This window comes from Sarcophilus harrisii, chromosome 2, assembly GCF_902635505.1.
Source record: "Sarcophilus harrisii chromosome 2, mSarHar1.11, whole genome shotgun sequence".
NCBI classification, from domain to species: domain Eukaryota; kingdom Metazoa; phylum Chordata; class Mammalia; order Dasyuromorphia; family Dasyuridae; genus Sarcophilus; species Sarcophilus harrisii.
Window position 1 is genome coordinate 638,756,659 of NC_045427.1, and position 144,179 is coordinate 638,900,837.

Genomic DNA, 144,179 nt, shown 5'->3' on the forward strand with positions numbered 1-144,179 from the left:
TTGCCTGATATTGGAGTCGTTCTTGTTGTTGGTCATTCCTCACTTGGGAACCAAAGTCTCAGACAAATAGACAGATATTATTAGGCAGAATTGTTTTTTAATAGCCTATGAAAATACAAAACTAGAAGAACTATTATTTATATAGGAAGGTACAAGCAAGAGTGTTAAATTTAGAGTTAGTGCCCGAGTCCCAATTTTCAACTTTCCAACATGCTTCCTTGGTTGCTTTGACCAAATTCTTTCCTTTCTCTGTGTCTTAATATCTCTCATCTGTAGAATTAGGTGCTTAGATTAAATTTCCTCTAAGATTTCTTCTTAGCTCTAAACCTATGAGTTTATGATCCTATAGCTCTTAACTAAATGTAAAGGGAGATAAAAGGAAAAGTCTTTACAAGTAGAAATATCCAAATGTGGAAATGACTACTTAAAAAAGAAGGATGTTCACTCTCCTTGGAATTAAGAAAAAATGGAGGACCACTTATCAAGTGTGTTGTGGGAAAAATTTCTCTGTAGATGGAGGTTGAAAAAGATAACTTCTGCCTCCCCTATTCTGTAACTCAAAGAATTAAGAAAAGTTGAAATCAAAGAATCATAGATAGAGAATTAGAAGGAACTCTAAAGACTATCTAGTCAAACCCCACAATTGTAAAAACTAAAAAAACTCATTCTCAGAGAGGAAAAGGATTTACCAAAGGTCACTGAGTCCACTCATGATGTAATTAGATTTGGAAGCAACCTTTTTTTCACCACCAGAAATTTGCAGTGACATATGCCTGTGTATTTGCTACTTCTTCCAGCTATTAGGGGAAAAATGCCTTATGAAGACAATGAAGACATTTCTCTTCAGCTATACCATTCAAAGAAGCAACTACAGAGCATGATAGGACGACCACTACATAAACACACACATTTATTAAATGCAGAAATAGAGTTAATGCTTCCTTAATGGTATTCTTGTATCCTCAGTTTACATACATATACATAATGATGCCTTAAAATCAGAATGGAAAAGTACAGCATCTGTGCAAGCTTCGATTTGCAATTCTAAAATTGCAACCTAAATATTGAATTCCCAAAGGTTTTTGCATTTAATTTCTCAAGTAGGTTTAATAGCCAAGAAAGAATTTGATGAAGTAATACATGGATGTTTCTAAAGCTCAATTCTTATTGACTATCCCCTACAAGAATGACAGGTTCCTTGGCAGTGCATTATTTGAGCAAGATTCTTTCAAAATCCTTGGTTAACAATCAGCATCTTTACTTAGCAACCGGTTTCAAAATTGTTATTTTGTTTTAGGATGGGCTTCCAATGTATTGTGAGATCATAGGAATTAGTACTCAAGTGGACCTCAGAGATTATCTATTTTAACCCATTGCTTTTGTGAAGGAAGCAACAAAGATCCTGGGTCACAGATTCTTTAATTTTTTGAATCTTGAGAAATTAAATGACTTATTTGAAGTAACAGAAGATTGCAGAAGCAAAGATTTCAACCAGAATGTACAACTCCAAATTCAATGTTATTTTCTTGACAGTAAGCTACTGCCCTCCAACTATTGCCATATCCCTTTCCTCCTCACAAAAACTTTTTTTTTATTATAGCTTTTTATTGACAATATGTATGGGTAATTTTTCAACATTGACTCTTGCAAAAACTTCTGTTCCAACTTTTCCCCTCCTTTATTCCACCCTGTCCCGTAGATGGCAGGAGTCACATACATGTTAAATGTGTTACAGTATATGTTAAATAAAATATATGTATACATATTTATATAGCTATCTTGTTGCACAAGAAAGATTGGATTTAGAAAGAAGGTAAAAATAACCTGAGAAGAAAAATCAACAATGCAAGCAAACAATTACAGAAAGAGGGGAAATTTTATGTTGTGGTCCATACTTATTTCCCAATGTTCTTCCTCTGGGTGTAGCTAGTTCTATTCATTAAAGAAAGGTTTTCCCAGTTTGATACTTCCCTTCTAATCTTGTTTGCATTAGTTTTGTTGTACAAAACTTTTTAACTTGATAGAATTGAAATTTTCTATTTTATGATCAATAATGATCTCTAGTACTTCTTTGGTCACAAATTTCTTCCTCCTCCACAGGTCTGAGAGATAAACTATCCTATGTTCTTCTAATTTATTCATAATCTCATTCCTTATGAGATCATGAACCCATTTTGATCTTATCTTCGTGTATGGTGTTAAGTGTGTGTCAACGCCTAGTTCTGCCATAATATTTCCAATTTTCCCACCAGTTTTTGCCAAATAGTGAATTCTTATCCCAAAGTTGGGGTCTTTGGATTTGTCAAACTCTAGATTGCCATAGTTATTGACTATTTTGTCCTGTGAACCCAACTTATTTCATTGATCAACTAGTCTATTTCTCAGCAAATACCAAATGGCTTTGGTGGCAGCTGCTTTATAATATAGTTTTAGATCAGGTACAGCTAGGCCACCTTCATTTGATTTTTTTTTTCATTAGTTCCTTTGAAATTCTTGACCTTTTGTTCTTCCAGAAGAATTTTGTTGTTATTTATGCTAGGTCATTAAAATAGTTTCTTGGGAGTCTGATTGGTATAGCATTAAATAAATAAATTAGTTAAGGTAGTATTATCATCTTTATTATATTCATTCAACCTATTCAAGAGAACTTAATATTTTTCCAATTGTTTTGTAGTTTGGCTCATATAGTTCCTAACTTTCCTTTGGTAGATTCCCAAATATTTTATACTATCAAGAGTTATTTTAAATGGAATTTCTCTTTGTATCTCTTGATGGTGGATTTTGTTAGTGATGTATAAAAATGCTGATGATTTATGTAAATTTATTTTGTATCCTACAACTTTGCTAAAGTTGTGGATTATTTCTACTAGCTTTTTAGTAGAATCTCTGGGGTTTTCTAAGTATACCATCATATCAACTGGAAAGAGTGATAATTTGGCTTTCTCATTACCTACTCTAATTCCTTTAATCTCTTATTCATTTCATTGCCAAAGCTAGCATTTCTAATACAATATTAAATAGTAATGGAGATAGTGGGCAACTTTGTTTCACTTCTGATTGATTCCAGTTTATCAACATTACATATGATGCTTGCTGATGGTTTTTAATAGATGTTATTGACTGTTTTAAGGAAAAGTCCACTTATTTCTGTACTCTCTAGTGTTTTTTTGGATTTTATCAAATGCTTTTTTCTGCATCTATTGAGATGATCATATGGTTTTTATTAATTTGGTTATTGATATAGTCAATCATATTAACAGTTTTCCTATCATTGAACCAGCCCTGCATTCCTGGTATAAATCCTACTTGGTCATGGTGTATTATCCTGGGGATGATTTTCTGTAATCTTTTTGCTAATATTTTATTTAAGATTTTTGCATTAATGTTCATTAGGGAGATTGGTCTATAATTTCCTTTTTCTGTTTTCATCCTACCTGGTTTAGGTATCAGTACCATATCTGTGTCATAAAAGGAATTTGGTAGGGCTCCTTCATTCCCTATTCTTTTCAAATAGTTTCTTATAGCATTGCAGTTAATTGTTCTTTAAATATTTGATAGAATCCACATGTAAATCCATCTAGTCCTGGGTATTTTTTCTAAGGATTTTCTTAATACTTTGTTCTATTTCTTTTTATAAAATGGGACTATTTATCCAATTTTCTTCTTCCTCTGTTAATCTGGGCAAGCTATATTTTTGAAGATATTTATCTAATTCATTTAAGTTATCAAATTTAATGGCATAAAGTTGGGCAAAGTAACTCCTAATTAATGCTCTATTTTCTTCTTCATTAGTGGAAAGTTCTCCCTTTTCATTTTTAAGACTAACAATTTGATTTTTCTCTTTCCTTTTTCTAATCAAATTCACTAAGGGTTTATCTATTTTGTTGATTTTTTCATAGGATCAACTCATAGTTTTATTTATTAATTCAATAGTTTTTTAGTTTCAATTTTATTAATCTTTCCTTTTATTTTTAGATTGGGGAGTTTTAATTTGCTCTTTTTCTAGCTTTTTTAGTTGCAAGCCTAATTCATTGACCTTCTCTTTCATTATTTTATGCAAGTAAACCTCTAGAGATATAAAATTTCCCCTTATTGGCACTTTGGCTGCATCCCACACATTTTGATATGTCATCTCATGAATGTCATTTTCTTGGATGAAATTATTAATTGTGTCTATGATTTGCTGTTTCACCCATTCATTCTTTAGGATAAGATTATTTAGTTTCCAAATATTTTTTGATCTATTTTCCCCTGGCTTTTTATTTAATGTAATTTTTATTGCATCATGATCTAAAAAGGATACATTTGCTATTTCTGCATTTCTGCACTTGAATTTTAGGTGTTTATGTCCTAATAGAAAGTCAATTTTTGTATAGGTTCCATGAACTTCTGAGAAGAAAGTGTACTCCTGTCTCCATTTAATTTTCTCCAAAGATCTATCATACCTAACTTTTCTAATGTTCTATTTACCTCTTTAACTTCTTTCTTATTTATTTTTTGTTTTAATTTATCTAGTTCTGAGAGTGAAAGGTTGAGATCTCCCACTATTATAGTTTTGCTATCTATTTCTTTTTTCAGTTCTCTTAACTTCTCCTTTAGGAATTTAGATGTTATATCACTTGGTGTATATATGTTTACTATTCATATTGCTTCATTATCTATGCTGCCCTTTAGCAAGATATAGTACCTTTTTTTTTTTTTTGATTAGATCAATTTTTGCTTTTGCTTGATCTGAGATCAGGATGGCTATCCTTGCTTTATTGACTTCACCTGAAGTATAGTAGATTCTTCTCAAGCCTTTAATCTTTACTCTGTATGTATCATCCTGCTTCAAGTATGTTTCCTGTAAACAACATATTGTAGGATTCTAGCTTTTAATACAATCTGCTATCTGCCTTTGCTTAATGTGATATTTTACCCCATTCATATTTATGATTAAAATTACTAATTCTGTATTTCCTGCCATCTTGTTAATCCCAAATTATGCTTTCTCTTTCCTTTTCCCCTTACTCCCTCCTCAGTATTAAACTTATGAGCACCACTTGCTTCATGCAGCCCTTCCTCCCCTTAGAGTCATTCCCCCCTTTTTTAAAATCTTTCCCTTTCAATTTCTGTATTCTCTTCTATTTATCCTACCCCTTACCTTTTTGCTTTTCCCCTCCCATCTTTCAATGAGGTGGGAGAAGTTTCTTTGTAAAACAAATATATCTAATATTTTCTCTTTGAGCCAAGTCCAATGAGAGTAAGATTCACATTATGTTCACATCTTTCCCTTCTTTCCCTCAGATATAATAGGTTTCCTTGGCCTCTTTGTGAGATGTAGTTCCACCATTTTTCCCTTTTTATGGTACAATTGCCTTTCCACCTCTAGATTCTTTTTTATATTATAACAATAAACCAAATTATACATGTACTCTTTATGTATGCCCATAACAGAAATACAGTTTTCAAGAGTTCTTTTTATCTTTTTATGCTTCTCTTGAGTCCTATATTTGGAGGTCAAACTTTTTGTTTAGCTCTGGTTTTTTCATCAGAAATAAATGGAATTCACCTATTACATTGAATTTCCATCCTCAGTTTGGAAATGTTCAGTTTGGCTGGGTAAGTTATTCTTGGCTGCATACAAAGTTCCTTTGCCTTTCTCAATATCAGATTCTAGGCCCTTTTATCCTATAATGTGGATGCTGCTAAAGTCTGGGCAATCCTTACTGTTGTCTTCAGTATTTGAATTTTTTTCTGGCTACTTGTAGTATTTTTCCTTGGTCCTATAGTTCTGTAATTTAGCCACAATATTTCTTGGAGTTTTAATTTTGGGATCTCTTTCTGTAGGTGATCAATGAATTCTTTCAATGTCTATTTTACCTTCTAATTCTATGCATCTTGGCAGTTATCTTTTATGGGATTTCCTGAAAAATAGTTTCTAGGCTCCTTTGTTTCATCATGATTTTCAGGAAGTCCAATAATTCTTAGATTATCTCTCTTAGATCTGTTTTCCAGGTCTGTTATTTTCCCAAGTAGGTATTTAACTTTTTTCTTTTTTTTCATTTTTTTGGTTTTGCTTGACTAATTCTTGGTGTCTCCTTGAGTCATTCATTTTCATTTGTTCAATTCTGATTTTTAATGAATTATTTTCTACATTTACTTTTTTATTTCTTTTTGTAATTGTCCAATTGAGTTTTTTAATGAGTTGTTTTGTTCTATGGATTTTTTTTCCATTTTGCCAATTTTATTTTTTAAAGAGTTATTTTCTTTTTCCAGTTCACAAATTCTGTTTTTCAGGGAGTTGATTTCTTTTTCCACTCTATCTTTTAATGGGTTACATGCCTTATCCAGACCCTCTTGCACAGTTTCCCTTTCCTTTCCCCATTTTTCTTTTAGCTCTCTTTTAAGAGTCTTTTAAATTTCTTCTATGAGAGCCTTATGTGGTGGGGACAAAATCATGACTACTTTTGGATTTTCATCTAGAGATAAACTGTTTATTCTCTTCAGAGTTTGAAATCTGCTCTCTTCCAATATAGAAGCTATCTATAGTTAGAGCTTGCTTTGCCTTTTTATATTTTAAAAACAAACAAAAAAATGTTGTAGTCTGTTTATAGGGCAATGGGATATTTCCAAGCTGCCTCTACAGACAACAGGATATGACAGTTACACAGCAGTGAAACAGCAATAGCTGTGCTGGGATTAGTGGTTGTGAACTGAGATCATGCTGAGTCCCTCCCAGTGCTGGGTGGGTGTGGCCAGGTCCGGTGAGACTCTAGTGTTTTAGGGTTATAGTCTTTACCCTCTGTATTTATAGCTTCTCTGCTGATCTACTAGCTTGCTGCCAGGGCAGTGTAGCTGACACTGTGGTAGAGTTCTTCCCACAGATTTCCCTCGGACGAAGACCCCCCCCCCCCACCGCCTCTAGTGTGCTTAGCTTGAGCTGTTCTCCATGCTCTCACTGCCTATCTGCCTGAGACTGTGCCTGGCCTAGTCCCATTCCATCCCTGCCCATGAGCAAAAACAGACCCTTTCTGGCAAATTTTGTGATTATCTTCTGTTAGTAATATGTTGTACTCCTAATATTTGTGGGTTCTGACAGTCAGGCACTAATTCAGAGGCTGAATTTCATAAATAGTGTGAGAAAAGCAGGAAAGCTCAGAAAAATGCATATGTCCTCTTTGCCATCTTGGCTCCTCCCCTCCTCACAAAACTTCTTTGCAAAGTTTGTAAGCTAATTCATTTATATAATATTAGCAACAATTGAAGGTCCCCTCTTGCACCTCCACAAAGAAACTTTGAAATCATACGGAGATATTTCTAAACATTCCCTGGCACTTTAGCTTCAGAGTATAAAGAGATTTCCAAAATTAGATGGTCCAAACAGATTTTATAATTAAGGAAATGAGAGCTCAAAAAGGTTGTGATCTTGCAAGGTCACATAGGCAATAAATTAGACAGCCAGTATTAGAATTAAGAAGAATAAAAGAAAATGGACTGGGAAAGATCATAGGCTGCATCTCTAGTCAAACCAAAAAAAAATCTTTTTCTTAATGAGAAGAGCTTTGCATAACATGACAGGATCCCCTGAAAACAAGAGAGTACCTCATAGATTAAATCCTAGCATCAACATGTATTATACTGCATTTTGAGAATTACAGACTAATTTTGAATCATCTCCTATGAAGATGTGCTGGGGTTCATTGATAGATCCTGACCATTTGTGCTAGCCAAATATGAATTCTTTAATGGTCCAGGGTTCACTTTTCAATATGCACTTTAGTAAAAGCAACTATTGTTTTGTGCCTATTAACTCAATATGGGAACTGGATTTCTTTAAGCAGAAAGTACTGAAGGCCAGCCTTGTGGATTTAAGAGCATTTGTGTTTAAAGGGTAAGGCCTGAAGCATTTAAAGATAGGCAGAAACAGAAAAGAGGAGGGGGTCATCAAAGGACATTGCAAAAATCATCATTCTGGACTTTTTCTCTCTTTCATCTCCCTAAGGAACTTCTTTTAACTTAAAAATCTGATTTTTTCTCTTCATTTTGGCAGAGGTTGGAATTGGTCTAAGGATGCTTTGTGCTATACAAGTCTGCCCGGAGTCAGGTTTCTGTACTATAGATGGGTCACAGCAAAACTGGATAAGAATTAAAAGGAAAGAAATGTGTGTTAAATCCTAATAATGAGATTTGTTTTTCTATACTGAATAAGAACAATCTCAAGGTGTCAAATCTTTTCAATCATTGACGATTTTAATAAGGCCCCACACCCCCTCTATTTGACAAATAGTCCATCATCTGGTTAAAGCATTTTGGCAGGGCTCCTCAAATCGTAACAAAACACCAACAACTTAGTGACCTGATGTTCTCTTTCACTGACTCTTTCCCTCTGGCTCATTCTTCATTGTAAGTGTGTAAAATGGTTTCTAAGCCAATACTTGTTGGTCCTGGAATCAAGGGACTTGTTTTGAAACCCAGGATTTACCACATACTAATTGTGAGACTATTTGTCCCTCACCTCTCTAAGAACTAAACTCCTTATCTTGATACCTCATAAGCATCTAAAACTCAACATATCCAAATAAGAACTCATTTGTTTCTCAAAAGCCCCTCCTCACTTCCCCAAAGCTCTTTTTCTATTGTCACTAATATCATCCTTCAAAGCTATGCTACCTTTGGGCTTCATCACCCAGTTACTATGTCACGTGTACCTTCTCATTCACAGATACTGTCTGAGAAGATAACTTTGGTGGGATAGTGGAGAAAGTGTGTACTCATTTTGGGATCAAGTAAATTCAAGTTCTCATCTTGATTTCATCACTTACTAGTTGTGTGACCCCAAGCTAGTCACATATCTTCATAGTTTACACTTAATGGCCTCTACAATCCCTTCCAGCTCTAAATTTCTTATAATCTTATGCAAAGGTCTTTGTAAATCTAAAGGCACAATATAAAAGAGTTGTGGTTATTACTACTTAGAAGTGTCCACACCCAATGACATATCTTCCCTTAATTCTGCTTTGCCAGATATTCAGACAAATCAAAAATAGTACGAACAATTCCATCTCTCCTCATCTATTGTATTTTAGGTTTGTTTTCTTCATTTTAGCAAGAGACAAAGGAAAAATAGAAAACTGATATTAAAACAGGCCAGGAAGGGGAGAATAAAGGCTACAGAACTTCCGAGTAAGAATCTGCAGTAGCACAACTAGGAAAAAAAGATGTGAATCAGTTGAACAAAATAGTTGCAAGTGGAAATTGCCTGAAATAATCTCCCATTTGATTTTGCCATGTTCTCCATTTGTTCGAGCTGTTCAGAAATAATTTTCATTCTAGAGTCTCCTAAATACCCATGTATCTGAATGGAAATATATTCCCTATAATGAGAATAGGCACATATCCAATTGATGAAACTACACCATTTTGTAGCCCAGTTTAAACCACTATACTCCTGTTCTCAGCATCATCACATCAAATCTAGCATCATCACACCAAATCTAACATCATCACACCATGCTATGACTAACCATATTCCTTCAACTCCTTAGCCCTCAGCTTTCAATCTATATCCCTAAGACACTGGTCAAATCAAATCAACCCTAAAATTCCTAGAAAGAATGTCAATATTTCTCTATGACTCCTTTCACTATCACTGTAAAATTATTAACAAAAACATCCTGCCCTATCCACCACTTCTGTATATGGGTTGTCCTCAACAATTGCAATGTATATATTCCTTGAGGACAAAAATGTTCTTGCCTTTTCTATTTGCATCTCTGCTATTTAGCACCTAGTAAACACTTGAAATGTTTTTTTTTTTTTTTTTAGTCATTCATTTCATTCATGAAAATGACCTGTGATTTGTACAAAATCTTGACTACTTTCTTCTAATACAGAATTCTACCTTGCTCAGCAAACACATCTAAATGTCCAATTTTTCTTTCTATTTTTCCAAAAGGCTAGCTAATAATCAACAAGTCCTTCAATTGGAGGAGAGAGGAATTTAGGAGACACTGATCAGCCTGGCACAAATAAGCCAAACTTTTCAAGTAAAAAACTGCTCAATTTCCCTGTCCATTTCATCTTTGAATTTCAATTCAAAAGTGTTGATGAGCACGCTTATAATGAATTAAAAAAAAAACTCAAAATTCAGTTTTATTTTACCAATTTAGCTGAATGTTATGCAAAGAAAATAAACCAGAAAAATATCATTGTGAAGGATTTTTCATATCATCTTTTCCTTTTCAGTGCAGTTCAAGTTAAACAGGTCCACTCATGCAATTCAAAATACACAAAAAGTTTTCCAGGCAGAAAAAAATAAAGTCTAAATCCTGTAGCTGTATAAAATCTGATATTCTACAGGAATTTGTTTATTCATTTATTTATTCATATTGCATATAAAGTCACTAAGCTAGAGTGATTTTTGGAAAAAGCAGTTTCAAAGACATGAAAACATTTACAGTATGGAAAATTAGACATCAAGGCTAATCTAGAAACAAAATATAACCTTGCTGCTTATTTATTTACCATTTAACTAAACATATACTCCACATGAATCTGGTTGCCAGTAGCCACACATATTGACCTAAGCTTATTAGGTGTTACACTAATGAAATTATACGATTAAAAGGAACTCTTCTTACTTTGATGTCCATCTGAGACTGAATAAGCCAGGATTTAGTTGAAACTCAAGAAATTCATGGGTTTCCAATGAGAGGATTTTTCATCCCTATTTATCTTTAAGACTGTTCATTTACATTTTTAGAGAAGATGATGGAACAAAGTGAATCTGTGTTTCTGTGCTTTTACCCATACTTCTATGTATACATATACATAAATTTGTGTTTTTGATGATAAATATCTATTTTCCTCATTCAAGTCAGCAGCATTCATAGTATTAGAGATTCCTAACAAAGGTAGAAAGTTTTCTTCCAACTCAAAAAAATGTTCTCCTAATGCCTTCCCAACCCTTCAGAAGAGAGTGACAAAAAATGAAGAGCCACGATATGCTTTAGGCATTTTGGAATCTCTAGCATTTGAGATCTTCTTAGCCTTGATGAATGTGGTAATGACATTGGGTTGATTTTTTTCTTTGTTTTGTTTCCTCTTCTAAAGTTAAAAAACACACTCATTTCAACACCCACTAATCAATAACATGAACTTTTTTGCCTTGTGTTTCCTTCTTCTGAGTCTTATTTATTACACACAATTTGTTAAATTTTACTGATAAATGGCTTTTGAGCTTTAGAGGGGAGCCCACTGGAAAAAGGTCTGTAATAAATTATTTAAAGGTGCAGGTATGAGGCTCTGCCCTCAACTGATTCATCACCAAAACTTGCTGAGTCATTGAAATTCCTCATTAAGGAAAGCAGAGAACACAAAGGAAATAGAGATGGCCATAAAATCACAAAAAGTATACTTTCAAGAAATACTGAGAAAACCTGCATGGTAGTTTTGGTTCTTTCTCTTACTGAATTGTAAAACACTTTTAAGTCCACTTCTAGCTACAAATCTGTAATCTTTTTGGACTGGGATTAAAAGCAAAGGTAGCAATACAAGGAGAGAATGTTTCTAAAATTTTGAAACAGAATCCACATTGTCCATAACTTTTTACTTTCTTTATGAACATTCAAACAGACAGTATTCCTGGGGGCATGTCATTTGAAGGTAAAAATGCTTAAGGAAACATGATATCCATTTTTGGATATTTTTTCAAGAATCTGAAATACTATTACCTAGAAAAGGCTTGTCCTTGTTCTTCTTGGATCCAGGGAACAGAAGTTATAGTGATGGAGATAAAGTTCAGAAAGACAAATTTAAGTTTGATAGAAGAAACTACATAACAGTACAGCTATTCAAAAGGGAAATATACTGCATTAGGAAGAGATTGATTCCCCCTTATTTGTGATCTTTAAAAAAACATTGACTAACCACTTTTTTATGTATGTGGCAAAAGGAAATCTGTCATCAGTGGTACAAGATGGTCTCTTCGATCTCTTACAATTAAAAGATTTAGTGATGGAAATTTATGCTAGACTCAAAAAAGAATTAATTAGGTTGTTAGTTACCATAGTGGAGAACATGGAACCCTTTTCACTGTGTATATTTAAGTGTGTCTGTAGAGATGAATCTGTCTGAAGGCATTCAAAATATTTTGTCCAGAATCAGAATGATTGAATAATAGATGTGGACAGAATTATATTTTCATTCAAGAGTTGGTGCTTTTTCCCATGAAGAGGATGTATTTGGGTCCTAACTCCTATCCTTATAAGCATTTCTATCAAGTTTTACCCTGGTTTCTGATGAAACTATGATTGGATCTAAGACAATCTCTTCAAATAGATGAAAGTGTGACTACAAATAGGAATAGTGATTTTGATACCATGAATAACTCCCAGTGAAGGCACTTTTTCTTCAATTTAAAATAGAATTTGTCTATGACTAAGCAGAAAAGTTTTCAAAATATGGCTCTGAGATCCTTTGGTGTCCATAGGACCTTCTCAGGGGATCCACAAGCTCCAAATTGTTTTTCATAACAACACTAAACTATTTCAGCTTCTGCTATGGTAAATATCAAGAGATGTAATTAATACAAACAAATGCTCTTGGTGGGTCCCAAATATTCTTTAAGAATATTAAGATGTCCTAAGACCAAGAAGTCTGAAAACTATTGGTATACTTCAGAAATATTGGGAGTTCAGCTCCAGATCTCCTCAATAAAATGAATATTGCAATAAAATGAGTCACATAATCTTTTTTTATTTCATAGTGCATATAAAAATGATGTTGAAATTATACTGTAGTCTTTATTCAATTTAATTAATTGATATTTAATGTAATATATCTGTGTGTATTATGTATTTCACATAATATATGTAAGATATTTTATTAAAAATACTTTATAACTTTAAAAATGCTAACCATCATCTGAGCCTTCAGTGTGTGGTAATCTTTTTGCTGGCAAAGGGTTTTGTTGATTTGTTCAGCAATGTTGATTATTGCTGAATGATCCAAGTGTTGGTTGCTGAAGGTTGAAGTGGCTGTGGCAATTTCTTAAAATAAAGCAATAATGAAACTTGCCACATAGATAACGACTCTTTCTTTCACTTGGATATTTAAGTGCTATTGTGGCATTATTAATTGAACTAATTTCAATATGATTGTGTCCCAAGGAATAAGGAGGCCTAAGGAGGAAGGGAGAAAAGGAGGGAGGGAGAAAGGGAGAGAGGGAGGGAGGGAGAGAGAGATGAGAGATGAGAGAAAGACCAGTTGGTGAAACAGTCAAAATACACACATCATTTCTCAATTAAGTTCACCATCTTCTATAAACAGGTTTGTGATGTTCCATAGCAATTACAGCAATAACCTCAAAGAGCACTATGATAAGTGATCATTATGAATAATAATAATAATCATAATGAAAAAGTTAGAAATTTTGTGAAAATTCTGAAAATATGACATAGAGACATGATATGAACATACACTATTGGAAAAAATCATGCTGATAAATTTGTTCAGTGATGGGTTGTCTCAAACCTTCCACTTATAAAACAAACACACACAATCTGCAAAGTACAATAAAGTGAAGCACAATAACACAAAATTTGTTCATGCTGGATCCATAGATAACTATATGGAGTGTCATAAGGCACAGAATGGTTAAGATCACTGACTAGGATCATATTTCTAGCAAGTGTCAGAGGTAATATTTGAACACAGGTATTCCTAACACAAAGTCCAACACTCTGTCCACTACACCTGGCTACCAATCAGACACACAAGGTATTAATCAGATGACTCAGTGAATTTATGAAATGTTATGTAGAAGATGCCAGTGATACATTATTGATCATTTTCTTCCTTAGCTTGCCGAGATTAAACAGAGGTGCTCTTGGCAATAACCTTTCCATTAAAGTCGGTTTCACCTCTCCCACTCTCATTTTTCAATCGAGATTCTTTAATGTGTGTGTTTGCGGAGGATTCTAAAATGATTGCATTCTGTTGAACCAAAGGCATTCTCTGTGTATGTTTACTGGAGTAAATACCAATTTAGCTGGGTAGCCATATTTGCTACACATGAGTCATCTGAAGGCAGACAATTTTCTTTGCAAAACCCAGATTGCAACCCACATTAAATTATCACAAGAAACCAAACAAACAGAGGCAATATGTGCCATGAAACAAAAGTTTGGAGACTGTTTGGGAGTGATTTTGATTACATTTGGCACTGGAAAAAAGTCAAAGAACAAAATTGTCCAAGACAAATTTTGGAAAAGTGAACTTGAAAAAGAAAGGTAGTTAGACAAGCAGAATGTTATGAGATGACAGATGAATTATGTTCATTTGATATATAGTCTGAAGGGAAAAACTCTCTAGTCATGTCCTTGAATCATAAGAAGGTGGATGTCCATGTCTTTTTAAGATCAAAATCTAGGGGACAGGAACCTTCACCCTCAGCTTACTATAAATGGCATGGACAGGGCTGTTCAAATATCACAGAATAAGTTCAAATATCATAGAGAAAAACAGAAAGAACAAAAAAAGGTAAGTGGGATATAAGGAAAAAACAGGCAAAGGCCATAAGGTCACTGTAGAAGAAGAAAGTTACTGAATTCAAAACATAATGTGTTAGAAAGAGCGCTAGGTCTGGAATCAGAAGTGGGTTCAAATCGACCTCTAACCCTTGCTGCTTTTGTGATCTTGAATAAGTCAATCTCCCTGGGCCTTGGTTTCCATATCTCTAACATAGAGTAAGAATGCTGATTACATGATCTCTTAGGTTCCTTTTATAACCTATTATGATTCCATTATATATACTTATCAGTGATGGGGGCATTAATACAGGAAGGAAAGAAGGTTGATCAGAAAGTAGGAAATGTTAAAGGAGTTTGAAACAGCAAATAATTTATTTATTAATGAAACATTAGTCTATTCCTTATCCCACCATAAAATCCATGGATAGGATGATGTTGACTATTGCACCTAAGGTTCCTATTGTCTTATACTGATCCCTTCATAATCAATTCCTCGTGTATCAGGCAAACACCAGACAAAAGAAAAGCTGACTTAATTCCTGCACATGCAAAGCCCGTCTCCCAGAGGACTTCAACTCAAAATCTTTGTTTCCAAGCCTCGTTAAAATAGCTCACATTTATGACGTATTTTATGGTTTGCAAAACCTTTGATACCAATTTTAATGTTATTTTTTCTGTACAATTCTGTGAAGTTGGTGCTATTTCCCCCCTTTTTACAGAGAGGAAAAGTAAGGTCTAAAGAAAGGAGGATGCCTGAATAAGGTCACACAACTAGTAAGCTGAAGGATCAGGATTTGAATCATAATTCAAGTCAAAAACTCATTTCTCTACATTGTGTTGCCTTTTGTCCACTGTTTCCTTTGTGACTTATGGTTTCTGGGGGAATATTGCCTAAAATGAAGGCAAGTAAATTAATGGGCAGTATGCTGTGGTAAAAAAAAAAAAAAAGTACCAGGCTTTGTCTCAGGAATTCAAATCTTGCCTCTGACACTTGCTAGAGTTATCACAGGCAAGTCTGTGACCAAGGCATTGATCTCCTATGTGTAGCTAACCTCCACCTGTAGAGGATTCAATCCATCTTTGCCCCTACTTAATCTCTATTTGCCTCAGCTTCCTCAACTATAAAATGGGGATAATCATAGCACCTGCCTTCCAGGATTCTTGTGAATATCAGATGAAAAAATATTATAAAGTACATAGAAGAGTTCCTGGTACATAGCAGGTGCTTGATAAGTGCTTGTTTCCTTTTTTCCTTCTTCATTTCCATGCTCTAAATAACTGAACTCATCAACCCAAACACACATTCATTTAGACTTTAGTACAAAAGGAACCCTATTCCCTAGGTCTTTTTTATCCACATAAATCTTAGTGACCTTGCCCAATAGCAGAGAACAGTTCAACCCAATCCAAGGATCCTTCAGAAATGAATATTAGCCATGATCTTGTAATTCCTTCTCCTGCAAAACTGCTTCCAGCTAACCTAATCTATTTGCTGTCCTTAAACATCTCTCACAGTGCCAATGTTAGTTCCAAATCTCACCATGTTGGATTTGGAATCAGATGCCCTGGCTTCAAATCTATCACTGATTTAATCCTTATGCTACCTTGCACATGTCATTTGAATTCTCTAGGAATCAACGTCTTCATCTGTTAAATAAAAGCATTGGATTAAATGGCTTTTAAGATTCCTTCTAGGCCTAAATCATCTCCAGCAGTTTTACTTACCTGAACACCTGTGCAGGAATTCCCCAGGACAGGGATTGCTTTTGCTGCCATTTGTGTATATCACTAGCACCTAGCATGGTACTTGGAACATTGTATATGCTTAATAGTGGCACACTGACTCAAACTGAGCTGAACTGAATCATATTGAATTGAACTGAAATATCTTCTTGAATAAAAGATTCTGTGGCCCCCCTCAAGGCTTTCAAACTATAGCCATGGCTACCCAGCTCACTACACTCCATCTACCTGCACACCTCTCTGGGATATAAATCATCTCTCTTTGTCATTTCCCAACAGGAGGATCTAGTAGTGTGTCATAGACCCCAAAGTACTCAACAATAATAACCAATGAGCAGTAAAAGGAGCACTCTGCCTACATTTATGATCAACTAGTCCTTTGAAAACATCTCCCCAATTTCCCTACATCCTGGGTACATCCATTCTGCTTCAACATTCAGCCCAGTTTCCTGACTGCTTTTTAGTAAGGGCTCAGTGGCCTGCAAAGCATTTTAAAGATTTATTTCGTCCTCCAATTGGTGCTCTGGCAAACTGGCATGTCAAAGCAAACACGCATTCAAAAGCTAGCTCATTTATCCAGTCAACAAAGGGAATCATTAGCCTCAGGGCCTCCTCTTTTCTATCTTCCTGATAAAGACATTTGATATACTCACTACATCAGAAAAAAAAAAAAAAAGCTATGTATTACAACCTGTGTCTAAGCCTCTGAGCATTAAGATAAGTAGAATAACCTCTCACCTTTTTGCATTAGGGAATCAAAGAATCTTAGTTGGAAGGGACATCCTCAGACATCTACGCCAATTGCACCTGACCAAGAATCCCTTCGGCAACCTGTGGCAATCTAACCATTGCATCAAAATTTCCAATGAAGTAAAAATCCACTCCAAGACTATCTAATACACTTTTGGAAAGCATTGACTTATAATACATTATCCCTTCCATCAATCCTAGACTTTACCCTCTGAAAGCACTACCCTTTGTTCTCTATCACAGTTTTCTGGAGCAATGCAGGGCAATTCTAATCCTATTTTCAATTTAGGGTCCTTTGAAAACTTGCAGATATCTTGTCCCTATTAATTCTTCTCTTTTCTAAGCTTAGCGAAACAGTTTCTTCAATTGATCTGTATATAATATGAATTCAAGACCTTTATCATTCTTGTTGTTCTCTTCTGGATTTATTTCCACTTTATCAGTGTCTTTTCTAAACTGGAGGGCTCAGAACTATATACAATATCCCCTGGCAGACTATGGAACTGAGCCCTTTCCTCTCTCTGGACACTAAAACTCTCTTAATGTAGCCTAAGATCACATAAACATTTTAAGGGGAGAAAAAAGCATAATATCAAATTGTTTGGCCTCTTGATCTGACCCCTCACACAAGAAAAACCAAGTGGACAAAGAATGTATAGTGTCTGGATTTTGACAAACTTTTATTTATAATCTATCAAGTGGGCAGGGGAGGAGAAAAAGTTATATATGTATATACACACACACAGAGAAAGAGATGTGTGTGTGTGTATATATATATATATATATATATATATATATACACAAAGATATGTATATATGTAATGTATGTGTATATATATATGTGTGTGTACATGTATAGATTCATGTTTGTATGTGTGTGTGTATGTATATGTTGGGACATACAAGATAGTTGAACAATGAATTAGGCTCAAACTTAAGCATGAGGAGAACAGACAATTCCAAAACTCTTTTAATTACCTCCAAAACTCTCCCAGAACTGGAAGCTCATCTCTTTAATACTTGTTCCATTGGTGTTGGATAGCTGAAACATGAAAAACAACACTCTCCAAAGAACTGAGAGCAATGGAAACCAGCACTATAGGTGTGCATATACTGCAACATATAACAAGAATGGAAATTTAAAGAAAACCAGAAATAAAGAAATCAGTAGAGAAATGTGTTCTAAAAAAAAATAAACTGGCTAAATGGTGAGGGTAAAGAACAGCAACTTCAGGCTTCCACAGCACTAAATCAAGAAGGGATCCCTGCAGGTCACAAATTTATGTATGGGATGGGGCAAAAGGGGAAGAAGAACAGAGTTATACAGATGGATAGACATGGATAGACTGTGATTTGTATCGTAATTAGTGAAATCAGTCTTATTAATAACTCATGTTGAGTGAGCCTTTCACTAAAACCACTATTTTTTCTTCTTGTATTGTGAAATTGATTTTTAACCCAAGTACAAGATATTGTATTTAGCACCATTCAATTTTATCTTAATAGATTTGATTCAAACTAATGTGAATAACCTCCTTTTGATCCTGACCACCTTCCTTTCAGTTTGTCATTTGCAAGTTAAATAAGCCCAGTTATACCTTTATACAAGTCACTGATAAAAATGCCATTCAGCGGTGGGCTTTGAATCGCAGAGCTCTGGAGAATTTTCTCAGAAACCTTCCTCCAAATGAACATTGAGTAATTACTAGTTACTTTGTGTTAAGTCATTTAACCAGTTTGGAACTTTACTAAAGGTCTAGTCCCTATCTCCCCATCTTTTTCAAGCTTGAAATACAGAAACAGGAACTAGGACTAGACCTCTCCTCCAACAACCATACCAGATATTTAGGATAGATATTAAGGGGCAATTTTATGTAGATTTAGAAGTTGCTACTTTCTCCTTTCCTGGAATTAATCCAGTTTTATTTCCCATCTCCATGAAGCTTTCTCTGATTCCCATCATAGCCTCACTGTTAATGCTTTACATTTATTTTACATACCTTTTCTATCTACTTCAATGTTTTCATGTTGTCTTCTCCTATAGGTTTGCTACTGGAGGGTAGGAAGGGTTTCATTTTTGTTTTTCCATAGTCCGGTGCCTGACAGATACATACTGAATAAATACTCATTTATTGACTTATTGACCAGCTGCCAGACCTGCTTATCCATATAACTAAACAGAGGGAATTCTGGGGAATTCTCCTTTAGGAAGAAGAAATAGGCAAAATACAAGTCGATAGCTTCATTTCAACCTCTGACTACAGATGAGTCACAGGTTCTCTTTTCCTCAGTTGGCCAACCTATCAAAAATGAACACTATATATAAAAATGTATACCACAATCATCAGATCAGAAATCCTTAGAGAATCTCCCAGGCCCCTCCTCACAGCTTGCGATAATCTAGTCATACTACATTGCTCATGGTTGTCCTTTGTTCTTGAAGAAGACCAAAATAACATCACTATGTTAGAGTCAAGATGCAATGTGTCCAACTATAGCTGATCAGACTAGTAAAAGCTGGGAATGCTCTGCTACAGGATGGACACAAATAATCCACGTGGACATTGCTCATAGAGCACAATACCTTCTCTGGTGAGGGCACACAATGCTGGGTGATCCTGTGCCAATGTCTCCCATGTCATACAATCAATTTTAAAATTTTGCACACTGATACACTATCTTCTATCTCTGCGAAATGTTAATCTCCTATTCTGAGAGTGCATGCATTGGCCTCATATCTTTGCTTTTTAAAACCCTTTGTTTCTTCCAGGGCTTGGTTCAAGCTCAATGTTCTACATGAAGACTTTTCTGATTTTTATCCACCACTTTCTAAATTGTTAGTGTTGGCCCTTTCTTATATAACCACCTTGTGTTCATTTTGTAAATATTATATCTATAGTTATAAATGTACTACTACATTACTAGAAGTAAACTCCTTGGAGACAGAGACTGTTTTTACTTTTTCTTCATTTCCTCAGCACCTAGGATAGTACCTGAAATACAGAAGTCACCTTTATTGATAAACATGATTGATAAAATACAAACTCTTCCATTTAACATTTAGAGATTTCCACAATCTGAGTCCTACCTACCTTTGTGGTATATTCACCTGCATAAATTCTATATTCTAGCCTAAGTAGACTGCTAGCAAGACTTGAAACCTGATATTCCCTCTCACATCTAAATTCCCAATGGCAAATATATTCCCATCAGTCTCTACCTGTCAGAGTCTTTATCTTCCTTAGAGACTTGGCAAAACACCAACTTCCACAAGAAGCTTTTCTCTGATGCTCCATTTATGTGCTCTCTCCACTTCTTAATGTTTCTTATATGATTATTGTTGTTCATTCGTTTTCAATCATGTCCAACTGTTTCTGACTTTATTTGGGATTTTCTTGGCAGAGATATTGGAAGGGTTTTCCACTCCCTTCTCCAGTTCATTTTACAGATGAGGAAATTGAGGCAAACATGGTTAAAGGACTTGCACAAGGTCACACAGCTAGTGAATGAGCCCAGATTTGAACTCGAAGAGTTTCTGATTTCAAGCCTCGTACTCTATTCACTCTGCCACCTACCTGCCCTTTCTTACATGATATTTATTGCTGTACTATATGAGTAGTAGAGAAATGTAGACTTTTTAAGGTCAAAGTTTTTTTATCTATGTAGCTCTAGTATTTTGTACAGTGCCTAGCAGTGAATGTGCATTTAATAAAAAAATATTAAATTTTTTTTGAATTATTAAATTCAATAATTCTTGAATTAACCATAACAGAGGCATAAAAACAGGATCTATGATTTTATGGGTTAAGGGAGTCCAGTGACATTATTTTCTCTTCATGTTGCCCCCCTCTCTGCAATTTATCATCTTGTAGAGTTTCCAAAATCACTGAGAATGTATTTGTCCAAAGTTACATTGCCAATATATGTAATAAGCAAGACTTGAACTTTTGGAGTCTTCCTGACTTTCACCCAACTCCCTATCCATAATGTCCATAATGCTATGTTGCATTTGGACATATGTCTAAGTTTTATGAAGGCTTGCCCAGATGACACCTCAAGACAAGAAGGTCACAATAGATTATAGAAGATTATTGGAAGCTATTGGAAGCAAATGAAATGCAATGGAACCAAATGGAACTCAATTATTCCTTAACAGCTCCTTCCAAGATGAAAATGCTACAAATACAATCTCAGATATGTTCTCTAAGAACCAAAGTGAATGCAGAGGTTTGTAGTAGGGATTCCTTATAGCACATGGGAAGCATGAGATTATTTCTGAGGTCTTCCTGAATTCTAAAATTCAGTGTTTCTAAGAAATCCATCACCAGAATCTTGAGTTATTTAATGAATTGTTTTATGGAGGCAACATAGCAACATTGCTGGCAGTAAATGAGGCAAGAACTACTGGGAACTGTCAAGGGGTAGAAGGAGATTCCAGGTGTTCTATCTCCCATCATGTGCTACTGCTGCATTTAGTGTTTATTCTTACTTCATCTTAAGTGAGAACATATCCTGAAAGGAAAGTCTTCAGGAAACTGTGGGACCAGGGATATTCAGAAAAATAATTGGAGACCAAGCTGGCAACTGGAATAGGAGCGATGGTACCTGATTTCAGTGAGGAAACAGTGAAGATACACAGTCTTCTTGAACCAGTCCAACAGTGAATTGACCCTTCAGCTGAGATATCAAGCCCTAGGAAGACCCAGCCCAGATTAGCAAAGGGAAAATACAACAACAATACTATATAATAATGCATGAGAAAATTCTGCCAAGGAGGAATGAAAGGCTACATAGGTCAAAGAGATACAAGGTACCACCCAACCGAAGGTACTCCCTATATGCATGACTTTAGCATTTTTATGCTTGAAGTTTAGACTCACTCCTTAGAAGGACCATGTGAGTACAAGGGGAAAAGGGAACCTCTATTTTTGAACCTAGAAGTTTTATAATTTTGGTTCTTTCTATACCATTTCATTATATATTTCTTTCTTGCAACTAATAAAGTTCAATGGATGGAATGATATGGAGCATCCCAGATGGTGGCTTGTGAGCAATAGTTAGAAACCCAAAAACCTCAAGCTTACCCCCAATAAGTCATTGTTCTCCAGGAACCCAGAAATAAGCCCAGAAAATTACTATAATTATACCACTATATCCTGATTAGTGTGAATAGTAAATCCAATGAAGTGGTCACATTTATTAAAATTCATACCATATAAAGTTATAATTATGTAAAATATGTTCATTGGTTCCAACCCAATGGAAATAACACAGCATGAATGCAAATAAATGAGACCACTGCAAGGAATTCATTGTTTGTACTAAAAAAGACCGAACTACATACATGTTTCTTCCCCTGACAGAATATAAAGTCCTTGGGCGTTAATGATTTTTTTTCATTCGCCATATTTTTATCCTCTACACTTAGTGCAGTACCTAATATATATTAGGCATTTATAATACATATTAAGCAAAAGCATTTATTGAATGATTTATCAGCATTAGTAGAGGGGAAATACTCATGAGAATTCCCTATATTAATATAGTCACAATTCTGTAATGAAACCACCATACAAAATGAATTAAAAAGAGATCTACTAAGAATTAAATATTCCACTAAATTAAACAAGCATTTATTAAAGCCATATTATGTTCCAGGTACTACAATAAGCTTATAGAATACTAGTTGGAACCAGTGGCAAAAGGAAAAAGAGCCCATCCTCTCAAGGATTTTACTTTCTACTGGTAAGGAAGATGGAGTGCAACATAAGCATAAAATACATATGAAAGTCAATGCAGAGAATCAGTGAGTTAACTTCCTGCAAAGGGTTAGAAATAAGGGAAATCTTCCCATTTGCTGTACAGGCTTACAGGGAATTCTATTTTTCAGAACTTGGGCACTCCTGCAAATTGCTATACATTAGAAATTCTACTTAGATTGGATAGTTAGGCTGAATTTCTTGTCTCCAATCAAAGAAGGAAAGTCATCCTCCCTCTACAGACGTTCCTTGTTGTAAAGCATATGAAGAAAAGCTCCACTTTGGGATCACCAACAAGCCAAAATGATGCTTGGGGAGTCTCTGGGGTTTCTTATTCAAAAGGCAAAAATCTTGTCAAGCAACATAGAGTCAGCCAATGAGCCTGTGCATCCCACAAATCAACAAGCATCATTCAAGTTAGCTACTAGCCTGCTCCCTTTGTCATAAGAAAGGAAGTGCAAATTGGAGAGATTATAAGTGAGGGATATGTATAAAGTGAGTTAAGATGCAAATGTTTTTTGCATTAACATACTCAGAACAAATACCAATTTCAGGATTCTTCTAAAGGGCATAATTAAATGGATTTTATATCATCCCTAAGTGAAATAAGTCAGGCTGCATCATATAGATACAAACAGCATTAGCATTTCTGTTGGCAAATGACAGCACAGTTGTCTGGAAACTTAGATTATCAGCAAAACAAGAAGCATGACTAACTTGCTCAGATATGAATAGGCTACTCAGAGCTCTGAATTATTAATTTCATTGTAGATATGGAGGTAATATTCTCTAAAAGGCTAAATTGAAGGAAACATCCAAAAAGTATTTTTTTGTTTTGTTTTTAGTAAAAGCTAAGGCAGCAAACTTACTAATCATACATAGCCTTCAATAAATGTTAGCAGAGGGGAAAATAAGACATCCTCATCAAAGTGATATTGCCACTCAGTTGGAACGATGCAGAATGACAAATGAAGCTTTTCTATTTCCTTTTTTTTTTTTTAATGCATGTTGAGAAGACATTTTCAAGTGAGAAAAACCCACAAAAGGGTTGAAAAGCAGACAGTTGATGAATCCTACCAGCTTTCAAGGAGAAGTTTTCTGGAAAAGATAATGCCTCTGCCTTCTGTGAACCTTAGATTTAAAATAAAATGATATCATTCATCTTGGGCCAACCTGGAAGCATGAAAAGAGCACTGGTCTTGGAACCAGAAGAATCAAAGTCAGGTCCTCTCTCTGATTCTTGTGAACTGCCTAAGCTTGACCGAAAAGCCACTTCACCTTTCTGAGCCCCAGTTTTCCCATTTGTAAAATGGAGATGATATGCTTGTACTCGGTGTTTGGGTTCACGCAAGATAGAGTTGGAACTGAAATCAAAAAATCCCATTCAAATCCTAGCTTAGATATTTATTAGTAATTTTACTTTGAGCAAGTCACTTTTTTCTGTTTCTGCTTCATCTGTAAAATGGAAAGAAAGAACTCAAAGAGGAATTGTAAAGATCAAAGTTCACAAAATCATAAGATCATTAGTGTGGAGCTGAAAAGAATATAAGAGGTCATTGAGTCCAAATGCTTTATTTTATAGGGAGAGAATGAGACTCTTCCAGACTTCTGGAGTTTGATTTAATCATTAGCTCTTCACAGCATTAAAATAATTCACAAGACAATTGATGTTACCCAATGGTGTATTAGAAGATTGAAAATAAAACATAGTCAGCGGACCTGGTATTGAATCCTGGCTGATAATATCTGTGTAACCTTGAACAAATTATTTTATATCTTTACTTTCCTTATCTGGAAAAAGAGGGTGATGGGACTACATGTCCCCTGATTTTTGTTCTTTAGATCTAAGTTCTTATGACTAGATATTCTGTAAAGTTCTTTATAACTCTAAATTTATGATTCTGTATCAAAGAGTTAAAGCCCTTCCTGGAATAATGCAGTCAGAAATAAGAAGGATCTAGGCCCAGGATCTCAGTAGTAGGGAGAACTACTAGTGAAGAACCTCATTTACCAGTGTAAATCAATAACTCTTGTGACTAACTATATTCTTACAGTTGTCTGATGCATTGAAAGGTGAAGGGACTTGCCCAGGATCACATCGTCAATATCTGATGGAAACAGGACTTGAATCTAGCTCTTCTTCACTATTAGACAATTTATCTACTTATTATTTCATATCATTTCTAATAACGTATTGTTATTCAGTCATTTCAGTCATATCTCACTCTTCATACCCATTTGGGATTTTCTTGGCAAAGATACTAACATTTGATTTGCCATGGTCTTTTCCAATCCATTTTACAGATGAGAAAACTGAAGCAAATAGGATTAAGTGATTTGTCCAAAGTCACACAGCTAGTGAGTATCTGAGGCCAGATTTGAACTCAGGGAGATGAGTCTTCTTGACTCTAGGTCCAATACTCTATCTACTGCACCATTTAACGCCCCCATCTTTAATAATAATAATAATAAACATTTTAGGTAGAACAGAGTATAGAATATTGGGCTTAGAGTCCAAAAGTTCAGAATTTTACTCTAGTATATGACCATGGGATAATCACTTAATTTGTTTGAGCCTTAAGTTCTTTATCGGTAAAATGACAGATTCAAAGTCCTTTAAGGCCCTTTCCAGGGCAGCAGCTATGTGGTACAGTGGATAATGACAACACTTGGTGAGAAGTCAAGAAGATTCATCTTCATGGTTCAAAACTGGTCTCATCAGCTGACTCCCCTGACCCCAGACAAATCACTTAATCATGTTTGCCTCAATTCCTCATATATAAAATGAGCTGGAAAAAGACATGGTCAAATTACTCCAGTATTTTTGCCAAGAAAAACCCAGATGGAGTCGTGAAGAGTTGGAAATGACTAGAATGACTGAACAATGACAAAGGTCCCTTCCAGCTCTAACTCTCTGCTGATAGCTACTACAGGACTTTTTTTTCCATTATTTTTCAGATGAAGAAACTTAGATTTCAGAAAAGTCATAGTGATTTAGTCAATGACATATCCAACTGCCTCTGATAGGAAAAATGTCCCAATAATCAAAGCCATCTAAGAGAATAATTGGCTACCTGTGTAGGTTGTCTCAGCACAAGACTGATGGCCACTTGTAAAAACTACTGGGGAAGGGTTGTCATTTCAGATTACACATGATGGTGCAAAGATACCACTGAGCTCTCAGAGGCTAATTGAGTGGGTTAGAATTTGAGTCTGAGTTCCCTGATTTCAGTATAACACTTCTATTACTGCACTGTACTGGGGTCTGCATACAGGGTGTTCTAATTCGTAGTTGAGCTTCAGCAAAGTTTGAATTAAAAGAAATGGAACGCAGTTAAAATGTATGTCCTATAATGTGCATTGTAAATGCCAGAAGAAGAGCACTTAAATTTACCATGATTCTTTTTTACTTCCCAAAATGATTGGGCCTAAACAAGGCCATTACTTCTCCATGATTAAAGGCTGGAAAACAAAAGTGTTTGTCTTGACTACAAAAACCAGAAGAAAGAAAAAAAAGAAGCCCTGCTTTTGCGATAAAGAAAATTTGAAGGAAAAAAAGTACCATGCCCTTTAAATACCAACTCTTAATTGCATTGAAGTGAATATGTAAATCCAATTATGTGCATTTAAGGATTAGGCATTTAATTAGATCTGCCTTGATGTAAATTGCACAATCATTTCTTTTATTAAGACTGATCTTCACTTCGCATCCTGGCATTTCATAATTAAGGCCAAAATAACAGAGAACCTCCAGTGTGTCCAGCTTTTACCCTGATGATTCTGCAGAAGAGCTTGGTTAGAAGGAGGTCAAGTGGTGACCTGGGAAAGACATTCTCATGGGTTTAAATTCCACATCTTTGACTTGATGCTATGACTTTAGGGAAGTCACTTAAACTATGAATTTCAGTTAATTTGCTCCATTAAATTGAATTCAACTCAATAGGCATTTAACTTGAATAAATATACATTTGGTAAACATCTACTATGTTTCAGGCATTGTAGAAGATGGCTTAGGATGGGAGAACTAGAAATAAGAAGAAAGGCCATTAAAAAAGTATCTCTTCTCTCAAAGAGCTCATAACTTAATGGAGGAGACAATATATAATCAATTATATATTTAAAAAGATCAAAATCTATAAGTACTTACTATTGACACTGACATTAATGGCTAGCGATACAAATCAATTAAATCTTTATTAAGCTATTACTGTGGGCCAGGGATATTTCTCGGTGCTAGAGATGCAAAGACAAATCAATCAATTGAGAAATGTGTTAAGCCCTTGTTTTATACCAATCACTTTTCTCTGTGGTGGGAATATGAAGACAAATCAATCTATTAACAACACATATTAAGTCCCTACTCTGTTCTAGGCACTAATCTAAATGCTAGGGATGGAAAGAAAAAGTCAGTCTTTGTCTTCAAAGAGTTTACATTCTGTTTAAGTTATTCACAGATATATCAAAGAGAGGTTCCAAGTCTCAAGAATCTGCATTCTCCTAACGAGTTTCAAGTCTCGTACTAATAAATATATTCAAGATACTTTAAGGAGAGAGAGAATACCAACAGCTAGAAGGACCTCAAAAGTTATGTGATAGATGAGGTAAAATATTCCAGAAAATTTCTATTATCCCTTTTCACTCTTCTTTTCATTACATCATTTCATAACAAACTCCAGAGAAAAAAGCATATTGGATTAATATTCTAAGGTCTGAATGTGGACAACCAATATTCTTGTCAAAAACACCAGTGCAATAAATATTTGTTAAGCAATTACTATGTCCTCAGCACTATGCTAAGGCACTAGGGATATAATTAATAAAAAAAATAGTCCCTGATCCCAAAGAGTTTACAATTTAATTGAGGAGGACAACACCCAAAAGCACACATACAAAATAAATGTAAAGTGGAACTTATAAGCTTAGATCAGGATTTATCAGGAAAAACTTCATGAAGAAGGTAGTACATAAACTAAGTCTTGACATAAACCAGATATTCGAAGAGATAGAAGTGAGTGTAATGCTTGAGAAACTGAAGCAAGATAGAAATTAGAGAGTTTTTTAATATTTTATTTGGGTTTTTGAGAGGGGGAGATAGTCTAGAGGCAGGAGAGAATCTATTCTGTCTCCAGGACTAAATTGGACTTTTATCTCAAAGAATCCAGCATCAAATGTGAGACTCCAGTGATTTATATATGGCTCCAAGTGATCAGGGGAGACACAAAGACAAGGGATGGAGTCCAAACACTGTTGAGCACTGGAATTTCCGGGAAGGGACCATCAATTTGGTTCTGACAGGTTGGGGGTAGGACCATAAATTCTGATAAACTGGGAGAGAAGAGCGTAGTCAAACTAGAGACAGAAATTCTGGAGAGACAAAGGTAGAGGATGCCAATTAGATATCTGAGATAGGACATCTGGAGTTCTGTGACTCTTTTGGAATACCAGAGTGGCCAGATCTCCACAGTTCTAATTATCTTAGTCCTATTGGTCAGGAAGTGGGGGGGATTTACAACCAGGGGGAGTGAGGCAGAGCAATTCAAGGAATTGAGGCAGAACAATTCAGGGAAACTGAGGCAGGACAATTTAGGGAAACTGAGGCAGGAAATTAAAAGGAAACTGTGGCACAACTTGAGGAGGAAGTGCTTTGAAGACAAGTGGGGGCAGGATATTCAAGAGAAGTTGTGGAGATAGAAATTTGACAACTCATTATAAGTTATGAGGAGGAACTAAGAGTGAGGAGTCAAGGTTGCTAAGTGGCAAACCTTGATTACTGACAAGATAACAGAGCCCTGAAGAATATTTAAAAAGTTGGAGAAATGCATGCTTTGGAGAGAAAAATAATGAGTTCTGCTGGAATATATTGAATTTGAGATTCTGTTTTAAATATTCCACAGTTATTGATATGAGACTGAAGTTCTAATGAAAAAATAGGACTGGGTATATTGATCTGGAAGTCAGCTGCCTAGAGATGATGGTTGAATCCATAGAAACTAATGGTATTTCTGAGAGTAGAGAATAGGGGCCAAAGAAAGAGTCTGGGGGATATTTACAATTTGGGGTAGAGGGGAGGTAACATGATGATGAATCAGTAAAGGAGACTCAGAAATGGTCTGATAGCTATTAAGAGACAGGAAAGAACATTGTCTCAAAACCCAGAGAGAAAAGAGTAAGCAGAAGGAAAGCTGGATAATATAACTATTGTAACAGAGAATTCAATGAAAATGAGGGTTTAAAAAAGAACATTAGAAGTAGAGATTAAGTGATCTTTGATCATTATATGGAAATGAGATTTTCAATTAAGTGATAAAGACAAACTCAAATTTCAGGGTTCAAAAAGCAAGGGCAGCTGAATGGTACAGAAGATAGAACCAAGCCTGAAGTCAGGAATAGTTTAGATTGGACTCAGACATTTCCTGGGTGTGTGACCCTGGGCAAATCACTTAACCCATTTGCCTCAGTTTCCTCATCTATAAAGTGAGCTGGAGAAGGAAATCCCAAATATTTGCCAAGAAAATCTCAAAATGGGTGATGAAAAGTTAGGCACAACTGAAATAAGTTAACTAGAACAATAATAATAAAACAGGAGGCGAGGAAGTTGAGGCACTGATTTTTTTTCAAAGAATTTAGCTAGAAGAAGGCTATAAGATTATAATCATAACAAATGATAAGATCCAGAGATTGCCTTTTGAGAATGGGGAAGAATTAACCAAATTAATCAAAATTTCCAAATTTCCAAATTCCAGATAACTAATATTTATATGTAAAAAAGGGAAAGACCCAGAAGATATAAACAAGCTGAAGATTAAGGATGGAGGAGAATAGAAATGAGACAATATTCTGAAAAAGACAGTTGGGGATTGGATTAAGACCACATACAGAGGAATGGGGTTTTGGTGGGGAGAAGGATGACCCTTTCATCAGATGTTGATTTAAATAAAAAAAAATGATGAATAGTATGGTGTCAGTATATAGCAAGAAGAAGAGAGAAGAAAAAAAGGAGTCCTCAGTAAACAGTTAGGATGTTTCAAGTAAAATAAGGGTGAGATTTTCACCTGAAAATCTGGAGAAGAGGGATGTGGTTGGAGGCTTAAGGAGAGAAAAATCAAAAGAACCATGGAAGGTGGAATTGAAAATCAATTTGGGAGGCATAAAAAATGCCTTGTTGTGGTAAAGACACTGTATTAAGTCAGTATTATTATAGGACTTCCTCCAGCTCTATTTAATAGCACATAAATAGGCAGATAATAGGAGTAATACAGAAATGGGGGTTGAAAAGGCACACATGGTCATTAGGCAAGGGAGAAGACATTAAGGAAAAAAGACAAGAAAGGTGAGTAAAGCATTGAACTGGTTCACAAGGGGGTCAGAAGGAAAAGGTTCACTAGGGGTTAGTAAAGGAAGAAAGTAGAACCAGACAACCTGACAAACTTCTAATAGATGGAGAAATTAATGTGCATGGAAAAATTAATGTGCATGGTGAATGAAAAAAGGAATAAGTTTGGATGGCCTAAGAAATGATAAAAAAAAAAGTAGGAGACTATCTTCAGATAAATCCATTCGCTCATTCAACAAAAATATCCGGAGAAATTCTGAAAAAAAAAAAACCTCACTAGTTTCCATTTCAAGAGGATTACCTCACCATATTGCTACATAGATGGATAAAAACTACATGTGGAAGAAATCTTATAGTTTTTCTGGTTTAATCTCACATCCAGTGCAAGAATTCCATCATTCATATCTCTCATCTCTAGTTGAACAGTGATAAACTAATTCTAAGAAACAAAAAACATTTACACATATATGAAATGTGATTACCAAATATATGATCTAGAAGATTATCTAGTAATAAGATGATGAGGGTAGAAATACAGAAAAGGCATCCTTGTGCAATTATGATTTTCCTTGATTTTTTCTGTGAAGGAGAATGGTTTTTGTACTGGAAAGAACAAAAAATGGCTAATAGGGAGCTGACACCCAAAGCAAGTAGGGAGATAATAATGAGTTTAAGATAATCAGAACTAGGTAAACTCCAATCTAGAAAAGTTTTAAAAATGGAATGAGATGATTACTGAGTCACTGTCAACTCCTTTGAGACCCCAAGGAAAGAATACAGAACTCCTTGTGGGGGATTTTGTGAGATGTGTAACAAGGGATAAATTACATTGTCTTTCATGTCCCTTCTACTCCTGAGATTCCATGATTTTATGAATCCATATTATTTATTTATACTTTAGTTAATAATAAATGGATATCCCTTAAAACTTTGTATACCTCCCCCACCTTCACCTCCCTTTTTATCATTCTTTGGTATATTATCTGACCCCCATTATAAAGTCCTCAAGAGGAAGAACAATCTTTTTCACATGTTTTCAGTGTGTAGCACATTGCAGGACACAAAGTAGGCATTTAATAAATGTTTATCAACTAAGCTATAGCTCTCAATTATAATATAAAGATAACATTTTCTGTTAATGAAATTTCAAGTATCAATGAACACTGAAAAGAATTATTGGGATGGGGTAAGGGAGCAAAAGGATCTCCTTGGGAATCATGAGATCAATAAAAATTCAATAAATCGAATTTATTTATTAAAGGAAATAATATTACTACCGAAAACTTATTCTTGATTGGTGAAAGCCTCATATGTCTACTATATACAAATAACTTGTGCTCATGCTCACATTATGCCATGGCCATCTTCTCACGGATCACAACGTCCCTCCTCCTTAATCTTCTAATCCCTTCTTTCAAGTTCTAGAACCATAATCAAATCAATTGCAACTATATTGAAATGCAGTCACAGAAGAGCTACAATTAAAAAGGATGTCACTCTATTTCCCTATTAACATCCCTGGATGCAAACTTTGCAAACCAAAAGACCTGTCCTGGACTATCACTTTCTTATGTGAATTGTAATTCCTTATTAGAAAGATTATAATGTAAGCTTCTTCAAGGCAGGGGTTATCTCTGCTTTTATGTACTAATTCAAAGCACTTAGCTAGTGTGGGGTACAAGTGTCTGGAACATAATAAGTATTTAATAACAGCCTTTTCAATCATTTGCTTATTCATAAAGTCATTCCACATAGACCCAAGTCTGGTTAAACACTTTATTTATGCTCAATAATCTCAAAGCTTTTCCCTAGCTGGCTATAGTCTATGCTCTTCCATCCCCATCATGTTAACAAATATCAAATTTCAATCTCAAACAATTTGGGTGATATTCACTTCACAACCCTTACATGCTACTGAATTTAGACCCCATGATTCACAGATCACCATGCTAACAATAATACTCCACCTCTTCATTTTCCAGCTGGCTTTATTCCTTCACACATCTTCAACTGAACCCTCATCATCTTCAAGACCACATCAGCCTTGGTAGTCACACCTTATCAGTACCTTCCACTTCTGGGGCCCCTCTGAATGGAGAACGAAAAAAGAGTTCCTCCCCAAACCTCCACTTAAGGAGGTTGCACAGGTCTGCTATCTCTTCATTCCCCACTCACTTGTACCATTACTTTCGATTTCATCATGCTCCCCTACTGGATGAATTTGCTTCCCCCTTTGAGCCAATCCCTGTTTTTTATTTCCTTTTAGAGCCAGAAGCTATCCCAAAGGTAATGTTGTCCAACCTCTTTATTTGAGGAAAATGAGAACAACAACAACAACAACAACAAAAATTCACATGATTTGCCACAGGTCATAAAGAAAATAAATAACTGATCTAGAATTCAGAAAGTCTTCTGATTCCCAGTCTAATGTTTTTCCCATTGTATCATGCTATCAAAAATTATAAAGTGCTTTAAGCTCCACACAGAATGACATTCTATAACTTTACATGAAAGTTTTTCTCAGAAACCCAATCATAGCTTGGCAAGGACCCCAGTTTCTCTGAGATTTTACCAGCAGAATGCAACATCTGGGAAGTTCCCTATTAAAAAATAATTTGAGAACAGGCCCAGTGGATATCCAGGAGCATCTGAATACCACCATGACTGCTAAGGTAGGGGAAGAATATAGTCACAGGATGATGAATCTTTCTGTCACAGAAACCTGCAAAGGCTATTTCATAGAAGAGTCATTCACAGCAGGAGCTCTCAACCCATGACATTACAGACCCCTGAAGTGTTTGACTATTATATTTAAGTAATTATGCTTATATGTATATAGGTATATGTAAACACATCATATACTTTGGCACTTCAAAGATTCATGATTTCATAATTTGAGAGCTCCTCCCTCAGCCCAGACTATAACCTTTCTGCACATTATGAGATGATGCATATAGATAGAGCCATGGACATGGACACAGACATACAAATAGATACAGTGATAGAGCCAACTACAGATATATAGAAACAGATGAACTAGAGATTGAGATTTAGTTATACTAATGTAAGACTAACTCATGTATGACATAGATATATAATCCTGAATGATAAAAAGGTAGCAGTAAGGATAATAAAAAAGATAGTGGTAAAACACACATAGAGATGCATATACAACACACACACACACACACACACACACACACACACATATATATATATATATATATATATATATATATATATATATATATACACATGTGGTATGTGCCTATGATCTACTTTTGATTCCCATGATATAAGGAATTCCTATTAAGGAAAATCCCTCTATCAACACAGATCTGAAAGGGTTCTACAATTAAAAATCAGAAGGTTGCCTGGGACATTTAGAGCTGAGGGACCTGATCCAGGATATATACACAGCCAGTATGTGTGAGTCTTTATAACTCTCTATAAGACCAATTCTCCATCTCCTCCATGATACCTCACAAATGTGTGCACATGCACGTGCATGCACACACACACATACACACACACACACACACACACACACACAGAACTGAATGCAGTAAATAAGTATGTCCTTCCAACTCCTCCTAATAAAATCTCTTAAGCTCTCTGATGCTTGATCAGTTCCCTAAGACTTATCTACTAAATTACAGATCACTTATGATCTACATTGGTGGAGGGAATTCCAAGGCTAGGAGTTTCTCTACACTATTAAAATCCTTCCCATATTCACATGGATAAAGGATAAGAATGATCTGGATCTATGATTTCATAATAGGTGATACAGAAACTCCATCTTCCAAGACATATCAGTACCTTTTTGCAGATTATAGTCTTTAAAAAGGTGGCTTAGGACAAAGCTTCATCTGATAACTGAATGTGGAGGTTGCAAAATTATGATTTATTATCAATAAATGTTTGATTTGTACACCTATTTTATATTCCTATATAACCTGGATAGTGTGAAAATTTCTTGGACAAAAAGGGGTCACTAGTGGTAAATGATGTGACTTATTCTCTTCCCATGTCAAGAAGAAGCCATTATCAAATAATTCTATTATCAGATAATTCCCAAACTATCTAGAAAGAAACTCATTATGAATGCCCATCATCCATCCCTCAATCTGAGCATCTTCAAATAACCTTTTTAGATATTAATTAGCTTATCTCTGGCCAGGTCTGGGAACTGATCTATCAGGTGTATTCAATCTGACTTGATTCCCCCACCTTTGAGCTCCCTGGCACTTCCTCTCCTCATAACCCCCTTCCCTCTCGAGTTTAAGCCTTTATATTTGGGAAATCTCCAAGGCTATTTTTTCCATTATAAAAGATCTATTTATGATGAAGCTCTTTGCTAAATTCTTTTCAGGACTAAGCCTCTTATGAGTTACTCTTTTTTTCTCCCTCATAGTGCCTTCCTTCTAATGGCACCATTCTCCTTACTCTAGCTAACTCTGCTCAGTTTAACCTGCCAGACAATGACTTTCTCTCAACTAATGGAGTATTTCCTTCCTTCTGGTTAATTGTGAGTTCCTCTGAAGGAACTTGTCTTTTTCCTGTTTCCCAACTCTATTTCATATATACCGTTCCTAATATCTATCCCATCCCTTTATTTTGTCTGTAACTTCTTTCCTTAAATAAATCTACCTTTTCCCAACAAGAATGACCATTGTGAAATTGTCACATGTCTATTTTAGCTAGATATTGTTATCCGGACCACATCAGTAAAAGTATAAGAAGTCCTACTCTAGGACACTGAGAAGGTTTACCCAGGGTCACCCAATTAGCATCAATCACAGTCATGACTTGAACTCAGACCTTCCTGACTGAGTCCAGTTCTCTACCCACAACATCACAGAATTTCTCTTCCTTTGGAAAGACCCATATACAAACACAGACACACATAATACAGACACACATCCACATTCCCACTGGCAGATTATTCTCCTCACAAAGATAAGTGAGAAGCAGGAAGTTTTCTCTGAAGCAATCAGCCTGTGTGGGTATATTGCAGGGTGACTGTAGCATGCTTTGAAAAGCCAGAGTCGTGCTAGCAAAAGGAACACTCATCACCTTTCCACAACACATGAAAAGGTTTTTAATATTTAGAAACTCACTGACATTCCCCAAGAAAGAGTCATTTCCCAATACCCTTTTTAAAAAGTTAACGAGTAATGGGAAAGTTAAGCTTTTTATTCACTGCTTCACTCCACTGTGCTTCCTTACTTTTGAAAATCAATAGAAACTATTAATCATGTTGCTCCATAGCCAGAGAATTCCATTGTTTTAAAGGTGAACTGCAAAACTGCAGGGGGGAGGGAGGTCTCTCTCCTTTGTGGGGAAAGGGCTGTGGAGATGGATGGGGAATGTGGAGGAATATCTTGATCAATAGGTTCAAGTGGGCATTTCAGAAGACTCACAAATTTTGATTACTTCAGCCTAGGTGCCTAAGGAAGGGTACTACATTTGGAGTAAGGGAACCCAGATTTAGAGAAGTCTCAGCTCTCATAAATTTAAATCTAATCTCAGACACTTATTAACTATATAAGCCTGGGCAAGTCATTGAACTCTGCCTCAGTTTCCTCATTTGTAAAATGAGAAAGAAATGACAAATCACTCTAGTAACTTTTTGCCAAGAAAATTCCAAATGGCATTACAAAGTCAAACATAACTGAAATGGCAGAGTAAACAAAACTAATTTACTATTTAACATCCTTATGACCTTCTGAGGGTGACCTTCTATCATCCTGGACTCCATCTTCACTTTGCTGTGTATTGTAATGTGTATCCAGGACCCCTCCTTCACTTTAACTTCCCAAATGGAATCATTTTCCAAGTAATCAGTTCTCCCTCCACCAATATTTCTCACAGATGTCCCTAGATTTTTTCTAACAGCCTCTTATTTAGTCTTCCTGCCTCCATTCTCTCCTGTCCAATCTATTATCCACATAACTTTTAGAATAATCCCAGTAAGGGGCAGGTTTGGCCACGCCATTGCCATAGTCAAACTTCTTCAATTGAGAATGTATCCTCTTTAGTTTTTCATTCAAGGCTTTCCATAATCTGGCCTCTACTGATCTATCTAGTCCTATTTCACATTACTTTCTTCCACATGCTCTATATCAGTTAAGTCCATAAGCATTTATTAGGTGTTTAATAAGTTACCACCACTATTCTGGGCACTGAGAGTATAAATGAAAGCAAAAAGAAAGTCAATCCCTGGATTCAAAGAGTTTACATTCTAATCAAGGAAAATAATGTATAAAAGGGAGCTGAGAAGATAAGGGAGAATCATGTATAGTGTGGACCCTTCCTTATCACAGAGGTAGTTCTGGGAGGAATTCACCAGTGGGAGAGGGAGATAGGCTGCATGGGATAGTTTGTTTCCCAAAAACAAAATTTTGTCTCCACCTCCATGCATTCTCACTAATCATCTCCCCTGCCTGGAATGAATTCTTTCTTCCAGAATACACATACATACATACATATATATGTAGGTATATGTATGTGTATATGCACACGCATATACCTACATATATATGTAGGTATATGTATATATGTGTATGTATATATGTGTGTATTTGTGTGTGTCTATATAATTTATGTCATATATATGCACACACATATATGCATATATAGACATATATGTGCATTCACACACATATATATTAGTGTTCTATGTGTATCAATTACACTAAACACAACTCCTGGCCTGTCACAGGAGGGGCTCAATATGTGGTTTGCAGAACTTAATTCGAATTAAAGGGTCTGAGTTCATACTCTAGCCCTGCTACTTACTCTCTATGTGATCTTGGACAAGTCACTATCCCTGTCTAGGCCCCAGTTTCCCCATCTAAAAAATTAGGGAATTGGACTAGATGGCATCTAAGTTCCCTCCAGTACTAGATCAATAATCCTATGGGCCTTCTACTTCCCTATTAGTTCATTACTAGATGATGTTAGATAAAGTTAGATAATGGAATGGAAAGAAGCTTCTGCAGGGCAGCTGCTGTTTTTATGTTTGCTTTTATTTCCCAAGTGCCTAGCGTAGTACATGATTCATACTCAAATACATCTTTGGTCACCCCATTCCTCCCATAATGTAAACCATCCCTACCCAGTCTATATGACTCTTGCCAAGTCTTCCTCTAAGTTCACTGCAGGATGCCCATCAAACATGCTGGAGGCTGATTTCAATTTTTCCTGACATGGCAAGAGAACCAGTGGTTCATTCTTACCACCCACCTACCAGCCCTCACCTACACCCCATGACTACTCCATCTTCTCTTACCCAATCCCTAAATCAGTTCAAGGAAGAGGTGAGCTTTGTCTTATATTCATTTTTAATTCCTCCAAGCCAATCACAGTCTATGTCTTAAAGCCATGGAACAATGCCAACAGAATATTGGTATTAAAACGATAAGCCTTTGTTTCTATGAAAAGTGTAGAGTCATTAAAAGAACTTTGTTTTGTCCTGAAGGCAATACAGCCTACTTTCCTTCCTCTATTTAGTTCTAGGTCCAACATATTAAATTTTATTATCTGTTCTAGAGATGTAAAATGAATAATAAATTCTGTAGGTCATCTAATCATCTGAATAGCAGAAACGATCAATCATCAACCATGTATTAAGTGCCTACTATATTCCTATTCTAAGCACTGGTTTTATAAAAATAAAAGCAAAACATACCCAACCCTCAGAAGGCTTACATCCTAAGGGGAGAGTCTACATACATATAAGATACATACAAAGCAGATTTAGGTTATGTTTAGACAGGCTGGGCAATAGGCATCTTTCATTCAACTTAATAATTGGTTGAATTAAATTGAATTTTGTCATAAAGAAAATATCCATATAATTGCCAAATAGCAGAGCTTGGGTGGTTAGTAGGGAGGACAAAGGTCATCTCATTCAATCCTCTTATTCTACAGATAAGGAAATTGAGACACAGAGAGAGAAAGAGACTTACAAGAGTTCATGTAGTGTCTTAATGGTGGCATAGAAGGGGGCAGTTAGAGAAGCAGCGACCTTAGTTTCACAATCAGAAACTCTTACCCTGCAACACAAGCTAAACAGTTTCAAAGAAAATTCACTTCCAATTGGTGGCTGCAAGGTGTAAATATATGTCATTCCTGCAAACTGTGGCCTGAGAAAAATCTGTCTCCTTTCCTAGAATTGAGTCCCACAATAAATATGGAGCTTTAATTAGTCCCCATCATTTTATGCTCTGTGACATTCTTGCCAGGACCACAGGCAGGATAAGTTTCAGGGCAGTCAAAACTGAGGGTAAGTCAGAGATTTGATATTTGTCATTTTTGTTAACTTAGAAACCATTTCAACTCTCCCTTCTAAAGAGGTTTGAATATTCCCTTCCCATTTCAAACAATTATTGATCTGTCTGATTTATGAGTAAAAGGAAAAGGCATTGACTCATTAGGTGGGTTTTCTCCTGCTGTTTGAAATGCCTTTGGAAAATTTTTCTCCATCTCTGCAAAAACAGCTGAAGTCTGCCCTCTAGAGCCTCATTCTCTTCCCCTGTGAAAAGATCTTCCCTCAGAGGCTCTAGCCAGAAAAATAAGAAATCAGTATCTTTTCCTCTCTTTTGAGAAAATAAATAAATGATGCGGTAGTGACACATTCCAGTGGACTTGACCCACCTGAACATTTGCCAGTTTAAGATGATGTAAAGACATTAACTATTGTGGAAAAGGACGTGTGCTAAAGTTGGAGGAAACCACAAAGCCGCAATGGATCTTGAAACAAAAGGACCCCGACTGAAATAAGGGAGACTATTTCATATACTTTGTTTTTACTTATATTTACATGTAACAACATAGTTCCTTTCAATAGAATATAAGGTCCTGACTTGCCAGACCAACATGGAGTCTTTCTTCTTAATGCCATCTCTCTCCTGGTTGATTGTGAGTTCTGCTAGGGAACCCAGTTCCCATTTTTTTCCCTTGTTAATTACTAAAAACCCATTTTCTTTGCTAAAAATCCCAAATGGATGTAGCCCACAGTTATGCTGTTAGCAACATAATAAAATCTTTGCCTCTTAATTTGAAAAATAATAAAAAAAGAACATATGGTCCTTAAGGGCAAGAACTGTTTTGATTTCCTTTTGTATCACACTGCCTAGCACATAGTAGGCTCTTTAAAATGGCAAATGAATGAATCCAGCCTTAATAGGAAGCAAAATTAACATTTTACTACTGGTATTTTGTGGTGTTTTATTCCAATTTACTTCCTCTATGACCTAATCAAACTAGCCAGCCAATTTACTTTCTTATATGACCAGAGAAGTTGGCCCAGCTACTGACCACATTTGTGAGGGAAGACTATTCTCTGACTATACTATCTAAAACATATTCACCAAAGCCCAAATATGATATGGTCAGCACCATCAATGGAGCTCAATATTAAGGGAATTCTCTTTACCAAAGTTCAATAATGCTAAAAGAATGGTGGGGTTCTAAGGGTTCTCTCTGGCTCAAGGCCCACTTGTGCCAGGATCAGGCCTTGCTTGGGTAATAATTTGAGACACAAATTCAAATCCCTCTAGACAGCAGGCAGTTGAGAAGACATAAAGGAGCTGCCTTTTGTGCCAAGAGGAGCATAGGTAACTCTGCTCTATCACTTCCCTAAGATATCTCTAAGCTTAGAGCCTTTCCCCTAGTCTGCTCCTCTGATTCATATGTCATACTGATCACAGAGGTAGATCTGGAAGGGATTTTAGAAGTGGTGGCAGTCCAGGGAGATTATGGTGACTTATTAGTTTGTCCATCACCACTTAATAAGTGTCAGACACAGTATTTGAACCCAGATCCTCTAACTAGAAGCAGTATGGTACAATGGAAACAGTTATAGTTTTAATGACATAGAACTTGAGTTCAAACACTGCTTCTGAAATTTACTATGCGTTCCTTCGCAACTCTTTAAACTTCCCTAATCCACTTTCTTACTCTGTAAACTCAAGGGCCTCTGATGTCCCTTGCAGCTTTAAGACCATAATCCTGTAACTTCAAATCCAAACTTCTTTACAATTACCCATAATCAGATGAGTGAAAGTGATTACTATAACCTTGACATAATGACATAAGATTTATCAGGAGTCTAAAGAGAAATCCTTAGGTACAACAAGCAAAGATCAGTCACCCTTAGGATCTCAAAACACCCTTCATTCCCTTCCTTTATCATGACTTCCTTCCCTTCCTTCCTACATCTTTAATTTACACACAGACACACTCTGTATCCCACAAGAAAAACTGGATGAGTTCAATAGGAAGAAAGCATTTTTCCCTTGTGTCTCATCTACTGTTGTTTTCTGGAACATCTAAATAGCTCTGGCAGAAAAGAGTTCAGACCCGCATGTGTCCTTTAAAGATCTCCTCCTCCTGAAGCATCGCTATTGATCCCTGAGTCCTAGAGAAACATTATCCAGCAGGAGAAGAGACCCCTCTGCAGACACTGAATATGTAAATATGTTAAAGATTTGAAATCTCACTGTGTGGTATAGCCCTGAGGTGGGGACGCCCTCAGATTTCAGATTCTGACCTAACTATGACTAAGAGGGAAAAAAATCCAAAGGAGTTGCCTGAGGCACTGAGAGGAGGCCACGGGATCATTTATTCATCTCCTTCCCTCAGAGCATCTGGTGTATTCTTCAAGTACCTTGTCAAGTGTCAACTGGAAGTGAGTGACAGGCTGGAATCAAAAGTGAATCTTGACCTTGGGCTTGGTATCTCTCATGGTTTCTTACTTATTGTGACATGGTAACCAAAGTCCTTATTATGCTCTAATACTCTCACCAATTCTTTTGAGATTTCATTTCAATGACTTTATTGACATGAAAAGACATATGAGGCTGTCAAAAGTAGTCTCAAGTAGTCTTAGATACTGAGGTTCCATCTAGTCTCATTTCCCGTTAACAGGACTGTCTGTTTCTAGGGCAATGACAGGATACTACAGTGCTTAAAAGTTATTGCTTTCCTCTTATCAAATCTCTGATGCTTTGCAAGTGTCAGGTTTAGGCTTCTTCTAATATCTTTCTTTGTCATTCCAGTTTCTCCTTGATAATTTTGACTTGTCAGCTCTCTCTCTACCCACTTTTACCCTCCAGTTGTTAGGGGCTGCTAATAGACATAAAATAATAATATTTTAGCTCAGTTTCCCCCAGAATTATACAGGGGATTTTGACTCTAGGAAACTGGCACAGGAACAAATGAATTGCTATAGTGGGTCGGACAAATAATCTCCTTAGCTCAGTAGTCTGTTGCCAATGGTACCATGAGCAATATGTCACAGCATCATTCACGGTTGTCCTTCCTGAAGTCATTCTGAAAGGCATGCCCTCAATTTTCTTGTTGGACTTTTATGGCTCAATAATTTATTAAATTTGTCTGTCCCAACCTGCACCCCTCTGCAATAAATAGTATCCATCCAATCCAGCTAAAGTCTTGGGGACCAACATATTGCCAAAAGTAGGTATTAGTGAAACTTTTCAATTGGGTTCATATTAGCAATTTATGGAAGAGTCATTCAGATTTCAACTTTGTTGGCCTGTGGCTTCTGCAAAGAACTCAAAATATTCTGTTGTGTGTGTTTACAAATCATTCCTGAACCTGTGAAGATGTCATCTATGTTTGTTCTTGTAACTTTGATTTGGAGCATTACACAGCACAGTGCTACAAAGCTGTCCTTGGAATCAGGAAGATGTGTCTGAAAGCCAGCACCTGTCCCATTCTCGCTGAGGATTCTGGGAAGGTACTGGGTCACACAAGTACCCTTAACCAACTCTCCTGTGCAAAGCAGATGACAATCTGCTGTGGAAGGTGTTGCTCACTGAGAATTCTACACAGCAATGAAGACAAAGGTATAGTTTGAAAAAAAGATTTATTAAATATCCACTATGGGAAAGGCAATATGATATCATCAATCAAGAAACAGTCTTGAAGTCAAAAAGACCTGGATTCAAGTCCTACCTCTGGTTCAGATTAGATAGAAAAAAACATAGAAATATAAAGAATGATGACAATCATGATAGGTGATAATAATGCAGATAATTGGATAATGAGGATGGTGATGACTTATAAATTGATAATGATGATGATAACAAGAGAGAAAAGGAAACAAAGAGACGAGAGAGACAGAGAGACAGAAAGAAACAGAAAAAGAGGAGGGGAAAAGGGGAAGAGGCAGAGAGGGGAGGAAGGGAGCGGGGATAAAGGAAAAGGGAAAGAGGGGAAAAGAGAAAGAAGGGAAAAGGGAAAAGGGGAAAGAAAAGAAGAGGGAAAGAGAGGGAGGGAGAAGGAGGAGGAGGAGAAAGAGGGGAAAATGAGGAGGAGGAAAAGGAAGAAGAGGAGGAGGAGAAATAGAATATATTTATGAAGTACCTACAATAGACCAGGCATCAGGCTATATATTGAAAATGTAAATGCAAGCAAAAGTGTTCCTACTCTCAAGGAGCTTAGCAACTAATATTGTTCAGTTTCAGATATGTTGAAGTCTTCATGAGTCCATCTGGGATTTTCTTGGCAAAGATACTGGAATAATTTGCCATTTATTTCTCCAGTTCATTTTACACTTGAGGAAACTGAGGCAAACAGGGTTAAGTGACTTGTCCAGTCACACAGCTAGTAAATGTCTGAGGCTCAGTAATTGCTTGACTTCAGACCCAATGCTCTATTCACTAACTGCCTGCCCAACAGGAAAAGATGTCACATAAAAGAGAATTGGACAGTGGGGAAGGGGAATATTGGAAAAAATCTAGAGTCAGAAGTGTTTCTGGGGGAAAAAAGTATGTATGAATGACCTGGACCATCCATAAAATAGTGACCCAGATAGAAACTTACTAATCAAAGGAAAGGCTATAAGAGAGGTTTTCTTCAGGATGAGAGAGCTATAGGAATAGAAGTAGAAGAGGTTGGTAAATCATGAACAGAAGCAAATGACTTTGCTTTTCAGAACCTCTGGAAATTCTTAAAGACTAGGTTCCTTATATTTGCATATTTCATATTTCTTTTGGGCTACTTCAATTCTGTTCTGCTCAGAGAGCACACAGTGTGATGAGGGCACATCATGCTGAGTAGTAGTCTTGTGATAGCATCTCCCATGTCATATAATCAATTCCAAACTTCTTAAGACAGCCATTGAGAGTGTCCTTTTATCATTTTTTTCTGACCAGTTCTCTATAAAATAGTGTTTTGGGCAAGCTTACATTTGCCATTGAAAAAATGTGTCCAGACCAAAGAGATTTATTTTTTTTTATTTTTTTCTTTTTCTTTCTTTCTTTCTTTCTTTCTTTCTTTCTTTCTTTCTTTCTTTCTTTCTTTCTTTTGCTGAGGCAACTGGGGTCAAGTGAATTGCCCAGGGTCACACATCTAGGAAGTGTTAAGTGTCTGAGACCAGATTTAATTCGGGTCCTGCTGACTTCAGGACTAATGCTCTAACCACTGCACCATCTAGCTGCCCCTCAGATTTGTATTCTTTATAGTAGTGTTGAAGGCTTGGCTATTTACTTTGAGAAAGGTCATCAGGGTCTGGCACCTTATCTTGCCAGGTGATCTTCGGAATACTTCTAAGACACTTTAAATGGCAGCGTTTACAACAATGTGGTCAGCACATCGGCTCTGGAAACCTTCATTTTGGTAGTCAGTCTAACACCTCTCCTCTCACACACTCTCCTTCAGAGTCTCCCAAACCTTGAGCTAGTTCTGGCAATGCACGTTTCAACCTCAATATCAATATGGACATCTCTGGTATATATATTGCCAAGGTAAGTGAACTCACACACCATTCAAAGCTGCTCCATTTATTGTAACTGATGGTTCCATATATGGATGATGTGGTGCTGGCTGATGGAGCTCCTATGTTTTCTTGGTGTTAAGGCGTGTGTTAAGTACTTACTAAAGGCTTGTTCACTGACTGACACAGGCTCCATGGTCTGACTATTTCAAAGCAAATCAATATCCAGTTGAGTAGAAGAACAAATGCCAATTTTAATAAATCCCAAATATTTTAAATCACTTTCAAAACATTCTTCTTTGGGTTCTGTGTCTATTCCCTAAGTTAGATACTAACTATTATAGTTGGAGAAGTAATGCATACTTAAACTAGAAAAGAAAAAAACAAGGAGTAATAACTATTGTCTACAGAAAGATTCAACTTCTTCAGTTGCAGATTAAAAGACAAAAACAAAAATAAAGGATGAGAGAGTAAAGAAGTAGATTTTGGTGAATGTTAAGAAAATCTTCCCCCAAAATTAGAGTTGTCCCAAAGAAGAATGAGTTCTTCATTTTTGAAAGACTTGAAAGAGAAAGCTAACTACTTGTCAGTTATGTCATAGTGAGGATTCCTAGCTTGAATAGGTTGGACTGAATGGCCACAGAGAAGCCTTTAAACTTTCTGATAATGATTCCATAAATTTCCAGCCACCCTATGAGGTGGACATAGTGTGAATGTATTGTTCTCTCCATTTTTACAGATCAGGAAACTGAGAATTAGAAGACCAAGTGATTTGCCCAAGAAAACATGACAATGGGAGACAAATTCAGGACTGGACCTCAGAACTCTAAGAGCTTTCTTGACTAGTTATCTAGTGTTCCTTTTATTTCCTAGCTGTAATACTGAGAGGGAGCATATTTGCAGGGAGAGAGGAGCTTAAATATGTTTTATGATTACCTTTAGGCTAGTGTACACTTCAGTAAAATTTCTCTAACTTTGTCAGAAAATTCAAGGCTCAGTAGGATATTTTCACAGCCTAAATGCCAGCTGTACTTACAGAATGCTAGTGCATGCATGATTAGAGCTGGGACCAGCTTGGACCATCTTTTCCAAATAAAATCTAAGGTACTGTGGTTTAGTTTAAAACCTCATATGAGAACTGTCCACTACAAAAATCCACTTCTTTTAGATTACATTAGAACAACAGCCATTTGCCACTGAAGTACTGTCAACACTAGAATTCATTGAGTAGATTCATTTTTATCTTTATCAGTAGGTTTTCCCTTTTCCATCCTCCATATTTATATGCCCTATCTATCTTTTAAAGGAACACATATACCAACCCCCTATTCCTTTCTTACATTATTAGAAACAACACTCAGGAAGATGCAGAAAGTTCATGACAAGAGGATAAGGCTATTAGATGGTAATAAACAAAATCATTCAGAAAGGCTATGACAGATTGCAAATATGAGACATAAACACAAATTCAAAATGTGAATTTCAGATGAATCTGAAAATAAGACTGAAGTAAAAAATGCAAGTAACAACTGACTTGCTATCTAGTACTTTTCAACTTATAAAATGTTGATTTCCTTGGGGAATGATGATTCTGGGGAAAGAGAAGGAACCAGGGGCAGCTAGATGGGCACAGTAAATAGAGCACCAGCCCTAAAGTCAGGAAGACCTGAGTTCAAATCTGACCTCTACTTAATATTTCCTAGCTATGTGACCTAGGGTAAGTCACTTAACCCCAATTTCTCAGCCCCCCCCCAAAAAAAAGAGAAAGAGAAGGGAAAAGATCTATGGCTTCATTGACGAATGGAGAATGCTATCTAAAAACTATTTAGCCTCTCACAGACTTAGGGTCCCACAGACTGGCTTCTTTGACACAAAGTAACTTACCAGAGCTGCACAATCCTTATAAATCAAGATCTTGCTGGCTTTGAGGCTGGTTCTCTATACCCTAGAAAATGCTATCTCTCTAGATTTAAAAGAAAACAACAAAAATCACCAGCTTTTCTGAATATTAAAATTAAAATACAGTAAAAGAAGGATCTTTTAACATTCTCCTTCAAAATAAATACAAATTGTATTGAATTGAGTTCATCCATTAGTATCTACTCTACCCACCAATATACATTCTGAACATACATATATATATTCAATTATAATACATTTTTTAAAAAAATAAAATGTTACTGTCCCAATTTTTCTACATCCCTTCCAACACTTGTCATTTTCCATTTCTGTCATGGTAGCTCATCTGATATTCCTAAGTAGTACCTTAGAGTTGTTTTAATATGAATTTCTCTCATCAACAGTGTTTTAGAGTATTTTGTATAAATAATAGATTTGATTTCTTGTTAAAATTGCCTTTTGTCTTTGTGACCATTTATTTATCAATGGAAGAATAGCTTTTTTGTAAATTTGATTCAGTTATACATATAATTTGAGAAATAAGGTCCTTATCAGATAACTTGCTGTGAAATTATATGCCCTCCAGTTATCTGACAGCCTTTTTATTTTGGTTGCATTATTTTTGTTTGTGTAAAATCTTTTTTTTTATTTCATGCGATCAAAATTATCCTTTTTATGTCCTATAATGCTTTCCTATTTCTTATTTGGTCATAACTTCTTCCCAATAGCAATTCTTTTTTTTTAGTGGCAAAAAATTGGAAATAGAAGGGATACCCATAAGTTGGGGAATGACTGAACTAGCTGTAGTACATGATTGTAATGGAATATTTTTGTGCTATAAGAAATGATGAGTGGGGGTTTCATTGTTATAAAAATGACCTATTGGTGTCAGAATAACTTGAGAAGATTTATATGAATTGATACAAAGTGAAGTGAGTAGAACTAGGAAAATGTTGTATACAAAAACAGCAATATTGTGACATGAACAACTATGAAAGGCTGAACTATTCTGAACAAGGCAATGATGTAAGACTATTTTAAAAAAGGACCCATGATGAAAATACCATCCACTTCAGAAAGAGCTGATAAATTCTCATATGCACATGGAAGCATTTTTTTTACTTAAATTGTTCTTGTTTATTTTGCAACATGCAATTTAGAAATATGTTTTGCATGACTTCACATATAACTGATATATTTAACAATAGTTTAAAAGTAATGATCAGTGAAAGATATTAAACAAATCTCAGAATCAAGCAATTATAATAACATAGTGTTTGATAAACCTAAGGACTACTCCTTTTTTTGCCAAACTTCTAGGAATACTGGAAAGGAGTATGACCAAGAAAATTCATTTATATATGTGTGTGTGTACATATTTATAAAATTATTTATCACATGCATGTGTATATACATATGTGTATATATATGTATATCCATTTTCATAAATCTCTTTTTACTGCTTTAAGAGGTTTGCAAAGCACTTTACAGATATCTCATTTGATCCTCATGATAAACCTAAGAGATAAGTATTATTATTGTCTCCATTTTACAGATGAGTCAGCACAAGAGTAAATGATTTGCCCAATGTCACACAGCTAGAATTTGAAAGTGTATTTAAACTCAAATTTTCATGAGTCCAGATCCTCCAGAAATCTATCTACTGTAGCACCTTCCTGCCTATTATTACAATAAATTCTAAATGAAAACTTGACCTAAAAATAAAAGTTCATATCATAAGAAGAACTAGAAGATATTCTTCATACTATGAGTAGGGAAAGAATTCTTACCTTAAAAAGAAATGAAAATGATCATAAAAGATAAAATGAGCATCTCTGATTATATAAAATTTAAAAACCTTCTGTGTAAACAAAATAAATGTGATTTGGCTCAGAAAGGAATTAATTGAAGAGAGGAGGTGGGAATCAGAATAATGGTACTCCAGATTTAGGGCTTAAAAAGGAGTTGGAGCCCACCATGTTATAAACCACTCATTTAATAGATGAGAAAACTAAGGCACAGAATGGCTAAATGACTTTCCTAGGACCATAGAGGATCTACGCATCTTTTTTTTTCTTGGTCAAAATTGTTTTTAATCATGACTAGATATGCTTTTTTTAACATACATTTTTATTAGCAAAAAAATGCATTGATAATTTTTCAACATTGACTCCTACAAAAACTTCTGTTCCAACTTTTCCCATTCTTCCCTCCAACCCCTCCCCTAGATGGCAGGTAGTCCCATCCATGGTAAATATGTTAAAGTATATCTTAAATACAATATATGTATACATATTTATATAGTTATCTTGCATCACAAGAAAAATCATATTTAGAAAGAAGGTAAAAATAACCTGGGAAGAAAAACAAAAATGCAAGCAAAGAATAACAGAAGAGTGTAAAGGCTGTGTTGTGAGGACCAAAGCATCTTAAGCAGGATTTGAACCAAATTTTCCTAACTCCAATTCTATTTTTCTATTCTACTATTGTGCTGTCTTCCTATCTTTACAGAAAATTGTTTTATAAAAAGCTTAATGTCTAAGATATATAAAGAACTAAGAAAAATGTCATTCTCCATTATCTTTGATGTAAATAAGCAAGTCTCAAAAAAATTGCAAGCTAATCACAACCATGCAAAAAATTTCCCCCAAAACTTAAAGTGACTCTAAATTTTTATTTCATTCACTTAATTAACAAAGATAACAAAAGAGGAAAATGACAATTGCTGTCTGGATCATGGGGAAGAGAGGCACACTCACGCATGTTTGGTGAAGCTGTGAATTAGTTCAATAATTCTGGAAAGCAATTCATAATCATACCACCAAATTCATTAAATTGTACATAGTGGATATCACTATTAATCATGTACACTCAAAGAAGGTTAAGAACAGAGGGAAATGACCTACATCTACAAGAATATTTGTTTCAATGCTTTTTGTCACATCAAAAATTGGAAACAGACTAGGTGTTCATCCATTGACAAATGGATGGACACATTGTGATACATAAATGAATGGCATTGCAATTTTGCCATGAGAAATACTGATTATGATAATAACTGATACACGTGGGGGGGGGTAAGAGGTGAAAAATTGGAACAAGAGGTTTGGCAATTGTTAATGCTGTAAAGTTACCCATGTATATATCCTGTAAATTAAAGGCTATTAAATTAAAAAAAAAAAAAAAAAAAAAAAAAAAAAAAAAAAAAAAAAAAAAGATAATAACTGATACAGCATGAAGTAAGAACAAGGAAAAAATCCATATGATTTATGAGGAGAAATAAAACTGATCAAAACTCTTACCAAAAGAAGAGTCAACCATGACAATTTTGTTTTGATTTTTTTAGATCATACAAAAAACATTCATTTTTTACATGTTTCCTTATCAGTCAAGTTGGGAAGAAAAATGAGAACAAAAGGGAATAACCATGAAAACAAAAAAAAAGTGAAAATAGAATGCTTCAATCTGCATTCAGTGTCCATAGTTCTCTCTCGCGATAGATTTTCCATCCAAAGTTTATTGGAATTGCCTTAAATCACTTAATTGCTGAGAAAAGCTGTCTGCCATACTTGATCACCACACAGCTGTTACTGTGTACAATGTTTTCCTGGTTCTGCTCACTTCACTCAGCATCAGTTTATGTAAATCTTTCCAGGCTTTTCTAAAATCATCATTTCTTATGGAGCAATAACATTCCATTATTTTCAGACAAGCCATCTTAGATATGATCAATGAGTTTGTTTTTATGATTGTTCATCTTTTCTACTAAGGAGGACTACTACATGGGGAGGGGAAGAGGTGAAAGTGATCAGCACCCAAAATGGCATAAATGACTCATTTTAAAATGTTTATAGGGGGAAAAAAAAGTATGTCAGGGCACATTAATAAAAACTTTGTCATTATCATGAAAAATTTAATATATAAAATGTCCCAAAAATCTTAATGTACCTTAAAATTTCATTAAGATTTTTGGAACACTGTGTGTGTGTATGTGTTTTGTACGTGTGTGTTGTGTATATTCCACGTAGTTAAAGTCATGGTATTGTAGAGGGCCACAGATAGCAGATTCCCTCCAGGCTGAAGGATCTTATACCTTACCCAGAGTTCCCCCACTATCTGCGGCCCTCTACAAGGTATAAGCAATTTGTAGACAAAGTCCTTAAACATGATGGCGTAGATTGTGATTTCTGTAAAACAATTACTGAAAGAATTTGAGAAACGAGAGAGAATGTCCTGGAGTCTGCCAGAGTAAAGAACTGGATTAGGTGATCAAGGTGAAGGGAGTGACCCTCAAATGAAGAAAAGTGGCTGTAACTACTCTCACTCTGCTTGGGCTCATTTTTCATAAATGAGCATACTCCCAATCCTTTTTGATCTCTCTATCCAATGATTCCTGGCTGCCACTATTGAAATCCTGTTTCCCAACTCCAACTGCCTGGTCCCTCCTCCCATCCACCTAAACCCAACTCCCACAATGTCCTGCTTCAGATCTTCCTGCCTCTTCCATTGTGCCCTTAGAAATGCCTGCTTCATAATTAGCAACGATTTTCTCTTAAACCTCTTCTTTTCTTACTTCTATCATCTTATTTCATTTATTGAATGTGGCTTTAAAAGGGAATTGCCTAGAAGTGAGAGTAAACAGAGAAGTCATTGACTATTTTTCCTTCTAGCCCAGATCTTCAGAAGCCATGGATGAAGAACTGAACAAGTAACTAAAGATACAATTTCAATTTGGGTCAGAACAGGGAAGGAGTGGAAGTAGAAATATCCATATAAAAAGTAGTTTGGGAATAATGAGAGAAACCAAAGAATGCAATGGAATGGGAGGACCATATAGACTAGAGGTGCATAGGATCTAGATGGATAAGGATGTATAAAAAGTTGGTGGCCAACTTCCCCTGGCACTGTGGATAAAATGTTATACTGAGAGCCAGGGAAGCTCTGGGTTCAAATGTTGCCTCTTATACCTCCTAGCTGGGTAACTGAACAAACCATAACCTCTCTCAGTCTCTGTGTCCCCACTTGCAAAATGAAAATAACAATGTGCCTACTTCATAGGGTTGTTTGGAGGTACATAAACACCTAAGTCACTTTGTAAGCTGTTAAGCACCAGATCAACACTGGTAGTTTGTTTTTATTATTATTAGCCAGGAAAGCTCTTAACATCCATCAGCCCCAGAGAAATTAAAGAATTACTGGATAGGGTACCAGGCCTGCAGTCAGTACGAGATCGATTCTAATCCAGCTTCAGAAGTTTATTAGTATGTGACCCTATGAATGTCATTAAAACTCCTAGTCTCAGTTTCCTCATCTGTAAAATAAGGATAAAAGCACGTATCTTCCAGTTTTATTGTGAAGACCAAATGATTGTAAAGCACTTAGCATTGTGTCTGGAGCATAGGAAGTTCTATATAAGTGTTAGCTATTTATTATTATGTGCAGTAGCAGCCTCTAGGCCCATTCTCAACGCCTCCCCAGATTTGGTTGTATATGCCAGACCAAGCTTGTGCTTATCTGGCCTATCCTTTGAAAGGCCAGGATCGCCTCTTGAACACATAAGGGTTTAGATGAGGAAGTCAGTGGAGGATGTTGCCAATAAAACATAGGAAATAAAAGCAATCCCCTTCTGGCCTTTTATTTTCAAAGAATCATGCAACATTCTCACTGAAAAACTGCCATTCAAGTCAGTTTAAAAAAGCCAGACACTTGGAAATCTATGGGCTTACCTATAAAATATGACACCGAGGCTCATTGGGAAGCTGAAAAGTTTCATTTGAAGTGAAGATTGTGTATTAATTTATACCTGTGAAAGCCACGTATGACATTTCTGAATCTGTCTGTAAGATAATAGCTGGAAATAGTTTATGCCTTTTTAAAAAATCTTAAGAAATATAGTAACTTTGTACCTGGTGTAATGAAAAAAAGTGTTGTTTGGGGATATATCATTCTTCATTGAAATGCATTACAGCTTCCCAGCAGCATAAATCTTAGAACAGGAGAAGCTTCTGTTGGCTCATATTTTAAAGACTGGCCCTCTTAGCGATTAGAAAACCGAGAATTTTTTCTTCACCCAGTCATCCTCCTTAGGCCCGAGGTTATCGGGGTGAAGGGGTACACAAGAATAGAGTTCTTAAATCTTGATGGCCATTTCTGAAGTATCTGACATTGGGAAAGTCGTTTCACAGTTCTTTCAGAACAAGAGATAGAAAGGGATAGTAAAGTGGCAGATGAGTAGGGGTGGACAGAAATCACTGAAAGAAAATCTTTGTTCTAGGACAAGAGTTGGATGGATGTGGCTTAGGTCCTGACAGGGGTATACTACTACTAATAATAATAATACTGTTTGTTATTGTGGTTGTCTTTCCTGTGTTCTTAGAGACAACCATGAAACCAGGGAGGCAATGCCATGACATGTAAGTGAATTGAATAGTGAGGAAAGGCTGTACAAGGTCACTTGCCTCACTTTCCCCCCCAGAGCCATCTGGGTCCAGTGAAAAGATACAAATCAGGATGACTGGAGAGGACCCTGGATGCATTGGGAGACCTTTTTAAGCTAAACTTTATAGGTCTCAGTTTGACTGAAGCTAGCATTTACATAGGATCTTTAGGTTTGCAAAGTGCTTTACATAGGATATTTCACTTGATCCTTATAGCAACTCTGTGAAATAGACTGTGTTATGCCCATTTTATAGATGAGGAAACTGACCCTTAGAGAACCTAAGTGACTAACCCAAACTTGGTCACACAGCTAGTTAAAGATTTCAAACCTAGTTCTTTCTGACCTCAAACCAAATATTCAATCCATTCCACCACCTAACTATACCTCCCTGAAGGTGAAGTCTGTAGGATATCTAGGAGGGGAACAAAATTATAGTAACTGATTCTAGATCTAGGGACTCCTCATTGCTCTCACTATAAGGGATACCATATTCCCAGCTTCTGAGTATATTCTAATATTCATGTCACGTTTTTATGTTAAAAATAATAATCACCTTTCCTGTAACTTGCTCACCCATCCATTGCCTGACCTTAAAAATGTGAATTTCTGATTTGCTTTGGGACATCATTTTTAATGGAAAAAAAAAACTTTTTGTTATGAATTTGCTAAACATTAAAAATAAACATTTCCATATATAAAGAACAAAAAAAGAGGATTGTATATAAAACACAGTAGACATTTACATACTTATTGACTGTCTATCAACCAGTATCTATCAATCTCCCAGGACTTTTCCTTTCTTCCTTAATTTTCATGCCCAGCTCAGAGTCTTTATCGAGTCCTAAAAATAGGAGACTTTAATTTCCTCAAATATTCTACTTTTCCAGTTTCTCAATCTATGCAAATTTCCATGACCTACTTCTCTACTCAACCTCAGCCATACACGAAGATGACCATAGAGTGATCTTGTGCTCCACTTAAACATTCAAGAATTCTGAATTCTATCTGATCATGATATAATAGCATTCTACTTTTCCCTCTGCTCTATAACCCCAAATCCTGACCCCAGGACCTCAGACTCTCCATCCATCAATTCTTTTCTAGGCCATTTGCCCACACCGGCTGTTCTCTCCTCCTTTTGCCATTTAACCCCTTGGTGAATCAATTCAACTCTAGACTAGCCTATCCCTTTGGTTTATCATTAAAATGCTCCTTACCAAACCCTGACATTGATTATTCCCACAATCAGCAGCCTTAACTCTTATTAATGTACTGTTGGATGGAACTAGAGAAAATCATGAAATCATGCTGCCTGGAACCACTATAAATTTGTTATGTAATTTCATTTAGGCCCTCACTTCATCTTCTGATTCATTCCCCTTCATTGGCTGACTCCAGCGCTGAGAATATTCTCTCCTCATACTTCCAATCTGGATACCTTCAAGGCAGCTCAAATCCCACCTCCTGTAAGAGACTTATGCTCTCCCCTCTCACTTCTATATCTTTCTCTCTGAAGTCCCATGTTCTCTGCATATATCTTATATGTAATAAGTTGTTTGTGTATCATCTCCCTCATTGAGGGAAATTAGGTGGTGCAGTGGATATAAATTGCTCAGGAAGATTCCTATTCATGAGTTCAAATCTGGTCTCTTGACAATCATTAGCTCTGTAACCCTGGGCATATTGCTTAAACCTCTTTCCCTCCATTTCCTCAACTTTAAAATGATCTGGAGAAGGAAATAACAAACTGCTCCAGAGAGGGAAGGAGGAAGTTGTGTTGCCCAGTTCTACTGGGCTCATAGTAGATTGTTCTTTGTCTTTTGTTCTCAAAGATGACTATGACATCCAAAAGATGATACCGAGATACACAAATGCATTGGATTTGAGGGGAGGTGGGTGCAAAGTCACCAGTCTCACTTCCTCCTTCAAAACCATCTAGTCCAATGGCCAGATATTGATCAGGACCACTGGAACTATCCCTGGATGAAATCATTTTACAAATGTTATTTTTTAAACTGTGAACTTCTGTTCAATATAATTTGATTTTTTAAAATAAATATGAAATTCAACACAGTATTAATAATGCCTTGCTTGTCAGTGCCTCCTTCTCAATTTCCTTCTGCTCTCTTCTGGTAATTTTTAAATGTTTCATTTCCACTCATTTCTTTATTCTCATTTATTTAGCATCTTTATGACTACTACCTCTTCTCCAAACCCCCCCCCCCCCAAAAAAAAAATTAAGGGCCTTTCTTGTAACAAATAAGCACATAGAAAATAACTCATTGGCTAATTTTTTCAATCAGACAATCATGGACTACATTGGTTGTGCCAGAAACATATATCTCGTGCTATGCTTCTAGCCTATAACCCTTCCATTGCTGCTAGAAACTTCACCTCTAATATAAATTTCTATCTACTCTGTGTCCCTCTTGCAATTATTTATATACCTATATATTATCTCACCCTCACACCTCATTAGAATGGAAGTTCTTTGAGGACTGGGATCGTTTTTGTCTATGTATCCCCAACATTCAGCACAGTGCCTACACTGTATAAGAGTTTAAGAAGTGAAAGTTCATTCATTTATGAATTTAGTAAATATCAAATCAAATTATCTAGCATTTGTTAAGTGCCTATTAGATGCCAGGAACTGGTGCCAAAATCTGGAAACTAGAAATAAAAGGCAAAATTCATCCTTGACTTCAAGAAGCTCGTACTCCAATGGAGGAGATAATATGAATCAATGTAATGTACAAAGAGATACAGTGAGGGATGCAATGAATAATAACTATACGGCCTCTAATCAGAAAGATCTGAATTCAAATCTGACCTCAGACACTTACTAGCTGTGTGTCTCTGGACAAGTCACTCAACCTTGTTTGCCCCAATTTTTTCATCTATAAAATGAGAACACCCTGGAAAAAGAAATGACAAACCACTTCAGTATCTTTGCCAAAAAAACTTCATTGATTAGGTCTTGAGGTCATGAGAAGTTGGACATGATTGAACAACAAAAATAATGTTCTGAGAAGATATCTGCAGGATAAATTAGAAATGGTCATAGGGAAGAGGCACTAGCTTTAATTGGGATCAGGAAAGATTTCTTGCAGAAAGTAGGATTTTGCCTGAGACCAGTAAGAAACCAAAGAAGTCAAGAAATGGAAAGAGGAAGAAAAAATTCCAAACATGGGAAAGAAGCATAAAAAGGACATAATCAAAAGATCAAGGGTCTTATGTGAGGAACATAATAAGTAGGTCATTTGTGAAAAGATACTAGGCCAAATTTAGAAGCAGAGATTCCAATATTTCTGGGGGCAGGCCCCTGGCAATGAAGACATTATGTCCTTCTAAATTTCATGAGGTGTTCCTAGGAAACTGTGACAACCCAAAGGAAAGAGCTAACAAGGGAACCACCAAATCCCCTAGCTGAGTTTAAGATTAAGAAATCAGGAAGCAGATCAGGCTAGCATTTCAAGGACAGAGAGTTTTCCTGATGGAGGCACTTCCACTTATACAGAAAACAACTCTCCCTCATGTTCCCACTCTGCATGATTCTTGTCCATGTCTTTCCATAAATATTTCATAGAGCATCTCCTTCCCAGACACATCAGAGGCAATCTTCTCAGTTTTTAATATTAGAGAGATATGTTCATGTTCTCCATGGACTGTTCATCTATTCTTTTGCTACATACCTAGCACATCTCCTTTCCACTAGGGCATATAGTTCCAAAATTGCTCTCCAGAATGGCTAGACCAGATCACAGTTCCAACAACAGTGTACCTATCTTCCCGCGGCCTCTCCAATACTTTTCATGTCATTTTCCCTTTTTGTCATATTTGTCAACATTATAGGTATAATATGAACTCTCCAAATTGCTTCAGTATTGTCTTTTAGATCTACAAGTCAACTTTTCCTGGCTTGATTGTGCCCCTACTTTGCATCCTTACTTTTGCCCAACTAGACAGGCTTGAGTCCTTGCAATATATAAAAGGAAATGTTCACTGAAATTCTCTTTCAAGATAAACTACATAAGAGCATGGGGATGCAATGCTAGAGTTTCAAATGCAATGCCAGCTGAATGAGAATCTGTCATATTTTACTAAACTGAGAAAGGCTTCAGATTTGAAGTTGGCTATGAACATTTTATGTGATCTCCAAGGGCCAATCTCACCAAATTTAGGGACATTATCACCTGGTATATACCAAAGAGTAATGAATGTAGGACTGAGGAAGAGTTTTAAATAGTAATTACTAGTTTCTGGGCCAAATTCAATTTGAGGAGGATCATGATCCCAGGAATAAAAGCCTGCCTTCCCATTTGCCCCAGGGCCATTCTGTAACTATGAGATTTTGAGAACAAAAGTAGATTGAATCTACTTCAAAGAAGAATTTACTTTAACAGAGAATAGTCAGGCCCTTATTCCTAAAGGATACTGAATGAGGTCACATCAATTGCTCCAGATTGCCTAGGAATGCACTGTCCCTTTGTTTGTAATTTTCTGAAAGGCCTCTTAATTCTCCCACCCCTTCAATCTCCCTAGGAGAACTCTAAAATATCCCCTATTTCTAAGATCATGTTTAGTAAACTTTTCCCAAGCTACCATTTTCCCCAAATCTGTTGAAAGGCCTTATGATTCTCTACTTTGATGGAACAAGGTTTAAAGAAATATATCTCCTCTCCAGAAAAATAAAACACCTCTCTGAATGTCGAAAGTTCCCAGAGGTCACATATAATGAGTATTACATATATTAGAGTCCCAGTAAATAAGTCCCTCAAATCATTGGGTTTTTTATGTGTTTTAAATGTGGGGTAAAAGAAGGGTGGGGAACATAAACTTGGTGCATGAGAAAATGGATTACATCTGTAGTAATAAGCATATACCATGGACTCTGTGGTTGACCAGACATTTTGCTGTAATAAACACCTTAGTGAATGAAAATTCCCTAAATATAGCTATAGAGATGTTAGTTATGTCCTGACTAAATTACAGTAAAAGCTTGCCTTTGTTTTGCTGTGAGTGCATTGCTAAGAATTAGAAATGTAGCAATGGAGCCACTCTATTGGAATATTGCAAATTATAAATAAAACATGCAAATGTTAAAAAAAAAATACTAACAGTTACACAGTAGCAGATATATACTGGCAGCCTAAACATCACCATTACCATTCCCATGCTTGATGGCAAGGAACATTGACTCAATAAATAATAAATCTCACAAAACTTCACAATAAACCTTTATTCCTTTCCAAAGATAAGCCATTTTATGATCTAGTCGTTGGTCATAAATCCTTGTCTGTTATCTGATCCACCACAAATTAAACACCAAAGGTGTGGGAAAACATAAACTCACATCATAATTTTAGCCACTTAGTCATAAATAGATAGTTATAGAGAGGTAAGATATCTTCAGACCCATCTAGATTATTGGGATTTAGGTTTGGAAACCTGAGAGTCAGATAGACACACCAAGAAGGCTTCCAAAAATCCCAGTAATTCAAATGGGTCTGAAGATATCTTACCTCTCTATAACTAGACATTTTTTTAGAATTCTATTGACATTCACCATGATGACAAGACAAGATCAAGGATTCCCCTTCTTCCCTTCTTCAGGTGATCCTCTCCCCTAAATTTATGACTCTGGCACAGGGATGAATTATCAAATCAACATTCCCCCTATTACTTGACAAACTACCAACCTATGGTCCATTCAGAATCCCCATGCTTATAAATTATATATTTGTATATAAAAATACAAATTTCTTTGTTGGCCCCAATACCCTACTTCTTCATACTCATTCCCTCTCATTTTTCTCCATTGTACTTACTTTCTGGATCCTCTGCTCAGTGACTAATAAAATGTCTTTTTATTTGGACCTGTGACCTCTCCCCAGAAATTACTTTCTGTATTTTTTATTTAATTTTCTATGTCCATGTTGTTCCTCCAACAAAATATAAGTTTCTTATGGGCAGAAACTAATTCTTCTTTGTCTTTGTATCCCCAGAGCCTAGCATAGTAGGTGATTATATAGTAGGCAATTAATACTTTTTCTGAATTGAATTAGCCCTGCGAGCAACAAAATAATGCTATTCAAGGTTCCCTTCATTTATGTTTCTCATTTATGGCCATTGAGTATCTTTCCAATGTTCAAATTATTTAATTCTCTGAAATTTCCCTCTAGGGGCTCCATAATTAGAATTTTTAAGTATTGGCTAAAAGGTTTACTCTTCCTCTTTCTTAAGTCACCATCACTAGCACAAACTGCTCTCACGAAATATAATGGTGTCAGAAAGTCACTTGCCTGTGATAAGAATGACCCTGTTTCTTTCTATAGGGTTGACTCTACTTGCTTCACTCTGAGGAACTGACAACTTGGATCTTTTAAAGAGACATTGCTACACCATCCCAGCAGTTTGTCCTGACTTATTTATGCTAGAACCAGAGGATGGGAATGCCATAATGTCATAGCATCTGATTCATCATCTAATTATTTGATTGAGAAGTTCCATCCTCAGAATGAAAATCTGCACTTATCTCGCCTCATCTTTCCCTTTGGTGTTATTCTATAATAGTATATGATGGAGACTCACCCCCCCCATAAGTTTCCTTCACAGACTGAAAGTCTATTATGTCAGTTTTGTCTGAGTTGAGTGATCCCCTCACTAACTACTTCTCTCTTTGCATAGCACTTCAGTATATATGCATACTACACTCAGCACTGACTCCAAAGTTAATAAACAAGTCTGAAAGTAAAGCAAGCTGTTTATATGTGGGAAAATATGCAGGATGCAAATCACAAGTGGCATTTTGTCAAGTAGCCAACATTTTTGCTCCCTCTTATTTTATTTCTGTGGGGGAAAAACAGCCAAGTGTTGCTTATGGTTCCTGTTGATGGAGTACATTGATGAATAAAAGATGTTCTCTGACACTAATTCTTGCCACTCTCTTTTCTGTCCATATCACCCTTAAGGAGTGGACTTCATAGGAAGAATGATTTTTTTTTCAACCCAAACTTTGAATTGATGGTATTACTAGGAGCAGGGTCTCATTAAGAGATTGTCACAGTCTTATCATGCAAAATCTTGTTTCCAAGTTAATGGATGTAGGGTTTTGGGGTTTTTTGTTTTTTTTTTTTTTTTTGGAAAGTTTGTCAGCAGGAAATTCTGGCCGTCTCTCAAACTCAGATCATCTCACTCTGTTACAAAGAGCATTTAAGCTAATGGATTTACTACACCTATAGAAGCAAGGAAAGGGAAAAAAGTATTTCTTTTCTCCAGGATAATACTTTCTAAAATTGACAATTAATTCATGAACAGACATATAAGGTTTCAATCTTCTATCACTGTTATGAAATCAGAGGGATGTTATCAGACACTAATGTACAGAAAAGATGACATTTTGGTCCTATGAGAAACAGCTTGAAAAGAAGATAAAATAGAAGCAGAAAGATTGGTTGGTAGACAATAATCAAGGTACCAAAGGGTGAGGACATTAATAAGAGTGTTTACATTGGAAGTAGAGAGGAAAAGATGGGTGTGAGAAGTATTGTACATGTATGAGAGTCAGCAACTAATTGATTGGGAAGGTATGATAGGGAAAGAAAACTCAAATCTGACTCCAAAATTGTGAGCCTAGGTATGTAGGGGGAAGATGGTACTATCAATCTGAGTTGAGAAATTAGGGATAGGTGAAGATTTGAGGTTGAACATGAGTTTGGAACATATAGCTTTTGAGATAATGACCAAGACATCTATCATGCTGTTGAAATATGGGACTAAAGATCTAGGGAGAGGTTGGCAGTAGAGAGAGATTATGAGTCATGATCATAGAAGAGAAGATGAATCTATGAGAGTGAATGAGACCACCAAGAAGAAAGTATAGAGAAAAGAAGCTGATTAAGAACAGCATCTTGAGGATTGTCCATATTTAAGGAAAATGAGCAGACAGGAAATAAGATAAAAAAGGATTTGTCAGAGCTAGAAAGAGAGGTATGAGAATCAAGAAAATTAAATTTCTTGGAAAACATTGAAGAAGAGTTCTTCAAGAAAGATTGATCCAGTGTCAAATGCTGTATGACAGATTAAGGGACATGGAATTTTGAGCTGAAAAGTAAATATAACACTGTAGATGAAGAAACTGAGGGTCAGAAAAGTTAAGAATAAAACAAGAATAAAAAAAATATAAAGGCCATTGGTAATCATGGTGATAGCTGCTTCAAAAAAGTATGGAAAGCAGAAAAGAAGGGTACAAATTGTTAAAGAATAGTAATTGAATTGTGAGAAAGTAGAGAGAGAAGGATAGTCTCTTTTTTGAGAAATTTAATAGTAATGGGCAAAAAAGAGGAATGGTAAAAGCTTGAGGGAATGGCAGAATCAAAGAATGATTGCTTTTTGATAGAGAAACTTGAAAATGTTTGTAGAATGAAGAGAAAGAGATAGTAGAATAGGAGGGATTAACTATACATGAAAGAGAAGAGTGAACATGACTGATGGAACTAGTTATAGAGGAAAAAAGAAATGAGATTAAGGGTACATGTGAAGGAAGTGGGTAGTTTTCTGTAGTATATTTTCTATAGTATATAGTTACCTATAGCATATTTCCTAACAGTATATTCTTTTGTCATCTGTTCTGGAGCTTCACTCATGCTTTTCTTGGGAATGATGCAATTCAAAAATATTTATTAAGTGCCTATTACAACTGTGCTGAGTACTTGGAGTATGATGATGAAAAAAAAAAAAAAAAGAACTAATTCTGGCCTTGAGGAGCTTGTATTCTACCATACATGTAAAGAATTAGTGAAATACAAAATAGATGAAACACACAGTGATTCTAAAGATAAAACAAAGTAATTGCAAGAACACCGATCATTAGGGAGATTTAGAAGAATTTACTATAGGAAATGGTCCTAGGGCTGCACTTTGAAGGGAAATAGGAATTTTTTAAGGCAGAGTTGAGAAAGAAGAATATTTTAGGCATTGGACTTCTGCTGAAATTTAGTACCCCTTCCAATATGAATATCCTTTCCAAGGTACTGGGGTAGTATTTAGGATTGAATTGATTCCCTCTGCAGTGACTTCCAGCCCCTTCTCAAGTATTCTGTTAACTTAACATACATCTCTTCTTGATCACTTTAGTGAGCAATTTGCTAGCAGAGCTCTCTTTCAGTCCTATCCCTTAAATCAGGAAAATAATATATTCTCTTATTTCATATTTCTTGACTATTAGAATGGAAGTATCTTGGGGTCAACTAGGTGGTGCAGTGGAGAAAGCACAGATCTTGGAGTCAGGAGGCCCTAAATTCAAATCCAGACTCAGACACTTGACACTTACTAGCTGTGTGACTTTGGACAAGTTGCTTAGCCCAAATTGCCTCACCCCCCACCAAAAAAAAAGAAAAGAAAAGAAAAGAAAAAGAAAAAGAAAGAAAGAAAGAAAAAAGAAGTGTCTGATTCAACTTCAGGCTGAAGAAGTTTGGATAAAAGAGACAAGGTCATACAAAATAAAATGTCCATTGATCTTCAGAAAGAAAAACAGTTCCTACAGAAGAATTTAGAGAAGTGTTTATTTATGCTTTAGATAATGCAGTTTTCCAGAGACAACACCGGTAAATCACATAGCCAAATCTGAGGAGATGCATGCATTATACATCTCAGACCAACCATGAATAATGTATTGACAAAATTTTGAAATGCAATAAACTCCTAGATATCATTAGCACTAGGTAAAAAAAAGACTTTGAAAATTCAAGAATAGTCTCCAAAATCCTTTTGAGTTATTTATAATCCAAAGAGAAAGATCACTAGGCTTTGAATGCAGGAATACCGGGCTCATATCCTAGTTCTGTTCTCCCAGCTCACTAACATAAGCTTGGTCAAGCCACCTCATACTTCTGAACCTCAGTTTCTTCATCTGCTTAAATGAGGGGTTAGAGCTAAATAGTTTCTAAGATTCCTTAAAGTTTAAATTCTAGGAACTACCTTGGACAGTGGAGAAACAAATCTATCAGTGGATGAAATGCAAATCTCACAATTCCTATTTTTTTCAGTCTGATATTCTTTTTGATAGGAAAAAATGATAGAAGAGGATTGGCTGCACTTGGAGAATGGTTTTGGGCAGGAAGAAAGGGAAAAAATATTGAGTATCAGTTCAGGATTTCTCTAACTGTCTTCTGTGGGTACAATATCACCTGTCATGAGGCTGGACTCCAAGGAAGACCTTGAGCCTAATCAAATACCTCCATCAACAGATCAATCTCCAACCTCAGCTCATTTTTCATAAATTAGGACACTCCTGATCCCCTATACTTTCTCTACCCAATGATTCTCAATTCCTGGCTTCCTCTGTAGAAATCCTGTTTCCCATCCCTAACTGTCTGGTCCCTCCTCCCATCCACTTAAAACCAATGCCCACAATGCCATGCTCCAGATATACCTATCTCTTCCACTGTGTTCTCAGGAATGCCTTGATTATTACCAAACTTTGCTTTATCTTAAACCTCTTCTCTTCTCACTTCTTCCATTTTATTTAACTTATTGAAACCTGGAACCCTCCTGATAACACTGCTTCCCAGACAAACCTTTTCCAATACTAGATGTACATTCATTTATACCCCTCACCTTGCAAGTCATGATGAAAGCAGCTGTTTTCTCCTGGTTCTCCTCCTAACCATCTGATCACTCTGAATTCCCTCTGTTGGTGCATTATCCATTCTCTTTGCTTCCCATGGCCATGTTCACATTCTCTCTCTACCGTCATTATTCTGTAATTTCTCTTTCGATCAGCCCGAATTTATTTAGATCATGGGGTCTGTTCTCTTTGAATCACAGGACATTATTCTGCCTTCCTTAATAAGTTCAGTGCCTGACTCATATCCTTTCCTCTTAGTAGGGGACTCCAACATACATTCTGATGTTCCTTCCAATACTCTAACTTCCCAGTTCCTTAATCAACTCAATTCCCATTACCTACTCCTTTACTCCATCTTAACTATACCTGATAATAATAATCATTTTGACTTTGTCATTCAAAAGTTCATGCTCAATATCCCCATTTCAGTTCTCCTCACTCATTTGTATAATTTCTACAATCTGGCTCCCAACCTCAATATTATCCTAAAGTTTCTTTCCTGATGCTAGTCATCTTTTAATTGCCAAATCTAATGGCTTTTCTTATTTTTTATTCTTCTTGCAACAATGTTGACCAAGATTAAATAGTTAGATTTTGATCAGAGTCTGAGTTTCTTTGAGACAGAGCCTGTCTTTTGTAATTTTTGTATCCTCAGTACTTAGCACAGGACTGGATACTTAGTAGATGCTTAGTAAATGTTTATTAATTCCAGAAAGCCTGCATTTCTCAGACATTTACTAGCCATATGAACAGTATTGTTATTTTGCCTCTCTGAAACAGTTTCTTTGTCACTAAAATAAGGAACATAATTGTTATATAATAGTGATTATGTGATTTGTCTCACCCAGGGATTTCGTGGGAACCAGAATGTATTCAAATTTTAAAATAGTTTAAATTTCTAAAGATTAAAATATTTAAAAGATTAAAGATTAATCATTTTTTGTCATTATGATTTTGACTAATTTTGTTGCAGGCTCAAAGGCAAAGTAGTTCAATCAAGAGCCCAAATGTAGTGAAAGTATATATGGGGTTTAACCTAAGTTCTTTGACTCCAAAAGTTGTGCTTTGCACTATACCATGATCTTGCTCTCTTTCTTTTTCACTCCTTAATTTTAATTCTTTAGATATCATCCCTTCATATTCAATTCATATATGCCCCGCTTCTGTCTCTGTCTCTGCCTCTGCCTCTGTCTCTGTCTGTATCTTAGAGACAGAGACAGAAGGAGGGCATCTCTCTCTCTCTCTCTCTCTCTCTCTCTCTCTCTCTCTCTCTCTCTCTCCCTCTCTCTCTCTCTGTCTCTGTCTTTCTTTGTCTCTCTGTTTCTCTCTCCCCCCTCTCTATTCTTTCTCTTCCTTTTCTTTCTCTGTCTTTTCTTTCTTTTTTCTCTGTCTGTCTCTATATAATGTTGGGCTTTTTTCACTATTTGGTTTCTGCTCAGAGGAAATGCTTTAACCAGGGGTCCTGAAACTATGGCCCACGGGCCAGATGCAGCAGCTGAGGACATTTATTCCCCCTCACCCAGGGCTATTAATTTTCTTTATTTAAAGGCCCACAAAACAAAGTTTTTGTTTACTATAGTCCTGCCCTCTAACAGTCTGAGAGACAGTGAACTGGCCCCCTATTTAAAAAGTTTGAGGACCCTTGCAAGCTTTAACTTTCTAAAAAGATTTTTAATTCTACTTGCAGAGCCTTTGTCTTCCTTAGATTCTATAGATCTAGGTAAATCTTTGGTCAATAAATATTTAGAATCATAGAAACATTATGTGAGCTAGAAAGTAACCCAAGAGATCATTTTTTTTAAATTCATGCCTTTGGTTTAATTGTATACCGATTCAATTCAACAAACATTGATCAGACACCTAATGCAGGCCAAACACTGTGCTCAGCAATTGGGTCAAATGGATCTGTGATTTAATCCCTATAGATATTCCCTGCATTGATGAAGGTTGCAAAATGCAGTCTGCCAATCCCATGTGACTCTTGTCCTCATAAAAATTGTCACAAAAGGGTTAGAGGTGGAGTATGATGATGAAAAAAAGAACTAGTTCTGGCCTTAAGGAGCTTGTATTCTACCATACAGCTGAAGAATTAATGAAACACAAAATAGATCCATCCAGTTAACATGATAGTAGCCATCTTAGATTTTCCTTGATATCACTATGGCACTAATGGAACACAAGGATCTTTCATGGTTCCCCTATTTCCTAATTTTTTTTCAGTTTTTCAGGACATTTCAAGTGAATATACAATCAAAAGAACTCATAAGATTTACAGTTGGAAAGGATCCTAAATGTCATTTAATCCACTTCCCTTGATTATACAGAAGAGAAAAAATTGAGTCCCAAAGAAGTCACACAAATAAGAAGTGGCAAAGCAAGAATTCAGACTTTGATACATTGACTCCAAATCACATACTCATTATTATTAACTATAGATCCATAGACTCATAGCATTAAAACAAGAATGAATCTGAGACTTCAAGTACAACCCCCTCTAATCCTGAAGGAATAAACTGAAGACCAGAGAAGTGAAATTATTTTCCAAAGAGCATCATGCTAGCGTGTAACCATGATAGTATTCAAACTCAGCTCAACCAAACACCAAGCCCAGTGCCCCATTCACTATCCTATAAAGCTTATATTAACATATGCTTTATGAATCTTGTCAAAAGTATTAATGAAGCCAATTCTGTGGTGGAAAGAACACTGGATTTAAACCCCCAAGTGAAGTTCAAATCCAAATTTTTATTATCTTCATGATTCTGAGTAAGCAATTTTCCTTCTCTGTGCCTCTGTCTCTCTCTTTCTCTTTCTTTCTTTCCCTTTCCTCCCCCTTTCCATTCAAGATTATATTAGTAAGAGATAGTTAAGACTTAAGATTCTTATTTAAATAAGAGATATTTAACACCCAAATTCAATTAAAGCTACCCTAAATTTCATTATTCTCACATCAGATAAATCACTACTCTTCATCCAATTGATATGTAATTAAACATGGTATTAGCAATCTCCCAACCAACATCTTCAAACTCTGCACCAGTGTTAAAAACAGAATCACCGAAAGCCCTGAGGTTTCCTAGAAACATCTTATATTAGTGGCAGCAAAGTGATGCAATAGCTAGAGCATTGAACATGAAATCAGGAAGACAGCTTCAGATACTTGCTAACTTTGTGATCCTGGGCAGGTCACTTGCCCTCCATTTGTCTCAGTTTCCTTATCTGTAAAATGGAGATAATAATATCACCTATCAAAGTTATGATAAGGATCAAATGAGATAATTATGAAATGTTTAGCACAGTGTCTGGCATACAGTAGGTGTTGCATAAATTAATTATTAGCCATTATGTGGTTCAAATCAAGAATCAAGCATTCAGACAAGTATTTATGAAGTGCTTACTATGTGCCAAATGGTTTGCTAGATGGTAGTGATATAAATACAAAGAGTGAAACAACCCCCTCTGGTAATAAACACTGCCATGTTTAGTCAGTGAATGAACAAACATTTATTAAGCACCTTCTATGTGCCAATCATGGTGCTAGGTGCTGGATGTTCTAAATTACATGTTCAAACTCAAGATCAGATTTAATTTCAGAAATCATGTAAGAGATGTTAGAAACATGATTAGAGTGTGAGTGTTCAGTACATGGGATTATGTTCAAATATATTCAAGAATAATATTTGGAAATTTGTTCCTGTGCCAAAATTTGAAGCTCTATCTGACCCAACTCATCTATGGAAAGAGTGCTGAGTCTAGAGTGGGAGGACCTGGGTGGGAATTCTAACTTGTATCTCTGACTGCCTTGGATAGTTCACTTTGCCTCTTTCTTTGCCTTCTCTCCAAAATGAGAAGGGTAAAGTACTCATCTCGAACATTCCCACCCCATCCACCAGAGCTCTAAATTGTACTGTGAATAATATTCACTGTTTTCTTTGCTTCTGTGATGAATTCATTTATTAAACACTTATGGAGCAAGTAATCAACAAGTATTTACTAAATACTCTGCATTCAGTAGCACAGTAAAACTTGGGAATAAAAAGCAAAAGTAAAATTGGCACTGCCCTCTAGAAGCATATGCTCAACTGAAGGAGACAATATGTACTTAAATAAGTATATTATTTTTAAAAAATGAGAACCACTGTAAGAAATGATCAACAGGATGATTTCAGAAAGGCCTGGAGAGACTTACACGAACTGATGCTGAGTGAAATGAGCAGGGCCAGGAGATCATTATATACTTCAACAACAATACTATATGATGACCAGTTCTGATGGATCTGGCCATCCTCAGCAACGAGATCAACCAAATCATTTCCAATAGAGCAGTAATGAACTGAACCAGCTACGCCCAGAGAAAGAACTCTGGGTGATGACTAAAAACCATTACATTGAATTCCCAATCCCTATATTTATGCCCACCTGCATTTTCGATTTCCTTCACAAGCTAATTGTACAATATTTCAGAGTCTGATTCTTTTTGTACAGCAAAATAACGGTTTGGTCATGTAGACTTATTGTGTATCTAATTTATATTTTAATATATTTTAACATCTACTGGTCATCCTGCCATCTGGGGGAGGGGGTGGGGGGTAAGAGGTGAAAAATTGGAACAAGAGGTTTGGCAATTGTTAATGCTGTAAAGTTACCCATACATATAACCTGTAAATAAAAGGCTATTAAATAAAAAAATAAAATGAGAACCAATTTGACTAGGTGGAACCAGTAGCTCCAAGAGAGAACATTCTGCTAATTGCTGGAAGACAAACAAAATTAAATAAAAAAATCAATCCCTGTCCTTATTAGGCTTACCACCTAATTGACGTATGACAGACCAACATATAACCATCAATATAGAACTGAGGTGTGACATTCCAGGCACAGGAATTGTCATGAACAAAGGCACAAAGCCTGGACAAATGAGGAGCCCATTCAAGGACCAGTGAATAAGCCAATGTGACAGGGAGGGCTCTGAAATGAAGCTACCAAGGACAAAAACATCATAAATTAAATTAACAAGTTTGATATAAAGGAGAGAAAAACTCTAGGGAAGACCATTGGTTTTTATCATGGATTTTGCATTTTACAAGGACAAAAAGAAGTCCTTTTATTTTTTGTAAATTTAGCATCTGACATGTGGCTTGTTCATCAGAATTGAACTTGACATTTTCCCTTGGCTAAAAATGAAAGTATAAAACAGGCCCCATTTTTCATAAAATGTTAGAGCTAGAAGAGAACTTAGAAGTTGTGTTTTCCAGAATGCTCATTGTATAAATGAGGAAACTGAGGCCCTGAGAAATTTTCTATCTAGCCAGAAGATATATAGCTTGACAATTCCACAACAGATTCAAACTCTTATAATCTAGCATCCAATGCAGACTAATTTCCCTACTACCCTGCTAAAGACTATCATTCCTTAGGTAAAGAGGAAGTGATATAGACAGGGAAAGGTAAGTGGCATTTAAAATCAAAGGACCTGAATTCAAATCCTGACTCTTCTGCTTATTACCTGACTTCCTAGGTCAGTCCTTCTCATCAAGTGTAAAGAAGGAGCTGAGTTATTTTTGTGGTCCCTTCCAACACTAAATTGTGATCCTATGAGAATGTGACAAAACTGCATCTTTGAAACTTCCAGAAATGTGATTCACCAGAACAAAACAGACTGCCTCTTCACTTGTGTATTTAGAGATTACAACTGTCTGTCTTACTTGGTCAAAGGATCATAGAGTCTCAGATTTGGAAAGGACCTCAAAGATCACCTAGTACAATTCCTACCCAAAACATGAAGCCATTTTAAAATTCTAAAACATCTATTTTTAAAAACAGCTCCCAAAATTCAATTCAATTGAATTCAGTTTAATAATCATTTATTGAGCACATATTGTATGTAGAGCACTATGCTAGGAGCTAGGTTACAAAGACAAAAGAAAAACCATTCCTCCTCAAGGAGCTAGCAAATAATCACCCAGTTGCTACATACAGACAGTGCAATATGGCATAGTGAGGAAAGTACTTGATTTGGACCCAGAAATACTTTGATTCAGACTACGTGGCCATGGTGGAATTACTTAACCACTTAGCCTCATTTTTCTAGTCCAAAATAAGAAAGGGACCCAGGGTGACCAAAAAAACTCCAAAAGGGAATCATTCAAGGGCTGGGGCTACACATTCTGGGCCAAGACAACACAGGCTCAGAAGCCAAGCAGGGAAGCCTCTTCTGCAATGAGGCATTCACAATCCAGTTGCGTCTCGAGCACTAAATTAAATGCCATGAGACCTGAATCCAATAATGTAATATGGATATTGGCACTGACTTACCAATAAATTCTGTATTCTCTAACATATGGACCTCTAAAAGTTTTATAGCAGAGGGCTTACTCCTTCCTTTTAGGAGTCTCCATTTCCCATCTTCTATTAAGCTCTCTATTTTTCAGATATATATGACATGAAAGTTGAATCTCAATAGCTAAAATAACATACTTTCTGGCCTGCTACTTCCTCCCCACCAAAAGTTTTGAGACTCAATAACCAAGAAAAATATGAATGAGGAAACCCTGGAGCTGGTCCAAAGTTTCTTTGCTTTCTCTCTACCTCTACTCTAATCTTTGGGGAGATACTAATATCTCTGGGGTGTGAGCTGCTGGGCCCTTTACATGGCTGCTTTCTACCTTTGCTATCCACCTGATCCTCCTAATTCTCACCTGTGACTCCAAGAATCTGTAGTATACACAATGGCCACAGTGCTGTAAACTATTTTGGCAGATGGGGTAAACCAGGTTAAGGGTAACCTAGTAGTTTCAAAGCCTATGTTGGGAGTGTCTACCGCCAAGCATGTAGACTTCCCCTAGTGGAATAGATGGAGAACAGTTTCTTCCAATGGCCAAGAAGGCAGATAAAGCAAGTGTTGTGGAGCACTTAGAGCTTGGTCATGCATCTAAGACACCAAGGTCAACCACTACATTTCAAATCATCACCAGTCTTCTTGACTCTGTCCTGCCATTGGACAGTGGTGCCCAGGAAACGGAATCACTTGCATTTGAATTGTCTTAGGGAGATTCTGAAGATCACCTGACAGGATAAAATAGGTCCTTTCTCCAACTAAACTGCCCAGCATTCCAACTCTACCACAGAGAGCACAACTCTGTTGGCCTGGCCACATTGTTTGAATATCTAATATATGCTTGTCAAAACAATTATTTTATGAAGAACTCACAGAGGGTAAGTACTCACAAGGGTTAGAAAAAGTAATACAAGGACACCCGCAAAGAACTTTAGAATTAATTATATGACATGGGAGATACTAGCACAAGACCACCCAGCATGGCATACCCTCATCAGAGAAGGTGTTGTGATCTATAAGAAAAACAGAGTTGAATTAGTTCAGAAGAAATGCGAGATGCTGAGTTAGAGAATCCACCCCAAATGTTCATAGGGACCTGTGTCTGACCTGTGGAAGAGTATTCCAAGATTGAATTGTTCTGATCAACTACAGTTGGGTGCTCTGTAACTTGACTCTAACATTGCAGTGTAATTTTGGACCTCTTTGAGAAGGGAAGGTAACAGTCAACCAACTCTAACCTTTACACATCTTAAGCTCACTCCAGGCTAACTGGAATATCAAATACATAGAAGAGAGTAATAGGAGATGTCTAAAAACAACTTGTGCTCAAAAAGCTTCAATTGCTCCCTATTATTCTTAGGGAAGTTTATAATCTTAGCAATTTTTAGACCAACCTCCCCATTTACCAATGATAAGAAAATGGAGGCTTAGAGAGGTTAAGTGACTTACTCAACATCCCACAGGTGGTAAAGTCAAGAGGTTGTCCATTTAGAACGTAAGCTTCTTGAGGACAGGAGCCATGTTTTGGGTTTTTTTTTAATATCCTCATCACTTAGGCACAAAGAAATTGTTTAATAAATACTTGTTGCCCAACTGAACTTAAATGAGGTTCTTTGAAACAAATACAACATCCTTTCCACTGAACCACCTTACCACTTTTAATTGCCTTTCAGAGTCCCTCACAATCTGGTGGCCACTTTTTAAAGCATCTCTTATTATTCTCTTCTACATATCTGCTGTTCCAATTTGCTTGAAAAAGAGCCACTACTTAATGCTTTTAACTCATTTCATGTTTAATTATCTGTGTATATATTGTTCAGCAGAATGTGCACTTCTTGAGGATGAAGACTGCTATTTTTATTGTTGTATTCTAGTGTTTAGGGTAGTGCCCAACACAGAGAAGGTGCTTAATAAATGTTTGTTGAATTGAATAAGGACTGAGATGATGTTATTGTAAGTGTTCTTAGCTGGAAATATGTGAAATTTTAAAATTTTTTATAATTCAATTTTAGTATAATTGGCTCCTTCTGTATTTTCTTTGTATTTATCTGCTAAATGGTCTATAGATATCTAAATGGTCTATAGATATCCCCAGAGTGCCAAATGATCCATGACCACAAAATTTAAGAACCCCTTTCCTTATATAAATGTTACACCTATCCTGGTGCTCCGAACACAATAGGTGCTTAGTAAATATTTATTGAAAAATATGATTGATTGACAAACTCTTTTGAAGGCCAAATGGAGAAGGTGATGGGGAGGTATTGTATACTAATTTGGAGACAAGAGTTCAAATGAGTATTAATCAGTGGTAGACAGCATACATGCACCTTGTTCTCAATGAGAAAGAGTCTAAGAAACAGCAGTTGGGGGTCCTTCAGGCATACAATCTGGCCATCTGGCTAGGCTTTCCTGAGTTAGGATTTACTTCAGCAATAGGTCTTGGAACAGCTGCCAGAATCTGAAATGTGAATTCCCTTCTGAAGCATGCTGAGTGTCAGTGAGGTAAGAGTAATTATTCATCCTCAGTAATTGAATTTTCAACTTTGAAGCAGAGGGTCTTAGTTGAGCAAATGTGGATTAGCTTAAAATTAAAATTTTAACTTGAGGAGCAATTGAAATGAACTTCAGGATTTTGGATACTTCCTTTAAGTATTTAAAGGACTATCGTTATGTGGAAGAGTTTTACTTGGCTTCAGAAGACAAAAGTAGGAAGGTTGGGTAGATGCTCTGGGGAAAAAAAATCACAATTAGAACCATCCAAAAGCAAAATAAGTTTCCTGGGAAGGTGATAGGTTCCTCTTCCTTAGAAGGCTTTAAGAAGAGGTAGCTTAACACTGGAGAATTTGATAGTAAATTTGATTGGATTCCTTTCAGATATGGATTGGATTAGATGTCCTTTAATGTCTATTCTCCTGATCATATTTAATATGTTTCAATGTATGATCTCATAGCATTCATCTACTTAATACTTTGCTAATTCCCCAGTTTCAACAGCCATGTCCTGCACAAACATTTCTTCACTATAGTATATGTTTCTCTTTGGTTAATGAAAAAGAGGGATGTGCTGTGAGAGTGAAATTAACTAAAAAGGCTAGAAAAAGACATGTGTGACACAGTGATGGAGGATGACCTAGATCCCATATGGATGAAACACGAGTGATGAGACTAAATGGTAATGGCAGAAGCAGCAGCATCTTCAGGAGCTCTCAAGCCAGAGAGGATAAGGGTACTTGGTAACTGATCAAAAAGAGATTAAAAGGATACTATGCTAGCACTGCATGCAAGATCGGATGCCTTTTGATAAATGCATTCCCTATACTCACTTCAGAGTAGAACAGAGAACAGAGAAGGACATTTTTAGTCAAGAGGGAGAGAAGCCCTGAGGTACAATATCACATCCATTCCCAGGGAAAAATGACTCTGAGAAACCATATGAATTGCAATAAAAAGGGATCAGGGACCTGTCATAGGTAAGAATCAGAGTGCAGATTAGGAGAGTAGTGATCATACCTTTCCCCAGATTACAATACCTTGGAAGCACTGAAAACTTCAAAAGCCACAGAATTAGTTCTGCAAATAGCAATTTAAAAAAAGCCTGAAGCTTGAGACATTGTCTGTCTGTCACACACACACACACACACACACAGAGTCCAAATTCAACATAAAGTTCAAAATTAAGAAATGAGATGGGAAAATGAGCAAACAACTAACAAGAACAAAAAAGAATCTGACCATAAAAATCAGCCGCAATGACAGAGAAGATCAAGACACAAATTCAAAAGGAAAAAAAAAAAAAACAAAGTAAAAACAGCCACAAGCAAAGCAAAGGAAAAATAACATGAATGGAAACCAAACCCAACAGGAATTCCTGAAAGAACTAAGAAATATTTTTCAAAATTAAATAAAAGTGATGGGAAAAATAGGTTAAAATGAGAATGAAGGAAGAAAAATATTAAAAGCTTAGTGAGAGGCATACATCTAGGGGGGAAAAACAAAAAATGCTGAAAAAATTACACCATAAAAACAGAATTTTACAAAGGGTGAATACAGAACTTCATTAATTAAAAATAATTGCTTAAAAAACAGAATTGGTCAAAAGAATAAAGAAGCATACTTCCTTAAAAATCAAAATTGGGCAAGAGGAAGCTAATGACTCCATGAGATATCAAGAAACAAAAAAATCCAAAGAATGAAAAATAGAAAATCTGAAATGTCTCATTAGAAAAACAAGAAGATATATATATATATATATATATATATATATATATATATATATATTCATTAAGAAAACAAGAAATGTAGAACAAGAAAAGATAATTTAAGAATTATTGGATCACCTTAAACCCATGATCAAAGACTCTAGATATCACATCTTAATAAATTATCAAGCAAAAATGGCCCAATATCCTAGAACATGAAGATAAAATAGAAATTTTAAAAATCTACAGATCACCTCCTGACAGAGATCCTAAAATAAAAAAAAAATAAGAATGTTATAGCCAAATTCCATAGCTCCCAAGTCAAAAGAGAAATACTTCAAGAAAGTTAAAAAGAAACCTTTCAAATACCATAGAGTTCCAGTTGAGATCACACAAGACTTAGCAGCTACCACATTAAAGAAACAGCTCTTAGAGTATGATATTCCAGAAGGTGAAAGATGTAATATTATGACAAAAATAATCAACCCAGAAAAGTTGAGTATAATGTTTAAAGGTTAAAAAAAATAATATTTAATGAAATAAAGGAATTTGAAGCATTCATTATGAAAAATATCAGAGCTGATTAGAAAATCTGACTTTCTATTATAAGATGCTAGAAAAGTCTAAAAATGAAAGAAACATGAATGAAAATTCAAGAGAGACTTGATAAGGTGTTTGGGATTTGGGGGTTTGGTTTTTATTGTTTATTTTGTTTTGTATTTTGGTTTGGGGTTTTATTCCAACTTAATATCTTTTTTAATTTTTTCCAGTTATATGTAAAGATAGTTTTCAACATTCACTTTTATAAAATTTTGACTTCCAAAGCTTTTTCCCATTCCCTCACCCAGAACTCCCTTCTCAAGACAATAAGCAATCTAATATAGATTATACATACTGAATCAGATTAAATGTATTTCCACATTATCATGTTGTGAAAGAAGAATCAGAACAAAAGGGGAAAACCAAAAGAAAGAAAAAACCAAAAAAGTAAAAATAAGTATGTTTCATCTGCATTAAGACTCAGTTCTTTCTCTAGGATGCATTTTTCATCATAAATCTTATGTAATTGTTTTAGTTCACTATATTGATGAGAAGTCTATCTTAGTTAATAACACAATGTTTCTTGTTTCTATTACAATGTTCTCACTTCACTCAGCATCAGTTCATCTAAGTCCAGATTTTTTAGAAATCTTTCTCCTTAGATTTCTTGTATTTCAATAGTATTCCATTAATTTATAAACTTGTTCAATCATTCCTCAATTAGTGGGTATCCTCTCAATTTCCAAAACAAAAATCGATGAAGAAACTGGAAAGTCATTTGACAGAAACTAAGCACAGACTAACATTTCATACCATATATCAAAATAAGTCAAAGTGGATACATGCTTTAGACATAAAGAGTGATATCATAAGTAAATTTGGGGAGCATGGAAAAACTACATGTCAGATCCATAGACAGGGAAAGAATTTATGACAAAAAAAGAAACAGAAAGGATCACAAGAAATAAATTGAATAATTTTGATTACATGAAATTAAAAAGCTTTCACACAAACAAAATTAATGATCCAAAATTAAAAAGAAAACAGGAAATTTGGGGGAAATTTTTACAACAATTTTCTCTAATAAGAGTCTCATTTCTCAATTGTATAGGTAATCTAGATACATTTATAAAAATGAGGCATTCCCCAGTTGATAAATGGTAAAAAGATATAAACAGGAAGTTTTTAGAAGATATTAAAGCTGTCATCAATAATCATATGAAAAAATGTTTTAAATCACTACTGATTGGATAAATACAATTTAAAACAGCTCTGAGATATCACTTTACCCTTATAAGATAGGCTAAATGACAGTAAAGGAAAATAAATACTGGAGGGAATCTGAAAAAATAAAACACATGAAGAAATAATGAAGTTAAGAACTAGTTCAATCAAAAGGCTATAAAACTCTGCATATCTTTTGATCCAGCAATTCTCCTACTAGATATGTATCCTAAAGTTATCAAAGAAAAGGGTATAAAAATAAGTTATATCAGTATTTTGGTGGTGACAAAGAAGTGGAAATTGAGGGTATGTCATCATTTGAGGAGTGGTTCAACAAGTTGTAGTATAAGATGGTAAGCTATAAGAAATGATAAACAGGAGGGTTTCAAGAAAACTTGGGAATACTTATATAAACTCATGCAATGTGATGTCAGAAGAACTAGACCCATGCTCTGACATGAGAATAGCAATAATGTAAGGATGATCAAGTGTGAAAGACTTAGTTACTCTGATCAAGACAATGATCCAAGATAATTCTAAAAGACCCAACATGAAAATTGCTATCCACCTCCAGAAAGAGAACTGTTGAACTCTGAATAAAGATTGAAGCATATTTTCTTTTAATTTATTATTTTTTTCTTTTTTTGCTCTTTTTTGCAACATGGATAAAGTAGAAATATGTCTTGAATGGTCACATGTATAATCAATATCAACTTTCTTGCCTTCTCAAGGAGGATGTATAGATAGGAAGGAAAGAGAGTATTTGGAACTCAAAGTGTTAAAAATCAGTATTAAATAATATATACATGTAATTGGGAAATATTTAATAAAATAAATGAAAATACACTTAAAATAGGCCCCTTTATTTGTTGTATTTCTTAGTATGTTTTGCTATGGTATTATTTTTTTCTCTTTTAGTATTCCCTAGTTAAGTTATATCTTGCAATTTCTTTTCTCCATGAAAGTTAGAATCAATATTTGGATTTCTCTCATGGAAAAGGGGAGATGTATCCTCATTGATAATTTAGTCTGTCTAGATTAAAGGATCATAGATTAGTACGCAATGAACCTTAGAGGGAAAGAAAAGTAAAAGAAGAAGAAAAGAAATTAGACTCAAAAAAATTTTTAAATAAAAGAAAAAAAATTGCATGTAATTTTTACAAATAAAATATAGGCTGTCAGAGAAAATTCCAAGTACAGAGAACAGTAAGAAGGGTCAAGGGATGGAGTTTCATGTTTGCAGAAGAGTAAGAATGACAAAATATAAGGGGGAAATAAAGTTAAAGAATGTAAGGTAGAAAGGAGTCAGGTTACAAAAGTCAAATGAAAGATTTGATATTTGATTCTTGAGGTAATAAGAAGCAGCCAATTGGTGTTAACTTAATAGAGAGATGACATGTTCAGATCTCTGCTTTAGAAAGACCATTTTGAAAAAAAATAAAAAGAAAGACTATTTTGATCGATGATTAAAGGATGCACTGGAAGAGGCATTGGAGGAGGGACTTGAGACAGGAAAAACAATCAGAAAGTCATTGGCATAGCAAAAGTTTGACTAGAAGTGTTGGGGGCGGGGGAGATGCACCAGAGAAGTCAATGTGTTGAGTAGATTAAAAAGGTACATACCTGCTTGGGAAAGGGAGGTTGAATTCTTGCTAAGGTCACAGAGATAATACCCCGACATGAGAAGCAGAACTTGGGTCTTCTCTTGTGAACATCACCCTCCACACCATCCCTAAAACCAAGCAAGATAGCCAAGCACTTGAAAAACTATTTGCAGATTACTTCCCATCACATTTAGGGGAAGTTGTCTGGCTTTTTTTTTAAATCCTGTTTTATATAGAGAAAAAATATAGAGATAAGTCCCTTGAGCAAATGATCATTTTCTCCTCCATATAAAGCTTCAGCTGTTTGCCCCAGAGACACTTCCTTTCTTCCCAAATTGAATATCTGGAGTTGAGACAAACATCCTAAGGAGTCCTTAGAATTACCACATGGAGTCATTCAATTAAACATACGAGTAAAAAGAAATGGAAAGGCCTAGTTTTCCTCCTCCCTTGTTCCCTCTATGTGGATGTGTATTTCTGAGTGTCTCTGTCTCTCTGTCCCGGTTTCTCTCTGTCTCTATCAATCTATCTCTCACTCTTACTCTCACTCCTCTTCCTACTTTCTCTTTTTTGCTGTTCTTTTCCCATTTTCCCATCTCTCTCCCTCTCTCTTTTGCCATACCTCTCTCTCCTTTCTCCTTCTCTTTTCCTGTCTCTTTCTCTGTCTTTTTCTTTATGTCTCTCTCCTCTCTCTGTTTCTCTCTGTGTGTCTGTCTCTCTCTCTGAATGTGTCTTTGTCTCTGTTTCACTCTCTCTGACTTTGTCTCTATCTCTGTTTCTCTCTGTCTCTGTGTGTCTCTGTTTCTCTCTGCCTCTTTGTCTCTGTCTCTCTTTGTCTCTCCCTCTTTATCTCTTTCTAAATATCTCTTTGTATGTCTATCTCTCTTTTTCTGTCTCTGTCTCTCCCTCCTTGTCTCTGTCTCTCTGTCTCCCTTCCCCCCCGTCTCTGTCTTTCTCTCTGTCTCTCTCTGTTTCCTTTCTCACTCAGCCTCTCTCTATGTCTGTTTCTCTTTCTGTCTCTGTGTCTCTATCTCCCTGTTTCTGTGTGTATCTCTCTTTGTCTCTATATATGTATGTACATATATATGTATCTTTCTCTGTGTGTGTCTCCGTCCTGCCTCTAATGTTTAATTCTTCCAGGTAAAGTTCTTTAGCTACTTCTGGTGGAAAATAATATCATATTTAAGGAACAATCCAAATGTTAAAGCACTTGGAAGGAGGATATAGTGATCCCTCCAAGCAAGAGCTTGGAATGAAAAAGCAGACAATACCAGTCACTAACTAAGGCACTACGTGGTGCAGAGCGGTTAGCCAAGGTTGTCTTTCTAGTTCCTGCTAATATGATAAATGTGATGAGAAGCAAATCTACCTCAGTTATTTCACAAGGTGATAAATGGCAGGAACTGTAATTGTGTAATACCAATACCACCAGAAAACTGAAAAAAATTAAATGAAAAGTCCTTTTCAGTTGCATAATAGAGTAAATGACAGGCCACTCATGATTTTAACAAAGTAATGGGAAATCCCCAATAGCTCCTGTTGTCTGTATGCTTCTCCTGTTTGAGTAAGGAAATAGGAAGATGGGAAAGTCACTAATTGCAAGAGACCACCTGCAACCATTTTTTTTTCTTCCCTGAATATCGTTTCCCATTAATTCAATTTGATGGGATCAACAAGCATTTATTTAAGCGTGTCAGGCACTGAGGTGGGCACTAGGGATATAAAAAGAGAAAGGAAAGAGTCCTTGAAGTTAGGAAGCTTCTATTCTACTTGGAGAAATACAACACAAACATGTATAAATGCAGTACAAAGTAGAAAGTGCAGTACGCTATACTAGTGAGGGGCATCAGACTTGGAATGAGGAAAGCCTGAGAATGCATAGCACTTTCAGCAATTGTTTGCTACATGGCCATGGGAAAATTACTAAACCTTGTTTTATTATCTCTAAAATGGAATCACAAGCCATCCTCCAATTGGTAAATGGTCAAAGGATATGAACAGACAATTGACAGATGAAGAAACTGAAACTACTTGTCCTCAAGTGCTCTAAATCATATTGATAAGAGAAAAGCAATTTAAGACAACTCTGAGATACCATCACACACCTGTCAGATTGGCTAAGATGATAGGAAAAGATAATGATGAATATTGGAGGGGATGTGGGAAAACTGGGACACTAGTACATTGTTGGTGGAGTTGTGAACTGAACCAACCATTCTGGAGGGCAATTTGGAACTATGCCCAAAGAGTTATCCAACTGTGCATACCCATTGACCCAGCAGTGTTTCTACAAGTCTTATATCCCAAAGAGAACTTAAAGGAGGGAAAGGGAACCACATGTGCAAAAATGTTTGTGGCAGCCCTTTTTGTAGTGGCCAGAAACTGGAAACTGAGTGGATGCCCATCAACTAGAGAATGACTGAATAAGTTATGGTATATGAATTCCATGGAATATAATAGTTCTGTAAGAAACGACAAACAGGATGATTTCACAGAGGCCTGGAAAGACTTACAGGAACTAATGCTGAGTGAAATAAGTAGAACCAGGCATCACTGTACACAGCAACAACAATACTCCATGATGATCAATTCTGATGAATGTGACTCTCTTCAACAATGAGATGATTCAAACCAATTCCAATTATTCAGTGATGAAGAGAGCCATTTATACCCAGAGAGAGGACAGTAGGAACTGAATGTGGTTCACAATATAGCATATTCACTCCTTTTGTTGTTGTTTGCTTGCATTTTATTTTGCTTCTCTTTTTTTGCTGCTTTGATTTTTCTTTGCAGCATGATAATTGTATAAATCTCTATGTATATATTGGATTTAACATATATTTCTATCATGTTCAACTTGTTATCTAGGGGAGGGTGTGGGGGAAGGGGGAAAAATTGGATAACAAGGTTTTCAATAGCTAACATTGAAGAATGGTCCATGCATATGTTTTGAAAAAAAAAGCTTTAATACAAAATAAAAATAAAATTGAATCAAAAGTACCTAGAGTGCTGCTCTTCCAGAGTTAGTATGAAGTTCAAGGAAAATAATGCACATAAAGTACTTTACAAGCTTTAAGGCAATGTACAAATAGCATTTCTAATCATTCAATCCAAAGGAAGTTGGAAAGAGGAATGACAATAAGAGGTATCAGGAAAAGTTCATATAGGAGGGCCATTTGAGTTTGCCTTTGAAAGCAGCTAGAGACTCAAAGAGATGGAAGTAAAGAGGGAGAGTATTTCAATAAATGAGACAAGTGAGAAGATGCAATGACAGATATGAGAATGAATGAATGAGAAAAACATGTAAGAGTATTTATTGCAGATTGTACCAATCTGCTAAAAACAAGGAATACAAAACAAATAAGATGGTCTCTACTTTCAAGAAATTCACATTGTAATAGGGGAATACTACATAAGGAAGGTTTCAGTTGCAAGTCACATAGAAAGGTCCCATAGTCCTTAGAGGATTGCAGCAAAGCAGATGGTAACTGCTCTTCTTTAATGTCATTTCCCACAGATATCGTAACAATTTCAAATGTGTAATCATCTGATAATACCAAGGACTTTGATGGGGAGATCTATTTTCTGAGGTTTCAATAGCTGTGGCTATGGTAACTGTAGGAGCAATGGCCAGGCCATATCTCCACAGAGGCTACTTTCTAGGATGATAACTGAAGGCACTAAGCAGAAAGCATTGAGATTTTCAAGGCTCTTGAGTTCAGCAACAGTTTGAGAGAAGAAAATGATCAAGATGGTGGTGGGGGTTTACTTGCCAAACTCATGTTATTTCCACTCTCTTCTTTGGGGTATAATTCAGCTAGGAGGGCAGCAAGTAAACCAGAATAAATGGAATGGGAGAAGGACCAATGGGAAATCAATCCAGATAGTGGAGCCAGATTATGAAGGGTTTTAAATGCCAGAGGAATCTATAAGTCATCAAAGAGACATTAGGAAAGCACAAAATTTTGTTGAATCATAGAGGGATATGGTCAAATCTGTGCTTTAGAAATATCATTTTGGCATCTATATAGAGGGGAATTTGGAGAGGAGAAACATAAAAGGTGTCCCAAAAGTCAGTCTGGTTTTAAGCTTTCATAACTTGGGAAGTATATATGGTACAAACTTCTAAAAAAAATTTGAAACATTAATTATTTTAATATTAATATGCTTACTATTAAAATTCAGCCTAATTACTCTTAACCCTCCACATATCTCTAGCTACTGTTCAAATGTAAAAATTTTCATCGATTACTGCTTGGTGTTTCAAATTGATTACTGCTTAATACACACAATGCATAATGAGAAGATGCTCTGCTTTGTTAAAATTTAACATTTTAAGTGCCTTCTTCAAAATTCCCAAAACTACATAAGTGTAAAGGAAATTTAAATAATAAACCTTTCAAATGATGTTTACTATGATTTAATGGCCTTTGACCTACTGAAGTTATCAAAGCTTACAGTTACACTAAGACTTTAAAGACATGCCATATTTGAAGCTACAGATTGTTATCAGTAGGTTTCCTGACTAGAACCTTCTACAAAACCCTGATCCCTGGGGCCACCACTACTGATCATTATAATGCTCATCACCATGGGAAAGCATCAGAGGGGACACACACATTTCTAGAAAATTCATACCCTCAGATAAAAATTTCTCAAAAGGATCATTTTTTTTTTAGAATGGGAAGATATTTCAGATTCATCCAGTATAAACTCTTTGTTTTTCAAATGGACAAATTGAAGTTTTGCCCTGGTCATACACCTAAGCAGAGCTGGTATTTAAACCCAAGTCTTCCTGATCCCACATCCAGCATTTTATCTTCCATGCTATTCTGTTCTCCCTGTTTTCATCTTTCACAGATGGAAAGAAGAAAAGAATAGTACAAAGGGAAGTGAACTTTTCAATAAAGAGTAAGCTGTGATTGTTGGTGGAGTTGTGAACGAATCCAACCATTCTGGAGAGTAGTTTGGAACTATGCTCAAAAAGTTATCAAACTGTGCATACCCTTTGATCCAGCAGTGTTACTACTGGGCTTATATCCCAAAGAGATTATAAAGAAGGGAAAGGGACCTGTATGTGCACGAATGTTTGTGGCAGCCCTTTTTGTAGTGGCTAGAAACTGGAAACTGAATGGATGCCCATCAGTTGGAGAATGGCTGAATAAATTGTGGTATATGAATATTATGGAATATTATTGTTCTGTAAGAAATGACCAACAGGATGATTTCAGAAAGGCCTGGAGAGACTTACACAAACTGATGCTGAGTGAAATGAGCAGGACCAGGAGATCATTATATACTTCAACAACAATACTATATGATGACCAGTTCTGATGGACCTGGCCATCCTCAGCAATGAGATCAACCAAATCATTTCCAATGGAGCAGTAATGAACTGAACCAGCTACGCCCAGAGAAAGAACTCTGGGAGAGGACTAAAAACCATTACATTGAATTCCCAATCCCTATATTTATGCCCACCTGCATTTTTGATTTCCTTCACAAGCTAATTGTACAAGATTTCAGAGTCTGATTCTTTTTGTACAACAAAATAACGGTTTGGTCATGTATACTTATTGTGTATCTAATTTATATTTTTATATATTTAACATCTACTGGTTATCCTGCCATCTGGGGGAGGGGGAAGGGGGTAAGAGGTGAAAAATTGGAACAAGAGGTGTGGCAATTGTTAATACTGTAAAGTTACCCATGCATATAACCTGTAAATAAAAGGTTATTAAATAAAAATTTTAAAAAAATTTTAAAAATTAAAAAAAAAAGAGTAAGCTGTGGGTACGGTACATCCGTGTGCCATTAGATATCATCTCTATTGGTTGTTTTTACTTGACTATTTCTCTTTGTTATAAGGAAGACTTCTACGGAGTAGGATTATTGAGAAATTATTTTAGTAGAGAGAACAAAAAGCCTCAAGAAGAGATTTTCCTGGAAAGAAGGTGGACTGCTCCACTTGTCAGCTATGTCACAGTGAGAAGTTTTTTCATATATAAATTGAGCTCTTCCAAACCCATTACAACTTGGCTTCTGACTTCATTATTCAACTTAAACTGCCTTCTCCAAAGTTACTAGTGATTTCTTCATCATCAAGTATAATAACCTTTTCTTAATACTCACCTTTCTTGATCTCTCTGCAGTTTTTGACAATATTTCACATTCTCCTCCTGGATTATATGTTCTGTCTTGGTATATTGACATTGATCTCTCCTCATTCTATCTGAGTACAACTTCTGAGTCCTCTCAACTGGTTTTTTGTTATCTGTAAAACCCAACTATGGATATCCATCAAATCCCTACCCTGAACCCTCTTTTCATTTCCCTCTATAGTATGACACTTGATTGTCTTATCAGTTCCCATGGGTTAAACTATCATTTGCTATTTTGCTGGATCTTTGTTTCCAGCCTTAGTCTCTTTTATAAGGTACAATTCCACATTTCCAGCTGTCTATTAGACATTGCAAACTAGATACCCTATAGGCATTTCAAATTCAATTTACCAAAAATAACTAATCTTTGACCTCAAATCATTTTCTTTTCTAAATTTCCATATTACCATTGAAGCTATCATCATCTTCCTGGTCTCTTAAGGTCATGATTTCAATGACATTCTTTATTCCTCTCTCTCTTTCTCTTTCTCTTTCTCTCTCTCTCTCTCTCTCTCTCTCTCTCTCTCTCTCTCTCACACACACACACACACACACACACACACACACACACACACTTATCCCACACAGCCAATCCATTGCCAAATCTTAACATCTTTTGAACATACCCTTTCTCTCCATTCATACAGCCACCATTCTAGTGCAGGTTTTCTTCACTTCTCACCTAGAGTGTTGCAATAGTTTTCTAACTGGTCACCTTGACTCAAATCTTTCTCCCACTCCCATCTGTTTCACACAAGTACCAAAGTGATTTTCCTAAAGTGTACGTCTGACTATGTCATTTCTCTAATTACTAAACTGCATTGTACAAAATGATCTGTTTGGAATTTATGGTTCCTTACAACCTGATCCATCTTTCTTATCTTCTCACACATTGCCTTCCTCTATGAAATCTGGTTTTACAATATTATTCTACTTACTGTTCCTTTGATATAACACTCCATCTCCCATGATTGTGCCATGTAGAACTAAATCCCATATATCTAGAATACCCTCCCTCCTCACCTTTGCCTCTTGAGATCCCTGGCTTAATTCAAGACTCAATTCAAGCAGCAGCTTCTTGAGAAGGCCTTCCAGTTCTTCCCAGCTGTTAAGCCCATCCTCTCCAGGTTACTTTCCATATGGTCTGTATTTATCTTATACATAACTACTTATTTGTGTGTTATGTCCTCAATTATAATATGAAACTCTCCAAGAGCAGGGAATCTTTGACAATAAAGGCATCTCTGGCTATCAAGCAGGATAGGGATGCCTGAAATATATTTGCACTTATGGAGATAGACAACTTTAAGCTTCATGTATGGAGAAATTTCTTTCCTGTTACAGCAATCCAAGATTACCTCTTTAACTTGAAGAGGAGTTAACTTAAAACAATGGGTTAACTGTTGGTACTGTAGGAAGAGCCTTGTACTTGAAGTGAAAAAACCTAAATTTGACTCATTCCTCAGAAGCTCACTTTTTACTGCCACTGGACAAATAATTCAACTAATCTGAGCCTAATTTCTCATTTGTAAAATGAAAGGTTTGAATTTTAAAGCTCCCTCCAGTTCTAAATCCATGTCCTCATAGGTTCTAAAGGTTTCTCTGAAGGAAGGTCACCAATGGGAAAAGTATCTGAATAATTTCCAATCAGGATTTTTTTTTCACAGAAACAAGAGGTGATCTTACTGATATGTTCCACTATGATAGATTTATTTGGGATTAGTTTTGAGGGGTTTTTTAAAGTTTAATTTTAAAAAATCCTAGTGAAAACAGGGAACTATCTAATGGTCCCATAGAGATGGATCTAATCCCCACTACATTTGGCAGTCATTTAAAGACTTCATTGAATTATCAGAAATGATTGTTACACAAAGTTGGGAACTGAGAGAAGTGAAAGGTGGGAAACTCATCTGGAGTCTTGGGCTCCTATACCTAAAGTGAAAAATGGTTCATCTCTATCTACATTCATGAAAAGAGAAATCAATAATGGTATGTCTCCCTAGTACAGGAAAAAATCTGATTACCAATAACTAATAATTCATATTTCTCTTCCACTCTAAGGTGCACATACCACTTTCCTTCCTACAGCTTTATAAGATACTGTTGCCTTCATTTTGCATATAGGAAATTGAGGTGTAGAGAGTCAAAGAGGATGAATGCTTAGTGTCCAAGCCAGTTGTTCTGGCACAAGATTCAGGGCTCTTTTTTGCTGTAACAATTTGTCCCCAAAATAAAGGTTGTTTAGAGAAGCAAAATAAAATTATAGAATCTCAAAGACAAAAGGGACTTCAAGGTCCAGTGTAAATTGATCAAGATTTCCCTCTATACCCTGCCTAATAAATGGTCATCTGGCTTTTATCTGAAGTTCTCCAGTGAGGGTAAACCCATGCTTTCCTGAAACAGCCTGTTCCACTTTAGAAGATTACAGATCAGAGGGAAGATTTTCCTTATGTCAATCAATATCTTTCATGAAAATACCCATCATTGAACACCAGATATGCTGAAAAACATCATGTATTCTAAAGGCTGTTCACTCATCTTTCCCAATCTTTCTGAGATTTCCAAATATCCCTAATATGACATTTTAGGAGTAAAAAGGAATTAACACTCAAATGAAGATAGCGAAAGACTCCTGGAGATTCCATCACCAACGGAACTCCAACATGCATGTAGACATTCTGGGAGAGCATTGTGTATCAAAACATTTATTTTAAGATTCTGCCCTTCTGAAGAAAAATCACAGCTTTCCACTCAGTCCTCAAAGTGCAACAAAACAGTAACCTGGCATCATAAATAAATTGAACAAAATGGCTCTGTTTGAATCAAACCTCTTCAAATGCTCAAAATCAGAAGCAACCTAATGAACTGTGAATAGAAATGGGAATGGAAGGGCCCTCCTCAATGAACACCTGTGAAGAGCTCGGTCCCTTAAGCCATTCCACTCAGATGCTGCCTAGCTTCCGGGAACTCAATTGAGGAAGATTCTCTTACCAATGGAGAAGCCTGGGTCTGTCCAGTAATGAAAGCTATGACCTACTCAATGTGGACATGGATCAGAGGATTTAGAGCTAGAAAGGATCTTTGATATAGGCCAGTCTAAGACCTTCATTGTATCACTTGGAGAAACTTGGATCAGCAAAGTAGAAGTGGATCAAACAGAAAAAAGGACTTAGAGTTGAAAATCAACCCAAAAAGTATTTATTAAGTGCCTACTATATGCCTCTTTTAAGTGGCCCTAAGTGGATAGAGTCTGAAGTCAGGAAGATTCATCTTCTAGACTCAGGGACTTAATAGTGTGAGCCTGGATAAGTCACTTAATCTTATTTGCTTTAGTTTTCTCATCTGCAAAATGAGTTGGAGAAGGAAATGGCAAACCACTCCAGAATCGTTACCAAGAAAATCCCAAATTAGGTCCCAAGAAGCCAGACACAACTTAAAATGACCGAACAACAATAACAATATTATATGCCAGATGCTGGCCACATAAGCTAAAGAATAACACTATTACTACCAATCTACAGGTACAATTGCCCTTTAAGTCATTAAAGGAGGGATGGAAGAAGAAGAGAGAGGAAATGGTGGGAGGAAAGGAAGCAGAAGTGAAGGGAATAAACAGGCAATTTGGGTGACCTGGACATATAGATTTGCCTTCAATTTCCCATCCCACACTATAGCAATCAATTGTCTCTGCAGGAAGATACTCTTTCTCTTCCCAGAAGTGCTCCACATTTGGTCTGCCAACACATAAGTGATTTCAAGGGCAGGAAATAAAAATCTCTCCAAAAATAAAAGTGCTCAGCAAAAAGAAAAAAAAAATGAGTGTCCATAGGCAGAGAATTAAAAGGCAGAGAAAGACAAGGATGACAAGAGGTATTTGTTCAATCCTCAAATCATCTAAAAACACTCTTCTCAGGAATAAGTTTTGTTAAAAGTGTGCGTGTGTGTGTGTGTGTGTGTGTGTGTGTAGGTTATATTCACATGAAGTCACAAAAGTGAAGAACCAGAGGGTCAGACATTTGACCCAATCTATAACTGAGTAAGAATCTATCTCCCTGCAGCCTCTCTGACAAGTGGTCAATCAGTCTTTGCTACACAAAAACAAAGAACCAATGGTCTGCCAAGGTAACCCACTGAACCCTGGGATCATTCTAGCCACAAGAAAGTTGAGCCTTCCTATCAAGCCTGAATTTGCCTCTTTTCAACTTCCAACAACAGCTCACAAAATCTTTTAAGAAAAGGAGGGATCTTGGAAACCACCAAGGCCAACCTTTATTTGAAGAATCTCCTAAAAAACACCCACAAAGTGATCATTCAGTTTTGGCTTGAAGGCTTCCAATGGGAGTAAAGCTTCTGCCATTGAAGGAGCCCATTTCATTTGGGACAGTTCTCAATGTTGGGACATTATTTCCTAACATTAAGTAAAAAATTTTCCTCTGAAATTTCCATTCATTTCTTGTTCTTTTTTTTCTTTAAGGCTAAGAAAAATGAGTGTAATTCCCCTCCCTCATAAAATCCCTTCAACTACTTACAATTAGTGATCATAATTTTGATCATGGTCCAATCTTTTGTTTTCTGGGCCAAAGATGCCCAGATTCCCAATTTTTCCAATTTCTTCAGAGTTATGTTCTCCAGTTCTTTGATCCTCCTAGTCACCCTTCTCTGCACATAACTATTATTATTATTATTATTATTATTATTATTATTATCCATATAGCATTTTAAGACTTACAAAGCACTTTCCATATATTATCTCATTTTATGAAGCAATATTTTTATCTCTATTTTGAAGGTGAGGAAACTGAAGGTAAGTGTCACAGAATCACATAGAAAGTCAGTGTATAAAGTAGAATTTAAAACTGATGTCTTCCTGACTCCAGTTGTAAACAGGGGAGAAGATCATGGAGTCAGACTTCTCTCATCCTGAGCACTGTGTCTCTTTTACTGCAGGCCTAGGAAAAAAAATTAGTTTTAGTGCTTAACCTGTTGACTCTTGTCACAACTGCAGTGCAATATTCTATTACAATAATTAGCTTGTTTTAATAAGGGGAAATATAATGGCCTCTGGAGTCAATGTGGTTCTTTCCTCTATGACTTTAGTGAATTTATTTTAGATAAAAATTAGTTCAATTACAATAGCTCTGATCCCTTAATTAGGAACATCTTACTATTTAGGCAAAGGTTAGATTCTCAGTCTTAATTTTTAGTTATTTCTTTCTAGTTAATCTTTGGCCTTCTTATAATTGAGCCAAAATTCAGGTAACTGAGTACATGTGAGCAATGAAACAGTAGATTATGTCATTATGTCTGTGGATACACCAACAGGAGGAGAAACTACAGGAAGAGATGACTTTTTCTTGGGTCCTCCCTCAGTCCTTGAAGAAGCAGGTACACAGATAGCATCACTCCTATTCTTCTTCAAAATGCTGATATAGCCAATGGTCTTCCTCAGTAACTCCCCTCTCTGTCACAACTCAGTCTCACTTTGCTATTTGTTCCTGCTCTACCATTACTTTTCTCCAACTCTGTATGAACTTTATCCTTCCTCTGTACTTTAACCCTTATCTTGTCCTCAGTTAGCTCTTCCCTCCTATATAAGTTTCTTAGAACATGACCAAATTTATCATTTAATGACTGATTCAAAGAGATATAAAGCCCCTATTCATACAGTTCTGACAAAGTTAATTACCTATAGTGGGATAGAATCTATTATCAACAGACCCTATCCTTTACAGAAAAAAAATGATTAATTTAGTCTACTATTAAGACATTAGTTTAAAAAGAGAACTCTAATAATAAGGGGAATCAGTGAAGGCTTCAGGAAGGCTTAAGGCATCTGAACTGACATTTTATTGTAAAGGTCTGAAACTCTGAGTAGGTGTACTGGAATCAGACAACGGAGCACTTAAGGCTAATTACCTATTGGCCAATAACTCTATTAACATATGCTAAGAAAAGGGCCCTTCCCCCTATTCTGTGCTGGCTCAAACTTTTGGTGTATACAGAGAATTGTAGGAGGGATTAGTGGGTAGAATAATAAAAGCCAGAGTCACTTTTGCAGTGGATGAAGAGAGGTTATGGAGAGCTTGTGTCCATTCCCTTCACTTCTCCCCATAAAGACCAAGGACTTTTGCTTATCCTGACTCTGGCTGATTCTAAGGCATCTAGGGTGCTAACCCACACATCACACTTTATGAAAGCTAAGGATACTTAAAGGAGAGGTTTGAAAATTTAGGCTCCAGGCATGGAAGACAGACTGTGCAAATGCGTAAAGGTGATAGTAAAAGAACATTAAGGAGAAAAGGGAAATAATACAGAATGTCTAGAAAAGTAAGCCAGTAGCAGACTGAAAAGACTTTAAATTCCAAGCAAAAGAATTTATCTTAAAAGTAAAAGGGAGTCACAGAAGATGCTTGAGTTGAGCAGTGATATGGTCAAATATGTACATAGTGTAAATAGGGCCCTCTGTCTTAGCCTTAAAGACATCTCAAAAAGAGGCCATAAACTCCCATAAGTAGAAACGACAAATTAACAAAGTAATTAATAAGTAAAAATGCATTTATTAAGCACTATGTGCTAATAAAGCCCAAATTCATTTCTGTGGTTGATCTTTAGATGAAAAATGACTTCTGCCTTTCGGAGATGTTTTCTACTCATATTTAAGGGACTTTTCTGTTCACAAATAACCCCAATGTCTTGGTTCAATTACTGCTGCATGCATAAGTCCCATCATTATGACACAGACATACCCAAGAAAAGAGGAAAGGGATCAGAAATTGTTATCAAGGACACCGTTATAGCTGCGCTAACTGGCCAGGTGAGGTCACTGAGTGACCCTGGAGTGAAAAACAAAAACAAAATTCAAATCTGGCTTCAGATATTGATGAGCTGGGCAACATCTGCGTACCTTAACTTCCTCAACTGTAAAATTTAGATAATAATTGCACTTATCTCCCAAGCTTGTTGGAGAATAAAATGAGATAATATTAGCACAGTGCCTGGTATACAATTCTTGTCTCCTTCAATAAATACTTGTTTCCTTCCTTTCTGAGCTTGCCACATAATTTTTGTAGCCTAAAACTTTTTGTTATATTTCCTAATACTTAGGCAGCTCACAGCCCAGCATACAAAAGACTTTTCCAAAGACACACACAATATATGGGAAGACAAAAACTGAACAACAGTAGATGTCCTTGCAAAAGTTGCCTGAATGATTTCAGAGAGGCCTAGAGAGAATTACATGAACTGATGATAGTGAAATGAGCAGAACAAGAAAATCATCATACACAGTAACAGCAATATTATATGATGATCAATTTGGATGGACGTGGCTCTTTTCAACAATAAGATGATTCAGGCCAGTCCCAATGATCTTGTGATGGAGAGAGCCATCTATACCCAGAGAGGACTGTGGGAACTGAGTGTAGACCACAACATAACATTTTCATTCTTTTTGTAGTTGTTTTCTTGCATTTTTTCTCATCTCTTTTTTTGCTTTTTGATCTGATTTTTTCTTGTTCAGCAAGATAATTGTATAAATATGGATACATATATTGGACTTAACATATATTTTAACATGTTTAACATAGTTAAACTATTTTAATGCCCTAGAAAAAATAACAAAGTTCATACAAAAAAACAAAAGATCAAGAATTTCAAGGTAATTAATAAAAAAAAATCAAATGAAGGTGGCCTAGCTGTACCAGATCTAAAATTATATTATAGAGCAGCAGTTACCAAAAACATTTGCTTTGGCTAAGAAATAGATTAGTTGATCAATGGAATAGGTTAGGTTCAAAGGACAAAACAGCCAATAACTTTAATAATCTAGTAACTCAAAGACTCCAGCTTTTGGGATAAGAACTCACTATTCTCAAAACAGAAGATGGGAAGAGATCTAGATACCTGTTTTATAGCTGGAATGACTCTTAGAGATGTAGTCCTCACCCCAAACAGCATGAAGGGAGTCAGTGGGCCTATACTAGTTTAGAATTGTTCCTTCATTCCCCAACTGAGTGGAACAGGGAGATGGCCACCTGGTTTGGAGGCATAATTCCCAGTACTAAAGAGCCATTGGATTGCTTTGGTATCATTTCTTTTGGGTCTCTGTTTCCTGTTCCTTAGAGTTCCTTCTAAGAGTTCCTTAGATCTCCACTTAGATCCAAGTGGCCTTATTTGAGTACTTCCATGACTATTAGTTGTAAGATTCAAATACAATATACACATGGAAATTTCCAGTTATTTACCAGAAATCCCATTGCTTTCAACAGCACAAGGTAAAATGACAAAATGACTGAGGGCAGAAATCAAAAAGACTCAGATCACAGCCAGCCTTTGCCACAGACTGGTTATGTGATGTGGAACAAGCCACTGAACTTCTCAGTAGCCCAAGCAACTCTAAAACTAGAAGGTATTGAACGTGCACCAATCTGTACTGGTAGGGGGAGGACTCTATATTTTTATAGGAAAAGTACTTTCCTTTCAATGTTGCCTAACCTGTCTTATCACTCTGCACAAACTTGTTAATCCCAGAAATTGATCCTGCCAGAAGGCTTTTGAGCAAAAAGTGACCTAGGAAAACATATCTAAAAAGACAAAACTAGCAATCCCCTATTTCTTCCAACAAACTCTACAAGGGAAACTAGTGAAGTCTACTTGAGTCATGAGACTTTGTGTGCCAGAAGGACTGTGCTGTTATATAATGTTTTTGCAAAATGTCTGTCTTTGACCACTCATTCATCAACAGCTTTGAAAAGGGGGTCCTAAGAAAACTGTTGTGAGAAAACTCCCCTGCTAACTCAAATGCTCCCCTCTCCAGATCCCTGAAGGACAGAAACTCTCTTCCTGAAGAAAAACACACACTTCAAAAAAGCCTTGAAAGCAGCAGGAACATTTGGTTATTTTTTCCATTTAACAAGGCTTGATAAAAGCTTTCTTTACCAAGGCTGCCTAATTGGGTGGGTGGCCTCCCCCTGATCAGTGGTGGCAGAGGAAAATGAAGGCTGATTAGAATGCTTGGTCCCAAGACAAAACTTTGGCAATCCATCAAAGTTGGTCCTCCCTTCCCAATGTCCTCTGCTACTTGCAATCCCTTCCAGGGAAGATGCCCCAAATGGCCACTCAGTGTAGATTCATAGCCAGCCCACTTCTTCCTTAATTCCAATTTCACCTCATGTTGGGCTTTTTAATTATCCTGCTGAGGATGTGTGTGCACTGTTTACTTGATGCCCTGGAAACTCTGTAAGCTTTGTCTCCTACTGCTGAGAAGTCCACAGAAATCATAACAATATTAGCATGTTGCATGAGTCCAAGAAGCTCGGGGAACTTTTCATCCCTGGCAGCATCAGGAGTAGCTGACCAGACCTTGGACCCAGCTAGAGGGACCCAAGTGAGTTGTCCCCACTGGCAATCCCATTTATTTCAAGCTTTAACTAGCCTCAGTCACTTCCACAGGCGCAGCTTAATTTAAAACAGTTCCTCACAAGCATTGACTCTTCCTGCACTGGCTGCAGCAATCGGTCAATTAAGAAGCATTTATTAAGTGTTTACTACATGCCAGGTACTGTGCTAAGTATTGGGGCTAATAATAAAAGTGAAAATAGAGTGTCTGATGGTTGAAAGGAGCTGTCTTCAAATAGGAGAGACAAGATGTCAATAGATAAGAACACAAAAAAACCCTGCATAGAGCAGGTATAAAGTAACCATCAAGGATAAGATTCCACTAGCTGAGAAGGAGTCAGAGGGAAGGAGGCCTCCTCCAGGCTCCTGGCATAAAAACATGAATTTCTTAAGAGCCAAGTCTGTAGTTTGACCTTTCTTTGTATCCCCACTATTACTGCAAACAGCAAGGGCTTAATAAATAATTGGTGACTTCCCTGGCATGAATAGGTAGCATAGTAGGTGGCATCCTGTCTATATATGTGAGCAATTAATATAATCTCTCTCAGCTTCAGTTCCATACTCTCTCCATCAGGGTTAATTATAGCATCTACCTCCTTGAATTGTTGTGAGAAACAAATGAAATCAAAGATTTAGAAAATTCTACAAATCTTGAAGTATTAGTAATTATGAGCTATTTTATAAGATTATATTATTATACAGATTATAAACCATTATAGATTATAACTCTTATATTGTATTATTATAATAGCTCTGCTGAGCACTTATCCAGTCCGAATCAGACCCAGACAAAGATAGGATAAGGCTGAAGTCAAACTTCAGTCTCCTGCTAATGTCTTTTTCATTAGTCAACAAATAGAATGACTCTTATCTCTCTTCCACATGCTCCATCTTTCAATACGTAAAGTCTACCTTTCCATCTACTCTGTTTTCTCTTCTCCTCGTTAAAAATCCTAGTTTCTTTAAAAAAAAAAAGAGTCACATTAAATGATTTAATGGTTTAGCAATATAGAGCTAGAAAATGCATTAAAGGCCATTGAATCAAAGGTCCATTGTTTTACAGACCAGGAATCTGAGACCAAAATTTAAGAGACATGCCTGATGCACATAAGAAGGAAGAGATGGATAGGGATCCTCACTCTAAATCTAATCTTCCTTCCACTGTACTCTACAGTTTCAAGTCCCTGTTTCCCATAAACCCCTCAAATAAGCAATAGCAAATCCCAAATATGAAGGCCATCATACAGGAGAGTGTGCTGGGGACACACACACACACACACACACACACACACACACACAAAGCATAGAGATTTGTGACCACAGAATGACCACAGCTGCAATATTATGACAATACAAAAGTCAGAGACTCATTTCATTCTATTACTGCCTTTGTAAAATTCATTGGAAAGTTATGAAATTTATGTGGGGAAATATAAAATGGGTCAGTCAGTCCACATTTATTAAGTGTCTATTGTGAGCCAGGCTGATTGGCTGGTGGTTGGTTGGCTGGTGTCCTTCGTTCTTGAAGAAGACTAAAATGACATCACTGTTAGAGTCAAGTTACAGCATGTCCAACTGTGGCTAATTAGATCAATATAAGCTCAGAATGCTCTGCCATAGGTCAGATACAAATAGTCCCTACGAATATTTGGGGTGACTTCTCTAAGTCTGAGTTAGAGCCAGGTACTGTGATAAATACTAAGGACACAAAAAAGGGGGAAAAACAGACTTACCTCAAGAAGATTCCAGTACAATGGGGAGATAGCATGAACCAATAAAATATGTAAAGGATAAATTAGAGATGATCGCCAGAAATAAGCCACTAAGATAAAGCAAGCCTGTGAAAGGCTTTTAGTAGAAGTTAAAACTTTCAGTGAGACATGAAGGATCCCAGGAAAGCTTGGAGACAGACATTAAAAGTATAAAAACTCCAGGCAGAAGAGATAGTCAATTTTAAAACAACCTCAGATGTGAAAGAAGAGAGTGTCAGATGTGAGGAACAACAAGGAAGTCAATGTCATTGGATAATAGTTGGGAGTGATGAGCAAGTCTGGAAGCCTTCTACTTTTTTATAAGACTCAAAGTATGGGAAAGGAGAAGATTTATAAAGGATTTTAAAAGCCAAATAGATTCTATTTAATACTAAAGGCAGTGAGGAGCCATTAGAGTTAGCTGAACAGGGGGTTAACATGGTCAGAGATGACCTTTCACTTGACAGTTGAAGGAAAAGATGGACAGGAGTAGGGGAAAAACAAGAGCTGCTAGCAAGGTGAACCTATAATCAAACATTGAGTGAAAAGGGACTTTACCAGAGTGGTGGCAGTGTCAGAGCAAAAAAGGGGACATATGCAAGTAATGTTATACACATAAAAATAACAAGATTTGATAAAGGATTGCATATGGAAAAGCTAAGAGAAACCTAGGTTGTGAGCCTGGTGAATGGGAGGATGAAGAAAGAAGAAAAAAAAAAAGAGGAAAGCTTTCTATGTGTCCGACACTTTATAAATCATTTGATCATTGATTTAGAAGGTATAACCCTCCCTGTTAATAGGGAAGTTAGGAAGGGGAAAAACTTGAAGAGAAGAAGTGGGAGGTAATATAAGTAGTTCAGATTTTGGACATCTTAAGTTTGAAATGTCTATAAAACATCCCACTCAGGATGTTCAATAAACAGTTGGAAATGTGAGACTAGAGGTCAGGAGATGGGTTACACTTAAGATCTGAGAATCATCTGTATAAAGATGAAAACCCAATCCATGGGAACCAATGAGATTTCCAAAAGAAATATCATAGGGGAAGAAGAGAACTTAGGACAGTCTCAGAAAACATCCATGATTAATAGGAATGACCTGGATAAAGAGCCAGAAAATGACAGAGAAGGAGCATACAGGAAGAGAACTAGGAGAGAAAGCATCACAGAAGCCTAGAGAGAAGCGAGAACTGAGGCCATGAGCATGACTGATGCTGTTGAAGGCTATAGAGAGGTCAAGAAAGATGAAAATTGAGAAAAGATCACTAGAATTGTCAAATAAGCGATCACTGGTAACTATGAAAGGAGCAGTTTCAGCTGAATGATGGGGCTGAAAACCAGACTACAGGAAGTTAAGAACAGAATGAGAGGAAAGAAAGTGAAGGCATTAATTATAGATAGCCTTCTCAAGGAGTTTAGCCACAAACAGGAGAAGAAATATAGGATGATAGCTAGCAAGAATGGATGGCTTAAATGAAGGTTTTTTGGAGGTGTGGAGAAATGTGGATGTGCAGGCAATAGGGAATTGGTCAGTACACAGAGAGAAATTGAAGACAAATAAAAGAGTGGGAAAAACTGAGAGAAGATGTGATGGGACAGAATTACTTCTGCATTGAGAGGGATTTGCTTTGACAAGAAGGGCCACCTCATCATCAGAGACAGGGATAAAGAAGAGAAAGAGACAGAGAACACATCTTGATAATATAAAATGACGTGAAAATGGGAAGAAAGGGGAATTCTCAGAGAATGATAATTGTGGTGGGGGGGAAGACTATCCACTTGTTCTGAGAATGGCATTACATCAGCACAATTTCAGGGTGAAAGATTTTGGAAAGGTCAAGAAACTGTTCCCACAGCATTTTGAGTTTTCTATTCTCCATTCTATCCATTGCTGTATCTCCCTGAGGCTCTCCCAGAGAATAAGAATCAGTTTGTCTGTGAGAATTTCTAATATACTAGAACTATCTTAGGGTAGATGTCACTGGCCATTGGCCTATGGGCACTGATGGAGATAAGGCAGTGAGTTGTGAATCACATCACAATGCAAAGTCTTCAATGAGATCTAGCTCCAGATTCTGCAGTTTTGTTTGAGAGACCCTGAACCTTTCCATTTCTATTTTTAAAGGATCACATCTGGAGTAGTGTTTTTAGCGATAGAAATAACATTTTAGGAAGAACTCTGGCTAGTTAAAACACTTACTGAGGGCTAATAATGTCAGCTATAGATTTATACTCATAACAAAATGCTCTAAATCACTATTAATTAGAGAAATGAAAATTAAGACAACAATGAGGTACCACCTCACACCTATCACATCGGCTAATATGAAAGAAAAAGAAAGTAGCAAATGTTGGAGGGAAGGAAAAATCTGGACACTAATATACTGTTGGTATTGTTGTGAACCAATCCAACCATTCTGGGGAACAATTTGGAATTATTCCCAAGGGGCTATAAAACCCATGCATATCCTGTGACCCAGCAATTCCACTACTGGGTCTTAAACCAAGGAGATTTTTTTTAAAGAAAAATGACTAACAGGTACAAAAATATTTATAGTTGCACTTTTTGTGGTGACAAAGAATTGGAAATTAAGATGATGGCCTTCAATTGAGGAATGACTGAACACGCTGTGATATATGATTGTGATGAAATATTATTGTGCTATAAGAAATGATGAACAGGGAAAAACCTGGGATGATTTACATGAACCCATGCAAAGTAAAGTAATCCAAACCATAACATTGTGCATAGTAAAAGCAATATTGTACAATGATCAGTTGTGAATGACTTAGCTATTCTCAGCAATACAATGATCCCAGAAAATCCCCAAATATCACAAAGTTAGAACTGAAAAGGACATCATAGGTTTTCTAGACATTTCCAATTTAGTATTTTCAAAACCAGAATCATCATCTTATTCCTTTTTTTTATTATAGTAACTTTTTATTGACAGAATCCATGCCAGGGAAATTTTTTTACAACATTATTCCTTGCACTCACTTCTGTTCCAATTTTTCCCTCCCACCCTCCACCCCCTCTCCTAGATGGCAAGCAGTCCTATAGATGTTGAATCTGTCCTAGTATATCCTAGATACAATGTATGTGTGCAGATCCAAACAGTTTTCTTGTTGCACAGGGAGAATTGGATTCAGAAGGTAAAAATAACCCGAGAAGAAAAACAAAAATGCAAACAGTTTACATTCATTTCCCAGTGTTTTTTCTTTGGGTGTAGCTGCTTCTGTCCATCATTGATCAATTGAAACTGAATTAGGTCTCTTTGTCAAAGAAATCCACTTCCATCAGATTACATCTTCATACAGTATCGTTGTTGACGTATATAATGACCTCTTGGTTCTGCTCATTTCACTTAGCATCAGTTCATGTAATTCTCTCCAAGCCTCTCTGTATTCATCCTGCTGGTCATTTCTTACAGAACAATAGTATTCCATAACATTCATATACCACAATTTACCCAACCATTCTCCAATTGATGGGCCTCCACTCAGTTTCCACCTTCTAGCCACTACAAACAGGGCTGCCACAAACATTTTGGCACATACTGGTCCCTTTCCCTTCTTTAGTATCTCCTTGGGGTATAAGCCCAGTAGAAACACTGCTGGATCAAAGGGTACGCACAGTTTGATAACTTTTGGGGCATAATTCCAGATTGCTCTCCAGAATGGTTGGATTCGTTCACAGCTCCACCAACAATGTATCAGTGTCCCAGTTTTCCAGCATCCCCTCCAACAAGCATCATTATTTTTTCCTGTCATCTTAGCCAATCTGACAGGTGTGTAGTGGTATCTCAGAGTTGTCTTAATTTGCATTTCTCTGATTAATAATGATTTGGAACACTCTTTCATATGAGTGGTAATAGTTTCAATTTCATCATCTGAAAATTGTCTGTTCATATCCTTTGACCATTTATCAATTGGAGAATGGCTTGGTTTCTTATAAATTAGAGTCAGTTCTCTATATATTTTGGAGATGAGGCCTTTATCAGAACCTTTAACTGTGAAGATGTTTTCCCAGTTTGTCGCTTCCCTTCTAATCTTGTTTGCATTAGTTTTGTTTGTACAGAAGCTTTTTAATTTGATGTAATCAAAATTTTCTATTTTGTGATCAATAATGGTCACTAGTTCATCTTTAGTCACAAATTTCTTCCTCCTCCACAAGTCTGAGATAAACTATCCTATGTTCCTCCAATTTGTTTATAATCTCGTTCTTTATGTCTAAATCATGGACCCATTTTGATCTTATCTTGGTATACGGTGTTAAGTGTGGGTCCATGCCTAATTTCTGCCATACTAATTTCCAGTTTTCCCAGCAGTTTTTGTCAAATAATAAATTCTTATCCCAAAAGTTAGGATCTTTGGCTTTGTCAAACACTAAATTGCTATAGTTGACTATTCTGTCTTGTGAACCTAACCTGTTCCACTAATCAACTAATCTATTTCTTAGCCAATACCAAATGGTTTTGGTGACTGCTGCTTTATAATATAGTTTTAGATCAGGTACAGCTAGGCCACCTTCCTTTGATTTTTTTTCATTAATTCTTTTGAGATTCTTGACCTTTTATTATTCCATATGAATTTTGTTGTTATTTTTTCTAGATCATTAAAATATTTTCTTGGAAGTCTGATTGGTATAGCACTAAATAAATAGATTAGTTTAGGGAGTATTGTCATCTTTATTATATTCGCTCGACCTATCCAGGAGCACTTGATATTTTTCTAATTGTTTAAGTCTGACTTTATTTGTGTGGAAAGTTTTTTGTAATTTAGCTCATATAATTCCTGACTTTCCTTTGGTAGATAGATTCCCAAATATTTTACATCATCTTATTCCTAAACCAGTTCTATAATCTTTGGTATCTCCCTCTTTATTTACTATCATTCAATCAAAAATACAAAAAGGAGAAGAAAGAGAATAAGGAGAAGGAAGAGTAGAAAAAGGGGAAGAAGAAAATGAAAAAGAGAATTGCCCAGCATCATACAGCTAAGTGAGTATCTCAAGTGTGGTTTGAAATTTGTACTAATCTTTTTGATGCTGAAACCAACCTTCTATCCACTGCACTTCCAAGTTGCCTCAGTATATATATATATATATATATATATATATGTGTGTGTGTGTGTGTGTGTGTGTGTATAGAGAGAGAGAGACATATAGACATAGATATACACGCATATGTATATATGTGTAGGTGAATGCCTTGTACATTGTACATACAAGTATATATATGTATATATATATATATATATATATATATACATAGAAGTATATGCATTTGTATGTATATAACATAACATAGCCATAGCATTTGCATATGGTTTTAAGGTTTGCAAAGCACTAGATACATTATCACATTTGATCCAAGTCCCATCAATTCTACTTCCAAAATCTCTCTCCAGTTCTTCTTTCCTTTCCATTCTCACAGCTATCACTCAAGTTCAAATACTAAGTCCCCAGCTGACTTCAAAGCACAGACTTCACATTTTACATGAAACCTTTTCTAATTCTTCTTTTCCCCTCTAATTCTCCATTATCTGCTGAAAAAAAGTAAGTTTCTAACACTCAAGAATCTCTAGAAACCGGTTCCAGTAATGAGTAATGCTGAATGAAACACATAGATCCAAGAGAATACTTTGCAAAGTAACAACAAAATTGTGAAATGATCAATTATGATAGCCTTAGCCTTTCTCAACAATACATTGATCCAAAACAATTCCAATAGTCTTGGGATGGAAAATGCCATCTGCATCCAATTGAATACTGATGGACGATTACTATTTCCACCATGTTTTTTTTTTGCTTGCTCTTTCCTTCTCACAGTTTTCCCCTTTTGTTCTGATTTTTTTTTTCACAATATAACTAATTTGAAAGTATGTTTTAAATTATTGTACATGTATAACCTATATCAGATTGGTTGCTATCTTGGGGAAGGGGAGAAAAAAAATTGTAACTCAAGATCTTACATTTTTGTAATTTTGTAATTTCAACAAAGAAGGTTGAAAACTATCTTCATATGTAATTTGAAAAGTAAAATATTATGGAATGAAATTTTTTTCATGTATTTATTTTTTTAACTAACTAGTACAGAGATATTGATATTGGCAGAGAATGAAATAGAAAGGGAGTTTACAGAGAATGAAATGAGAGAAATAGTTAAAGATAAATAGAGAGATACTGATATAGAGACAAAATATGTCTCTATGGAATGGAATATAAGCTCCTTGAGAGCAGGGATTTGGCAATTTTGTCTTTGTATCCCTAACATCTTGCATAAGACCCTGCATATGATGGATATTTAATAAATGTTCATTAATTAATTGAACTTTGCCTATTGAAATTCTGCCTATGCTTGAAGTGCTGAGTGTCATCTTTCCTATAAAGTCCTCCCTAATTCCTAAGTCATATGTGATCTCCTCTTCCTCTGAATCCTCATTCTAGTCATTCAGGGGTGAGACAAAATACTCCCTGCCCTTGAGAAGCTTACATTTTAATGTCTATGTGCATATAAAACTTATATAGAGAAAGAGGAAAGAAAATCCACCATCAGCTGGAAAGCAGTAAGCTACTCTGAAGAAGATAGAGATTAAGGAAGTTTCAAGGAAGGAAGGTGGTAGTGAGATGCCAGGGAATACCAGGTTTGAGGAAGAACTAGTGTGAAGACATGGAGAAAAGAGATGAAGTGTGGTATTTGAGGAAGTATAGCTAGACAGAAGAGTATCTGGAGGGAAGTGGCATGTAAGAAGTCTGTAAGTTTTGCCCACTTATGTAAAATCTTAAATGTCAAATGTAAGAGTTTCCTATAAGGAACAACTAGAATTCTTTGACCCAAGGGTTGCTACCATGATCAGAACTACAGTTTAAAAAAAACTCACATTGGAAGTTGAGTACAGAATGGATTGAAGTGGAAGAGAACTGGAACAAGGTCTCAGCTAAAAGACTATTGCAAGAGTCCAAGTTAAAGGCAAAGAGGGCCTGAACCAGGGTTGTGACTATTGAAAGAAAGATGACATTTTTAGAGATAAGAAAGTACAAATGACAAGATCTGGTAATTGACTGGATGCCTGAAGAGAATGACTGAGGGGGCAAGGATGGCATTGAGGTTGTAAGCCTGGGTGACTGGGAGGATGAGGATACCTTCCACAGAAAGATGAAAGTTGGGGGTTCAGAGGGTTTAGAAGGAAATGAAGTTATGATTTGGACATATTGAATTTGAGATATCTACTCTTGTAGGTCAAGTTTGAGATAGTCTTCAGGAAAAGCCTCAAATCTGTTTGTAAATTCTAATCCACATCAGTCCTTTTCCTTCTTTTACTTCTCTGTTGGTCTTCATTTAAACCCTGATTGCCTAAGAAAAAAATATAAATTGCAATTATCGTTCTTTTAGCCAGAAACACTAAAGATCTTTCCCTCCCAAATTGATTCCTGTTTTGTTTTTTGTTTGTTTGTTTTACCTAGGTACAAAGACTATCCTTTGCCTCATTTCTTTCTTGCCTAGCCTTAATCAATTCATGGGCAGTTACCTCAGTCAAACTAAGACCTATTAAAGACCTTAGCTTAAAAAAGCCAAGGCCTCAGGCCATCTTCAGTTCCCCTGATCTTGCCACTGGACCCATATGGTTCTGGAAGAGAAAGTGAGGCAGTTGCCCAAATCACCAAAATACAACTCACTAATGAGTTATGGAATCACCTCTCTGAGATCATGGTAATCTTTCAAAACAATGAACAAATAACAACAATATTCTTCTACTCTCCGTCATCCTGACAACAGTCAGTTCTCCCCTTCCCTACTTTAGATTTCTCTTTTTCCATCATAACTTCAATTCATTTTCCCCAATAACCTGGAGTATTATGAGATGGTTTCTGATTCCTTTCCCCTTCTTCTCCAGGAGGGAGATTAGATTTCATTTTTAATACAAATAACACTCACTCAACTATGACAGAAATGCAAACATCACATTCTCTGTGCAAGTAACTGAATGATTTTTCCTATTCTTTGTAATTGCTGGGATTTTTAATCTTGTTTTTAAACTCCTTGTGGGTATCTGTCTTAATCCTAAGCATCTGATTAAAATGCATGTAGCCAATTATCACCTTTTTAATAACTTTACAAATCCACTCAACTTCCTTTCCTTAGTCTCAACATCAAGTCCATGACCTTACAATTATCCCCTTGTAGTTTTATACAAGCTTCCTGTAAGTTTCTCCTACTCACCAATCCAACTCTTGTCAATTTGTTTTCTCTTCTAATTGGTCAGCTAACCTTTGCTTATGTAACTGCCTTGTCTTACCAACTGCCTTTTTCCTTTTTCAGGTTTTACTTCCCTCTATAGGTTCTGCTCTCTGATCATCCTTCATCTTCCTTAATCATTTAATATCTTCCTAAGGTGTTTTTGATCCTACTCCTCTTTCAATCATGAAGTATCATCTAGACCAGTATTTGGGTCTAGAAATTTTTCGTCTTAAAAAATCTTCCCAATTTCTCCTAAATTTCCCCTAATTTTCTCTTCTTCAAATTCAAGTTCTGATCTACCTCACTAATCCAAAACCCTCTAAGTTACCTGTGTAATTTTCTTCTTGTTTCTATTCAGCACAAGTTCTTCTCCCAAAAAACCTTCTCTTACAGAAACTAGAAGTGGAATACAGCTCATCTTGTGCACTTTCTAAGCTGTGCCATAAGTTTTCCACAAAGCATACAACTCAACCTGTGAGGGCCTTCTCCTAATTTTGTGAATGTTAAACATTGAGTAAAGTCCTGCACTGTCCATTTATTATTCTTCATTCCTACTACATAACCGTAGCTTTTCTCTCTCATTCATTTTCTGTCTGCCATTCATTTGAACTCCAACATTCTAATTCCAGCTCATTATTCAACTGCAGTGTTTTCTAAGTCACATATTATAGAATACGCATTAGTCATTCTTCATCCATTCAGTTCTTCCTGTATGGATTGTCAGGCCAAATTCTCTTAAGCAATTGTATGAATCTCACTCAAAAATCTACATGGGGAAAAATTGGCAAAATAAAACACGTATAAAATACTTTACTATCTATGGGAAATTTTCCCATCATTTGAATATCACATTGAAAAAAATGTTTTTGATGAGTCTATGCTGCATTCTTGATACTTTGATATTTCAAATCAGTTAAATCAGCAAATTAGTAATTATGAAGTATCTACAATGTGTCAGAAGCTAGGCTGACAACAATTAGGGAGTCATCATCGAACAGTTATCCCTGATGCTACATCTATCAAGGAATGATACATCTATCATACACAATGTGTATGATCTTAACGTGGGCATGGAAGACATCCATTGGGAAGAGTTTTGTGATACATTTTGATCAACAATGTCAAAGGCATTTTTATAGCCAATAAACTAAGAACACAGCTAAATTTAATGTTTTCTGAACCTTTCGGTCAATTGGATGAATGGTCTGCTTGGGAGTATTTTTTGTGAAAGCCTGTTGGTTCTTTTCTAGATTTTCATCAGGGATTCCCTCAATATTAATTGGTTATTCTCATAAGAAAATGATAGCGGGAATGAAAAGAATAAGATTAATATTGAAAAAGTATCAATTTGTGAAAAGGAATAGGAAATAAATACAATAAACACTTAATAAGCACCAATGTGTAAGAGCAATTGTGTTAGGAACTGCAGGACATGAAATGTTTAGATACCACACAGTCCCTGCCTTAAAGAAATTTCAAGTTTGTTGTTCCTGCTGCTGCTGTTACTGCTGTTGTTCAATCATTTCAGTTGAGTCTGATTCTTCACCCATTTGGCATTTTCTTGGCAAAGATACTGGACTGGTTTGCCATTCCCTTCTATAGCTAATTATACAGAAGAGGAAATTCAGACAAAGAAGGTTTAATGATTTGCCTAGGGACATATATCTGATGTATGTGTATGAGTTCACATTTGAACTCAGATCTTCCTAACTACTGATACAGCATTCTATCTGCTGCCCAAATAAGTGTGAATTTTGGATAACTCCATGGATTTTTTTCTGAGGCAATTGAGGTTAAGTGACTTTCCCAGAAAGTCACACAGCCAGGAAGTGTAAAGTGTCTGAGGCCAGATTTGAACTCAGGTCCTCCTGGCTTCAGGACTGGTGCTCTATCCAGTATACCACTTATAGATGCCCCAGACTCCATGGATTTTGAGCCTAGATGACAGAAACAGTTGTGACATTACTAAAAGAGAAAAGAGAGACAGGAAGAAAAACATTTAACAGAAGATGTTGGAAAGTTTTATTTTGTTCTTGTTAATTATAATATTAGACCAATGTACTCCCAAGGTTTTCAGGACATGTTTTTAATGGTAATAACATAAAAATAATCTTTTAAAATATTTTCTACTTTTTATCCATCTCAAACTCCTTCATTCCTCCTCTCAGATTCTTCAAAGAATTGCTGATCAACAGAATGCCCATGTGCCTTGATTCAAAACCAACAAAATTACAATTTGATCTGTCTCTGCTTCTCTTTCTCTGTCTTTCTTTTTCTATTTATCTCTCTTTCTCTCTCTGTCTCTGTTTCTCTTTGTGTGTCTGTCTTTGTTTCTTGGTTTCTCTTTGTCTGTCTCTGTTTCTCTGTGTGAGTGTGTCTCTGTTTCTCTCATTCTGTTTCTCTCTGTGTCTCTGTGTCTCTGTCTCTCTGTGTGTATGTGTATGTGTGTGTATGTCTCTCTGTCTCTCTCTCTGTCTCTCTGTCTCTCTCTCTGTCTCTCTGTCTCTCTCACTCACTCTCTGCTCTATCTAGTTCATTTACAAGCTGTTTAATTCTGTTGAAAGATTATTAATAAAGATGTTAACTAAGAAAAAACCTAAAATTGTCCCCTGTGGCATGCCACTAGCCACTCTTCCCAAAGGGAGAAATACTGCCACTCATTCTCACACTTTTGTTTACCACCTCTGTTAGTTTCCAGGCCCCACAACTGCTGTTCTTAGCCAATCTCATCCGAATGAATTCATACCATAAATTACAAGCACATCTGCAACAACTTTAAATGCCAATTCATATACAGGGACTGTAAATCCCTGAATCTGAAATACCAGGGCAGAATGCTCAATAGCTTCACAGTTTTATGAGTGGAAGAAAGCATGGCTAGTCTGGGGCCTTCCAAGTAGTGGGTCTACCTGTAAATGATGCAGACATCCCCCAACTTTGGCCATTAAACATTTTTACCACCCTCCACCACAAGAGATTTTCTTTATGATGTGCTATATCAAGAAGTTATTGTAGGACTTTCCTGGAGAGTTTTTTGGGGAGATGTTATTTTTCATATTCTCCTGTGTATAAAAGCTTTTCACTTTCATTCCTCTAACCCTGACACTGGGGAGTAGAAGATGAAATGGAAGAGGAGTGATTAAACTCCTTCCATAAAATCACCAGATTATAGAATTATAACTAGAAGAAATCTGAGAAGCCAGCTGGTTTAAAACTCATATTTTACAGATGAGCAAACTGAGTCTCTGAGAAGTAAAATGACTTGCTCAACACCATACCCTTAAGTGGCAGAGGCAGGATTTCCATTTTAATTCAGTTCAAAAAAAATTTTTTTCAAACACTATCTTCAAGGCACTGAGTGGATACAAAACAGAATGATCCCTTTCTTCAAGGAGCTTATATTCAAATGGAAAGATGTTCTGTGTACACTGATAAGTAAACAGAAAATATTAAAAAGCATATTATCGCATATGTGTGTATACATACATATATGAATATTATAATTCTTCCCACACCTAGTAATGTAATGAGTAGGACCAACCCACCAGTGAGAAAAGAATCATGAAATGTCTCTAGTTCCTCAAGAGCTTTGGTAATGGGAATGCCATATTTAATGTTTTACATTTGAGAACTCAATAGAACATCCTACTAGAAGAGGGTTGAGTTCATTTTGTTTTTATGTTCCCAGCATCTAACTTAGTGCTTGGTCCACAATAGGAGCTTAAAATTCTTTTTTTTTTTTTTGATTGATTATACAGCTTTACCTTTATCTCCTGGATATTCTTGGTGATATCCTGAATGGCAGCAACTTTTAACTGTTTGAAAGGGAAGTAGAGTAACTTGCTTCCACCCCTACTGGGTTTCTACCAGTGATTATCTTTGGGAAAGATGTAGCTGGGAAAAGCACTTCCTATATCTTGACCTCTTAATGACTCCAGACCTCTTGAATTTATAAGGTAGCTTTCAAGATTAGGAACAGCAATCTCAGGATTGCTCATTAGTTGTCTGTGCTTAGAAAAAGAAACAAAAAGCAGAAATAACAAACCTAGGTCATCACAGAATTGAGAAGGTGGATTTTCATTACCAGATGAATCTATGGATCGGGGTGAACATGCGCCCTGCATGTTGCTAAAGGGCATACCTGATCAAAGATTTTTGGTCAATCCCTTGGGCTTCCTGATGGTGTGCAGGACAAAGAGAATTGGAATCTGAGATAGGAAAAGTCATCAATTCAGTGTCTGAAAAGAATAAACAACTTCCACTTTCATAAACTCTTCCACTCTTTTTAGCATGAGACTTGGGTTTCTGGCAATTCTCCCTTTGATCTCTAATAAGAAGGAAATCTTCCTTTTCATTCATCTGTAGCAGTGCCAGTAGTAGCTCCAATCATGTGTAAGAGCCTTTTATAGGTGAGTCTGAGACTGGATCTCAAAGTGTCTAGCTGATTTTGTATTTCTTTCCCTAAGAATAGGTAACTGAACAGTGTCCAAAAGATGAATGTTTCTAGCTTTGAAGATGACCATGTGAATTCAAGAGGTCCATAGTCATTGAGAGGTCTGGATGTGGAAGCATTTGCTACTACTACATACTACTCCAATGACCCATGTACACTTAACTCACCAGAAATTCTGAACTTTGAGTGAGTTGAGTGAAGTGAATAAACTCAGGTGAAAATGTAATCTATCCATCCAGCAATATCACAAATGTCCATAGTTCTTGAATTGGGGGATATCATAGGAGCTATGAATAGTAACTTTGTGATTTATGTTCTGGTCAGAATAACTTTTCTTGAGTCTGGTATTTTAAGTATTTTTGGTGATATAAAAAAACCCAATGATTATCTTATAGTTGATGCTTATTTTGAAACCATCATACCTTTCTAGAATCTGACTTTTTTAAGGGAGACACTCAAAGTAAGCCAAATCTAAAATTTTTAAGGTTATTTTCCTGGAATAATGCCATGTTGGAGTAAAATTTGGCTGAGAGTATCTGGAAAACCCATTCCCCTTCCCCTTTAGAGGTCAGCTATCTCAAAACAGAATCCAAACCATTTGATCCAGGGCCCAGGTCCCATGTGAAAGGGGGTACATTTCATGGTCCTTATGTCTTGCATAGAAATAACTATATAATTTATAAGCTTCAGATTATTGCTAAGGCCTCTGTTTTATTGTTTTGGCATCATTATTCATAGATTAGTATGTTGTCAGACTAATGTTTCCCCTGGTGGGGAATGGGCATGGTAGTTTAACTTACACTGAATTAATACATTCATTATTGAGCTCAGAATTCCCTGATCAATTGTGTTTGGATGATCCCTATTAAATACTTCTTTCTCTAGAGAAAAACAATGAAATTATTTTGGAAGGTTCCACTAGGCAAAACATTAAGACCAAAGCCAAAGGATGCTACATCCCTGGCACCCCAGATTTGAGTGGTTCATCAAGTTAACAGCTAATAAAAAGTTGGAATTGGATAGATAGGGGCAAGAGGAGAATCCCTTTCTTCCCATAATCTTACTAGGCAATACAAAAATATTTCAAGAGGGATAAGAAATAGGGGAAGAATCAAGACAGGACTAGTTTAGAAATAAATATTGCTTGACCTGTGCTTTGATGTCTATTAGAGATTCCACCAGATACAAGAGAGCAGGAAATCAATTCCAGGCATGAAGGTTACATATGCAAAGGTACAAAAACAGAAAAATGTAGGCCTATGATCAAGGAATAGTTAGTAGACCAGCAGGAAGAGAACTGCCTTAGTAACATAAGGAGGAAATCTGATGACATTCTATGAGGAATGGAATTACTGAATGTAAAACATTTCAAGTTATATCTGGGAATCAAGTCTTTCTTGGACCCAAGTGCACAATATTTAGACCATCATCCACCAGTGAAAGGAAATCAGCTGGGGGAAAAGTTAAATGATTTGTCCAAAGTTATACACCCATTATATGGCAGAGGACTTTCAACCAGATCTCTCTGAATCTGTCTCTCAAACTACTATATAACATGCCTCTTCAATAAGAATGTATTTAGCACCTACTGTATGCCCAACATTGTGGTAGGGACTGGAGATAAAAAGATAAAAATAAAGCAATCATTACCTTCAAGGAACTTATATTTTAATGAAGGAGAAAAGATGTCCATATAGAGATAGATGTGTGAAATACACACAAAGTATGTATTGGGAAGAAGGTTACCCTGAGAACTGGGAGGGCCACCAGAGTAGACTTGATAGGTAAAATCTGAACATAGGTTTTCCTGTGAACAGAACTCTTTCTACTGTGTAAGACTGTCTCTAACTCCTCGCTTCTCCACTTTAGGGGAAATTACCGAACTACAAATGCCAACTCTGGATTTTCTCGAATGCCTGGTATATTCCAAAGGAAGATGGTATATTTTCACAGAATCTCAGCATTAGACAAGACCTCTTCATCTAGCTAGCCTAAATGAAAACTAAAAGAGATTCCCAATTATAACAAGTGTTCAGACAGTCTCTTCCCAAAGAGAGGAAGTATTCAGACTCCAAAAGAAGACTAATCTTTCCCAATAATTCTAATTCCTGGGAAATTTGATTTGTCAGTTTCCTTCTCCACTCCCAATAGCATCAAGCTTCAATTTGTCTCTTCCAATTTCAATTCTAGTTTCACACTCTGTGGCCACTAAGATAAAGCTCATCCTTTCTCTTGACAGCCTTTCAAATATCTAAAGCAGTTCTCACATCCCCACCCACCCAGAGTTTACAATCAACCATTCCAGTTTTTTCACCATGCCAAGGTCTCCTGTCTTCTCTCCATGGTACTTTCCTTTGTATTCCCTCTACCTTACTTTCCTCTGTGTGCTCTCTATCTTCTCAGCAGCTTTCCTCAGCTGTGCCAGAAAGCATACGACATAGTAGTCCAGCAATGATATAAGTTCCCATTCCACTCTTGGTTGCAAAAGTATAGAAAAGCATCTGGAGAGGTAAAGGAAGTAGACACTGCATGCTCCAAAATTCTTTTCCTCTCCTTTGCATGGAAAAAACAGCCAGGCAAAAGCAAACATGGACAAGGCACATTTTGCTGTCAGCAAAGTTTCCAGCTATTTAGGGGGAAGAATTCTCTTCATAGGGCAAGCAACACAGTAGATCAAAACTATGTGTTCAATTTTAGCTCTAACAACCTAGAAACCATTATAATAAATCATTTCTTCATGGAAGAATCTCTGTATAGATGAAGCTGTCAAGAAAAAGCTCCATTATACATATAAAGAGTGTTCTATTCTATACCAAGAAAGAGTAATAGAAAACCAACAGAAAAACAGGGAAGATGGATGAACTCTTCCAGCAGGACTTGGCCTACTCCTATATTGTAAAGGGTCAGAAAAAAGATCCTGGAGTTAGATTATGATATAGTTATATTATCTTTGTGATCGAAAGTGACTAGGCAACTCCCATCAATATATATGTATACATCCATCCATAGTTTAGGGTATAACTCACTCTGACTCCAGTTGCTACCAGATTTCAAAATGCCCAAGAAGAATGTAGGTTCACTGAAGATTCATAAAACAGATCAATGAAAAAGAGGTCTCCATGGTAATGTTGGTGGTTCATTTTTTATTTATTATTTTTTTTAGTCTTGCTGAGGTACCACGAGCATCAGTTCCTCACATGTGGCATAAATTTATTGTTCTGTTGAAGATTGATTTCATTCTTGAGAACAGTAGTTAAGGAGAGTACTCTAGTCCCATAGCTAGAAGCAATCTTGATGACACATCTCAACACGTCTCTTTACCAAATGAAACTGAAATATTCATGGAAAATTACCATAACATAAATTCTTTGAAGAAGAAATTTGGAAGATTGATATTGATAGTGATAAAGTAAATTTATCCTTTTTACCTACAAAGGTAGACTCAGATAGGAACCATTTATTACTTGTATAGGCATTTTTATCTCCCCTGAATACACCCCAACACACTTCAGAATAATTTCATCATCAGGGGCATTTATGTGGTGGGTAGAACATTAGACTTAGAACTAGTATAACCTGGATTTGAATCTTGTATGGATATTCTTTCTCTCTATGATCCTAGACACATCACTTACTTAATGTGAGTTTCAGTTTGCTCCCCTGTAAAGCGATAACAATAATGGCACCTGCCTCCTAAAATTGTTGTAAAGTTCAAATGTGACAATGTAGGCAAAATGCTTTGCAAATGTGAAGTGGTGTACAAAGTGTCCCAAAAATCTTAGTGTAGTTTTAAGCTTTGATGCTCAGCATAAAGCTACACTAAGTTTTATTTATTTATTTATGTCTATCTATCTATTTATTATAAATCTTTGTTATTGTAAATGTTATCATCTAAGATTTAATAGTTTATAAAACTTCACCAATACTTTTGGGACATCCTCTATCAATTCTAGATATTATTAACAGGTTGTTATTGTAAGTTAATAAGTTTAGAAACCCCTTTTCCTAATCACCATTCTCTGCTCCAATTTACCCATGCATATCAGTCCCACCCAGCAGATATTCCTATCCCCACTCTTCCCAAATACTTTCATTATATCCTCTAAATCCTCGTTTAAGTTTAGCAAAATACCCTTCATGGTAAACTTGAGCCATATGTGGCAATTTAATTTCTAAATATTTTGTGTTTACTAATATATATTTGTGATATTTTCTTCCAACAGAATATAAGCTCTTTGTGAGAAGGAAACATTTCTTTTTATGTTTGTATTCCCCATACAGTGTTTGCAGAAAAGGCATTTAGTGGATGCTTATTAATTTGAGAAGCGTATCTTTCTAAAGTCAACTCACCTATTCATGCATGCATGCATGCACGCACGCACACACACACACACACACACACACCATATTTGTCCTGCCAGTTAGTTGAGATCAAACAAAATCAGATTCAACTACTACACCATGTCCCAGGGTTCAGCTCACCTATGCTCCATCACCTTTTTCCTCACCATCTAGTATTTCAGTGTGTTCTTCAATCCCACCACGGACACTATCCCACCATGGACAGCTCCTCTTTCTCAGCCATCTCTCAAATAAGCTATCCAACACTCCACCACTTCTTAAAAACTCATCCTAGCATTTCTTCTTCTATCCCACTACAGGAATATAGTTTTTACTTACAAATTGCTTTTATGCCCTTAAATTTCCATCTGTTATATTGTTTTCCCAGTCATCATTTTTTTGGGAGGAGAATGCTTATAGTTCGAATCATTGACATTGTTCAAATGGCAGCCAGCATACAATAAATAATAAGAGACATGTGGTCCAAACATTTCAAATCTAAATGTGCTTATTTATGGCAGCCATTTCAATCCTGACACAAAGGTTTATACTGTATTTGAGGAGGAGGAAAGGTTTACATGCTACTGATTTCAACTATTACAATCTTTTAGAGTAAGTAAGGCTTTTGTTGGTATCCCCAGAACAGTCGTATCAAAGTCAAATAGAAAAGATCCCCGGGGGCTGTGTATTAACTTGGAAAACCACAAATTAACATTATCTATATTTTATGTGTTGTCATTTATTCTGTTAAACATTTCCCAATTACATTTTGAATCTGGCAGGGCACACTGGGCATTTTGAAGGAGGCTGAAAGTTTGACACTTCTGCCTCAAAGATTAACAGAATGTGCATTACACAGGGATAGGGTATGAACTTGCAAATTTATTGCTGTAGGGAAATTAAAATACTGACAATCACTCTACTTATGCAGGTTCATATTTCTCTGTAACTCTTATTAGAGGGTTGCCCAGAGCACTAAATCTTTCAGTGATTTGCCTAGGGTCACACAATCAGCATATCTCAGAGGTGGTAATTGATCTCATGCCTTCATGACTTTGACTAAAGCTCTCTGCAATACTTGTCTCTTAGCTGGAACCTAAACAGACACTCAATAAATGCTTATTAAATTGAATTGATATTTTCCAATATTATTGTTCCTAATTAAAATGCTTATTAAATGACACCTATCTAAAAGATCAATTTCATGAAAAGAATAATGAAAGCTGTTGATGTAGACTCAATATTGAGATGATAGGATCTTAAATGGACTTTAGAGCTAAACTCTATCAAACACAACTACTATTTTACAAATAAGGTGGGAAAATGAAGGTAAAAAAAAAAAAGAAAGGTGAAATTATTTACCCAAGGTCACACAATTTATAGGTAACTTGAAAAAAATACCATAAATGTGGTGTCCTCTGACTCCAAAGTGAGCATTCACTACATTACATCACACTGCTATTCTCAGAACCACCTTAAAAAGTAAAATAAAACAAAATAAAATAAAGATTGTCTATAGAATGACAAACGAATAGATTCAAATAATTGTTCTCTTGGAGGTAGAGAGGAATTGGTCAAAATGATTTGACATGCAGACAAAGCAAGCTATTTTTACGTGCAATTTTCTCAGTTTTTAGACAATTGTGATGTCACAAAAAGAACAGGAACTAATTTGAATACAAAGGTTTTTTGCATAGGAATTGCTTTTTAATTTTCCTCTGTTTTATATTGTTAAAATATCTTTCAAAGCTTAACTAGACTGGGTACCATAGATCCAAGTCATGAGATAAACTTATCTAAATTAAAGATAAATCCTTTCTTGGCAAGCAAAAATATTGACTAGAAATTCCTGTTCCATTAGTGTCATGGACTCCTAGGCCATTAATGTTCAGCATCTCTAATTCATTTCCTAATCTTTTGTGAGAAGGAAACATTGATAAAGAGACTGTGATCCTCATTTCTATCTGCAGGATTTTGAAAACTGCTTTCCACACCCATCTTTCACTTTTAGTTGCAGCATTTCTGGATTAAATTCATCAATAATATGAAAATAGTATCAAAGAATTTTGAGTAGAAGGAACTTTAAAGATATCTAGTCGAACATTCTCATTTTACAAATGAGGGAAGCAAGTCTCAAAAAGAGGAATGAAATTCCCTAAGATCACCTTGGTTGCAACATGACAGAATCTGAGTTGAACCCAGATTCACTGGTTTCAAATTGAACTTTGTTCCCAGCACATTAAAACCTCTCTTTTATCCCTACTTTTCTCTTTTGGTCCCTTCTTCTCCTTTCCTACTACAGAATAAATTCCAGTCAAAAAAAATTCCAGTCCTTACCTTCTCATTTTCTCTTTTTTAAATCCTTTTCCACATATTTCACATTTCTCATATTCCTTCTCTATACATGGTTCTCCATTCCCAAACTTTTGCTCTTAGCTTGGCTTTTAATCAATCCCTGTCAATTAATACAATTTACCAAGTATCACCCTTGCACAAGGCTCTGTGTTAATTGGTTTTCAATATGTTTAAAATTAATTAAAGCATTATCTGACCATATTTAACCTCCCCTGGGTCATTAAAAAAAACTCTTTTAGGTAGAAAAAAATTAAAGTTCATAACAATAAAGCTAAGATAGTAAAAATGATAGGTAATAGGTTTAGTATTTTGAGATGTCTTTTGCCTGGCAAAATTATAGCAAATCTCATATATGTATATATATATATATAACATATATATATATATATATATATATATATATATAATTATACCTCAAATTATACTACATAAGCTACCACCTACTGGCCAGACCTCTTTTTCTTCTTTTTTTCCACTTATTTTACTTCTATTTCTTTTTTCTTCCTCTATTCCCTTATCTAAGAAGTTACAGGAGTTAAAAACAAGAGGAAAATTAAAAAGAGCCCTTTCAGCATATCTGTGTTCACAGGATCAGAATCACTTAGTAGCCTCCATTTTAATATACTGTCTATCATCTTACAGTTTTCAAGAGCAATGAAGAGCATGGAGTTAAACAACTTGGCCATGTCCAGCAAGGACAAATCAGAGGAAAGATTTGAATGCTGATCTTTCAGATTCCAATTACAACACACTATTTACTTTGCCAAGTGGACCAAATACTATATAGATTACAGAATACTAGACTTGGAAAAGATCTAAGAGATAATCTAGCAACTAATAGATATGGAAATTGAGGCTCAGGCAAAAATAATAATTTGCCAAGGTCACACATTTTACAGAGCCAGGCCTGGAAGGACAGTAATGTTCTTCATTTGTCACACTCTAGGGATGGCTCTACCTCCTTCCTGAGCTTATTTTAAAGCACATTTTCCCCAAAAGGACATCTTTCCAGAAAATACATTTTCTTTAACCTACTTAATAAACTTTGTTTTCACTAATGTTGATTACTGACCTTCCTTTGTCAATAAATATTAACACTCTGTTAACCATGAATAGGAACCATAGAATTTGTGAAAAGTAGCTACTGAAAAAAAAAGTGCTAAAATAAAATCATATTCCCAGGGACAAATAACAATGACAAAGATAGAAAACAGAAAGAATACACCTCACAGCTTCTAAATTTTGTAATATGCCCATATTATTATTTAAAGTCATAGATCTTCCTAGAGGTGGGAGTTAAAAAGCACAGGCTTTAGAAATTCCCCACTCCCAAGCACTGATCATGTCCCTACATAAATATCATCAATGGCTCCTCTTTACCAATAAAATTAATATATGCTTCTTAGCCTCATCTAATTTCAGTCTATCAAGAAATAAAGAAACAAATCAAGAAATACTTATGAAATTCCTACTATGTCACATATTTGGCTGTGTACTGGGACAGAAATGAGGTAATCACTGCCTTTAAGGAGCTAATATTTCACTATAATCTCAAACATTTGTCTACATTCACTCTCATGCCCTAATCTCATCCTTCCCTTTCCCTCCTTCTTCTACCCCATTTGCTATCTGTTTTTAGATCTTAACACACAGAAACACACAGATACACACACATATACAAACACATCTTCTCTGCCTGTTGAAATCTTTGCCCCAGCTTCAAGGCCAGCTCACTCTCCATTACAATCTTTCTTGTTATACTTCCTTCCCTCCAAGCACTCTATAATCCAGCTACAACTGCCTACCTGCTGCTTGCTGTCCAATGGTCATTATCCCTCCTCTAGGAGGACTCTCTATCCCAGATGTACCCAATCCCAGTCTCCACAACTGGTACATGCACCTCTCTCACCTCCACTTCTCAGTTTTCCTGACTTCCTTCAAAACTCAGCTCAAATCTTCCTTTAGCAGGAAGCTTTTATTAGTCTCTCAAGGGGTGGAGTATTCTCCCATGAGATTGGCAAGTATCTACTCTCTACATATCTTGCCTTGTAGTTATTTACATGTGGGCTCCTTTTTGTGTATTTCTCTGGATCTCCAGCTTACAACACAGTGCTTGGAATGGAACAGACAATTTATAAATGCTTATTAATGGGAGTGTTTTTTTTTTTTTTTTTTTGCTAGGAAATCATAGGCCTAAAAGAAATAATAATTAAGGCTAACAACATTCAGCATTTGGATGGTGGAGAAAACACACAAGAGAAACTAGATGACCTGCCCTTCTTATTACTCAGCCCCATGAACAAGTCTCTGTGAATCAAAAGACCTAAACTTTTAATCTTCCCCAGTCAGCTGCAGATAGAGAAATGCTTCTTCTCTCTCAGATTGTGTCTTTGTCTTGGGATTTTTTTTCCACCTCTAACTAATGGTCAGTGAAAACAGCATCCTTTTTGCCAATGATCCCTCAGATCTTAAGAAATCAATTCTTTTTGAAGTCCTTCTAAATCACCTCACTCCATCCATAGTGATTAGGAAATGAATTGGACAAATGGAATACAAGTCAACCAAGTAAACCTTTAAAAAAAAAAACTTTTCAGAGAGCCCAGAGATTACAGCCAATTAATTGAGGAGGGGGGCTTGGCTGTGGGTAGATAAGAGTAGGGAGGTGCAGCCATAAGGGAAGGGTGAGAATGTACTGTCTTGCCTAAGGGCAATATAAAAATCCTGGTTCTCAAGAAGCTTAGCCCGCCCCCATCTGTGCTTTTCACAAGCCTGAAATACCTACTCATTTGCCCACTATCTCTGAATCTCTGAATTTTTTCAAAGCTCAAAGCATCATTTACAACATCAGATCTTTATTATTTGTATTTTTCTTGTATTTATTTCTACATATTCATATTAGTTATCCTAAAACTCAGATATGTCACTCTCCTGAACCTTTAATTGAAGAATCTTGGTAATGGCAATGTTTCCAGCCCAGTACCATCAGCCAACATCCAGGGAAGGAGCCCCTGTGGAGATGCAGCCAAGCAACTACTTCTACAGGTGCTACATCCATGGATGTTGAAGATTCAGACAAGGAAGTTCTTGCCACCGAAGCTTTTGTCACTGTCAAATGATTTAATGGAAATTAATATGATTTTATCAGTGGAAGCAATATTAAATTAGAACTATTACCATCTGTTCTGTTGCTGGCCCCTAAGGACCCTTTTATCTGACTTGAAACCTTTGAATACTGTCTGCCCAGTTAGAATGGGAGCTCAATGATTGAAATGTTCCCTCCAGTAATACAGATCCTGGCTTATCTATGCTTGTCTAAACTGGATGACCATTGTCTTATGTCTTCCTCTGTAAATTCAGGATAAAAAGTCTTTCCAATATGCTCATGACCCTCATTGAGTTCTCCTGACATCAGTAAGTTCTGTGGTACTTTGAGCAATACTCATTTTTAACTCATAAGACTTAGATTTCAAAACAGAAGATAGCTAGCACTTGGGTAATTCAAGAGAATTAAAATTAGAAGCCATTTTCATTTTCCAGATGAAGAAACTGAGACTGAGAGAGATTAATTGATTTATCCAAAATCACTTGGTACTATCTGAGTCTGGATTCAGACTCAAATGTTCTTTAAGTCAGAGCTCCATTTATTGCACTGCAGTCACTCTCTGAACAAAAGGCATTCTTCATCCATTTGTTATATCCTGTTTGGATAGTTAGGCCAAACACTTTTGAGTGATTATAGATCTCTTTCATGACCAAAGTAAGCCAAAAGAAAAGACCAATTTATATAATAACAACATTGTAAAGACAAATGATTTTGAAAGACTTACAAATGCTGATGAATGCAATAACCATGATTCCAGAGAACCAATAAGCAAGCGTGCTGCCCTCCATCTGATAAGAAGGATATAGACTCAGAGCAAAGATTAGAACATATTTTTTGGACATGGAAAAGGAGAAAAATTGTTTCATTTGATTAGAACAGTTATTACAAAAATAAGCTTTTTACTTTTGCTTTTTTCCCCAGTGGGCGGTGAGTAGAAAAGAGAAAAGATACATTTTTGCTCATCAAAAAAAATTAATTTTTAAAACACATTGACCTTCAAATATCAAAAAATAAATAAACTAAAAAGATTGAATTGGACTAGATGTCCGGTAACATAATATCTTTTTCATTACATCTTAAATTACCAAAACAAATTTCCACTGGAAAGACAGTATAGCACAGTAAAGAGGATACTGTCCTTGGGATCTGAGAACTGTGTTCACATCTGGGCTGCTGCTTATTACCTGTGTGAACCACCTCTCTGCTCTTTAGTTTCCATATACATAAAATGATGGGTTTGGACTGTTCAGGAGAAAGTGGGCCATCCTTTAAGCTATGTCATTCCTTACTCCAGGAGTGCTGAAAAGGACCACAATTCCAGAAAGGAGCCTCGTGGTAAAAGGAGCCTGGCAGTGATAGTGAAAGGTTGGTGGGGAGAAGAGCAGTGTTTGCATCCTTTGCATATAGAGGATCTCATGGGAAGGAGAGAAGAGGGCAGTTGTCATAAGGAGAAAACCTACCCCAACTATATTGCTACCCCTGACCAAAGCTCTGTTCACTCTTTGCAAGTTGCAACTTTTCTACAGTACCTATCTCGGTTGTTTATTGGTAAGCTCAAATAAAATAATGGACTCAAAATGTTTTGCAAATTTTTGATGCATTGGATTGGGTGATAGGCCTGAAGTCAGAAAGATATCTTCCTGAATTTAAATATGGCCTCAGAAACTTCTTAGCTGAATGACTCTAGACAATTCACTTAACCCTATTTGCCTCAGCTTCCTCATCTGTAAAATGATCTGGAGAAAGAAATGGCAAACTCCTGCAGGATCTTTGCCAAGAAAACCCCACATGGGGTCATGGAGAGTTGGACACAACTGAAAAATGAATGAACAACAACAATACAACATAAAAATGTCATCTCATTAAAAATCACCCCACAGGATCAAAGAATCACATATTTAGAGTTGGAAGAGAACTTGGAAGCCATTTTGTACAATCTCCTCTTTTTACAGATGAAGAAACCGAGACCCACCCAAATCAAATGTTTTAGCCAAAGTCCCACATATATTAAATGGCAAAGCCAAGATCATGACCACTATCTCCTGATAATCAGACTAGTGTTCTTTCTAGATAAGGACTAAATCTCTCACTTTAGTCACAACTTTATATACCTTTACCTGTCATCCCTAAGTTATTGCATTTTGTAATAAATAAAGGAATAACATCTGTCCTGGTTTTTCCCTTTAAATCTTTTCTATCTGAGCTGTAAAAATGTTTTATATATATAGTCCTTATCATAACTTAAGTGGATCCATTTCTGACTAAGATGCAAAAGAAATGTGTGAGTAAAATACAAGGCCTGGAGAGAGATGGACTGACAGACACAAGGAATATAAATCTTCCCACCTTGAAGGAAAAGCATTACATTCATTAATTCACTCAACAAACATACATTAAATGCCTACAGTATTCAGAGCACTCTGCTAGGCTTGGCAGAGATACTCAGCTCAGGCAAGGTGGAATTCTTGCCTTTATAGAGCTCACAGTCTTGAAGGGTTTGTCACATATAATACATATGTATATTATAACAATAATGCAAATTATTGCATGGTAAATTCATTAATAAGATAAAAAACAAAACAGCACATGAGTTTTAACAATGAAGATTATTACTGACTTAGGGAATCAGATGATTTTCTAGAGAAGGGCTTTAAAAGATTTGTAAATATTCATTGGTAAAGAAGAGAGAGGCCATTCCAAGTCCAGGGAATGGCTTGGACAAAAATCTAGTGCAGAGAGTATAGATTGTATTTGTTGGATAGAAAGTAGGGTAAATTGGCTGGAGCCTTGAGTGCTTATAAAAGTTTAGTAGGCATCTGGCTAGAATGGTATGGTGACACGTCAGAATGTAACACCTTGATTACCAGATAAAATATACTCAATTGTGGCAATTGAGTGCCTCTAAAATTTGTGAGAAGAGGTTTAACATGGTCAGAACTCTGTAAAAAGTAAACTCATGCAAATAGGCAAGAGAGAAGCCCAGGATGACAGCTATGTTGCAATTCTGTGTGACCGGAAGAATAGTAGTAGTGACAATGAGAATAGAGAAGTTAGGGATAGGAGGGCATGTGGGAGGGAAGATAATGAGTTTCATCTGGAACATATTGAATTTAAAGCATCTATAGGAAATACATTTTGAAATGCCCAATAGACAGCTGTTGCTAGACTGGAAGTCAAGGGGGAAGTTAGGGATATATACATAAATCTGGAAATTATTTCATAGATATAACAATTGAATTTATGGAAGTTGAGAAGATCACCAAATAATTTAGTCCAGAGGGGAAAAAAGAGGAACCAGGAGAGAGTATCTTGTACCCCCTCAGGAGGCACCTTCATTTAGGAGTTATGACCTGGGTGATAATACAGAAGAAACCAAAAGATCAGGCAGACAGGTAGGAGGAGAACCAGGTGAGAACAGTGTTACAAAGTAGTTATCAACATTTTTAAAAAGCAAGTTTATAGAACTCAGGTTAAAGAACCTCAATGGTAACTGCCTCATGCTCTGCTCCAAAGAATCATGGAAACATCCTGGAACTTTGGCTCTCTCAACTTTGCAAATGACCCCACTCTCTTAATAGCTCACTATGACAAGTCATATGACAATCCTTCATCCATCCTCTTTCCTCTTTTCCCCACCCCCGTTACTCTTTAGGTCTGGGTCTATTTAAACTCTACATTGCTCTTGGAAGTGATATATCATTATCCTCTATGACACCAGTCGTCATCCCAGGGCAAGGAGGACTGGCCAATAAGCCCCATCTTTATGAGCATGGGAAGGATATTCTGCCAATGTAATCTCCCTGGGGTCTTCAGAGAACAAAAAACAAAACCCAGTCTGCTTCCCATATGGAAGAAGAGGAACAATTTGACAGGCTACTAGGTGACAACTGAGAATCCTTAACAAAAGATAATAATTGGATGTTGCTGAGCCCCCCCCTTTTTTTTCCTCCTTGACTATATAATCAGTGTAAGACATACTGCTTCAGAGTGTAGCCTCCAGACTTATTTTTCTGATTTGTCTCATAGGTATCCTACTCTTAAGTAAAAACATATTGAACTAGACTGTAACATTGTGAACTTTGAAAGAATAAGAGAATGAGTTCAGTAGATGTAACTTGCTAGTATGTGAAGGTTGGGAGAGTAAATCCCAAGCTCTGTTACACCTATAATTATCTTCCCCAAAGTTCTCCTCCCTGGTCTCCCCTCCTATGTGTTGTCTGTCTCCAATTAATATAGAAACTTTTTAAGTGAGGTAACTTATTTTATGTCTATAACCCACTAATGGGCACAGTTTGGGATATGTAGCATTTAATTTATGGTTAGTTTTATTTTTCCTTGTTCATTGGAAGGGGGATGTGGCATTGAGGGAAGAAAGATGGTTTTGGGGGAGAAAGTGTCAAATTGGATTTAAATCCTTCTGCTACTTCCCCTTGTGTAACTTTGTACAATTCATAACTACTGTGAATTTCAGTTTCCTCATTAATTAAAAAATTGTACTCGATTGGTCTTTGAAATCCTTTTCAGGACTAAACCCAGAAGCCTCAGCTGCAAAAGACCATAGAGCTCAATCTTTTCATTTGGTATCCAGTCAGACAGTGCCTCCACTGTCCTGAATTTGGTCAGAGGAGAATCTTGAAAGGCAAGAGAGAGACAAAGACAGAGAGAAAGAAAGAGAAACAGAGACAGATAGAAATAGAGAGAGAGAAAGAGAAAGAGAGATAGAGAGACAGAAAGACAGACAGCGAGACAGAGAGATAGAGACAGAGAGCCAGTGAGAAACAGAGAGAGTGAGAGAATGCGAGAGAGAGCAAGAGAGCACGCATAAATATAAAGAGAAAATGAAGATGTTGATGAATAGATGTAAGGCTTGAAGAGAACCTTGGGGACAGTGTGCACATAAAAGGGATAAACATTTAGTAAATGCCTATTATGTATAAACATAGTGCTAAACTCAGGGAGTACAAATAAGAAAAAGAAAGGCAGTCCCTGATCTCAAGGAGCTTACAATCTAATGGGGAGAGGGAATACAAAAAAAGGAAACTGAAAAGGGGTAGAGAGTGTCAAAGGGTCCCTTGTACGGGACATGATGAAATGGAAATGTATGCAAAACTAAGCAGAGCCCCTGGTGGCAGATTGAGAGATGACTGGAGTTTTGAGCCTTCTATTAAGGGAGGCTATGGGAGGAGAGGCAGAGCACACTGATGAAATGTGAGTCACAAAGCTGAAACATCTCAGTGGTTAAATTTCCTGGCGATGAATTTATCCTGGGTGGGGTATGAAACCAAGCCAAGTAGCTGGTAGCAAATGAAATATGCCAAACATTGCATAAAATGCTCCACTGGCAGGCAGAGGAGGAAAAAATAAAGATTCTATTTACACTTATTTTGATCTAAATAATAAGGAAAAATAAGCTTTACTAATACTTAATATATAGACTTAAAGTGGTAACTTCATCCACTCCTTACATCAGATGAACATTCTGAGGGAATGAGAATAGTTGCCCATGGTGCCCTCATTCCTTCATTTGTTTTCAGCATATTGTGATATTTATCATCCATTTATTTGTGCCCATCAGAGTGGACTTATTGGTTATTTTACCTAGTTCTATTCAAACCATCCCCATCAAATGGAAAAGTGGCTTATAAAGGTCACTGAAAAGACATCATGAATGGAATACCATACTAATAATATGGGCACAAATGATCAACAAGAAAATGGCAGAGCCAATGCTTCCAATCTTGGTACAATCTCTTCATCAGCTGCACTATGAGGCAAGAAGAACAGTAACAAACTAATCAGATTTGACAAGAATTTGGCCCTCTGTAATGAATATTATTAATTATATTAGTTGAAATACAGATTTACACCCACTGTTATTAACATTGTACATCGCCCTCCATGTGTCTCCTACCTTAAGTTATTAATGATCATATAAAGCTTTCATAATTAGCAAGATATAAAAAACAGAATATCCTGGACATGAAGACAAAACTCAAACCTCAATAGTTTCACAATATTTTAAATCATAAATACTCACCTAGTATTTGAAAAAAATATTAAATTAAATGGTAGATATTTAGAAACTTTTTAAAAAATGTTTCTTACTTAATAATGGAAAACCAAAAGTTGCACACATTGAAAAAAATGGAATTTTTTTCTCTTATGAAAATGAATGGAATGATAAATGCAAAATAATTTGTTGGCAAACAAAGGTACACTTCTTTATCAGCAAATACTGTTTGAAGACATACAAAAAGTGCTATGGAAGATTCAAAGAAACACACAATGAATATTGGACAAATATTGGCAGAGCAGTTGGTTTTGTAATTCAGTAGGATGGAAGTACAGATGTTTCTAATATGTTTCCGTTTATGATATTTGCTAAAGACTGTTTTAATAATGAAAAACACAAATAACTGGCTACTATTTTATGAGTCACTAAAGATCTACTCAAGAAGATGTATTCTCAGCAGTAAATAACTTATTTAATAAAAATAATGTTTTATAAGAAAATTGTGCAGCCACCGATAGAGCTCAAGTACTTTGAGGGAGATTTTTTTTAAAGGATTTCAGTGTGAAGTTACAAAAGTAGCCCCATATGTGAAATTCAGTCATTGCATCAGTCAGAGGTAAACCATTAAAGCAAAGAACTTGTACCCAGAGGTGGATAAAGCATTAGATGAGGTCATCAATGTGGTTAATTTAATTTAAAAAATATATATTTTAGTAGAATCCCTATAATACTTGCTATGGGTTGAGTAATGGAACAGTAGGTAGAGCATGAGATTCTTGTTCACTTCTCAACCAAAAAAGGGGACAAGTCCACATATTCACAGACCACATCTCCTGGACCAGCTCAGAGATGGAACTTTCTCCTCTAATCCCTACTAGTTCTTCTCCTTTGGAGAAAAAGAAGTAGAGAGGATCTGCTCTCACAACCTCAGCAGCACCATTATTCCCATCACTTATTTTCCTGGGGAACTCAAAATGATCCCCCAGTTCAAGAGTACAGCATAGTAGAGGTATAGGATTTTTAAAATTTCCCATGCTAGAATTTCATGGTCCTACAAATATAAAACTACTTAGGGCCACGGATCCTTGCACATTCTGGTCTCAAGTAATGACATTTTGGCAGACAGAAGGATGAACTTATTTATCTAATGGTATCCAGTTGTTCTCTATCCCCATTCAACAGTATTTCTTCTGCTTACCAATCTCTGTAGCCATCAGTGCTTCTTCTGGCCATGCCCTTTATTCCTTCAACTCTTTCCTCTTTTTTGAAATTGTTTTAAAAAAAATTTTCTTAATGAGGCAATCAAAGTTAAGTGAGTTGCCTAGGGTCACATAGCTAGTGAAATGTCAAGTGTCTGAGGCTGTTTTTGAACTCCTGACTTCAGGGATGCTATTCTAACTGCACCTCTGCTCTCTGAAAGCACAAACTATATTGTCCCAAATCTCTAAAACCTAAATTTTATGTCTTTTCCTAGAGAATTATCTTAGTCCCTAGAAATTTGCAGGATTGGTTGTAGATAGAGAAACTACGACTACCCTTTATGCTTTATTCACTGGTTATCTTAAAACAAATTGTTTAAAAGTTGTTGAATTCAAAGATCAACTATCCATTTTTCTTTGAGTACAAGAAAAAAAGCAAATGTCCCAAATTTGTTGCTGAACTTTTCTGTGATAAAAAGATGTCATTAGTATGCTGAGGTATTTTCCCAAAAAACATATCCATTTTATCTAGTCCCTTCAAGGCAAAGGTGATGTTTTAACAATGAGGAAATGAGTGCTTTTTGACATTCTTATGCTATGAAAACACATTTTGAAATTAGATTTCAGAAAATATTTCCAGCACCAGAGGATTTTGTTTCTGTAAACAATGCAAGTATGTCACCTAAAGAACTCTCATTTCTAGACATCTATAAAATACAGAAACACCATTTTCTAATCTGCTTTAAAAAATCTTCCAATTTCAGTGTCTGTGAGTATTTGACACATTTGTTAAAATTATAAAAATGCAACATCTAATTAGTTTGCAAGAACAACTGATTGACATCGGAGTACATGGAAATTTACTAGCTGAATTTCAACAACAACCTTTTCTTGATTGACAGATGGTATTGAAAAATAATTATCATAATTTAGGAATTGTAGCCAGTGACATTCTTTTTCCATTGGGATCTATATACATTTTTAAAGTATGATATTCATTAAGATCAAAAATCAAATTATGTTGAATGTAGAACTAGACCATTGGGTTTCTGTATCATAAATATTTTTATTTTTAAAATTTTTTAAAATACTTTTAAAAATAGCAATACATATTCAATCTCATTGATGTCATCAAGGAAATTATTTTTAATAAGAATAACATCTTATTGAGAGGGAAAAGGTTTTTTTTATCATTTGAATAAATAAAATCATTTGGAAAATATTTTATCTTAATCTCTGTTTTTAATGTCTATTTTTTATGTTCTATAAAGTATAAAATACATATTAGTATGGTAGTACATGCATGTAATTTATAAATATATTTATGCTGAGAACTGGTCTTTAGAATGTTTACTGATGGGATATATGGAGATCTATTAGAATGCTAAGTATTATTTCTTTTTTTCACTCTGAAAAATAACAACAGTAGATATACAATCCTTTAAATACATTATATCATCTGAATTTCACAAAAAAACACCATGAAGCAGGTACTCCTAGTATTTTGTCCCCATTTTTCAGGAAGTGAAACTGAGGTTTGAAAAGATTCAGTGAATCGTCAAAAAATTAGTGAACAACAGAAACTAGTGAGTAGTAGAACTGTATTAGAATCCACTATACACTATTGACAACTAAAGGGTACAAATAGAGCACCGAACCCAAGTCATGAAGACCTGAGTATACATACTCCTTCAGACACATACTAGATGTAGCACCCTGATTAAATTACTTAACTTCTTTTTGCCTCAGTTTCCTTTCCTATAAAGTATGGATAATAATAGCATCTACTTCCTAGGATTGTATGAGGATAAAATGATGTAATATTTATAAAATGCATTGTAAAATGTACAGCACAGAGGTAGCTATCATTATCTAAGAAAATACCTGTTACATGACAGGAACTTATTAAATGCTTCTTGAATTACAGTAGATCTAATTCAACCCTCTTACTTTATAGATGATGAAACTAACCTAGGGAGCTGAAGCAGCTTCATATGGACACAAAGGAAATGGATGAGAGGGCCAAAGTTCAAACCCAATTTTCTGACTCTCAACTCAACTTTCTTTGCACTGTATCTCCTCCTCTTCCTTCTCCTCCTTCTCCTCCTCTTCTTCCTCCTTCTCCTTCTCCTCCTTTTCCTTCTCTTTCTCCTCCTCCTCCTCCTCTTCCTCCTACACCTACTAATACTAAAACTGAAATGTCAATTCATCCTTCCCACCCACTTTTTTGTTCTTAAACATGGTAAGATATTTCTCTGTGTAAGCTAAGGTCTTAGCATATGGTGGTTGTAGTTTTGGAGTAATTTTTTCAGTAGTATCCAATTCTTTGTGACCCCATTTGGGGTTTTCTTGGCAATGATACAGGTGTGATTTGCCATTTCCTTCATCAGCTCATTTATAGATAAAGAAATGGAGGCAAAAAAGGTTAAGGGACTTGTCTAGGGTTACACAGTTAGTGTCTGTGGTCAGATCTGAACTCGGGGGAAATGAGTCTTCCTAACTCCAAGCTTGGCACTGTATTTATTGTGTCACTTAGCCATCCGAAGCACACATTAGGAGCTTCATAAATGTTTGTTGATTTGCTCAGATTGTAATGTTACAGGTATCACTTTACAAGGAGCCAATCTCAGCCTTTGGATCATTCACAACTTTTTAAAATCAGTTCTGGTTCGAGTTCACCTGTTGTCCTGCCCTGGGACTAAATCATATCACCAGAAGATTCAGGATATCATGAAAATTCCCCAACTCTTCTCACTCCCATTTCCCTTTATTAAAGGATGTCCTAGGTGAAAGTTGGATTCAGTCATTGTGGCTCCAGCTAAGTTAAAAAAAATTACTGTTGAAATTTCCTTAAGAGAGATGCCATGATGCTGGAAAATGCATTTCATCAAGATCAAAAATCTCATTAGCAGCATCCAATTTTCTTATGACCTCAGCTAAGGAAAATGATAAACTTTAATGCTGGAGTAAATCCACCATTCGTGAGCAGACACTAGTCGCTGTCCATTGAGAACCAGAAGACAATATCCTGATGAAAGGTGAAGAGCCAGGTTAGGAGATTGTGTAGGGGTTTGCTTGGGGAGTTTGATGGGTGGAGATATGCTGGTTTAACACTCTGAAACATGAAATCTGCTTCAGGAGCACAGTATGGTAGAAAAAGGACTAGGTTTTACCTATGGTCAAATTCTCACTCTACCATTTACTTCCTTAGCAAGCTCCCCGATTCCTCTGAGCTTCTGCTTTCTCACCTACAACATTAAGGGTCTAGATTTCAAGCTAGAAACAACATGAAAGGAGTAATGTTCTTTAAAATATAATCTTCTCTGGGAGCAGGTTTCTTGGGGGACTTTTGGGAGCAACCTTCGTTACAATTCAAAGTAATAATCACCTCAAATGCAGCCAGGGGTTAAAGTCCAAATCCTTTATTGTCTCTTTCAAAGTCTTGTCTCCTTCCTGGGGCCCGGTTAGCTTTAATAGAGGCCTATCTCTCTCCTTGGTTCCAAGAGTTCCTGCTGCTAGTCCTTTGCCTCTGCCAGCTTCAGCCTCCAGCCAGCACAAAAGGTGGAAGATGGAATGAATCTGTCTCCTCCTCCAAGAGTGGGCTTGTCCTTTAGTGGGCTTCTCCTTATATATTCTCTCTTAAAGGTGTGAATCTTGTGGAACTCTAATGAAGTACTAAGTACATTAGTGAACTAGAGAACTGATAAGTACCCTGCTAAATTAGATAATTATTGTCTCTATCAATTCCAGTGACTTAGCACCTTGTAAGAATCCTAACAGAAAGATATCTACTTGAATACACTCAGGATCTTAAGGAGGGCACGGAATTCTACAGAGGTCAAATGATTTAACCAGTAAAGTAACAAAGCTTGGATTCTATCCCCAGGCATATGACGTCAAATACAACTGTTTTCCCCCTGAACCATGCTTCCTCTCAGGGCCCCTTCTAGCTTTAAACTTATGGCTGTGGTCAGCATTTCAAAGGCTGCCTCATTGCCATTAACAGACTCTCTTTAGCCTGATACTCAGAGCCCTAAGTTGAGATTCAGACAGCTAATGAGAATCTGAGGAAGAATTCAAACCCAAATGTTCCTGAGTCTGAGACCACCATGTTCCTTATTCCATATGCTCCTCACACCCTTTGGCCTTCTAGAGGTCTCTGTCTAAGAAAAAAAAAGCCTAAGTTACAGATGTGATATCTTAGGAGATGGGAAAGATCCCAGTAAATTGAATCAGAAATACTATGCAACTTGCATGATACTGGGTCAAAGTCATCATGTGCTATTGTCCTGTCTTCTAGAGATTAAACTGCACTGGCCCCTCCTCTAGCAAATACTTCAAACTTTGACAGACATGATCAGTCCTCCATCTGCTATGGGTCATGCAGTCTGAGTGCTCCCAATTCCAAGCCATGGTTATACAAGTGACTCTCTCTGAACCTTTCCTTCTCCAATCCCTTCCCCATATTGCCTGCCTCCTTTCAACTCCCCATCCCCCTATCCCATACTATCTGCCTCTGGACTCTTTGTACCTTATTAAGATGTGACTGACACTTTGCCCTTCACTTGCTGTCATTGTGGTCTTTGCCAGGAAGTATCCAACAAACTGTCTTTTCTGTTCTCTACTCAACCCAAAGAGACTTCCTTGTGGTCTCATTCCATTTAGTAACCAGCAAGTTACCACAACTGAAACTGTAAATTATTTGCAATCTGGTCACAATGAATACATGGGTAGAAAACATGGAAAAATAGTGGGACCTCATGTCCCTTCTCCAAAGATTTTCCTCTTTTTTTTCCTGTATCACGATAAACCAATGAATAATCCATAAATTAACTGGCAATTCATGTGTCATCATTTAGAACTGAACTTAATATCCAAGATGTGGCTGAACAGGAATTAATCAGTTGATAGTTATTAAGGACTTACTAGGTGTCAGATACTGTGCTAAGCTCTGGAGATACAAAAAGAAGCAAAAGAAGTCTGTGACTTCTAGGTGCATCATTTTGGATCCCATATTTCCATTAATGGTATCTAAGATTTTATTTGCATTTCTGCTCCTACTACCCTACCAAATTGGTTGTGAGGGCTGAGTTTTTAAAAGCCTTAAAGTGCCATTTACCTGTGAGTTGTGATCATACTCTTCATGCCTCAAAGGGATTTTGCATCCCACTAAAATCTCTAAGACTTTCACATAAACTACTTGTTAATTCTCTTCTCTATGCAATTTTGAAAATGCTAATCACTCTTTCCTCTTGAGTGTTCTCTTCTCCCTTGGATTCATGACACTTCTTTCCCAGTTTTTTGTTACATATCTCAGTACTTTTTTATTGGTTCCTCATCCTCTAAGCCTGAGTATCTTCCAAGGCACTGTCCCAGATCTTGTCTTCTCTCTCAGTATTCCTTCTCTCCATGACCTTCTCATCCCCAGTCCAAGTATCATCTCAAAATGACACGGATGACTCCCAAGTCTTAATATTTCTCACGTACATCATTCCCACATTCACCAAGATTCCCAGTTGGCCGTTAATGATCTAAGACTCCAGCCAAAGTGGTCTAAATAGTATATTCACAATTCACTCATGTTCATAAACTGTACTCTTATCCCTTCCTATCACCCTCCATGTTTAAAATGAATTTCCTGCTCATTTTAGGGAAAGGAGGAGGCAGCTTAACCCAAGCAAGTCAAAATATCACCATCATTTCTGCTCAGCCCAAGTGGCATAGCTCAGGCAATGTTCCCCTCCTAGTGCCCTCAGTCATTACATCCTGAGAAGTTAATTAACTGCCTGACTGCATCCTGGTAGCTGCTTCTCTGGGAGCTATAGCAACAGTTTCCAAAGACTCAGAAAAGAAAGTTCTTATCACCAAAATCCTTGGCATTGTCAACTGATTCAGCAGCAGAAACTGGTGTGATTTTATCAAGTGAAATGACATTAAAAAGGCATTAGCATCTGCTTCTCTGCTACTCCCTAAGGACCATGGGACTTTTCCATTTGATTTTCAGCTGAAAGCTTCCATGTGACTTGTCGATCCCATTAGAACACAAACACCTTAAGAATAGGGAATGTTTTATCGTTCTGTTTGTATCCCCAGTGTTTCTCATGATGCTTTGCATATAGCAAACTCTTATTAATGATTCAGCCATGCCTTCATTTCCACCTCCCATTTCCTCTTCCAGGAAGTTTTCCCAAATCCTCCCAGATGCTAAACCTCAGCATAATTTGCATTACACTTATCTGAATACAAAAACAACTTCCATTTTTTCCTCTTATTCTGAAAGCTTCCATGCACTTTCACTGGCTCTCTCCCAGGCTTTCTCATCTCCATCTTTTGGATTTCCTAGCTTCCTTCCAGTCTTAGCTAAAATTCTGGCTTCCATAAAATACTTTCTCAACCCCCCTTAAAGCTAGTGTCTTCACTTTGACATTATTTCTTATCTATCCAATATATTTTGGTATGTTGTCTCTGCCACCAGATTGCAAGTTCCTTGAAAACCGGGAGTATTTTTTGCCTTTTGATAGACACAGAACTAATACAAGAAGACAGGAAGCTCTGAGATCAAAAGCAGCTTTTGACAATTATTACTTGTGTGACACTTGACCTCTGCTGCTACTTCCTTAAATGTAAAATGGGGATAATAATAATATCTACTTCACAGGGAAGGTCAAATAAAATAATTTTATAAAATCAGTACAATGCTTAGAATACAGTAGGCACATAACAAATGCCTGTTGAATTGAGAGCCTCACACAATGTTTGCATCCACTAATAAATAAATCCTTGTCAAATGGAAATAGTAACAGATCCAGAAACCTATTAAAACAGTCAAGAACTAAGATGGCCAACTATAGGGATTTCCAGTGAGTTCAATGGAATGATCTGACAGATAAAACATAAAGTGAGTTTAAGACTTTCATAAAAATTTCTGTGGATTTTAGAGAGCTTTTGTTGCCTGGACTCTATAACAATAGGTCTCCTTGTAATTGTGGTCCCTCTGAAGCTCCATCAAGCTACTGTATTATAATCCACTCTGTCAATGACCTCCATGCCCTATAATTTATAATTCCTCTACTTGACTTGCCAATTGACTTGTGCTTTTCAGTGACCTCAAAAGACCAGGAAACTAAGACTCTTGTCACTGACTGACCAAGGTCATATTTTCCTCCAATCATTCTGACAACCCCATCCTTTCGACTTTAAAGAAAACATGGAACAATCACATACTTTGGAGTCAGCCTATCATTTCCGATTCTAAAAGAGAGACTGATGACCAGTATTTCAGCATCCTGACCCTCATATAGGCCTATAGAAAGGAATCCCAGACAATCACCTCATCTTCTTCCCAGGTCCACAACTTCTCTGCAGTATTTCTTTCCCCTAATGCTATAACCCCCAGAGCTTTTTCTCTCCAATCCCCAGAAGCAAAAGAAAAACTGATAGACTTTCAACAAGACTCCCATTATCTTAATCACTTCATCAGGAACTCTATATTTTAACAGACACATCCGCCAACCCTTTTCAAAAGACTTGATTCTGGGAGCTGATTTTAAAAAAACAAACAAGTGAAGGCCGTTTTAAAACCCATTTTCATGCATTCTCACATGCTAAGTACAAACCACAAAAACTTCAGAAGTCATTAATGGATAGCCCTGAGGTTTTTTGATTGTCAGGAAGTGTTATTGAGATAGATTTCCTGAAGAGATGCTTTCTACCATTTCACGCTTTTGTCAAAGTTTTATTAGATTGCTAAGCTAGAGATAAATACTTTATTTTTAACTATAACCATCTGCAGCTGAGAGAGAGGGAAGAAGGCAAATCATCCTGTTCTATGGTATAAAAGTTGGTGTGTACTACAGGGGGAATTGGCTATAATTCACACAAAGAAGAACCTTTGCAATAATGGCTAACAACCTCAATTAAAATGGTGGATGAGATCTAGGAAGACCTCAGCATGTCAGCTATATACTTTCATTCAATTCTCAAATATAGCTTCTTCTCACTCTATCAAAAATTTCTTCTTATCAAACTTCTTTAACTTCCTCAAAAACTTTGACCAACAACGTATTTGACCAACAACATATATTCCACTGAAATTTTTTAATTGATATATTTTGTTTTTATATCCAAATAAATCTCTCCTTTCCCTTATCTAAAGAGGCATCCTTTCTAAAAGAAAGAAAAATATCAGTTGAGGAAAACTGACACCTCGGCTAATTTTAACAGCATACCCTATCCATAATGCTCTCCCTCTACAAAGAAAGGATGGAAGTACATTTTCTCCTTCTGGCCCAATTTGACCATTATAGTTCCAGAGTATTCAATTAAACATTTTCATTGTTGTTCTTTTCCTTTTCCTTTAGTCATTGTGTATCTTGTTTTCTTGATTTGGCCCATTTCACTTTACATTAGTTTTACAAATCTCATGTTTCTCTGAATTCTACACATTTATCATTTTTATGTTGCAATCATATTAGATAGATCCCATTCTTGTGCTATGTTTTTAATAATTCTCCAATTAATGGGCATTTACTTTGTTTCTAGTTCACATCCCACAGAATCTTAGCAACAGAAAGGATTAGTTAGTTGGTTAATAGTAATCAAGTCCAGGCTCCCACCCAATCCATTTTTTTAATTTTTTTTCTTTATCAATAATATTTATCTCTATATATTGTATATATATATATGTATTTTACATACATATATATGTAAATGTGTATGTATATGATTTCACCTGTGTGAGGAACTCCCTATATGAAAACTCCCTCTAATGATATAATTTACATTCTCAGAAGGTTGCCTGGAATATCAATTAATAAATATTTCTTAAGTGCTTACTATGCGTCAGGTACATATAACACGTAAGTTTTATAGGAGAAAAATTAAAAGTCCTTTAGCAAATATATGAGAGAGTTAGGATTTAAACCCATTCACCAAGGCTTATTTTTACACAATGCACCTGATGCCTTTCTAGCCAGTGTCAGAGGATTCTTATTTTTAGAATGTATTTTACCCAGATGAAATCTACTTCCTTGTAACTCCCAGTCTTTGGCAATTTTGGACCAACATTGAATATGTCTACTACTCTTCATGTGCCATAAATGTTATGTGTTATAAATATTTTAAAATAGTAATTCTGTCTTTGTTGATGTCATTCCTCCTTTAAGTTAAGCTTTTTCAATAACTTTACTTTGTGACTTTAATCAAAACACTCAGCCTCCCTGAGGCTCTAAAGTGAGGAGGTTGGACTAGGTAGCTGCTCAGAGCTAATTCAGCTCCAAATCTACCTTCATATAAGGATATCACATTTTCCCTGTGCCTGATTTCCAGCTCCACCTTCATCCAGCCAGTCTTCTCTGTCAATGATCCTCTTAAAACAAGATACCCAGAATCACACTTGATAAGATTCAACCAAATGCCATGTAGTCTTTACTGATTATGATGAAAACATCAAGCATGGCACAGGGAAATGAGGGCCAGATTTAGAGTCACAGAGTCTATGATAAAATTTAGCTTTGTTGTTTATTATCTGTAATCTTAGGTAAGCCATTACACTATTATGTGCCTCAGTTTCCTCTACTCCCAAATCATAAATTTAGATGAAATGATCTCTAAAGTCCTTTCCAGGGGGAGAGGAGAACAAGTTTTTGTAAACATCTAATTTGTTACAGACACTGTATTAAGTACTTAACAAAAAGTATTTAATTTTAACCTTCCTTTTCTAAAGTTTGGATTCTGTTTCTTTCCCAATACGCATTGCAGACTAAAGTTTATGAATGAAGCCTAAGACTGCATTATCTTTAAACATCACATTGTGGCCCCATCTTAAACTTGGAGGTAATTAAATTTCTCAGATCTTTCTTTCATAGGAACCATTGCCAAGCTAGCTCATTGCTCATTCTGTTTTGCTGCCCCAGACTTCTTTTATGCCCAAGACTTCATCCCTGTTACAATTCATCTTCTTGGCTTCAACTCATCCTTCCAACCTGTTAAGATACTGGTTTGGGTTCCAATTTTTTGTCCTTTCTCCATGCTTTGGCCTTTCCACATATTTGGTCAGCATGCCTCCTATTTTCCCAAGTGAATCACCGATCAAAATGTTGGACAAAATATATACATATTTTGTGTATACGTGTGTAAAGGCAGAATCTTTTGATTTGATTCAATTCAATTCATATTTGCTCAGTCTATTGCATACCAGGCACTATGGTAAGCCCCAGAGAAACAAAAACAAAAACTCAACTGCCTCTACCTACTCTTTAAGACTTTACATTCTGCCCGAGGGGATGGGAAAGAAATATATGCATAGGATATAGCATGATTCTGAGATTCAGAACCCAGATTCTGGATTCAGAAGAAATGGTTGAAATCCCACCTTTGTGTGATCTTGGGTTAGTGCCTCAGTTTCCTGATGCTTCAGAAGACAATTTTGAACTCATTTGGCTTCCAACTCTAAATCTATAATTTTAGATATATATATCTGTATGTGCATGAATTTTCAAGGCAGAGGAAAATATTAACAACAAGGCAAGAGGAAAATTCATTGTGTATTATGTGTTGCTTGAATTGAGGTTTAAATGGTTCTAAAAATTCAAAACAATAGAGATAAGGAGAAAAGCTATTTCAAATATGAGGACCAAGTTGTATAAAAAGAACAGAGTTGGAAGATGGAATGATATACACAGGGAACAACTAAGTAGACAAGTTTGTTTGGAAGATTGTTGCTATTGTTTTATTTGTCCTTCATGCTCGAAGAAGACCATGACATCAGGGAGGTGATGACATACGAGTGAATTGGATTTCAGTGAAGGAGGGCTAGCAAGGTCACCTGCCTCACTTTCCCCTCCGGAGCCATCTACAGTGGTCAGATATAGATCAGGATGGCTAGAAATGGCTCTGGGTGCAGTGGGAGACTTTGGCCTTTTTAAGTTAAGATCTTCAACAAGTCTCAGTTTAATTGAGGTCATATCTATCCAGTGATTGAGAAAAATAGAAATTGCCTAAATAGAACTGGCCTAAATAGAAACTGAGGCAAAGAACTGCTTCTTTGACCTAGCCAAGAAAAATAAATAAATAAAAATCTGAGAGGGTAATACTTTCAGCATTTCTGGACAAAACAGAAATGACTGCTATTTTTATTCACACTGAGTCAATTAGGACCCAAACAGTGACCATTTGGAACTAAGCCTGGGACCTATTGTTGACCAATCTATGAGTGTCAGAGTATTTGGAAGATGGAGTTCATTAACAGAAATAATGTGAAGTCGGACTAAATAAGTTGGAGACATGGTGAAAAGCTTTTAATATCAAATAAAAAGATCTTTATTTCCTCTTACAGACAGTAGGGAGAAGCTGAAAATTCTTGAGCAGAGAAATGATATAATCAGACCTGTGTTTTAGACAGACTATTTTGTTGGTTGTATAAAAGATGGATTGAAGAGGCAAAAGAGTAGAATCAGAGGGGTCAATTAGGGGGCTATTTGCAAGAGTCCAGGTGAGTGACACTAACAGCTTGAACATAGGTAACAACCATGCAAGTGAAGGGAAAGGAGAAGACTATAAAGATGTTGTGGGGGGTAGAATAATCAAAATTTAGCAACTGATTGGATGTAGTAGATGAAGAAGTATGAAGAGGTACAAATCTGGGTGAGTGGAAGTTATCATGCCCTTGATACAAAATAAGAAAGTTTGAAAAAGATCAGGGTGAAAGGAAAGAGAAAAAAGATAATTGCTTCCATTTTTAACATGGAGTTAAAAGTTAATATGGGAAATCCTGGCAGAGATGTACAGCAGGTAATGTAGAATTGTAACATAACAGAGAAAAGATCTGGATCTTTGACCTCAAAGAGTAAATAGGGTTTAGCTATATAGAGATGAAAAACTGAGATTCCACATTCTGGAGTCCTTGATCTCTCTGAAAACAAAATGATGGAACCATTTGGATCTGGACTCCCATCCATACATCCTTTGCCAATTTCAAAACAAAATTATCCCCATACCAGAGCTCTTCTTGGAGGAGTTCAGTTGAACCATTATAGTGGGATGAGCAGTAGACTCTGGAGTCAGAAAAACTCAATTAGAATCCTTGTGCTTTCATTCACTATCTCTGTGACCTTGGTATAGATCTGAATCTCTCTAGAGCTGAGATTCCTTAAACTGGAAAATAGCTGTGGGAGTAAAAAGTAGATTAGATTACATTTAAGGACCTTTTCAACTCTTCTTTTATTTTAATAGGTGTAGAAACTAACATTTAAAACCTTATTCGGACTATCAGTGAGACCAAAATGAATTTGGGAGATTAAAACTCAGCTCCTCCATTGAAAAATGAAGCCATGAAATAGAACTGAAATTTTTATTTTAATTCCCCTCACTATGCTTTCTTTCTGATTAGTCCAAAGTTGTGCATTGCCATGTAAATAGAGACACTAAAGATGGTCAAGTGCAGAAACCAAAAAACAAGCATAGAGACTAGTCATTGCCTCACAGAATGATACTGTGTCAGTATAGGAGACATCAAGACATGGCTTCTGAAACAATCTCTAACACTGACTCTTGATTTCCTTATGTACAAAATGGGAATGATATTTCCAGTGCTACTTCAAAAGACTGTTATGAGGCTGAAATGGGATAATATATGAAGTCCTTTGAAAATTTTAAGGCAACAAATAGGCATCAATTATTATTCGTTAGTTAGGCTTTTCTTTTTTCAAAATGAAGCTCCCTTTGACTGTATCAAGACTGTGTTATTTCTTGACAGCTTGTTTCTCAAATGGACTGTCTAGAAATATTTATTACATCTTGGAGGTTATACCTCCGGCACTGATCTTTAATGAGACATCCATCATGAATAAAATATTTAATAGCTCCCCCCAGTTTTAAATGCACATTAATTAGCAGAAACATTACAACAGATTTATCACAGCCTCCCTACTTTAGAACAAATGATATCAAGAGTCCTACACAGAACAGTGAATAGGTAGCAGTTGCTTGATGAGAGCGAGTGCAGTATCTCTCAATTTCTTCATCTGGAAAAATAAATGAGTGAGGTTGGATTTGATCATCTCTAAAGCCCTTTCTAAAACTGCACCATATCATCTAAGGGCATTTTTCTTTTTTTCCTTTCTCTAGCATCTCCACTGTTTTAGAATCTCCTTTTTTTGACCAGGTCATCACCTATATACTAGAAGGAAGTATTCTGTTGTTTTCTCTTACAACCACATAATGTCAGAGCTAGGGAATAATAGATTGTTAGGATATCAGGCTAGAGCTAAAAATACTTTAGAAGCCATTTAGTGCCATCATTTAATTTTACAGAAGAGGAAACTGAGGCAGAGGAAGTTTCAGTGACTTGTCCAAAATGAGATAATCAGAAAGTAATAGAGCAGGGTCTAGACCCAGACATTCTGGTTCCTACTCCACTATTTTTACCATTACTTGTAATGGGCCAGAACTCTGGAGAAATATACTCAGGCAAGGATTCTTACAACAAGATGTTAACTCAGTGGAATTGATAACACAATGGTTATCTAGTTTAGCATGGTGATTAATAGTTCAGTATGATTGAATTAACCTTACAATAAATAATGGTTTCCTAGTGATATAATGATTGGCTTATACTCAGTATGATGATTGATTTAATTGTAATAGAGTATTTAAGAGGTCAGAGTCAGACCTAGAGACAGACTCAGAGATAGACTCTGAGAAGACAGAGGACTGGAGGCTGGAGCTCAAGCTCTCAGGCTCAGAGAGACATTCCATCTTCATTAGCCACTAGCTTCCTGACCAAAGCCCATCTGAAGGGCCTCCAGAAAGCTAGCTCCGGGCCAGTCAAGGAGACATGAAGGAGACAATAAAGAATTTGGACTTTTATCTCTGGTTATTCTCACGGTGATAACTCAGCTGAAATGAAGACTGGTCCAAAGACCTCCAGAAAACTAACCAGAACATTACAATTACCCACACTGCCTCTCATCCTTCAAAAGAATTTCTCCTCAATTGCTGTTCTTCAGATTCCTTACCAATGCTAGTCTTACATGTAGGCTTACTAGATAGCTATCCAGGTAATGAGATTTGAGGGATATCAGAAAACTTTCATAGGATCAGAAATTTAGACCTGAAAGGGAGCAATTGGATCCAACTAGTTCATTTTATAGATAAAGAAAATGAGAGACAGAGAAATGAAGTGACTTGCTAAAAGTTACATAACTACCTCACAGAATCACATTCTTCCTCCATAATTCAACGTAAGTCATCTACTGTCTATATATTTTGTGCATAACTATTTATTAATTTATGGATTTAAAGGCAAGTGTTGTTTTTAATTTTTTAATATATGTGTAGCTCTTCATATAATACCTAGAACATAGTAAGTGTTAAATAAATTCTTAGACTGATTGACTGAATTCTATACATACCCTTTTCTCATTCCCCCAATTGCTGGTGCCCTCTCTCCATAACTATGTTTTATATAGCATCCTTGAGAGGATCTTAGAGGTTATGTCATCCATCTTTTTCATTAGCTAGTACCATACTAGCTATATGTAGAACCTGCAATTACAACAAATGAAGAACTTTTGAATGCTGTGGATAAGTTTGCTTGCTTTGTCAGTATTCTTTCTAGGGATATCCACATCAATAATGAGGTTGACACACACATTGTCAGAGCTAGCTCAGTGTTTGGGAGTCACCACGGGAAAGTGTGGGAGAGAAATATTAAATTGACTACCAAACTGAATGGCTACAGAGCTATTGGGCTGACCTCATTGTTGTATGTCTGTGAAACTTGGACAATATACCAGTGCCATGCCAGAAAACTGAATCACTTCCATTTGAATTGTCTGAGGAAGATTCTGAAGATCATCTGGCCCGATAAGATACCAGACACTGAGGTCCTTTCTTGAACTAACTGCCAAGCATTTCATCATGGCTACAGAGCGCGCAACTCCATTGAGCTGGCCATATTGTTAGAATGCCAATGTATGCTTGACAAAAAGACTATTTTATGAATAACTCACACAGGGCAAACATTCACCAGGTGGTCAGAAAAAGTAATACAATGATACTCTCAAGGTCCCGCTGAAGAACTTTAGACATGGAAGAAACAGGATTGTTGCATGGCTCTCTGAGCAAAGCAGAGTTGAATTAGCTCAGAAGAAACACGGGATGTGCAAAGTTAGAGAATCTAGGAGAAATGTTTAGGATCCAAGGATCCATGAGCTCTCCCTTTTGCACTACTATATAATATATATATATATATATATATATATATATATATATATATATATATATATATATGACTGTTTGAATCTGATCTGTGGCAAAGCAATGGACTGATTAGCTACACTTAGACACAGCAACTTGATTCTAACAGGGTGATGTCATTTGGTTCTCTTAGAGAGGAACTTGGCTTCCTCATTCTTAAGAAAAGGAGTATAATAAGATCTACCTCACAGGGTAGTTGTGAGAATTAAATGAAATAATATACGCATGGCAGTGTTGGAGGGGAAAATAATAATAAGAGCTGACATTTATAAAGCATTTACCGTATGCCAGTCACTGTGCTTAATACTTTACAAATATGTTAGTTGATACTCACAACAACTTTGAAATATAGGTGTTATGATTATCCCATTTTACATATGAGGAAATGGAGGTAAACAGCAGTTAAGTGACTTGATATCATGTGACATGATATCATGAACAGCTAGAGATATCTGAGATTGCATTTAAACTTAAAGTCCAGACTTGGTGCCTTATCCCCTGTGCCATCTAGCTGCCCACATGAGTTATTATTATCCTTATTTGGTAGGTGAAGAAATCAGGTCAAGATATCACATATTTCACCTCTAGAAAGGGATTGTAGGTGCAAAATGAGGTATATTTTGACATACACGATCAATGTGCTAGTTCTTTTTTGCTAAACTAGATGTACTTCTTCCTTACAATGGAAGGTTGAATGGGTAGGGTCTTGTGAAGATTGCGTATTTTAAATCAGCAGGAGTCAGGAATTCAGGTTAGGGGAAAATCGTCAGTCTTTATTCTCAGTGAAGAAGGATCAGAGGTGGAAGGGAGTCAGCGATAGCAATGTGTGCAGCTGAGTCAAGAAGCTAGCTAGACCAGCAGCCACATGACCAGCAGCTAGGAGTATGGACCCAAGGTCAATCACTCCCAGCTTCTCTTCCTGTCTCTGTCTCCACCCACCAAAATCGTCATTTCCTATACAACACATCAGGACTTGCACGGAGAGTGGGCAGGGACCATTCTTTATCCAATCATGTATATTAATAGAGTATAGCCCAATTACTATTTAACCTCACGTACTTGGGACCTCAGTGCATCAACTCAAACCTCAGCCCATTACAGGGTCTTAGAGGAAGAGGAGTCATTTGGAAGTGACAACAATGTAAAAATGGGAAAGCACCAATAAATTATTATTTTAAGGCAACCATGTAACTTGCCTAATGTCACACAGGCCACGAGGGTCAAATACAATTCAGCACCCTATCTATTTGTCCATGGACAAATATTTCTTTCAAATATTTATTGAGTGAACACCTTCAGTCTTGTGTTGAATGTGCTATAAATAAAAGTACAAGGCATGCTCTCACTTCAATTCAATCAGTGAAAGCCAAGACAATGGATATATAGTAGTGTAGCTCATGGATCCTTGAATGCTATAGTGACCAAGGATGGCTTCATAAAAGAGAGATTTGAACTGAACCTTGAAAGTTAGCTATGATTTGAGTAGATGGAAAGAAGGGAGGGGAGAATGATATGAGCAAGGCATGGAAGTGGCATAGTTAAGAATGGACAAGTTTAGCAAGAGTGAAGAAAATTAGAAGAAAACTAAAAAATGAAAATGATAAGATATGTTGGGGTCAAACTGCAGAAAGCCTTAAATGCCAGACCCATTTCTGACTAAAACACTAAACTGAAAGCAAGAAGAATTACCTGAATAATTTGTGAGTTGAAGTTTTGAGTTGAAGAATGATACGATCCAAGCAGTACCTTAAGAAATCTGATGAGCTTTAAGACCTGGATGGATTGTGTTAGCCCAACTTGACTGTAATTGGCCCTGGGACTTAGCAGGGTATCTTGGTTTCTTGACCAGGATGATCATTGAAGTGACAGGAAAATCCAGAGAATCCTTAACAATGTTTGCAGAAAAACATCAGTGTTTGTATAGGATACTTTATATTTTTTGAAACACTGCTAAATTATCATAGAAACAATCTTATTGTCCATAGATGACAGTTCCTTGGATTTAGAGCTGGAATGGACCTCAGGGACATTTGGTGTGAATCCTTCATTTTACAAAAGACAAAACTGAGGTCCAAAAATGTTATGTGACAGAATTTACAATAGCAAGAGCTCACATTTCTTAGCATTCTAAGGGTAAGAAGTCATTTCCTCCACAATAGACCTTTTAAAGCAGCAGGAGGACCAGAGGTGTCTCCCCTTTACAGCTAAGAAAATCAAAGTTTACTGACTTTCCCAAGGTAAATATTGCATCCAAGGTTTTAAATCAAGGCCCTTTTTTACTCCAATTCTGATTCACTCCTGAATATATTTATTCAATTTGATTTTAAAAAGCATTCTTAAATTCTCATAGGGTTTAAGTCCTATCTCTAATATATACCTCCTGTACAACCCTCATCAAGCCACTCTTGAAATGTTTCAGGAAACTCTCTAGGACTATTAGTTGAATATCTCCATTGGCCCAGTATCTTTCCTTAACAAGAATTCTAAAAGGACTTGGCCACTATTTTCTGATCCATTTTTGACAAGTTCAAAATATTATTGTATTTTGTTTTTCTGAAGACCTACCAGTTCATTGATATAGGAAGCTCCCAGTTAGGAAGGGACAGCTTTTAAAGGTAATGGACAACTAGTTTACAATATATAAAATTGAAGGATTGCCAAAAGGAATTGAGGGTTTAAATGATTTGCCTAATATCACAAAACCAGAGTGTGTCAGAGGCAGGATTTGAACCCATATTCTTTTGACTCAACTGGCATTCTATCCACTACACTTTATTGCTTGGAGATTCATAACATGAACAACAGCCCTATCTTCAAGAAGTTTAAAAGTCCAATTCTCTTCTCACTGTCCCTGGGTCAATGTTCTAAGTATAGTTCCAGAGCTTACCTTCTCTTGACAAATGATATGTTAACTTTTTAATGAGTTAAATTTCATCCAGCAGTGAAAGGAGGAAAAAGGAACATCTTCCATTTTGCTTATCTCCAGCCCCGTGCATTAACCAAAGCCCAGTGACCATGGTTCTGAGTCTTGAAAAAAGAGGTGAACATTAATAAACAGGAAGGTCATGAAATACACAGTACAAAGGGTTTTGTTATTCCTTCAACATTTGTCACCAGATGCTTGCCTCATAAATCTCGCTTTGAGAAATGGATTTTAAGACTTGCTTAGATGTGACAGCTGTAAAAGTCCCTTGTGAACTCTGAAAAGGCAATCTCGATCCAGCTGCTTGTGTTTGGGTTAGACAAAATGAAAATGCTGTGTTACAGAATCTTCTTCCCTGTCAAGTTCCCCCCCAACATTTTCTCCCATGGCTTTGAAAAACACCAAGGCCAACATGATAAAACACATGGGGGGGAGTTTTTAAATGTCTTATTGTGGTTTTTTCAAATAGTCTCATTTAATGGGGAGGGGGGATGGACCATGATCCCAGGACACAACTAACCTTTTTATAAGATGCCACATAGAAAATAAGTAGTTAAGTCAATGGTAACATTTAGGAGTCTAAAAATTTTCTTAGCCAACTTGGAGCCAACTAGGCTAAGAAAGACAGCTTTTAAACAAGATAAACAGACATTTCAGCAGTGACCCAGAAAGTCAGACTTGTGTATTCAATGTAGCCACACATGAATGTGTTGGCTGTTTCCTACAGAATTCACTTACTTAACAGCCCAAGATACAGCATCTCCCCATCTCAACTGGCCTTGACTCCAACATCCTTATGTTCTCTTTCCTACAAGTCACCTGGAACTCCATAAAGCAGGGATAAAATTCTTGCCTTCCTAGGGGCATAGAAAACAATATAAATATGACAGGGTAGTAGAAAAAGTCCTGGATTTGAAGTGAGAAGAATAAGGTTCCAGTCATGATTCTGTGACCTATATGATATTAAACAGTTTTTTTTTCCCTGAGCCTTAATTTCTTTAGTAAGTTGATGTTTTGGATTATTTGGTCTTTAAAGTCCCTTCAAACTCTAATATTCTCTGTTTCTATTTCTCCCCTTCACAATCAGCAGAGACAACAATGTTCGACAGATTTCTTTGCTTTCTGTAGCCACCACTTGGTATCAGATTTAGAGGGCAGAAAAAGAGAACACTGTAACAGACTGGTGAGTCACTTCTACTTAGAGAAAACATAAAAAGCCAAACTCTCCATCTGACAGTAATAACCTCTGATGCTATCAAAGGGAATGTGTTTCTTTGTCCAGGAGAAATAATGGCCAGGTTCAAAGTCTCATCGACTTTAGAGGGATTCTTCTCAAAGTATGTATATTAAGTTATGGTAACTCTGGCTAATGAGAAAGGTGATGAAGCTGCTTCCACTCTTTTTTTTCCTCTAGGACTAACAGTTCTTAGCCTATTATCTCAGCATTTGATAAATAAAGCACAAAGATGGGAAATGAATATGTGAATATTCTAAGCTTCAAGATATACTGTTTGTTTAGCCATACATTAAAAAAAAAAAAAAAAAAGTAACTGGATTCCCTATGTCCAGAACTTCTATTATCTGGGAATTTTACTGATTCATATTAAGTGAAAAGATCATAATCAATAGAAGGATAAATCGCAATCAAAATACTTTTTAAAAAGAAAAAAAAAAGATAAATCTTCTAGGACTGAAATCAGTATACAGAGTTCGGTACATGCACTGTTTCTGTCCATGGTACTGAACAATAAGGTTTGTGGCTCATTTCATTTCATTGTAGTCTAGCAAAATAATATGATCAAAGGGGAAAATCAAAAGGCCCTTTGTGGCTCACATCCTCATAACTCAGTCAACAATATGCAGGCAAAGAAGCATCAAACAAATGTCTGAATCATATATATTTGTTTGTAGAAATGAAAGATATTATTTTAGCAAATCAAAACCAAGTCACTCCTCTAGAAATGACAAAAAAGCTAATAGTTGAGGAACTCAGACTTAGAAATCATTGAAGATTATGAAAGGGAACAATATAAAATATACAAAACATCATTGAAGTCTATAATAATTCAATACTTACCAGAAACCTAGCATGACATTACCTATTGTCTAGAAGCCAATACAAAACAGCATTATTGCTCCCATTTTACAGATGAGTAAATGAAGGCCCAGAAAAGCAAAGATACTTGCCCAAAAACATACATATAAGTGCTAGATTCAAGATTCAAACTCATTCATCAAAAGTTCCCATCATCAAAGAAATGGTC